At 33.7% G+C, this 130,522-nt stretch overlaps 12 protein-coding genes and 2 pseudogenes across 45 annotated transcripts; 6 read left to right on the top strand and 8 right to left on the bottom strand.

The window, feature by feature from the left end:
- Positions 1-12,573: 12,573 nt before the first annotated feature.
- LOC111280219 (E3 ubiquitin-protein ligase UPL6-like) lies at positions 12,574-22,931 on the top strand. 15 transcript variants are annotated; one of them, XM_022867420.2, is made up of 27 exons: positions 12,574-12,659; positions 12,848-13,100; positions 14,171-14,268; positions 14,436-14,563; positions 14,723-14,834; positions 15,188-15,368; positions 15,526-15,708; positions 16,029-16,211; positions 16,604-16,685; positions 16,884-16,993; positions 17,109-17,413; positions 17,549-17,645; positions 17,910-18,053; positions 18,253-18,336; positions 18,425-18,511; positions 18,737-18,877; positions 19,005-19,130; positions 19,771-19,869; positions 20,000-20,067; positions 20,163-20,229; positions 20,379-20,549; positions 20,635-20,724; positions 21,193-21,273; positions 21,486-21,559; positions 21,680-21,751; positions 21,932-22,021; positions 22,348-22,931. In XM_022867420.2, the coding sequence occupies exons 2-27, from the start codon at positions 12,942-12,944 to the stop codon at positions 22,412-22,414; spliced, it is 3,099 nt and encodes a 1,032-aa protein (XP_022723155.2). In that variant the 5' UTR covers positions 12,574-12,659; positions 12,848-12,941; the 3' UTR covers positions 22,415-22,931. The 15 variants fall into 15 exon arrangements, 12 of the variants coding, with proteins under 12 accessions (XP_022723155.2, XP_022723154.2, XP_089612385.1 ...); XM_022867419.2 differs by having other exon boundaries at positions 12,635-12,700; XR_016334615.1 differs by lacking the exon at positions 12,574-12,659 and adding an exon at positions 12,663-12,700 and having other exon boundaries at positions 20,379-20,472; positions 20,550-20,724; positions 22,348-22,886.
- A 152-nt stretch (positions 22,932-23,083) lies between these two features.
- On the bottom strand, positions 23,084-25,977 carry LOC111280221 (small ribosomal subunit protein bS1c-like). 2 transcript variants are annotated; one of them, XM_022867426.2, is made up of 7 exons: positions 25,300-25,977; positions 24,600-24,875; positions 24,371-24,472; positions 23,866-24,147; positions 23,672-23,782; positions 23,411-23,497; positions 23,084-23,310 (listed from the first exon to the last, which is right to left on the bottom strand). In XM_022867426.2, exons 1-7 carry the CDS (start codon positions 25,588-25,590, stop codon positions 23,206-23,208), a joined length of 1,254 nt encoding a protein of 417 aa, XP_022723161.2. In that variant the 5' UTR covers positions 25,591-25,977; the 3' UTR covers positions 23,084-23,205. The 2 variants fall into 2 exon arrangements, with proteins under 2 accessions (XP_022723161.2, XP_022723162.2); XM_022867427.2 differs by having other exon boundaries at positions 24,392-24,472.
- Positions 25,977-27,189, top strand: LOC111279113 (uncharacterized). 3 transcript variants are annotated; one of them, XM_089756262.1, is made up of 4 exons: positions 25,977-26,094; positions 26,510-26,599; positions 26,730-26,854; positions 26,946-27,189. In XM_089756262.1, exons 2-4 carry the CDS (start codon positions 26,563-26,565, stop codon positions 27,006-27,008), a joined length of 225 nt encoding a protein of 74 aa, XP_089612388.1. In that variant the 5' UTR covers positions 25,977-26,094; positions 26,510-26,562; the 3' UTR covers positions 27,009-27,189. The 3 variants fall into 3 exon arrangements, with proteins under 3 accessions (XP_089612388.1, XP_089612387.1, XP_089612386.1); XM_089756261.1 differs by lacking the exon at positions 25,977-26,094 and adding an exon at positions 26,108-26,245; XM_089756260.1 differs by lacking the exon at positions 25,977-26,094 and having other exon boundaries at positions 26,206-26,599.
- LOC111280180 (uncharacterized) lies at positions 27,182-28,405 on the top strand (annotated as a pseudogene). Its single transcript, XR_016334616.1, has 2 exons — positions 27,182-27,493; positions 27,871-28,405. The product of XR_016334616.1 is annotated as an uncharacterized LOC111280180 (transcript).
- Positions 28,406-28,940: 535 nt separating this feature from the next.
- On the bottom strand, positions 28,941-31,501 carry LOC111280178 (dihydrolipoyl dehydrogenase 1, mitochondrial-like). The gene is made up of 2 exons (XM_022867367.2): positions 30,953-31,501; positions 28,941-30,425 (listed from the first exon to the last, which is right to left on the bottom strand). Exons 1-2 carry the CDS (start codon positions 31,229-31,231, stop codon positions 29,175-29,177), a joined length of 1,530 nt encoding a protein of 509 aa, XP_022723102.1. The 5' UTR covers positions 31,232-31,501; the 3' UTR covers positions 28,941-29,174.
- Positions 31,502-32,090: 589 nt separating this feature from the next.
- On the bottom strand, positions 32,091-34,081 carry LOC111280179 (putative protein phosphatase 2C 13). The gene is made up of 2 exons (XM_022867369.2): positions 33,871-34,081; positions 32,091-33,394 (listed from the first exon to the last, which is right to left on the bottom strand). Exons 1-2 carry the CDS (start codon positions 33,970-33,972, stop codon positions 32,396-32,398), a joined length of 1,101 nt encoding a protein of 366 aa, XP_022723104.2. The 5' UTR covers positions 33,973-34,081; the 3' UTR covers positions 32,091-32,395.
- Positions 34,082-36,296: 2,215 nt separating this feature from the next.
- On the bottom strand, positions 36,297-40,982 carry LOC111279262 (Galactosyltransferase family protein). 2 transcript variants are annotated; one of them, XM_022866245.2, is made up of 8 exons: positions 40,736-40,982; positions 39,442-40,326; positions 38,486-38,721; positions 38,087-38,365; positions 37,727-37,855; positions 37,336-37,512; positions 37,152-37,259; positions 36,297-36,870 (listed from the first exon to the last, which is right to left on the bottom strand). In XM_022866245.2, the coding sequence occupies exons 2-8, from the start codon at positions 40,187-40,189 to the stop codon at positions 36,664-36,666; spliced, it is 1,884 nt and encodes a 627-aa protein (XP_022721980.1). In that variant the 5' UTR covers positions 40,190-40,326; positions 40,736-40,982; the 3' UTR covers positions 36,297-36,663. The 2 variants fall into 2 exon arrangements, with proteins under 2 accessions (XP_022721980.1, XP_022721981.1); XM_022866246.2 differs by having other exon boundaries at positions 37,336-37,475; positions 40,736-40,936.
- A 686-nt stretch (positions 40,983-41,668) lies between these two features.
- On the bottom strand, positions 41,669-86,055 carry LOC111279261 (uncharacterized). 11 transcript variants are annotated; one of them, XM_022866239.2, is made up of 63 exons: positions 85,768-86,055; positions 85,037-85,118; positions 84,774-84,877; positions 84,493-84,588; positions 84,347-84,394; positions 83,408-83,458; positions 82,941-83,044; positions 82,646-82,763; positions 76,213-76,314; positions 75,871-76,071; positions 75,532-75,692; positions 75,194-75,352; positions 74,134-74,226; positions 73,664-74,015; positions 73,140-73,253; positions 72,214-72,309; positions 72,068-72,135; positions 70,816-70,936; positions 70,514-70,738; positions 70,166-70,393; positions 69,961-70,070; positions 69,683-69,779; positions 68,649-68,747; positions 68,422-68,562; positions 67,410-67,478; positions 65,362-65,823; positions 64,948-65,268; positions 64,594-64,725; positions 64,376-64,489; positions 63,962-64,146; positions 62,773-62,881; positions 62,555-62,698; positions 61,411-61,686; positions 60,535-61,209; positions 59,644-59,856; positions 58,369-58,472; positions 57,224-57,519; positions 57,040-57,124; positions 55,595-56,302; positions 55,159-55,477; positions 54,795-54,953; positions 54,544-54,707; positions 54,236-54,416; positions 53,887-54,150; positions 53,558-53,764; positions 53,200-53,254; positions 52,602-52,732; positions 51,998-52,495; positions 51,018-51,848; positions 50,844-50,920; positions 49,398-49,851; positions 49,155-49,241; positions 48,016-48,171; positions 47,730-47,914; positions 46,561-47,097; positions 45,958-46,135; positions 45,717-45,859; positions 45,492-45,618; positions 44,815-45,036; positions 43,569-43,925; positions 43,180-43,338; positions 42,752-43,036; positions 41,669-42,438 (listed from the first exon to the last, which is right to left on the bottom strand). In XM_022866239.2, exons 1-63 carry the CDS (start codon positions 85,780-85,782, stop codon positions 42,283-42,285), a joined length of 12,810 nt encoding a protein of 4,269 aa, XP_022721974.2. In that variant the 5' UTR covers positions 85,783-86,055; the 3' UTR covers positions 41,669-42,282. The 11 variants fall into 11 exon arrangements, 9 of the variants coding, with proteins under 9 accessions (XP_022721974.2, XP_089612194.1, XP_089612199.1 ...); XM_089756068.1 differs by having other exon boundaries at positions 47,730-47,908; XM_089756073.1 differs by having other exon boundaries at positions 83,339-83,458; positions 85,768-86,004.
- A 4,316-nt stretch (positions 86,056-90,371) lies between these two features.
- Positions 90,372-93,085, top strand: LOC111279680 (uncharacterized). Of its 2 annotated transcripts, none has more exons than XM_022866661.2 (5): positions 90,372-90,506; positions 90,677-90,753; positions 90,855-90,899; positions 92,142-92,239; positions 92,710-93,085. In XM_022866661.2, exons 2-5 carry the CDS (start codon positions 90,700-90,702, stop codon positions 92,786-92,788), a joined length of 276 nt encoding a protein of 91 aa, XP_022722396.2. In that variant the 5' UTR covers positions 90,372-90,506; positions 90,677-90,699; the 3' UTR covers positions 92,789-93,085. The 2 variants fall into 2 exon arrangements, with proteins under 2 accessions (XP_022722396.2, XP_022722397.2); XM_022866662.2 differs by having other exon boundaries at positions 90,392-90,506; positions 90,690-90,753.
- A 7,585-nt stretch (positions 93,086-100,670) lies between these two features.
- On the bottom strand, positions 100,671-105,789 carry LOC111279609 (boron transporter 1-like). Its single transcript, XM_089756483.1, has 14 exons — positions 105,649-105,789; positions 105,219-105,457; positions 104,838-105,094; positions 104,582-104,664; positions 104,215-104,407; positions 103,933-104,071; positions 103,545-103,710; positions 102,930-103,096; positions 102,599-102,772; positions 102,380-102,475; positions 102,125-102,262; positions 101,671-101,990; positions 101,299-101,566; positions 100,671-101,150 (listed from the first exon to the last, which is right to left on the bottom strand). The coding sequence occupies exons 3-14, from the start codon at positions 104,939-104,941 to the stop codon at positions 100,848-100,850; spliced, it is 2,151 nt and encodes a 716-aa protein (XP_089612609.1). The 5' UTR covers positions 104,942-105,094; positions 105,219-105,457; positions 105,649-105,789; the 3' UTR covers positions 100,671-100,847.
- Positions 105,790-110,042: 4,253 nt separating this feature from the next.
- LOC111279211 (uncharacterized) lies at positions 110,043-114,321 on the bottom strand. The gene is made up of 7 exons (XM_022866156.2): positions 114,107-114,321; positions 112,947-113,091; positions 112,792-112,865; positions 112,221-112,673; positions 111,550-112,095; positions 111,202-111,414; positions 110,043-110,998 (listed from the first exon to the last, which is right to left on the bottom strand). Exons 2-7 carry the CDS (start codon positions 113,029-113,031, stop codon positions 110,381-110,383), a joined length of 1,989 nt encoding a protein of 662 aa, XP_022721891.2. The 5' UTR covers positions 113,032-113,091; positions 114,107-114,321; the 3' UTR covers positions 110,043-110,380.
- A 1,368-nt stretch (positions 114,322-115,689) lies between these two features.
- Positions 115,690-122,475, bottom strand: LOC111279183 (DEAD-box ATP-dependent RNA helicase 40-like; annotated as a pseudogene). The gene is made up of 8 exons (XR_016334535.1): positions 122,246-122,475; positions 120,629-121,873; positions 119,687-119,905; positions 119,211-119,279; positions 118,421-118,690; positions 117,908-118,260; positions 117,235-117,512; positions 115,690-117,130 (listed from the first exon to the last, which is right to left on the bottom strand). The product of XR_016334535.1 is annotated as a DEAD-box ATP-dependent RNA helicase 40-like (transcript).
- A 569-nt stretch (positions 122,476-123,044) lies between these two features.
- On the top strand, positions 123,045-125,858 carry LOC111279790 (uncharacterized). Of its 3 annotated transcripts, none has more exons than XM_022866844.2 (6): positions 123,045-123,384; positions 123,485-123,866; positions 124,064-124,260; positions 124,347-124,488; positions 124,640-124,799; positions 125,371-125,858. In XM_022866844.2, exons 2-6 carry the CDS (start codon positions 123,576-123,578, stop codon positions 125,394-125,396), a joined length of 816 nt encoding a protein of 271 aa, XP_022722579.1. In that variant the 5' UTR covers positions 123,045-123,384; positions 123,485-123,575; the 3' UTR covers positions 125,397-125,858. The 3 variants fall into 3 exon arrangements, with proteins under 3 accessions (XP_022722579.1, XP_089612574.1, XP_089612575.1); XM_089756448.1 differs by having other exon boundaries at positions 123,088-123,384; positions 125,368-125,858; XM_089756449.1 differs by lacking the exon at positions 123,045-123,384 and having other exon boundaries at positions 123,673-123,816; positions 125,368-125,858.
- Positions 125,859-126,878: 1,020 nt separating this feature from the next.
- On the top strand, positions 126,879-128,378 carry LOC111279845 (1-Cys peroxiredoxin-like). Its single transcript, XM_089756444.1, has 4 exons — positions 126,879-127,102; positions 127,213-127,360; positions 127,547-127,694; positions 127,808-128,378. The coding sequence occupies exons 1-4, from the start codon at positions 126,985-126,987 to the stop codon at positions 128,051-128,053; spliced, it is 660 nt and encodes a 219-aa protein (XP_089612570.1). The 5' UTR covers positions 126,879-126,984; the 3' UTR covers positions 128,054-128,378.
- Positions 128,379-130,522: the final 2,144 nt, after the last annotated feature.

The following is a 130,522-nucleotide window of genomic DNA, read 5'->3' as shown; positions in this document are numbered from 1 at the left end:
TTCAAATTTGAGAAAAAGCTTGTCAGGTAAGTTTCTAATCCTTGAAATAAGATATCTCTCGGTATTAGGATTGATTTGTAAGATCTTTGGGCATAATCTCCTAAAATTCCTACAAACACGATTTTTAACTCCTTTGGACATGATTGTCAAAGAGCAATTTACTTTCAAAAGTCATTGAGCCTCTGATTAGAGAAGCCATTTATTTTTTAAAGTCGTTAAGCCTCTGTTTAAAGGAGTTTTATTTATTTTTCAAAGTCGTTGAGCATTTATTCAGAGGAGCCATTTATTTTCTAAAGTCGTTAAGCCTTTGATTAGAGGAGCCATTTATTTTCAAAGTCGTTGAGCCTCCGATTAGAGGAGCTTTGTTTATGTTTTTCAAAATCGTTGAGCCTCTGCTTAGAGGACCTTTGATCAAAATTTTAACACAAAAAAATGACAAAAAAAAAGAGGTCTAGTGGAGTCTTGAATGAGTGTCTACGTCTTTGCGTAATTCTATTTCACAAAAAATGTGCAAAGAGGGACAGCTGTAAACACCCAATTTGGTCCAGGCCCGGATCAATTGGGCCTGGTCCAAATGGGTAAAATAGGCCCATTTTTGCTTTTATTTTTATTATTTATTTTTTAAATATATTTATTATTTATCTACTAATATATTTATTTTTATCTATTAACATTTTTTTTATTTATCTATTAATATATATATGTTTTTTATTATAATTTATCTATTATTATTATTATTATTTTTAGTTATCTATTAATATATATTTTTTATTTTTTATTTTTTTATTATTTTTTCTTCTTATTCGACTGGGATTAGGATAAAAATTTAGAATTCTACCGAAAATTTGGGATTCAATCAAAGTCCAGATTGGATTCAAGGATTGAATCCCAATCCAAGAGGGACTTGGGATTGATCAGAAACTCTTCTGATCAATCCCTATAAATAGATCCACAGAAAACGAATAAAAAACACACATAGAGAGAAAACAGAAGCTAAAAAGGGTTCTAGCGCATTAGAACAGCTTTAGGAATTGGTGGGAATTTTTTTTTTGAATTTTTGGCATTTTTTTTTAAATTTTTGGAAATTTTTGACAAGTTTTTTGGCCAGATTTGAAGATTCCGATGATTTTTTTTAGATTTCGACAGAAATTCAATCCAAATCTGAGATTGTTTAGAGAGAAAAAAGAGGAAAGAAAGGGAAAAGAGAGAGAGGGAATGAGTGATCTGCTGAAAAATAGAGATTAAAGCCTTTTATACTTGCTGAAAATGATATCGTTTTGGCGTTACTATTCTCAGAGGATCTGTGCATTTTGAAATTGGATGACTTGACCCGAGCGCCAACCCGCGTTTGACTCGCGTGTGACCTGAGTGCTAGCCGACCCTTGGAGCCCAGCTGAGCCGAGCCGACATCCCTAAGCCGTGTCTTCGAACCGCCCTTTCTATCTTGAGCTGAGCCGAGCCGTTCAAAAGATTTTTTTTCTTTTTATTTATTTATTTATTTATTATTATTATTATTATTTATTAGATTATAATTATTTAGTATTTCTTATTTTATTTTATTTATTTTTATTTTTATCTTATTTATTTTTATTTTCTTTAAATAAAATTTCAAAAAAATATTTTTGAGGAGAAGTTGAAAGTATCAATTTTTCTTAAAAATAAGTCTTCAAAAAAATGAGAAAATGTTGAAAGTATCAATTTTCTTTGGAAATAAGTCTTCAAAAAAAATATTTTTGAGGAAAAGTTGAAAATATCAATTTTCCTTGAAAATAAGTTTTTTGAAAAAATATTTTTGAGGAAAAGTTGAAAGTATCAATTTTTCTTATACAAAAGCAATGAGTTTTTGAAAAGAAAATGATTTATATCTAAAGCTGAATCATTATTCTTTTTTTTTATTTCTTTTCCTTTTTGTTTATTGAATTTTCTTTAATGTTAAATAATCCGACGATGGAGCCTCTGTAAGTGAAACAGTAGTTTCCTTGCATACTCTTGAGGTGAGTGAATTTTTTCAATTTTTTGCTAAAAGTATTAGAGTTAATTGAGAATAATTTTTAATAGTTAATCACTTAGTAAATTTTTAAGGCTTATTGGATAACACAAAATAAAGCTGGTACCATCTTTCGATGGGCGTTGTAAGGGTGCTATAACCTTTCTCACACGTAACCGTACTCCCGAACCCTGTTCTGATTAGTAGACCTGAACCTATTCTTTTAGGGACCATTAGGCTTAGGTGTTCATTAAAAGGATAGATTCTTTAAGTGGCAATCGCACCTAGATAAAAAAGATTGGTGGTGACTCTTTCAAGTCAATGTCTAACGATAGATCCTAGAATCTAGATGTTATGACAAATACTTTAAGATTTCGTGTTTTGGCATTACTGTAAAAAACATTAAAAATGTCTAAAATAAATATGATATTGAAATAGATTATTTTTATCAAAAATAAATAATTAAGTGTGTACTTAATAATTTTGTATCCAAATCATAAATTTCAAACCTCGATTGCACCTCCTAATAAGCTTTTACAATTAGCTTACTTTAAAAAGTACTTTTAACATAAATCATAATATGTTTAGCATTGCTGTTGCCTTTTAAAACCTAAAAGCAATGCTTAACAACGCCTAAGATCTTTGGTATAGTTTCTCTTATTTAATTTCCCCTAATAAAATATCTAGTTTCTTTTTTTTTTTTTAAAGTTCCTAAACTACCTTTAAATCCTTTTATCTAATATATACTTGACTGAAGAGAACATTACACGCCTAAACTCTCTTGAACTTATAATTTTCAAATGTAAACTCTAATGACATATCAATTAATCCAAAAAATAATCGATATAAAATATCTAGTTTCTAAATTTATTTAATATAATAATTTTTTAAAAATTCATATGTATAAGCCCGATTAATTCAATGCTTTAAGTGTGCAGTACACAAGATAAAAAAAAAAATTCATTAAATTATTGTATTAAGTAAATGTTAGTCCCAAAACTATATATGAAATTAAATAAAATTTTGATAAACCCTAATAAAGTGTGATATATAAAAGGGTGATTGACTTGCACTAAAAGAAAATTCCACACGTTTTACTAAAAGAAAATTCCACACGTTTTCTTTTCTTTTCCTTTTATTATATTATTAATTATTATATAAAAAAGTTTTTTTTTTTATTTGATCTGCTTGTGGTATTTGAACTGAGGGTCCTAACTAGGGAGGAACTCACCACTGTTGTTTAATTATTACCCAATAAATTATACTAATATTTAAAGTAAGTCTAAAAATAATCTTCAAAATTAATGATCTTTATCTTCATATAATATTAATTTAATACATTTTCCCATAAATACTCAATATATAAATGGAACAATGTAATTGAAAGGTTGATTTTATATATATATATATATATATATAAGTTTAATAAGATGATTTTATTACTATTTTTTTTTTCTTTTGTACATGTGATGTTGGATCATATATAGAGAGATGATCCTCTCTCATTTATCTCAATAATTTAATCCTTCACATCTTAAGATTCAAATTCTACATTTTAAAAATAAAATATTAAATTTGAGCTGTTGGGATGCCTCATTAAAAATTGATTTTAAATAGTAGATTACATATTATCTTTATTTAATTGAATTAAAATCTTATAATATATATTTATATATGAAATTTAAAAACTTCACCATTGATGTATATATATAAAAGATAATTTTTTTATATAAATATACACATTTCTTATATAATTTATGATTAAAAAAATTTTCCTTTAACCTTCTTTCTTGGCCTTTTCATTAATACTAGTGAAAATTAAGTAATTTATTACATCTTGGAGTGATATCAATGGTGATTTACAAAGCCAAACCAACAGAGAGAATGACCTATGTCTCAACTCTCTCAACCACCAATCCACCTTGTTAATTTGTTAAAGATTAATTGGCGGATCACCACTTTCATATCCATCCATAGAATTTTATTGCCCCACATGTGTCTACATATATATAGTTTAATAAATAAAGCAAGAAACACTCCATATCTCTTTCACAACTAGGGGTAATTAAAAAAATTTTTGTTTTCCTATCTCTCTCTAGCTAATTAAACAAAATTCCATAGATTGTTTGAAAAAAAAAATGATGAATTTGCTTTGATTTTGGGTAAGTTTACATGCTTATGCTTGTGAAAATTTCCATGAGTATAATGACAAAGTACCTAATTTTAATTTCCTTTTTCAATATTAGGCCTCCTAATGATTACTTATACTTTGTAAGGGACTACCATATTTGTTTTTGGACATCATGAAAACCTATAATTTATTAATTGTAAGCAACTTATTCTTTGGGCAAGAAAAAAGTTAATAGAGAATAGTTATATATATATATTATACATATTATTTTAAAGGATTAATGTGTAATTTGCATTTTAAATTATATTATTTTTGTCAATTTGATATTTAAAAGAAATAGTAATTAGATACTTCAATTTTTATTTTATTAAGCAATTTGCACTATTGATTGATGGTGTTAATCAAAATACTAATACGGTGACTATTGACCAATAAAAATGTGTTACGTATCATATTTTTTAAAAATTTATTTTTAAAATTAAAAAAATTAATAAAACATTTCTAGAATTAAAAAAATTCAAAAAATATAACAATCATAAAACTTTAAAAAATTGTTTTTATTTAACTTAAATCTTTTATTTTTGAGAAAACATCTTTTTCTTAAGACTTCTATTTTTGAACTAAACGAATAATTTTTTTAAAATTTTTTTAAAAAGAATAATTTTCATAAAGAGAAAAGGGGTTCGATGATGGAAAGGGAGAAAAGAAAAGCGGGTAAGGGGAAGGGAGAGGGGTGGAAATCAGCCGATGGCCAATTTGTTTGATTTTGGGTAAATCGGATCGATCCACCTCTAGATCGAACATATCTTAATGTGTTTTTCCTTTTGTCATTTTGTATTTTTATTAGTTTCGTACTTACATGATTTCATTAAAGACAACCACTAAATATAAATAAATAATATATAGTATATCTTCATCAAATATTATCAATTAATTTTAGTTTTCAGATTAGATGCATGAACCTTTATGAATATTAAATATATGCAACTATATATTATTCGTTCTCTTAAAAAAAGTTGTAGATAAATTAACATCTAATTAAAGACAAAAATATTCATGACATGATCATCAATCACGTGTTATAGCCTAGAACAAAAAACAGGAGAGAAAAGAGTTGTTGCTTATGCATGCTTTAGATCCTCCTATATAACTCAAAAGTATCCAATGCCATGTTTTGCCTCTTATTGTAGGGAACATCTTTTTGTGTTTCCAAATCTTTATATTTTCTTTGGTCGGAGGAATTGTCCTTTTCTTTTTTTGTTTAAGGATTTTTGGATAGTATTATATATTATAGATCTGACGATACGTATATTCATATCATATAAAATATTGAAATTCATATTTTCATATCGTGTTTTATATAAAAATTACGTCTCGCAATTTATGTCAATACAAAAATATAAAAAAAATATATATATTTTTGTTTTGTTAAAACCATCTATAATTATTTCTAAAATTTTAAGTTGTATCATTTTCATATCATATTCATGTTGTGTTACTTTTCATATTTTAAATTACTAGATCTAATTTATTCTTACACTCCAATGAAGTATCAAATGCTACCATAATTAGTTTGTTTGCATCTACTTCTGCCCTAGCAAGAAAAGGAAAAGACCCAAAGCTTATAAGACCCACTTAATAATTACAATGTTCAAGAGTCCATTTTAGATGTAATGAAAACTTTAATTAAGGGGCCCTTAATATACTAATTAATCTTTAATTAGTAATACTAATGCACCCCTATAGTGAAAAAGTTTTATTATGATTTAGGGTACATATGTGATTTTATTTAATTTAAGATTTCGTTTGATTGATACTTTTGTTAAAAAAATATATTAATAAAATGAAATTTAATTATTTCGGTTCAAAAGGAGCAACTTTAGCAAAACTAATTCCTTTTAACCTATTAAAGTTAAAACTTTATGCAACTAAATACTCCATATGAATAAAAACCAACCTTGACAAGTGTAGTTTCTATATGGAATAAAATTATAGAATGATTTGAGTGCCTACAATTCTAATTAATCATCCCTCTTTGCTAAGCAAATCATTCTATATCCTTGGTAGCAACTTCTTTACCAATCCCTGATAATAATTTTTAGTGATGTATAGCAAGAATCATTCCTCACTAAAGAAAGAAATGTTGTGGCTATTTCATTATAAAAATTACTAAGAATTAATGCTATCATTCATCGTTTAGAGCATGGATCGAATAAATATATATAAATATTTTAACTTTTGGGATCCTTTTGAAAAAAAATTATTAATAGATATGTGACTTATATGAAATTCTATAGATGAAATTCGTGAAATTTTTTATTATAAATGAGTAAATAAAAATTAAAATCGAAAAATTAAAAAATTTCATCATATAGATCAAAATCACAAAATTTGAAAAAAATTGAAAAAAATTTGATTTATTTTTTAAATAAACATTTTTAATAAAATATTGATAGAATTTTTACTATTAAATAAGTATCGATTAAATTTAAATTACAAATAATAATTTTAATAATTTTTTTTACATATTATTGATCTTCACATTAAATTGTAACTATTATCTATTTTTTTTTATTTCTAATAAAAATTTTATGAATTTTACTTATGAAGCTTCACGTAGTGAAAAGTTTGATAGCAGAGCTCTATCTTTGCAGAATTTGAACCCGATAAAATTTTTTTTTTCTTTTAATGGTGACTGATGACAATGCAAGCCAAAAGAAGCCCAGAAAGGGTCTTTAATTATCATCCCTAGAACTAATATAGAGATATATAGGGGTATATAATATATATACTGCCTTAATAGATCAATTTGTGACTTAGCAATGCTGACAAAATTTGCATTTCCAAGTGCATAGAGACCCCAATTTTCATGAACTGATAGACCATACCTACAATTTGGATTTCAAGAACCTAAAGCAACAATCAGTTCACTGAATGGTTGAAAGTTTGAAAAAATTTTTATCAGAGATAGCAATCGTCAAAGTCAATCTTTGTTTAAATTCCCAACATTTTTTAATTTGTTGGAAAAATTAAACTTAATAAATGAATTAATCTGATTGAAAGCCGGTAACTGCGAAAGAAGAATATGTAGAATAAGAGGAATAAAACTGAGTTCTTGAGAGTGACAGCTGACAACCATCCATTGTTTTTCCAGGTCTTTTGTCAAAAAGCTAACCCGGGTTTCCTGGGCGTATGGTGTTTGTTTGACAATTGTAATTGGACGGTGTTTGTGTGTATATGTGTGTGATCATGTCCAAACAGAGGAAGCAATTAATCTCTCCCATTGTTAATTACCATTAAACTGAAGCGTCTTTGACCCGAACTTGTATATTTTTTCCTACATTAAGTATCTGTTAGGTATAAAAATCTTATCATTTGTTTGACATACGACTGTATAAGCTAAAGTATATGTTCACATACTTAAGTGGAAGAGAAATCCCAATCTTTCATAGCCAGCAGCCGTAGGAGAAAATGTTGACCCTTGGCAAGTTTTTTTTTTTTTTTTTTCCCAGTTTGGAGATACAGGAACGGTTGCAGGTGCTGAAATTTAGACTTCAAATTTATTGGATATCACTTCTTAAATGCAACTGTTTCAATCAACTGAGATAAACCGGATTCAACCCTTGGCTAGCTTTATTGCTCTAAAAGTCGTCTGATAAAGCTATTGAGTAAAAAGGAAAAATGATTGTGCTGGTAGCCTGTATTGATCATAAGTTACTTTTAAGTTTTTTGCCATTAAAGAAACAGTTGTTGTATCTTCTATGTTTCATCATAACAAGTTAATGACTTTAATACTTTGTTGGGTCAGGCTTAATACCGATCATCACTGGTTTGATTGGCTGATTCCCATGAAAGAATTTAACAACTTTTTAACTAGTGTCTGTGTATTTCTTTTTCTCTTTTCTGCTTTGTGTTGTCTAAAAAGAATATAATTTGCTAAGAAACACACGTATATCTCGTGGGAAAACCCCAATAAAAATGGGGATCCAAACAAGCCATTAAACTAATTCTAGTACATGTCAAGGTGGAACATGCTTTCATTAATTTTAGCTAAGAATGGAATTAAAAAAGCCGCCAAAGCAGCAAAGAAAAAGACCAGCACCAATGTCTCATCTCTTCGATGCACGCCTGCATTAATAAAAGGCTTTTAAGTTGTAAGATTAAATAATTTGTCTTTGTTTCCCCTACAGTGTTTCCCATTTATATTGAAGTATACGTGACTATGTTGGTTTCTAACTCTACAAAAATTGTTGATCATCAGTTTACAAAACATTATAATCAGAACATGCATGCACAGCTAGGCAAAGCTGGTCTAATTGGATCATTATTCAATTAACTTTACTCAGTTTAATATGATATCTGGAATTGACTGTTCAAACCCAATCTGGTGTATAATTTAATTGTCAGAGTTTCACACTGTTGCCCAGCTGGGAGGTCAGATACGGTGGATGATGTGGCAGCACAAGGTGTTCTGTCGACGGTGGCGGTGTTTTGACATGTGTGGATTAGCCATTGTAACAGTGGGACCAAATCCCCACTTCAAAGGTAGGTGACCTTTCAAGAGGGATATGGGGTGATCATAATAATGTATCTTTCATTTGATGCTCTTATTGGATAAGGGATCCAATTATCCGAGGCTTGCTAGAGACTAGAGAGTTCTTTTTACAGTTAACCATCCCCACAAGGCAAAGTGCATGTTAACGTGGACATGTCGCTTTTTGCTGGAAATGTAGCCATTTTTGCTAATTAATTAAGGTTAGAGGAAGGATCAAAGCAGTGAGATACGAGAATCCGTATATTAGTTAACCGCCCACATATAGACAAGTCTTCATGTAGAAAATTGGCCACAGTCACCATCAAATCATCATATCGTTGAGTCATTTAGGATACATTATCTAACGGTGAACCTATCATCGGATAATCAAAACAAAAAGGATAATTACTTGTATACAAATTTATAATGCTGATTTAAATGTCATTGAAATTAAGCATGGAATTATAGATAAATTTGATTGATGATAAAGATGACGATAAGATTAGATATGACAATGACGATAATGAGAACAATAATGAAGTTGATGTACGGTAATGGAGATGTAACTACAGTAGCTGCATATAAAGGAATAAAAGGGTTAAGATTGTGATGTTTGAGGCATGGATTAAGGTGAGAGATATGACTAAGAAAGGAAGAAACTCAAGTACCCTAGTCCAGATTCAATGGCTCCTCTTGATCAAGTCCAAGCTTGAAAAGGACATGCAATTTGATTTCTTTTAATTTTTTTTTCTTTTTTCTACATTTGGGTTTATTTAATAACTAGGATTAATTACTTATAGTACTATTATATACAGTCAACTGAATTTCTGAATCTACCAAAATGTTGAAACGGTGATTGATTAATCTTTCCTTATCAAGGAAGACAAGAAAGAACGAAATATAGAAAACCACACTGTTTGTGTACATTGATTCAGATTATCGATTAGCTTAAAAAAGTAAATGATACATTAATATTTATAAATTATTTAGATTTAATTTAGATAAAATTTGAATTCAATTTGATCATTGTCAAGTCGAGTTCTAATAATTCAACTTATTAAACGAGTTGATTTGAATATTTTAATGTCTAGCTAAAGTAACTTGCAAGCTTAATAAAGTTTTAAAATTTTAATAATTTTTATTATTTTAATTAAAAATTACTATTTTCATTTTATTTATATATATATATATATATAGATCAATTCAAGTTCGAACATATAATCAAATTTGAAATTAAGTATAAAAATCTAACTTATTTTTATTAAATAAATTTAATTGAGTAAACTCGAGTAATTCAATTTTTATTTTGAATTAAATTTCAAACTTAAAATTAAAACTCAATCAAACTCATTGAATTTTGAGTAATGAATTTCAAATCGAATTTAAGTTTGAATTTTTTATTATATCAATTCAATTCAGTTAGATTAATTTATAAATTAGCCTACGTGAGTGATTGATGTATGGTACATCATCAATTTTATACAAGAAAGATGCTGAAACAGGCTGGTTTCATACTTTGAACTCAGCCATCACTCCAAAGTGGAAAGCAAAGATTGAAACATGCTTTGTTTGTTCATTCCTTGGCGTTTGAGACATTCTGTTGGTTAAAGCCCAGCATTATAATTTGATTCATTGCAATCAAAGTTGCATAGCTAGGACCATTATTTTATTCATAATATAAACAAAAACCCTAACATTATTTTATTAACCCCAAAACACCATCAAATGTGAATGCCACAGCCCATTGTGTTTTGTACTTTACTGATTGTAGACAACTTTTACAATTAATCCAAACACTAGGCAGACCAAAATTTGTATTTACCAACTTAAGCCATCATGCTTTTCATAGTGACATCAAGTTTCAACACTTATTTTAAATTTATACATGCTTTCGACACAATAAAACACGAACATCACTCGTGCGTGTTAATTATTGTACGTGTGATTTCTTATCATCTAAGAAAGCAAAATTTAATATTACTTTAATAATGACGATCTAATTTCAACTTGAATGATTAAAGTGTGCGATAAATTCGGATTAAAGTGTTGCCTAAGGTTTTTTTAAACAAAAAATGCCCTCAATGAGAAAAAAAATAATGGGCTAGCAATTAAAATTCCATGTACTTTGCACAGTTTGGAATTGGAATGATTTCATTTTCCTAAGTGACACCAACTGTTCCCTGCACGGTGCATCATTGAATGGAGGGTAAATTTCATCTAAATTTTTTCAATTTTGAGTAAAATTTAAGCAAAAGTTAGCCTTTACTAATTAAGGGTAAATTCGAATTTCAGTTTGGAATTGGAATGAAATTTACCCTTTAATAAATCTTCACCTCTAGTCTGTCAAAAGTTGAACAAAGGTGATTAAGTTAGGACATTTATTCGATCGGTTCGATTAATTTTAAATCGAATTATTCAAAATTGAATTAATCAAATTATATTATTTTATTTTTATTAATCGAATCGAATTTATTAATTTTAAAAATTAATCAACAGAATTTAATTCAATCAATTTTGTTAATTTTTTGGTTAATCAGATAATAAATATACTTAAATCAAATTATATTTTAAACTCTTAATTTTCATAGTTTAAACAAACTAAATAAAATTATTCAACAAAATATCGAAATACCAAAATATTATATCAAAACTCTAAAAACTTATGGAATAAAATGATTCATCTCATATATTTTTCTTTTTATGTTTAGATTTTGTTATATTTCAATTAAAAATTTGATTAATTTAGTTTTCAAACTGAATTAATCAAAAATTAAAATTTTTTTAAAATCATTTTAATTAACCGATCAAAATTAATTGAATAACCGATTAATTAATCGAATTAAATCGATTCGATTAATTAATTCAATTAAATCCAAATTATAAACACTCCCAGCAATAAGAAACAAAGTTTGAAAAGATGAAAAAAATCAAAGCAAATTAATAAAGAAAAAAGGTCAGAGCTGATGCAGTGGTCAACAGAAACTGACCTAATTCAAAGTGGATTGAGCTCCACAACCATTAATGTTACATTTAGATAAAATTAATCTAATTGGCTCACTGAATTGAAATTAATTAAATTGCAAATCTAATTTGCAGCAATGCCTAATTGCTTTTGACATTCAAACATTGTCTCTATTATTATTATTCCGTCTGATCTGATGGTGGAATTTTCATTGCAACTCAAAAACCTTATCCCTTTTTTTTTTTTTTTTTAATTCTTTTTGGCCACAAAAGAAGCTTCGTTTGTTTCAAGTGTTCCTTTTATATTGGAGTCATGTTTTATTCTTCTTTCCTTTGTTTTTGGGCTTGTAAATTTACTATAACCCAGTTAAGAGCCCATTTTAATTGGGCCTGGCCTATTAATTCAGTATGCAGTTGGGCTTAATGGGTTAATTCAGAATAAGCAGGCCAGCCCACACATGGGTTTGGGCCTGCTTGCATCCATATTATTATCTCCCAATCCATTCTTAAATCTTAATCATTATTTTTTTAACATTAAATCTTAATCGTCCTGTACGTTAGAAGGATTCTAACATATATCAAGGGTGATGAGGATTTATTGGATCGAATCTATTCGGATCTTTTTATATGATACATCAAATTGTAAATTTTTAAAATTTGATCTGGATATAATTTAATTTAAATGATATGAAATTAAAATTTATTGATTTAATTTGATTTAATAATTTTTTAAATTTAATATTTAATATTTTAATATTATTTTAATATAACTTTTAATATATTAAAAAATTTAAATATAAAATAATTATTTTTATTTTAATAAAAAAATTAAAATATAAAAATTAATAAAAATATATAATTTAATTAATTTATTTTAATTTTTAAATTTTTGTTTCAAATTTAATCGTATTTAATATATATAAATTTAATTTATATCAAATAAAATAATCGATTTAAATTGAACAAAACACTATAATTCCAAATAAATTTTTGATTTTTTCCAATTTTTTTTTCTTACCCTGGTTAGACGATTCAACGTGTACCATGTGAGTTATTTTTAACTTTTTTTCCCTCTTCAGGGTACAAGGTATCAAAGCGCCACAAATTTCTCCCAACTCTTCTTCCTTCCTTCCCAGTCTTCTTTTATTTCTCCAATTTTCTCTCCATCCAAACACCAAACGTTTCTCTTTCCTCTGTTTTTATCTAACTCATCTCTTATTTCAATCTGAAAAAGATATTTTTAGGGCAACTCTTTATTGATCGAATCAAAGGAAAACCTTGAATTTGCCCGCTGTTGTTCGTTTTTTGGGTTTAGTGGAGGCGGTAAAATGTTCTTCACGGGTGATTCCACCAGTCGGAAACGAGTCGATTTGGGAGGTCGGAGCTCGAAGGAGAGAGATAGGCAGAAACTTCTAGAACAAACGCGATTAGAGCGGAATCGCCGCCTCTGGTTGCGCCAGCAAAATTCTGCAGCTCTCAAGATTCAGGTTGCCTTTGTTTCTTCTCTATTTGAATTAGGCCGTTTCTTTCCCTTTAATAACTGGAGCCTTATTTGCATTGAACTGAAAATTAATCTCTTGAAATTTTCCATGCGTGTTTAGTTTTAATACAAGTAAATGCAATGAACAGCTGCGAATAACAATGCTTTCTTGTTGTCATTTTGCATGGTTGAGTACCACGTATAGTTTCTTCTTCTGTGGTTGTATAAGAGATGATGTATTTTTGGGGGTCAGTTGGAGGTGGGTTTGATCATTGGGCTCTAGAATTTGATAGAGGAAAAATGCGAATAATACAGCGAATTGATATAGTTTTCTACCAAGTGTTTTCCCTGGAACTGCCTTATATTCGGAAAGAGATTCAATGCCAAGGCAATTTGGTATTCGAATGGTAATACCCTTAGTTGATGTTGTTGATTCTTGAGAAAGTATGTGCTTTAACATGTATTAAAGTGTTCTATATTTTGTTGGAGAAGATGGTAGTGTTATAGTGGCTGACTAGTGGATAAATATCTAAACCTTTCTTTTTCTTCTCAATAGGTTAATAGATGAATGTCTTTCCTTGTTCTTGAACACCTCAAAAAGCCTTATACTCCAATATGTTTTTATTTTCTAAATTCAAACTTATTCTCTGCAACCATAAGTTTGAATTATTTTAAGTGATCAGGTTTAAACAGTCCAACTGAACTAAATAGTCTGTACATCGTTTATATTTATCATCCAAGCCAGCAAGTCCATGCAATAAATAAGTTTTCATTAAATCACAACCCTACATTGTTTATTTTAAGCTTTTATTTTGAAGTGACCTTGTGTTTGAAGATGCATGTTGTTGGTTTCTTAGTCATTTTTCTTGATTCTTTCTTAGTTGCATCTGCTTTATGATTAACAACTTCAAATACTCATCCATACACTGAGTTGGCATTGGTTTAGGTGGAATATGAGAATCTTTTAGCTATATATTTCCATTAGGCAATTTAGGATAGATAAAATAGTTGTCTGGATCTGCCTTAAGAACTTGCTGCCCTACATTTTGCAAAGTGTTGACTAATTACTAGCTACAGAAATACTTCAGAGGGAGAAAGGCAGTGGAAGCTGAACGTGCCAAGGTCCGACAGCAGTTCTACCAAACCTATGGACAGCACTGTCAAAATGTGGACAGGTAAATTCTAACATCAATAGTGTCTTGAAGGTGTTTCCAATTTAATGAGAATTCCGTTTAATATCAACACAGTGAGTTGACTTTTATGCCTGTTTTATTGCTTTTCTAATTAAATTATTGTATCATGTGATTTTCTGATTTTGTTCAGGTCGTCTCTGTTTATGCAGGCATTATTTTGGTCCAGACTCAGAGTTTCTCCGCCAGCTAATTTTCTTCTTTAATGCACAGAATATAAATGATTTTTCAGTGCTTGTTGAGACTTGCCGATTACTTCAGCAATTTGTTCGAGATAGTGGTACTTTTATCAAAATCCCTTCTTGCATAGTTGTATTATGGATAAGTTGTTTGGTGTGTGTCTGTGCATATATATATTTGTGTTTTGCATATAATTATGGTAGTTATTATCTTTCTCTTTTTCTCTCTTTCTCTAATTTTTGTATAAATTATGCAATAGGGGATGCCTTGGGGCTCTTTGTAGGGGTGGACCATTCATTGAATCATTCTTCGGTTGCCTACAGATTGAAACGACTGTCATTTTCTTGTATTCAGGCTATACATCAGAACAGGTTTGTTCCTCAAACCCTCTTTTGTCAGCTGGGTATTTGTCGTATTTTTCATTTTTATTTTGCATCACATGATGGAGCTTGTGTTATTTTATAAATGTATGCAGCTTTTAGATGTTCTTTAGTATCTCAGTGATCTAAAACAGAAATAGAACAAGGGGAAAAAATGAATGCCTGATCTTGATGATATATATTGTCGTGTTTCCATCTCTCTTTCTCTCTCTACATATATCTTCCCCCTTTCTCATTGTTAGTGTCATGCACTCTGATGTATGATAGAATTTAATATACTCATATTTTGTGTGTATTTTTAAGTTGTTTCTGATGATTATATTACTTAAAATTTTATTGGATAGAAATCAATTGAAAGACCAGCTGTTGATGACTCCAGAGGAATCTAGTGCATCAACAACCACCTTGCTTCAAGCATTGGTTTTGTTGTTAGATCCTAAACTGCCTTGGGCTTGTAAGACAGTTGGTTATCTCATGCAAAGAAATGTATTCTCTCTGTTTAGAGAAGTTATTCTAACAGTAAAGGTACACTTTTTTGTAACCCTGTTTTTGGTTTTCTTGTAATTAGGTATAATTTTTATGTAACTATTTTGATATCCCTATCTCCATAATTGTGCATCTTAAAACTTGTGATTTAGTAATTGCCTTCTGCTTTTCTGATACTACCTATGTTGTGGTGCAGGAAAATATAAATGCTAGAGGTTCTTTTGGGAAACTATATGCGCTGGAGCGCGTGCTTGTTCTTATGATTTCTCATGTTGGTCAGAGTCCATGTATTTGCTCAAACGTAGATTCACGACGGAGTTTCTTATCTCAGATTGTTACAATCCCTTTCCTATGGCAACTTTTTCCATACTTAAAAGAGGTAGGTTTCTTCTTTGTCTTACTAGTTTAAGACTTTATAAGATGTTTCCTTAAGCTTAATTTGCATCTTGATAGTGGTGGTTTGTGGTGCTGAAAAACTTTAAAGCATATTCTTTCTATCTACGTGGTTGTTTCTACTTCTTTTACTTTGTCTGCAAACTAGCTTTTCATATTGCTAAATATATATATATATATATATATTTTGTTTATGCTGAAAAACTCCCATATCGTATTCTCATTGCAAATTTTCTGTTGCAACATATTTTTGTTTTCATTTTATGTTTGTTGCAGATTATAATATCATGATGTTTTACTATTTAGGTTTTTGCATCTCGTATCTTGATCCAATACTACACTAATCAGATGGCTTTGTGCGTGCAAAACCATGCTAATGTACTTCCCACTGATATATCGAATGAGTTTCCTGGTTATGCCTGCCTCCTTGCTAATATATTAGAAACAGCAAGTGCTGCTTTATCTCAGCTGAATTGCTCATTTGAAATGGTAAGAAGCTGATTTTTTTTAATTAAACGAGATGCTTTTCTGCTATGAGCTTTTCCTTATTTTGTTAGTGATACATGTGGTCATTCTACCTGCGTTGCTTTTGAACAGTATTTTCCTTTCGATGTGATTGAATGCTATGAATATGTGCATATGTGAATGCAAGTATATAGTTGAGATATTGGATCCAAATAGCTTCCCTGGCTTCCTTCTGATAATTCTTTCAAGTCTTAATTTTAGTATTTCCATTAAAGCTGCTTTTATGCTTGCAGTAAATGTGGTTAGCTACTTTTATGTTTGCATTAAAGCTGCTTCTTATGTTAAAAAAATTTCAATTTTTAATGTAATTAGGTTTTGGAGCCAGTTTTTTACTTCTGTTTTTTTATTTTGAGCAGGTCATAGACCTTGCAGCTGTTACAACATTTTTGATGGAAGCTCTTCCACCTATAAAATCCTCAAGCAGAGAAATTAGAGAAAGTATTTCTTGCCTCTTGATATGCCATCTTTCTTTCTATTTCCTCCCCTTATATCCCAATGGACTTTTTTTCCTAGCTTTCTCAACAAGAAAATTATAAATTTGGTTATAGTACAGCAACTATGACTTGATTTTTTTGTACACCAATTCCTCTTTAGATTGGTTCATTGAAATGCACATGCATAAATATTTGGCTTCAGGTTCTACAGTTGGGGATGATGATTTGATCTTACGTGATAAAATAGTTTTGGATAATAATTTGGAACAGCAGATAACCAATGCTATTGATTCACGCTTTCTTCTGCAATTGGTAGGCAGTCTTGAAACTTTCTGTTTGTTTGAAAATGACTTTTGCTATCCTCATGATATTGTTGTTTTCTTTTCAAATCAAAGAAAAGGTTTCAAATTTTGATTCTTCTAAGCAGACTAATGTGTTATTTGGAGGGATTTCCACCGTCCATGCTTCACATAATGAAGGACCAGATGATAAGGAGGTGGCAGCTGTTGGTGCTGCTTGTGCTTTTCTGCATGTTACATTCAATACATTACCTCAAGAGAGAATCATGACTGTACTAGCATATAGAACTGAACTTGTTCCGGTGCTTTGGAATTTTATGAAGCGATGTCAACAAAATCAAAAGTGGTCATCCTTGCCTGAGCGCTGTTCATATCTCTTGGGAGATGCACCTGGTTGGCTGCTACCTCTGTCTGTTTTCTGTCCAGTGTACAAGTAAGATGATTGGTTGATTTCTGGCAGCATAATTTTATGCAATTACTGTTGTGTGTTTCATCCTTGTTTTTAGAAATGCTAAATGGTGTTTTCAGATTGATGACTGACTATTCTGGCTTCTTTGTGGTTGATTAGGCACATGCTTACGATAGTCGATAATGAAGAGTTTTATGAGCAGGAGAAGCCACTGCCTTTGAAAGATGTTAGATGCCTAATTGTCATTCTGAGACAGGTGGCCTCATTTTGTAAAACTTTAGTTTAATGAACTGTTATTTAAGCTGTGAAGCAATTTTTAATTTTGATTCAGAAAAATATCTTGTATTCACTGGACTTTCTTTAGATTAAGGACATGATTTATGGATATCCATCGACCATGTGATAGCATTGATGGCAACCATGATTCTTATGACTACCATGGAATTGCTAGTGCAGGGTAACCTTACTTAATGGTCTAACTAACGTTTATAAAATTCTTCTGTTTTTTTCCTCAATACAGGCTTTGTGGCAGCTCCTATGGGTGAATCCTTTAGCTCACCCTAGTTCTGGGAAATCTATCTCCAACACTTCTGCTCATAAGAGGCACCCTGTTGAAGCTATTCAAAATAGGGTTGGTACTGTAGCCTCTGAGCTCCTTTCCCAGGTAGATGTCACTGTAACTTGTTGAATTTCTGACTTCCCATTGGTTGACATTTTGTCTTGTGCATGATATTACAAATTATCTGGGTTGTACTCAATAAATATAAATAGAATGATACATATCTTGAGAATAATGAAATGTAGGAAAACATTATACTCTTTTTCACCTTACTTATTTTTGTTATTTAAAACTGCTCTTATAGTTGCAAGATTGGAACAACCGGCGGCAGTTTACTCCCCCCAGTTACTTTCATTCTGATGGTGTAAATGACTATTTTATTTCTCAGGTAATAGCTTCTCAATTGCAGCTTTAAGTTCCAGGTATCAATTCATTTCATGCAGCTTGTTTGTTCTGATCTTAATTTTCCCTAGTAGGCTGTAATAGAAGGCACAAAGGCTCATGACATATTGAAGCAAGCACCTTTCTTGATTCCATTCACTAGCAGAGTTAAAATATTCACTGTAAGTGAGTAATTAGCAAATTTTGCTTCCAATCTTTAGTTGAAACTATTAGATCTTGAAAAATAAGATCAAGCTGTTGATATGGGTATCATATATGCATTCCTCAAACTGGGTGGTCGGGGAGTTACCTAGGAAAATGAGTCTAACATTTGGATTCCTTTTAACTGATATTTAATTTCCTATTTTCTTTGCTATGTGTCTCCTTTCCATAACTCCATCTACCAGTTACAACTAGAATCAGTTAGGCAGACACAAGGGGCTCATGGTGTTTTTGCTGGAAATCGATTCAGAATACGAAGGGATCACATTTTGGAAGATGCTTATAATCAGATGAGTGCATTGTCTGAAGAGGATCTTAGAGGACATGTATGCTTTACTTAAGACTTCTCACATATGAAAACTTTATTATCTTTCATAGCTTTGTGGAATCTGGTCTCTTCCCTCTTGGCACTGGCCAACAATGATATAATCAGTTTCATTTGCTTCCCTACAGATTCGTGTAACATTTGTCAATGAATTTGGAGTGGAGGAGGCTGGAATTGATGGTGGTGGAATTTTCAAAGATTTTATGGAGAATATTACTCGAGCTGCATTTGACGTACAGTATGGGTTATTTAAGGTTGTTAATATATGCTACTCATTACACCTCTTCATCTTTTCATATACACAAGTTGGTTGCTTAATAAGCTGGTTGGGATATGTTCACTGAATTTTTTTATTTCATTTATGGTAAAGATGCCAGTAGTGTCTTCCTTAACTTTCTCGCCTGATGGTAAGGATTTAGGATGACATGCTTCTTTCTGATTGAACAGTTAGATAGAGAAGATCAATATCCAATTCTTGCTGAACAAGGGAAAGATAAAGAATAATCACATTTTCTTGATCAATTTTTTTTTTCAAATAATAAGAATGTGCTTGGCTTGATTTGAATACAAAGAGATGGTCCATTTCAATGGAATATTTAAATGATAAAGATGGATTTAACAATGTTGGAATCTAAACTTGGTATAAAGATTCGAAAAGATCATGGAATTCAAATAGAGGATGTCATTACCCTCTTCTACTGGTTGTCTTCTAAAATTAGCTGTCTGTTATGGAAAGTTCATTATCTTTTCTCGTTTTTCATTTAAAGTCAACTTTGTTTCTCACGAGCAGGGTTCTATATATTTTGTTGTATATGGCAACTTGTCTCACTTGTTATTTATTGTTTTTCTTATAGCATATGTTTTTTTGACATAATACTTAGCATGTCTACACAGGAAACAGCTGATCACCTTCTATACCCAAATCCTGGATCAGGAATGACACATGAACAACACCTACAATTTTTTCATTTCTTGGGAACACTTCTTGCAAAGGTATGTCATTCTATTACAGAAGCTTAATCTTATGCTGTATCTATATCTAATATTTAAGTTGCCTGTATGCTATCTCAGCTTTATCTATTACAGGGCTTATTGATGAGGCATAATGTTACCTTTCTTGTAGGCCATGTTTGAAGGGATTCTTGTGGATATACCATTTGCAACATTTTTCTTGAGCAAATTGAAACAAAAGTAAGCCTTTGAATGGTTTCCTCCTCTTTGGAAGACTTACTTTTCAATTGTATTCTAGTGATACTAATACATATATATTTTTCCTTTTTGATTAGGTACAATTATTTAAATGACTTGCCTTCCTTGGACCCTGAATTATATCGCCACCTTATTTTCTTAAAGGTATTTTTCTTGAACTTTTCCTTTTTATATCTTTTTCATTCATACTTCACAGAAAAATAGTGACTTTATTTGTGTACTCATCCATTCACGTGGTTTACATGTTAAAGCTCTAGGCTTCTAATTCCCACCTCCTATGTTATGACTTTCAGCATTATAAAGGGGACATTTCAGAGTTGGAGCTCTACTTCGTAATTGTGAATAATGAATATGGAGAGCAAACAGAAGAAGAGCTTCTTCCAGGAGGCAAAAACATACATGTTACTAATGAGAATGTCATCACATTTATTCACCTTGTATCTAACCACCGATTGAATTTTCAGGTTGTGAGATCCTTCATTGCAAATTCGTTTAATGCATCTGTTATACCTTGCATGATGGTGACACTTGGAGATGATGTCATTGCAGATACGACAACAAAGTTCCCATTTCCTTAGGGGATTTCAGCAGCTTATACAGAAAAATTGGATTGATATGTTCAATGAACATGAATTGCAGGTATTGTGGTCTACTTCAAAATTTCACAGGTTGTACTCACTTTGCGGGCAATTGTTTCCTAATATTACTTCAAGGTCATTGTCTGCCTATATAAACATGATAGATAGAGTTTGCTGGGATTCCTTTTCACTTAAAAAAGTTAATGAACCTTCAAATTATTATGCCTTGTGAACTGCAGTTTTTGCTCAAGATTTGCAATTCTATCATGCCAAAATGCCTTTAAACATTTTTCACATTTCCTAGCATTAACATTGATTTTCATTCAATTATACTTTGTATATGTAAGCCGCCCGACATCAATTCTTAAAATCTTTTCTGTGATGGTTTAAGATCTTGAAAGTATTATTGTGTTCACCTTGGATGAAACATGTGCTTATCCTTCAAAGTATAAATATTCTTCACTAGAGTTATCCTGCTTAATGTCATTTTGAGCTTTACTTAAATCCTTGAAATCTATTGTCTTTGCAGCTTCTGATATCAGGTTCACTTGACAGCTTGGATGTTGATGAACTACGACGCCACACCAATTATGTGGGTGGTTATCATGGCGTAAGTTTTTTAACCTTCTCACCCTTTTTAGTTGAATTAGAATGGGTTATTATGCCACAAGTGTGCTTTGACTTTTTGTAGTTTTATTCCAGTTGGAATGACAGGAGTGTAAATTGTTACTGAATTTACTTCTTGCCCTATCCGTCATTATTATAAGAGTCAGTTCTTTGTCTTTGCTTTCAGAAGCTTATTTTCACTTCCTTGTTTGACAGGAGCACTATGTCATTGATATGTTTTGGGAAGTCCTCAAAAGCTTTTCACTGGAAAATCAAAAGAAATTTTTGAAGTGAGTTGCATAATCTGTGATCTGCGTGCTTGATGTCTTCCCATGTTGATTACTTCTATTATTAGCTTCAAGAATAATGAACATAAGAGAGGATAATTAAGTAGATGAGGTTCTTTTTAGGTTTGTGACTGGGTGTTCTCGAGGACCGCTGCTGGGATTCAAATATCTTGAACCTTTATTTTGCATACAAAGGTAATAATTGTACCAAATGTACACTGGAAGTATGATAACTTATTAGTCAGGTGGCTGACTGACAGAAGCACTATAGTACACTGCTTATTTCTCCTGTCCCACCTCTCTACTTTTTTTTTTTTTATGTTGTTTTTCTTTTCCAATCAGAATTTAAAGATTTTGCTGTGGACTTTTTTACAGAGCTGCTGGTAGTGCCTCTGAAGAAGAATTGGACCGGTTACCGACATCAGCTACTTGTATGAACCTTCTTAAGCTTCCACCATATAGAAGGTTTGTCTCTCTTTTTTAATAGCTTACCATTGAGTAAGACTTTGAGATGAGAAGTTTTAGTTTATTTCTCGGCATGGAAATTGAATTGCTGTTTATGTTGGTGATAATTCGCACTTCCAAGGTTTTTAACATAAGCATGCTAAGAATTCAGAAGTCACCTATAACTTAGTCGGCAAAAGAAAGGAACTAGCCACTCTTTTCTGCAACATTTTGGTCACTCTGCCTTACTACCTACATCTTGCCTCTGATCATACCCATTGTCATTTATTTAGATACTCACATTTCCTTTTATGGCAATATTATTAAGTTCCACATGATGTATGCAGCAAAGAGCAACTGGAAACCAAATTGCTGTATGCCATAAATGCAGATGCTGGTTTCGATTTGAGTTGATGTACTCTCAATTCAAAGTCCTACACAAAACCACGCTATGCTGCTATGAGAATCTCCTAGTGCTTTCAAAGCTGCCAGCAAGGAGACTTATGGAGAGGTGATGAGTGGTGCGCCTAAGGCAAAGGATAAAAAAGTGTATAGATAAATAGCTGTCCGGTCCGGCCTGCTTGTTTAGTTGAAATGTACGAACGTAAAGATATCTTTAGTGTATATTCTCATCTCCTCTGTGAAGCTTTAAACAAACATATGCAGGCGGCAGGGAATCTGCAATATATATGAACACTTAAAGATCATGCGTTCAGTGCAGGGCTCAAGGCCACTCGCGAGTTTGGTCTTTGTCAAGGTGTTCTTAATGTAGGCTCTGGCCTAAGTCCAAAAAAAAAAAAGAAGAAAAACTAGTATCATCATTTGTAAATGAATAGCATAAACATGTCTGGTCTGTTCAGTTGCCAGTAATTTTCCCTTTTTTTTTTCAATATAGTGATACGTTATTAATAGAAGAATTATTGCTCGAGTATATTGTCATGGCGCTGGAATTGGGAAGGTGGGGGTGGTGGAGCCCCTTATTCTTTAAGTTGGTCCTCGTTACTAGAATTAACGCAAGTTACATAGGTTCAAACCTATATTTATTGCACTGCAGTGAGGCCCCGTCATCTAACTCATTTTGGCTGTCAGAAAGCAATTGGATCAATTTTACAAAGTAAATAATGTGAAAATTACAGACCGGAGTGCGGTAAAAAAAATTGGAAAAACAAATTCAAATGGAGGTGCTAAAGGGCTATGCAAATAAATTAAGAATCTTCTGCATCAGGAATATCACTCAGGTCCAAACCTTCGGCTGGCAAGTCTGTTATAAGGGGACCCAATATCCCATCAGAGCTCAGCGTTAAGCCACTCTGTAAAATTAGCCACAAAGGGAACGGTCACGTTAACCAGATAGACACTAATCTAACGCCACTCTTTCTATAATTAGTGAGCTAGTAACTCAAATTGTACCTCAGGCTGGAATCTAAGCATGTCTGCACGAGCCATAGCTTCTGCTTGAGCGATTCTCTGCCTGAATGTCTGAGCCATCTCTTCAGCCTGTTAGAAAAAGGAAAAAGCCAGAAGCAGCAGAATTAATACTGAGATGATCCAAAGCAAAATAAAAATGGATGGTTAATGCAGTACAAAAACAGAAGTATGGCTAAAATCCAACACAAGAATTATTTTAAAATGCAATTCTGAAAGAGGATTGAGACCATTATTGGAAACTACCTTCTCAAAAACAAGAGTAGGATTGCGAATCATGTCTCCGGGGGTAGGCTCTAATTTCTTTGTAGAAAGACTTACTCGGCCTCTTTCACGGTCATGGCTCAATATCATGACCTACATCATTTAGCATGGGCTTTAAAATACATTTCTAAGACACAGAACTTCTTGCAAAGAATTAACTTGATAACATGAGTCACCTTCAGAGTGTCACCAGGTTGAAGAACTGTAGCAATGTCTAAAACACGATCATGACTGATTTGACTGACATGAAGAAGGCCATTAATTCCACCAATATCGATGAATGCACCGAATGGTTTAAGGCTCTGAACAGTTCCAAGGACAACTGATCCAATTCCTAGCTGTGCCTGGCTGTCAGCCACAGCCTTGCGGTTACTGAAGACAAGCCTGGACTGTTCCTCATCAACCTCAACAAACTTCAAAGGGAGCTCCTTATCTAAAAGCTCTTCTGCAGTGGATTTCTGATGAAACATGGAAGAACAAATTACTAAGGATAACTTGAAATCCCATACAAAGCTAATTGGGCTAAAATGCAATTCAGAAGAAAACTGCATAACTTGTCACTCAAGTTATGATGAAAGATTCATAAAACTATTGACACAAGAAAATTAGATTTTGGATATAGAATGGTAGGTAAAATATCTCAAATAGAATTTAGTACAGGGAAACATGGAAAAAAGATACGGTTGGGATCATAGAACCAACTGAAGATATCTGCGAGAAAGGAACAAAACCCAGAAGACCCTCCACCAATGCCACAACTCCACCATTGTTTCCATCAACAACCTACAGGCATATATCAGTTAGTCAAAGAGCGCTAAGTGAGAACGCATGAATAAGTATAAAATTTTATGGGAAGCTAAGTGTTTCAACATTATTATATAAGCAGATACAATTGGCAGAAAATACGCACCTTACCCTTCACAACAACATCCTCAGCTTGAAGCTGCCTGCATCTTTCCCAGGCAAGCTCATACTGGATGGCCCTTAAGCTCAAAATTAAGCTATCATCAGCCACATTTTCACCAATAATCACAAATTCCTCTGTTAAACCAGGAACTATGCCTGCTTCTTCTACATGTTTAATTCTGTGAATGCTGGCCTCTTGGACCGGTAGATAAGCTGAAGATTTTGCACTAATGTCAACCGATGCCCCATTGGCATCTATGCAGAAAATTGTTCCTTTTACCTGAAAATATATACATTTTTCTATCAGTACCATAAAACATCATGCACAAGTGCACAACACAAGTAAAAGTTCAATTACTCTTCTTCACAGCTAACATCAGCAAGAATAAGAAAAGGAAATACAAAAATACAAGTTTAAAAAGCTAAAACTATATAAACTCAAATCCAACCAAATCTACCCCCAATCATAATTTCAACATAAAACAACTCATCTGAACTCATGCAATAACAAAATCTCAGTCTTACCTATTTCCTACCATTAAAATACAAACTTGAATTACAAATTTCAAATAAATGGCCAATAAAATAAGTACCCAATTCACATAATCCGATAATATTTATTGATTCATGATAACACGGATAAATTTTGAACTTCGAAAAAAATGAATGAACCAAAGCAAAAGACGAAAAAAAAAAAATCAGACCGTGGTTCCAAGCTCAGAATCAAAGTCATATTTTTCAAGAGCAGTTTGAAAATCCTCAAGAGTAAATGAGACGCCTTCCATGGGAGCAGTACGACAGCGTTCATAGGCTTCCTCGAACATCTTCTTCAACTCAAGCCTGTCCTTGCTTTGTGGATTTGAGACAGCAACAGCTGAAACTATCGGAGAAGCAAAAGCACCCATTTTCCGGGTTTGGTTTGGCTTCACCGAAAGGCGAGAAGAGGAGAGTGTTGGACATCTTAGGCCTGTGAATTGTTGCGCCAAAGACGCCATTTTTTTACTTCTTCGTTTCTGTTTCCCTGTTCTGGTCGATGAAATAATACTGAGATAAGGTACAGAGTTTGTGAATGTTGGGATCCCACCAAATCAACGGTCCAAACTAATTGATCGACGCTTACTCATTTCCTACCAAAGTAATTGGGTTGGTTTCCAATTGTCTAATACTATTTTGGATCAACTCGCCTCATATCATTAAATTTTTTTTAAAAATTGGGATTGAATTTTTTTAATTGCGTCAATAATTTCAATTAAAATTTCCCTAAAATTGGAAATACTTGAAAAAAAAAATACAATTTTGGGACATGAAAAAAATGCAGTAGTTATCGTATTTATGATTTACTAGTACAATTAAATAAATGAAAGGCCACCGAGGAATGATTAACATGACGCCGTTTCTGACTTTCAATTTCTTTCTCCTTTTGTACTTTCTCTCTCTTTTTCGCGAGGTTTTCCTTCCACTTTGATGCCACCCAAAGAGGGTCTTCAGCTGATTTTCTGGTAAAGATATTAGATTAACTCTCATCCAAACACAACCCAAAGTCCGGTTTGAAAGAAATAATACTATATAGTTTTTTGTCTCCGATGGCTACAACCTCTAAAGGGATCGACGACTCAGGTGTCCTTTGAAAGCTCACTTCTGCCCGCAAAAGTTAGCCCTTTGGTTACCTAGAAACAAGAAGAAAAATATCATTTTTTTTATGTTGTTATTCTTTTAATTACTTACACTAATCTGGGTTTCTTTCTTTTTTAACTGGGATTTTTATTTACATTTTCATGTGTGGAAAGGAGGAAACTTGTGTTGGATTATATGCATGTAATTTTGTTAGATTCAAAGAGGCTAATCTCAATAGTTTCTATATTAAAGAATTTTGCTTTATGGGTCTTTGTCGTTTTTTGCTTTATGGTGTTTCAGGTAATGTAAATGAAAAAGAGGGAACATTGAATGAATTTGTGAAAGAAGCTGCTATGGCTTTGAATTCAAAGCCCCAGCCTGAAGATAGCGGTGAGCTATTTGGATTCCCTCATTAGTCCTGTTTTGTGCTTTGGTATGAGCCATTTTTTTCATTTTAAAACATCTAACTGCTGTGTGAAGCAAAGGGTATGAATTAATTTTTGTTTTTCATTTATGATAGAGGCAAAAGATCGAGTAGAGACCATGTGGGAGCAGATGAATAAGGGAATACCTAAGAATGCTCTCAGACAATTTTCAAGCAGTAAAACTTCAGCCCCGAATAAAACTTCAGCCAAAGCTTCCAATGTGAGAATTTTCTTATGCTTTTCATTTTTAATGCAACTAATTATTAGATGATGCTTGTCTAGTAATTGTTTTCCTTGATTTTGTTTCATAGAATTGGATGAAGTATCTACAATTGAGACCACCGAAGGCTGCAGGATCTCCTAGGCAAGACTGACAGATAGAGGCGAAGGCTTCAAATGCTGTGGAGAATGGAACCAACCAGAAGGCTCAGTTAGGGCGTTAGATAAAGGAATATCTATTGCTACTCTCAAATCAGTTTTAAACGAGCATAATTCAACTTTGGATACTACATTTTCTCAGAAGATTTCCAATGTATGTTGTTTTTCTTTTTGGCAGCCGACCCCAGAGTAATTGGATATAAGGTTTAGTTTGTTGTTGTTGTTTTTCTTTTCGGCACTGTTGCCGCAGTCAGTAATTGGCTATAATTGAACTTTTACATAGACTATACTTAAATAGAATTGGATGGTGATTCTGGGCATGCCACCAAAGAAAACTGAAGCCCTTAATAAAGATAAATCACTGAAGGAACCTACTGTGATGCAGAACAGCATCAGTGATGAGGCAAAGAAGCTTGCAGCCGCTTCCCTCTCAGCAGTGAAGGATGCTGCAGCGGCTGCCTCAAATAGAGGGAAAATTGAGGTAAGAACAACCTTCTTCTACTCATGTTTAGAAAAAAAGTTATAGCTACCAATTAGAAAATGTCTTAGCCATGCAATTGCATGGGTTATTGGAGCATGCAATTATGGACCCCTTACTTTCTGGCAATGCTTGTTACTGACTTAGCTTTAAATTTGTCTAAAGAAATGTTTGAAATATGATGAACCATTTTTCCATACCTGAGCACGCCAAGTGATTACGTACGTCCTTTGTCTTCCAAGTGCTTTGGTCAATTAATATTTTTGGATGCAGCCAAAATAAACTTGAAACTCCTAGGGGACAGGAATGCCTTTGTGGTCTGTTGATGAGCCACCTCCCTGTCTGAACAATGTTCTTACATTGGATTTTTCCTTTTGCAGATCAGTGAGGTTCAAGACTTTGCTGGTCAAGAAATTGAAATAAAAAAGCACATTGATGCCGATTCAAAAGAGGCAGCTGAAAAGGCAAAAACTCCTGCACCCTCTGCCGTAGATGCTGTTCTTGAACAAATCAAGAAGAAGCCAAAGCTCAGTGTACTCGACAAGACGAAAAAAGTTTGGGTGGAATTCAAGGAAGAAAATAAGGGGATGGAGGAAGAGTTGGATGCGTACAAGAAGAGCTCAAACCAGTATCTGGATAAGGTTTCTTTTTTTTGGCGCTGATTATCGAGAGTTTGAGAGGGAGAGAGATGCAAGGCTTGCTCTACAGGCTAGGAGGAGACCAGACATGCGGTAGGGTCCATGATCATATGCATTCCTTAGTTGCTTTTTATTGTATCATGCAGATGTTGAGAATAGAGCAGGGGTGTTAGCGCCCATAATTAGGAAGGTTCTTATGCAAATGCATTTCTGACTCATCTATTGTGTTTAGAATACAAAGTTATATGAAATCTTTTTTGGGGTCTCGCTTCTTTCACTGCATCAATCAAATTTGTCAATGCACTGTTGTTTTATTTTTTGCATCTCCTGGACTGTCAGGTGGCTTTGAAGAGAGAATCACTGCAGGGGCATTCAGTTAACGTGCAAGGTTACAACCGTGAATTAGCTTACTACTATATAATAATGTTTGACGGTATTTAAATGCCAGTGCACAAAGTACCACGTGAAGCTTTTTCTTCTTTCATTTCTTGAGCGGCGCTTGACAATGCCAATCCGAGCTTACAAAATTGTTCAATTATTTAGAAAACCCATCCTTGGGCTTTCTTATTTGTTTTTCTTTTTCGCACAATTTAAGCACCGGTGGCAGTCCCTTGAGCTTCCATGAAAGGTAGAAGAAATCATGCAGCGCATTGTAACTTGCAATCTTGCATCTCCTGCCTTATAAACAACTGCTTTTCCACTTTCATAACAAACTATGTACTGACCAACAAAATATTAACTCAACTAACCCCCTCAAGATTTGAGAAAACTGCAATATATATGCATAAAGTGATGCACCATTGCAAGAAATCTGCTTCAATGTATTAGGTTGTTATTAATTGCACATCAACGATCAAACAGTTGACTGAACATGCTGAGTTATTAAGCCATTTAGACAACAGAGAACAATGAATAGCATACCTCTATTCAAGCATGCCGTCTGCTTCAAGTAAGGACAAACAAGAAAATGAACAGTATTTGCTGAATCATCTTGAAAATTCTCAAACAAAACTTAGAAAGAAGATTAATGGACGATATCTAGATTCCTAGACGTGAATTGGCTTGTCGTAGGTGGCCATTGCGGCTTCCTTCAATGCCTCACTCATTGTAGGATGTGCATGGCACACGCGTGCAATGTCCTCACTTGATGCACCATAATTAACAGCAAGGACAGCTTCATGGATGAGCTCTCCAGCATTGGGTGCCATGATATGGACTCCCAGAATTTTGTCTGATTCCTTCTCAGCCAATATCTTGACTATTCCTTCAGCATCATCAATAGCCTTGGCCCGGCTATTTGCCAAGAAAGGGAACTTCCCAACACGGTAATCAACACCAAGTGCCTTAACCTGTTCCTCAGTCTTCCCAACTGATGCAACCTCAGGATGTGTGTAGACAACTCCAGGGACCTTTTCATAATCAACATGGCCATGTTTACCAGCTATAAACTCCACACAAGCAACACCATCCTCTTCTGCTTTGTGGGCTAACATAGGCCCTGGAATTACATCTCCAATGGCATAAACACCTGGCACATTCGTAACAAATCTTTCATTGACTAAAATTCGTCCTGCCTTATCAGTTTCCACTCCTATCTTGTCCAAGCCAAGTCCAGCTGTGAATGGAACTCTACCAGCAGAGACAAGAACAACATCAGCTTCGAGTGTGGTTTGCTCTCCACCAGCAGCTGGTTCAACTGTCAACTTCACACCATTTCCAGTAGTATCAACTCCTACCACCTTAGTTTTGAGCATAAATTTCATCTTCTGCTTCTCAAGTGCACGTTGGAATTGCTTCCGGACTTCAGCATCCATTGTCGGAACAATATCTGGGGCAAACTCAACAACAGTAACCTCTGAGCCCAGTCGGCCCCAGACTGAACCCATCTCAAGCCCAATGTAGCCTGCCCCAATGACTATAAGTTTCTTAGGAACTTCCAACAACGCCAAAGCTCCAGTGGATGACACAATTCTCTTTTCATCAATGGTGATACCAGGTAAAGATTTGACATCAGAACCAGTTGCAATTATGATATTCTTGCCTTTTACAATGGCGCTCCCACCTTCAAGAGTGTCTACAGAAACTTCAGAGGGAGAAATGAACTTTCCATAGCCTTTGACATAGGTTACCTTGTTCTTCTTGAAAAGACCTTCAATACCACGGGTAAGATTAGAAACGGCTTTGTCCTTTTGGGCCATCATCGTGGGCAAATCAACCTCAACAGAAGAAAGTTTCACACCATGGCCAGCAAATGAATGCTTAGCTTCATGGTACATGTGGGAGGAATGAAGAAGTGCCTGAATGTAAAAAACTAACATTAGAAAGATAAAAACTCTAATGTGATACATTGCATTTAGGAACTGGGAAGGCAACTAATAAAGTTCATCTCAAGACTGAAAGATTAAGTCACATACTAATCAAGTAGGTATTTTCAACACTGAATATATTAAACAGAATGGTAAAGATGAGATTTTTTTTTCTTTTAAAATAATAAAAGAAAACATTTTTTTCTCTTCATTTTATGAAACAGATATGCCCAAAAAGATAAAACTAACAAATGTCATTTTCAACATTACAAATAGAATACCCAAACACAGTTTTTTGAAGGGCATTCAAAACAGAGTGAGACAACCACTTGAATACCAGGATCAGTTTCATATATATTTTCGCCATATAATTCAGGACCTCAACAATCACATTAAAACAAAAAAAAAAAAAAGAAGAAAAACATAGAAACCCATTCATCGGAGTGGATTGAGCAACCATATATATTAAGAAAAAAAACGGAGAAATTTAGATCCAAAAATGAAACCGTAGAGCATACCTTAGAAGGGATGCAGCCCACGTTGAGGCAGGTACCACCAAGGGTACCACGCTTCTCGATACAGGTTGTCTTGAGACCAAGCTGTGCGGCCTTGATAGCCGCCACGTAGCCGCCGGGTCCACCGCCTATTACAACAACGTCGTTCTCTTCGGATTCTGAAGCGAAACCCCTTGAGAAATTGCGCAGTGAAAAAGAGAGCTTAAACGCATCCACGGGCGAGCTCAACGGGTTTCTTGAAAGAATATATGCCTTTCTTCTGGCCAAGCTAGCCAAAGCCATTTTAGTTTACTTTTCCCTCTTTTGTTTTGTTTTTTTGTGTCTGAAACTCGTAAGGATCAAACCCTTGATTCGGTCTGCGGCTTTTGGTTTTGGAAGACGAATAATAATACAGGCGAGAAAAATAGAGCTTCTCTCAATTTGGGGTCCTTGGCGATTTGCTGCGGCGGCTGTCCGTGACTTAGATGATGATGATGCTGCTCTTCCCCATAGAATAAAAGACAACGTGGGCAGTGAAGGATCTGGAACCTAGTTGCTGTTGGTTTAGTTGACAGTAAGAAATTGACCTGGCATACCACTTTTAGAGTTGGGGACGTGGGGTCCTTGACTCTAGGTCTACCAATCTGAACCGTCGATCGTGATCAGACTTTTATGATGCGGTTCTTTGTTTTGCCAACTCTATTGGTAGCGTGTTAGAAGCTTGCCTAAACAAGTTAATGGGCTCAATCATCTATGGCAAGTTGACAAAAACATCACAAGGTGGAGGAACGCCAGAGAAATTGGCTGGTGGGCTTCATAGTTCATAATTCTTAGCCAGATGCAGTATGGGATTATTTTTGTCTCTTATTTTGGTTGGTTTCTTTATTATATGTAAAAAACCAAGAAAATGGTAGCCTCACAAACCCAACCATCGCCCTCAGCAGTGTACATGGTGGCTAGCAAATGATGTTCCTGCTCACGATATGAGATTATTCTGTACCATTCATACGGCTAAACTTTCCTAGCAAAATTTAACTTCTAATGATCCACACATCAAATCACCAATAACACTACTCATTTCTAACCGTATAACCAGATTTAAACCATGAATCTCTTCAATACCCAACACAATAAACACCACATGCTTCCATGGGGAGGAGAGTGAAAAAGAACTAAGGACAGTAACACTAACCAAACCAGCCTCTGGACTGGAGAACGATTTGAACAAAGTTATAAATCCACTTTTGCAGTGAACAAAGACCCATTACAACTAAAAATAATCCCGCAATGTAGTTTACACCACCAGAGCTCATGACATAAAACACACTCCGATATTTTGTACTCTCCTACACCTACAAAACTGCGGCCTGCTTTTTCTAAACTATCTGACATAGCCAAAAACAGATTGCAACCTTTTCTCCCATTAGAAATAACAGTAAATAATCGAGAAATAATTTGAATGTACATTCAATTGCCTTCTAATAAGCTCTTCAACCTATTCCGAGCCTCCTCAGAGAGATTGCAGCACCTAAACCTCCGCCTTTGGGTAGGACATGACTCAACACTAGGAGGGGAAGAGAAGCAGATAACAATTGCAGTGAGGTTATCTGATGAATTCAGGCGTGATGCTTCATTGACTAATTCTTTGGCACATTTTTCAGGGTCATCATGCCGCCTTAGACCAAGGCGAACAAGGCTGACAGCAAACTGGCTTGACATTACATCCCAGATGCCATCACAACCAATGATCAAAAATTCATCATGCTCTGTTATTACAATCTGTCTAACATCTGGCTCTGCAATCAGAGGTGATGCGGTTCCAAGAGGGAATTTCAAGTCCCAATCTCCAAGTGCTCGTGTGACTGAGAGATGACCATTAAGATACCCACCATCATCAATGTAGCCACCCATCTCCTCAACTCGCTTGCGTTCAGGTGAAAAAGAAGGTCTATGATCTTGAGACATTTCTACTGCAACACCTTTGTGGCAGAGAACAGCTCGACAATCACCAGCACTTGCAACCAGCAAATGTCTTCCAAGTACTAGTGCAGTTAGCACCGTTGTTCCACAAGAATTGCTAACACTACTTTCTTCAGCCAAGGCACGGTCTGCCCGCAAAAATGCCTTCCTATGAGAATCCTCCAACTCTTTCAAGAAAACAGCATCAATATCAGATACTTGTTGCAAATCAAAATCTTCAAAAAATAACCTTGTGGCATTCCTCTTTATATAAGCAGCTGCATCAGGGCCACCGTGACCGTCAAAAACAGCATAAAAAGCACTTGGCATTGAAGGCTTAAAGATAGAACCCAGATGGGAAGATAGATCATCAATCCTTATGTGTTCATCATCCATAGATCTCCGTCGACCGATGTCAGAATAGCTTCCAGAACGAATTCTTGGCAAAAATTTGACAGCAGATGACTCCATATCAGCATCTCCGATGGTCTCAGCGCAAGCTGCAACCTACACAACAGAGAGAAAAAGGTAAACCCATGTCATCCACATGTAAAAACAAAGTAAGGTTTGTCATATGGTGACTCCTGATGCTAGTAAGATTCAACAAAAAAAGTATAATTCACCCATCGAACTTTGGATCTCAGATGGTTAGCAAAGCATAAACAGCAGATTTGTCTCAAACCAGTTACAGAGAAAGTATAACCTCAAATCTAAGTTCTTTTTTTTGGCCCTAATTGAAATCTAAAGATTCTGTATTGTGGGTGAAATTCACCCGGAATTTACAATAAAGTATCAAAAAACCAAAATTTCAAGGGAAAAAAGTCTCCTTTTTGGATCAACCCCATCAAATAAGATTCCAACCCTAACAGAGCCTAATCAAAGCAGTTTCTACAGCAAATTCATGCCATTAATTCAGGGGAAAATAAAAGCTTAATCAAATCAAAAAGGGAAAAAGGGGAAATCAAGAAGAGGGCAATACGCACCGAATCGAAGCGAGAAACTTGGGTTGAAATGGATACAACATCGACAACTTGGTGACGATAAATGATTTCGGCTTCTGCTCCCATGTTTTGACTCACTATCATCTATGAAACAACGAGTTCTTCTTGTTTAGGCTTAGCTCTTTCTTTCAAGAACAACACAGAACAGATTAGGGTTTCTTTTTTCTTTGGGGGGTAGATTCGTTTCGGATTTGGGCAGAAAATTAGTCTCATATTTTATATATCTTGAGGCATGTGAAAACGGGATTAGTCGGTAATACTGACCGCCACGTGTGGGTGAAATGAGTTGGATTTAATGACAGATTTACCCTTTGGTTGGTGGGCTAATGGGCCCTTGAGTAGTTGACTTTTCTGCTTCGCTTTGCCTTTGCTTCGCATTTTGTTGGATAATAATAATTATAATTATAGTTCCATCAACAAAATAATTACAATTATAGTTTTTCTTTTTTAAAAAATAAATAAATAAATAAAAAGTTTCCTTAACCTTTAAGAAGTGTAAAAATAGGGCTCCTTCTTCAGAAGAAGGGAAAGGTCACGTCTTACTTACGCTTTGGTTTTGGAATTTTCTTTTGCTTTCGTAGAAAGCTTGGTATTATTTTAATATTTTTGAGTAAGAATAATAATAATTTGAATTGAATTAGATTTAATTAAATTTTGTAAGTAACGCATGACATAATAAATTTTTAAAATTTGATTTGAATTTGAATTAATTTTTTTTTAAAGTAATCAAATTCAAATTGAATTTTATATGTTCAGTTTGATTTATTAATTTTTAAATTTTAATTTTTTATATATTATTTTAATAAAATTTTTAATATATTTAAATAGATTTATATGTAAAATAATTATTTTTTATAAAAATTTAAAATATATACAAAATTAATAAAAATATATAATTGAATTTTTTTAATTTTTCATATCTCAATTTAAAATTTTATTTGAATTTAATATATACATTTAATATTTAATCTTAATTTAAATCGAATAAAAAATTAATCTAAATCAAACTGAACACTACAATTTTAAATCAATTTTTAATTTTTTTCAATTTTTTTTACCTCTACTTTTGGGTTTTAAGAATATTAATAATTTTTGAAACAATGGACATTAATATTAACAATTTTATTAATAAAATAACATATTATAGTAGTTCTTGTATTAATTAATATACATAAAAGTAGTTCTTGCATTAATTAATGTACATAAAACTTGTTCAATGACTCCTTCGATACAGTAAAAAAGTTACTCGTTCTAATGAAAAATCAAATGTGAGTGAAGTTTTTACTTCAATTGAGATTTTGGTATAGTATGAATGATTTATTGCAATTTAAAAGAACCATCAAATGAAATTATAAAATTTTCATATCATAAACGTGAAATAATAAGATTTAATTGAACATTAATTATGATTCATAAAAAAAAACATGTGACATGTGCTATGAATTGGCATATCACATCTTGAAGTTGGTCCATCCTGGAAACGTGTTCTACTTTGTTTTTTACACCACAAACATAGAGAAAGACTATTTAATTAAATTAATGAAATGAGAAATTTTTAAATTAAAAAATGAGACAAAAATTACGGTAATTTATTGCTACAAGCAATCACCAGTGACAAAACAAAAGCTGGAAGTGGGTTGACTTTGTGGTTCACTTGAATGATTGGTGTACCATACATAAAATAAATGAAGAACTGAAATACAAATGACAAAGCATGAAATTCACGTGGACAAGTTTTGTTTCTTTTTAAAGCTTCAACGTGTCTCGTTGAGGATCACTAGAAGTGGAACACATGGTCTCCAACGGCAGCTCAGCTTTCAACTGACGTTCAGGTTGGGACAGTTCACACTAGTCACTTCCCATATTCTAAATATATATATATATATATATATATCACCATGGAGTGGAGTTGGAGTTGGAGTGCTTTATTTAATTTAGTGGATTGAAGTTATCTCAACAATATTTGAATGCTACAAACTCAACAGCCCATTTGGAGATTTGCTTCATCAATTCTCAAGTGCGGCGACGGAAGTCAATGCCAATGGTGCTCTTTGGCCAAGACATGATTGATATTTTCCAAGGATAAAGCTATGTCGAGGATTTGTCATAGTCAAACTTCAAAAATACTAGTATAGTGGCCATCATCTCAGGCCCTGTTACACCAAGCAGCCATGCCGCCAAATGGCTTAAAAAAAAAAAATTTTTCAGTCTCTCATTCCCTTTTATCAAATAAAGACATTTGTTGTTGTTCAATCTTGTTAGTCTTATTGTCTGCCTTTCCACTTAATGGGAGGCTGTTAAGAAAAATCACAACCATTTACTCTTCTTCTCTTGCAGTAATGAACACTTGTAAAATCAACATAAAACGTATTCCACCATCAAAGACCAGTTGTAGACTAGTTGCATAAAGAATTGGTTAGATCAAGAGTTCATATGAATGATCATTCAGATTTGAGTTCCTATAGGGACAAATCATTCAGATTTGAGTTCCTATAGGGACAAATCACAGTTCCATAGCCCATCTTTCTATGGTTACCCAACACAGACGATAATTGTAAAGAATAAGAAATGAACAAAAAAAAATGACACCAAATGATTTGGTGTAATTACACAAGGAGACATAAGTCTGACTCCATCCGAGATTCACTTTGCTTAAAGCTCATAGTGGCGTTGTCTCAATGTCATAGTGACATGAACTGATCACCAAAAAGGTTTGTCTTTGGTTTCGATGTTAAACGTCTCAAGCCGTTGTTGGAGTTGAGCATGGTTGAATTATTACTCACAACAGTTGGCCTGGTGCTCTTTCTGCAACTTTTCCCAAAGGCATAACACCTTCCTCGGTCCTTGATAGTGAGCAAGAATGTAATCTGACTCACATCCAGCATTGTAGAATCTCTCATCAGTGATATAATGCACTTCTTGACCACTATTTTTTAATTCTTTAATCCAAATTCCCATTGCAACATCTTCTAGCTTGAAAAGCTGTCAAGGGAAAATAGTAAGAAAATAATTTGAAGAGACAACAAGAAAAGATTATTTGACCTCAAACATTCAGACTTGCAATGCAAATGTTAAATGTAAATCAACCTTGCCTAATGTTAAATGTAAATCCCCCTAAAGGCATCACCACGAAATTCAAAACCAAAAAGCAAGATAGGGCAATCCTTTGCAAACCACCCCAGTTCCCCCAACAGATCTTATAATTAATACGCATGGCAGTCAGAAAAGTTGTTCATGATCTTTTTCAAGCAAGTTAAATTTACCTTGAGTTCTCTTTCTTGGTGCCCTTGGACAATGAAGTTTGCAATGTCTTGAGAGACAATATAACCGGGACCATGGGCCCATGGTGGATATGAAGAAAGTGGCCATTCCTGTGGGAAAAAAGTACTCATTAGCAGTGAACCAAAGGTGATCAACATACAATTAACGTTTGACTCAGATAAATACCTTATCACTGATGTACCATTTGCTGTCTTTATCCCTATGAGGAGATGAATCGAATGATATAAGGCCATATAACAGGCCATCTGAAGCCTTTCCCTTGAGGCTGGAGAGAACCTCATCAATCCTGACAAAGGCATCATCATCTGTTTTCATGATATATTTTGCAGGAAGAATCTTAGTCTGCATTTTTGATTGACAGGAAAAGGAAAACAGAGATATCAATTAGTCATGCTATCAACCCTATGACTGCATAACCACACAAATTACAGACAGAAACATGCCTTTAAGATCTACACACAAATTAGCACTTGAAGGTGAAGGAAAAAAGTTCTGCGTGAAGAATAGATGGCAACAGCCCAATAACTTTCTATGCCCACTGCAAGCATCAACTTACCCCCATAATGCAAATTGCAATAGTTTTCAGACTGATCAGACCGTAGTAATCAACAAAGGGCATAAACTGGATGTCTCCATATGCTTGAGCTTCTTTCCACAGCTCCAAGTTGACTTGTCCATTTTTATTCTGCAGGTACAAAATACTAAATCAATAAGCAAACAGTTCTGTATGCCGTCAAAACTGTTATATAAATACTTTAGCAGAATGAGTAATGTATCTAGGTTCCACTGCAGCCAATTTAGCTAATCCATATGGATTTACCCTCCTCGTACTCTCTTAATTCAAGAAAATTGAGGAGAATGTGATTATTATCTTGCTAGGACAGAATTATGCCTCAACCAGCAATTTGTTACTCACTAGGCCAATGAAAAACCGAACTGCTACATCCCCCAAGCGTACAGCCTCAAATTGCATCCAAGATCTTCTCAATGCCATACGACGCTCAAAATTATTTCCAGTGGAGAAGACCCCTACCAACATTAGAAGTCTTTTTCTAGTAATTGCAGGAGCTTTAAGATGCTTGGAATTAACAATTGAATCATGGTCTTCAGGAACAGGCAAGCCTTTTGCAAAGGCAGATAATAGGTCCAAACCACCGGCCACTTTGACTCCACTAACTGACCATGGTTCAAGTTTCTGCATGTGAAGAGATTGTACACAGGGTAACAGTGATTACTCCTATCCAAATAGCGCAATTTGAAGAATGTACCTGCTTCGCATTTTAATTTTTTTATTGTAGATAAACTAATAACTTACCTCCCTGTATGCAAATGACGTTTCATGCCTTCCATTTACAGTCATATGGAACCCCTCTAAACCAACCCATAAGGTGGCAGTGAATGGGTTCCCTTTAATGAATGGGAAATTGGCACTTGCATGGCTGCTTCCCTGGGAAGCATTTGTGGAAGCATCACCACTAGAAAGACTTACATTCTGATTTTCTTCCATAGAGCTTCTGACAAGTTGTTCATTGCAAAGACCAAGTCCATCAACTGAATATACAAGAATCTTTCTATAAATAAGAGGAGCAACAGAAATTACAATGAAACAAGATGCTATGTAAGGGAAAGTAGTATTGAAGCATTACGAAACAAACATCAGCAAGGAAACACACTTGAAGTGAAATTGTTTTAACATGCCCTTTTCTTTTTTCCTGATAGAAACGATCATGAGTAGAATGTTACTCAATTGCTGAACAAGAAATGTACCCTTTTCAGCCTTCAATCTTTTCCATCTAATTTTCAGAATAAAACTTAAGGTGTCATAGTATCAAAATGTTTAAGATGCTGCAGTAGACAGAAAGATCATTCAAGTAAAACAACTTGACGAATTATAGTGGCATCCAACATCCTTTATCTTTCTCACGAATTATATTACATACTTTTCAGTTCAAAGACAAGATAAGTGGTAACTGATTGAAAAACTTTTTCTCATAATTTGAATGACATTCCATGAAGTAAGAATCTATTGATTATTGCATGCTTCTGCACAAAATTATTGATTTTTCCCGTTTTAAATATCTCCAAACTAAAAAAGCAATTGAAGTCTCCCAATAGTTTTGCTTTTTCCTATATTTCATAAGGACTGCATCTTACAGTGAATATGAATCAGTACTTAATAATCATATGTAACCATTAAGCACAGAAGCGGCAAATACGAACCAACACCAGTTAATCCAAAACATGAGTCAAGAACTGTTAAGGAATATATACCTTTTAAGTTAGAAGATACATGAGCAGGACACTTTTCCTCTTTTCCCCAACCAAGTTCATTACTCCATGTATTTTGAACTATAAATGGCTCTTCTGTCATATTATCCCCAGCAACACTGATGTTGTAATGCAATATAACAGGAGGCTTTGGTTCCCCGGAAAAGTTTGATCCTGAAATTACAATTTCAAAACTCCGCCCATCAGGGATGCCAATTACTGTGATGGATGAATCCTCAACCAGACCACAAGGCAGTTCAAATATATTTCCAGCACTGAACGATGTACTGCCAAGGTTACTAACCGAGAAAGGGCAATTTTTCTCTTTTAGTCGGTTGTTGGTGGTTTTCTCTTCCTCAATCACAGCAACTAATTCTTTCCATGCTATAGCAGCCTCTTTAATCCCTTGACCAGTTTCAGGTAAAGCATCAGACCTTGACAATAGCAAGCGCATATAAGGCCACAAGAGCAAGGCCTTTGACTCCTTTTCAGAAATATTTCTTGGAGAATACAAATCATTGAGCCCTTCAACATCGATAAGTTTGGGCTTCTTTATTAAGGGTAGTTTCTTCTCTTCTACCTTGAGAGATTTAATGGAATCATTTTCCTTCCTGTGAGAATCTTCAGCTGGATGGTTTCTGAAAAAGTCATAGGCAGACTGCCTTTTTGGCTGGCTTTCTCTAAGGCTATAATTGAATACCAAGATTATAGCAAGAACTACAATCAACACGCCACCATACCACCTTTTCATTCTGAATCATCAGAGCAAACAACAACCAGCTCTTCTGCCTGGCCAATTTTAGACGAATATTAAAGAGGAAGTTTGCAACCCCATTCCTAAATTCTTGTCCTTTACCTGATTTTCCTAGTCTTCAACAGGTTTTCTCACTGTCCAAAGAAAACATTGAAAAAAAAGCTTAGCAGCAATTATAAGCAAATGAACTGACCCATACAGTTCATTACATAAATCTGAAGCAGAAACAGAAGCAGAATTTAGAAGCACAACAAGAAGGGTGTAAGCATAAACAGTCAATCACGATGGAAAGACGCAAACAAAACTGCATCCCTTCACAGTTGCATGTTGTGCATCAGCTCCCGAGCTAGTAAACTAATAATTCATCCTTCGTCATTTAGAAAAAGAAAAACATAAACCAGCAGGTCTAATACTTAATCCAGTGTATCTGCATTCATTGTTGTTGTTGTTTTTTTTTTTTAAATTCAAACAAAAATAAGCATAAAGCATGAGACTGTTACAAATGAGCATTTGAATGAAGTGGGTTATATGCTTTATGCTTACCTCAAACTTGAGATCGCAAGAATCTGAAGCAGATCCAACCAACAAATGAAGTGACTTGTTAAGAATAAGAAATAAGAACTCGACACTTTGAAAAATCTAATTTTTTAAGCTTCAAACCCGAAAGAGCTTTAAAAGTGATGCAAGGGTAATTGTCTTTTTTTTTTTTGCAAACATATGTCTTATGATGTTCGTGTGGGAACCATTAGCCTAACTGCCGGAGCGCAGCGTTTTCAGGCCCCTTACAACTACATTTTTTTTTAAAATTTTGATTAATTAATAATCATGCACCTGTTGAATATTTTCTTTTCTTTTTTCTTTTTTTTTTTTAGTAAAAAATTATGTTACTTTTACAGGAAAAGAAGAAAACGAAGATTAGTGATGGCAAAAAATAAAAATAGCTTGATGATTTATACTAATTCAAAATATGAAATTTTGTTCACAAATATGAAATATATATTTGTGAATGATCTCTGTTTTTATCGAACGATCCAAAAATTTCGACGATAAAATGAACAAATAATTGATGTACAATCATAATCATTTCATGCTTGGTTGGGTTAGGTTGAGCCATAATGACTGTAAATGGAATGGTGAGTCACACTTAATCAATCAATTAATTAATTAAATAATTAGGAGAAAAAAGGCGTCTTTCTCTTTTCTTTTCTTTTGTTGTTAATGGTAATAATGAATTTAATTTAGCACCCACAACTGCACGTTGGATACTCTTGTTTTGTATTTTCCATTTTATTTTATTTTATTTTTACATTTTTATTTCACTCAAATCAATGAACAAATCGGTTTGGCTGTTAGATGACTAATCAAATGATAAATTGATAACCAAAATTTTTTTTTTTTAAAAAGTAGAGTAACTATTTTATTTGTATTTCTAACATAAGATGACTAATCAAATGGCAAATCGGATAACAAATCAAGTTATTCATACAAGGAAATAAGCATTTTATTTGAGCAAAACAAAAGTCCCCAAAATTTTAACTTATCTATTAGAGGCCGAGGACAGTTCGATCCAAAACCCTGAACTTCTTTGACACAGCATATCACAATTGTGAATATATTTCACAGCCAAGATGATCATGAGCCAGAAAAACCAGCTTTTTTATGTGAATGGTGCATGCGCGGCGATACTGTAGACACATACAAAAATGTCAAAAACTAAACATTTCAAGAAGCACCTCATGAAATGATTATATGAGATATTTACTAACAAATGCTTTCTATGAAGAAATATCTATTTGTATTCAACTATGTCCGCGGTAATAAGCATCCAATGTTCCCGGAGGCTTCGAATAGGGCAGAACGAGCATCTGTATTTCTAAGGATCCTGCAAATATGCTCCATTAACCATTTTAATAATGCCTTTGCAACATAAAGTAAGCAAATCTGTAGCACTCAGCTGATGCTCATTCAATGGTCAAAAATGGATGCTTCAGTGTCATTTGCGCTGAAACTTTTGGATTCCTCTCAGTTGTACTCTTGGAAACTTATATTAAATTCTCAGAGAAAATTCTCGGTTGGCACTTATTCCCATGCTAGTTGTTGCTGCTGCCAAAAGTTGATCTCATAGGAACCGACGTGGGCACCTGCTGAGGAGACCAGGTGCAAGCCCCTTCTTTTGGAATCATTTCAACGGCAGTGCCATCAGTAACTGGTGAATATGGTTTAGTAACTTTCTTCTTCAGCAGCTCCTAAATCATTGAAAGAAGCTTTTAAGACCAAAAAACACTTAAATATTATTAAGGATGATCCAAGGCCACGCTTGGAGATACTCCAATCTATGTTTCATCCACTTGAAGTTTTCAATATCCATACTGAATATGTAAATTCCAGTAAAACATCTAGGCTTATATTATTGTGAACTAAAACAAAGATCCCAGCATTTTATGACCAAACTTTGAAAAAATGACTCGAAAATAGCAAAAAATGTCAAAGTACGAAACATACAGTGCAAGAACCAATGGCGTATATAAATGAAATAAAAAAAATAATCTGGAAACTAACCTTTGAAAGGTTTTGTCCGTATGTGATCAGTGCTCGTTCAATTGAAGAGTAAACTTCAAGAGCCTGATGAGTATCTTGGCAGCATTTTATCACACGAATTTGTTCTTTTGTATTTGTTGATCTAGTCTTTAGATAGAGTATGAGCCGTGAAGGTGGAGCTTTTGGTTGATCTTTCTTTCCTTGTGTCAACTCCATCGTTGCTAGATCATCCCACAGTACATCCCACAATACTAAACAGGGATCTCTAATTGGATTGAATTTCCTCTGAGTGATATTAGAGGTTTGCTAAAAAAAAAAACAAAAATGCAATAAAATCCTTTAGTTTGACCACCAGGTTCAGTAATAATAATAATAATAATAATAATAATAATAATAATAATAAAAAGGCACTAGTCAACCATAAAATGTTTCCAACAAAGTTGACCTACTTGCAATAATATTATTCTTCGATGAGTAACCATAACAATTCTTCCCTTTGGTAGCAAGAAATGATCTTCATATGCATCTGATAATGCAAATTTTCCACGAACTTTGAATAGATCGACCTGGCCAAAGAAAGAACCTGATTGTGCCAAGTGCAATATGACCTTCAAGATGAACACAAATGCCAGTAGGTTAAAGAGTTGTCTCATAACATAAGCAGGTGATCATCAAACCAAAATTTCAAGCATAAATAAAACACGTACAAGTAAATGCAACAGTGTAACAGAAAATCGATGGCCAAACTTATATTAGAAAGCGTCTCTTCCCACTTGCCCTTTTACTTAATGTATTAAAGCCAACTAAATCTGAGAAGAGGACACAAAAATTAAAATACCTGTCCTTCTGCTTTGTTCTCATCATATGGTCGAAGTAAATTATCACCAGTAACCACACGAGGCAGCCTCCTTCGCAGAAGCTGTTCATCTGAAGCTATGGCGGATGCTATCTTCATTCTCACAGCATTTGCACCTTCAGTAGTTTTTGACAAAAGATCCAGAACCCCACTCACAGGCTGTGCAGCTGCACCTATGATGCCTTTTCCAACACCTTGAACAAAGCCCTCAACACCAGAAGTTTTTGCACCTTCAAGAGGCTTTGTTAATATGCCAGTGACTCCTCTAAACAGGCCTTTTGCTAGTGCGCCACCCCCTTCTCTAATAACATCACCTAAGTCATCTACTCCCTTGTTCTCCTGCCAGAAAAAGCAAATTGAAAATAAAATTTGAATGTTCCCAGATGGTTAACTGCACAGAACCAGACAAGTATTACCTGAGAAAAGGCCTGTTGGATAACCATTGGCTTTAATAGATAATAGAATAACATGTATGTAACAACAGGAAGAGCAGGAGAAAGAGAAAAAAAGGCTCACACTAACTAATTATACGCTCATATTCTTTAAGTAGAGAGAAATCAGTGCTTCATAGTCCTATGATAACCTCTTGTAGGTATTCGATAGAGTTATTTAAGCGCAGAAAAAAATATTACCCTTACTGCACAATACACCTTACAACACATATCCTGCAAGAAATTTTTTTGACTGGAAAATTCTGTTCTGTTCAAAAGTTTTATCAATTCTACCGCTGTTAGACATGCTTCAAGGGTGCAGGCAAATATATCAGAAAAGGAAATTAAAGGCATACAAGGCAAGAAGTTATTAATCAATCATTAAATAATATTTTCATTTTCAATCAATCATTCAACTATCTCGATACACAATGAAATTGAATACTATTACTAAAGCTAATCTTACAAGAGGGTAAATCACCCCATTAACAATTCACTTATTCACTCTCAACCAAATCATATTAGCAAGATACAATAGACACATCCTTTTTGTCAGGTATTCAACAGTTATTACACACATGTCACCCATCTCTCTATTACACACACCTTTCAAATAGATCAAGCACCTAAGCAGTAAACAGCGCACATCATAGCTTTATACAGTTATTTTACAGACACAGGATACACATCAATGAGCAAGAAAATATTTTAAAAATAATTAGTGCAGTATAGACAAATCAACAAAACCTTGGCAACAGTGTGTGCTTAGTAATCCAAATTTTGGGTTTGTGACATACCTGTCTCTGTCGGCTTTGAATGAATTTCTTATCCATTGATAAAGCAGCCACTCCTTTACTCATATGTCCAAGAGCACTACTTGCATTGCCCAATATATCAAGGCCAGAGAGCAATTGAAGCGGTTGACCAAGAAGATCCTTTTTTATGTTTGAAATAGCATTATTAATCATAGTACTCCGCCTCATGCACACATTCTCATGGAATCTTTGATTTATCTTGACCTGTTATTCAACAGTTGTATCACAATGTGCATAACCAATGAAAAATAGCTCAGAAAAGGTAGTTTAGAAAATCTTGAGATATATATATATAGCTCAAAGAGTTGCTAGTGCTACTTCATCCTACTTTTTTTGGCCACATACATTGAATAGTACTTAATTAATGGAAAACATAGTAGTCCATAGAATGCCACAGTTCAGTCTTATGCCACCAAACCTTGTAATTACACAAAGAAATGAATCTATCAACATATTTACGGCAACTTTGATGTCTGTATTTGGAGGCCATGACTCTTAACGGATATTTATTACAGCAAGTAATACCACCTTTCTGGATGGTCTTCTAGTTTCCATATACTTACATAAGTGGCTTTTCAGATCCAGCCAGAGATATGAAGGTCAAACTACAGAAAGATCTCCAAATGAGGATACAAAAGGGGATTAAACATAAAACTTACAGTCATATTCTCAGTGTTCCCTAATGCAGTCATTATGGATGACCAAAAACCAAGTACTCCCCTAGGCCGTTGGCTAGGTGACATAGCCATCGACACTTTCAGTTGAACTTCCGAGATGTTGAGAACCCTGTATTTCCAGTTAAATACAAAAAATAAGCCTCAAGCAATCATATACAGAGCAAAGCACATTTCGAATATGAAAATTGAAGAAAGGTTCCCACACACCCAATTTGAATGATTGGATCAACTGAAACAGCTGTAGTTTTAGTATCATACAACCTACTAAGATTGACCTGCTGCATCATCTCATGAATGCGCCATATAATAGGTTCATGAATGTTTATAAAAAATGCAGAATTATCAGGCCCCTGGTCATAAGCCAATCAAAACAAATAAAACTATATGAGAGACTAAGGGAAAAAAAAATCAACACTCTGGTCAAGACTTTGAGATTTAATATGCTCACATGGAAACCTATATATGGATAGACACTTAGATCCAGTGATCCATTTGTCTGTAGAGTCACAGAAATTTTCAGAATATAATCTTTCTCCATCCCATTTTTCTGTGGCCTGAAGAGAACTGGTGTTGGAGTTAATGGCAACTGGTTATCCATTTGAATTCCCCTCATTCTTAATTTGAACCTGAAATAACAAAAAGATATAATCCGTATACAATCATAAATAGTTGGAAAAAAAGGGTAAATTTTTGGTACAATAAACTACAATTTTGGACATCTTCTGCCTACATACTAAGTAGACTGTTTAATAGGTTCTCTGCAGGATAGCGTGCCACAAAGCACAGTTGTGCTAAATCTAAGGCTTTCAATTCACAAATTCAGAGCCTTTTTTTAGGCGAGATGGAAACAAAAAGTGTGGGACCCCCTATTATTTCATGTAGATGAGCAAGTTTAGAACTTTTTAGTGCTCCACTTGTACAACCAATGATTTTAAGCATAGGAAGAACACATGTAATAACTGTGTCATTTGTGGGAAAAGCAAATTTGTGTTGTGATAACAGAAAACTAGCTTTATAGCAGCATTGCAGAATTTTTAAAAGCAGAGCATACCTGCTAAACCCAGAGCCCAAGCCAGTTGAATATGCCAAATGAAGATTTTGCACTGACAGGTATAATATCTCCTCAGGCGTATGGTCAATAATGGACACCCCAAGCTCAGCAAGCTCGACAATAAAATGACACTCACATTCTGAGGTGGACTGCAATTGCTGTTGATAAGACTCATTTCTAGAGAACTCTGATAACGAGGATGGAATCCTTTGGCCGATGATTGCTGTAGGCTCATTTTCAGGCATCCAGTCACTGATCTTAACAACATTTACTTTTTCTTCTTTTAGGATGGTAACCCGTAAAGCTCTGGCAGGTCCTGTCACATCAATGGGCTGGTGATCGAAAATCTCATCAATGTTGTACTTTTCTGACCTTGATGGGTCAGTCCCATCTGCAAGGATTTCCAGCAATTGTCGTCGACCAAGATCTTCCCATAAGAAAGAAACAGCAGTGTTGGGAAGAAGAAAGTGCCAGCAGTCACTAGTACCATCCACTTGCCGGCAGCGAAGTGGTAAAAAAATTGATTGATTTTCAATCCTGTTTCCAGAACATAATAATATTACAAAAGGAGAAGATGAAAGAAACACAAAAGGGAATTCACGAAAGGAGATATATATATATCTAAAACTGGAAAAATCCGACCAGAGATGAAATCTAACATGCCCAAAACCTAACCTGATCCAACCCCATTTGGCTCTAATAACCAATGACCTGAACCTGAAGAACCTGAGCCAGAAGCAACACAAGCCCATATGGACCCGAATAATCCAGAACTTCAATTAAGCTTAATTTTTATTCTTTTCTCACTTTAAACTTCAGCCTAATTAAGAAATAATATATACTACAATACAAATCATTTAAACAAATGACCTGAACTTGAACTTTATTTGAAATAATTTTAAAAAGTCAACAACCCAAAACCTGAGCTACTTGAAACCCAAAGTGACCCAAAAACAAGATGACTATATCATTATCCAACCCCAAATGACTCAACCCAAACTGATCCAACAAGAAACCAACTTGACCACTAAATTGCCTCCCTTATATGCCAGGAAAACAGGACAACTAAACAATAAAGGGGGGAAAAAAAACAAAACCCCTACTCCATTAACTATCCTGTAAGTGTTTAAGGAAGTTTCAAAAGTATATACACAAGTGTAACATGTAACCTGTAAGGACTTGATGAGGAATTTGGGCGGAAGATAACCTCATAGCGAGAGCTCTTTGTTCCACTCCTAACTTCAACCTTAAAAAATAACTGACCACTTCCAGTGTCATTTTTCAAAGAAACACGCATCACACCTTCACTAGAAACACTAAAAGGTGTACTCCACTTGTATCCATCTACCTGCAACTGAAATAAAAATAAGTCCAATTAGTTAAAGCAGATATAATAAGAATAATAATATATGCACGGAAATTTATTGAATATTGGTATGACTGATTAAAACTGACCTTCAACAGCTGAACTTTTGTAGAACTCTGCCATCTAAAGGGTTTTGGAGGATCAAAGGGATGGATCCATTCCACTGCCTGAGATTCACACTGCCGCAGGCAAAGACTAAAACCAACCCTATTGACAAACAGCATGTGCGGCTGAAAATGAATGACCTGAACATCAAACATTTTTAGTAGTTACTAAGTGACTAAAAAGCCTATAAATCAATATCAATAAACTATTTTATAAGCTTGACTGCTTCAAAATCTAAATTTCCCTTATTCCGTCTTACATCTAGGTTGTAGCTTTTTAAGCATATGCCAGGACACAGCTTCCTTCTCTTGAATCATTACAACATCCTTTACATTCTGATTCAATACTAGAGGCTACCAGGCTGAATAGTGATGATTTACAAATCCTATACGTTACTCAGACAATCTAAAGTTAAGAACTTAGTCTGACCCAGAATTTTCGTGTCAGAAAATATCAACACTGGAATAAAGCAGTATTTTCCTAAAGATGATCCCACCATCTTGAATAGCTTTCTTAAACTACATGGCTTTATTAGTCTGGTGCACAAGAAATTTCACACAGAAAAGTCCACTATCTCACCTACCGCTACATGATCAATTTGCCTGAGTCTACCATGGAACATTGATGATAATAACAAGCAAGCAAGCATAAAAAGATAACAATATCAAAGGAATAGTGATTAAACTTCATGCAACTTCAGCAAAAATTTAGAACATTGAATCTCTAAGGACCAGACAGCCACAAACCGGATGGCAACTTGTTTAATAGAAATAAACAGAAACAAGTAACACATAAGGCAATAACTGTTTCTGAAATCATCACTGCTAATGGTCTTAATGCTTACTGGCAATTTTATCCTACACCATACGAGGAACAAAAAAAGGCATAGACTATAAAAATCTCAATTAAGATATGAATGACAATGAAGGCCAAAATTTATAAGGATGGCTAGAGATTCCAGAAGCTAAAACAATATTACAAAAGAAGAAAAATGCCCCAATGAGGAAAACAATGTATAAGAAATAAAAAAAAATAAAACTACTAGTCTTATTACGAGAGAATAGAACCAAGAACCACAATAAAATATAAAACATCAACAATCTTTTAAAGACTAGTTTTCCACCTTTGTTCTGTCGGAGGTCATATTCACTACAGCTGAAAGCCTATAGTACGACCCATCTGAACTGAATGCTTTTACATCAACACGCTCCTGGAATAGGAGTTACATTTAAGTTAGCATCACAAATGGCTGAAATACCACCAAACAATTTATCAGAAGCATTACCCCTTTCCACCAAGCTCACAAAAGACAAAAAGGAAACAAGATCCGTAAGCATGTAGACATCTTGACACACTAACATATTACCTTCTTTTCAAGCTCTAGAAGAGAAATACCAGGACTGTAAATTTCAGAATCACGAATAGCCACAGCAATGCCAACCCATGGGGACACATATGTATCTTTTTGTGATGGAAACAGAGTAACACCACTACGACCAGCAGAATCTTGTGGGGAAAGCATGCTAGCTATTGGCCTGGTGTCTTCAATAGCTTCAAGCACTTGAATGTTTCTCCTCAGACCAGAATATCTCCTTTCCATTGAGTACGAAGGGGTCCTCAAAACTGTTCTAGCAGATTTAACTGCTCTAGATAGCGAGTGTGAATCCCTGTCTGCACTATCTGAACCTTCAATTTCTACCACTTGATAAGCTAGAGGCAGAGATGAATCATTAATGATCCAATATGGAACAAAAAACCTTATCGTTTTTGGTGCAGCACTGGTTCCTCCCATATCACGTTCAATGCTCACACGCAATCTCCTGCAAAACCATGTGACAAGATCATGGAAAACATAAGCCATAATATATTTTTCACAAGAAAAAACTTAAATGAATGTAGTAAGCCTAAGACTATTCACACAATTAGCGATTTATTTTTCAGTAAATAAATTCCATCAAAGTTGATCATGAAGGAACATGCATAATCAAGAATCATATACACATTTGTTTCACTTATCTTATGAATCCATTGTTGATAAAAAAATATAGAGAACTGTGACATCAAATTTGACACCATACACTTAGGTTTCTGTACACTTGGAACTGACAATTATTAAGGAGAAACAAACATGAGAGGAATGGCATGTCATTTCCTTCCATTTCTTTCCTTAATGAAGTTGCCAACTACACATCTTTGCAGAATGGGGAGATCAAATTAAGAGGATCATATAGCAAAAATCAGACATGGGTTCTTACATATTTAGGATCACAACAGCACACTTACACCTATCATGAAAAAATGTCAAACTAATTTAGGATGGGGAAATATATAAAAGTGGAAAGCATCAAACTCATTTATTTATGCAGAATCTCTACACCAATCTGCAACTAGGGATTTCTTTTTTTTAAAAAGAACGCAAGGAAAATTAAATGTTGATCTAAATACCAAAATAATAATAGCTAAACAATAAAATACCTCATGATACCCTGTCCTTTAAAATAGGTGTTCTGTTTTTAAAATCTATATTGCTTAAGAATGAGTATTACGTTGTGAGGGAAAAAAATCTGGCAACCTGGAATGAAATTCCTGAAGGAAGTTCAAGTCCAGTTTATATTAAGCCTCATTAATATCATTAGTATTTGAATTAAGAGAAAAAGGACCCAGTCATTGCAAGTAAGCAGCATAGGAAAAATGTATCAATTTATGCAGTTTCCTCTCATGTTGACAAATCAGAATATATGTAGGAACCAAAATTTTTAGAGGTTAAACATCCAGAAAGATGCAAGTTATGCAGTTTCCTCTTAGCCACAACCTTTTACTTTGCTGGTGGAACATCCAGAATGGTGAAATGTGAGCATTGGAAGAAAGATCCAGAATAAGAACCGGGTCCTGCAAATAATAATGCATTCACCACAAAGCTTTAATACACATTGGCTTGCAGATGAGAAAAAACCATGCATTGTCAGATTAAAGTTAAACCCATTACCTTTTCCAGAACCCAACCACCCTGTACAAGAAATGTAAGGTAAATAGGTCTTCGGATGTCCACTGAATATATATGAGCACTTTTGCGTGAATATATGATACCATGCTCTCGCTTGGTATAGTTCCCTTCTTTTGCTTTTTCCCATATTGTGAATTCAGCTGGACAGGACAGTCGATTTTCCAACTTCAAGGGAGAATTAACAGAGATCTTCCAATCATAAACAGGTTGATTGAGCTCTGTGTGAAGGGCCAATGCATCTGCCCCTACACTGAGCCAAATTTGTCTGCTTCCAACAGTAGGGCAACAACAAAGAAGTACATCCTTCTTCTCAAGTTCACTTAACTTAAGAGCAAAATTGGGCACTTTGCTTCCTTGTGGCAAAGTATTTTGTCTATATAGTGAATCTTGATCGAAGAAAGGCTGGTCCTTTCCACTTGCAAAACTAGAACTGACAGCAACAACAATGGAATGACCCCAAGAGTATGGGGGCTGGCTATAATCAACACAAGGACGAACACGTAAACACTGATTGGATTCTTTAGATGTACTTCCCCATGGTAAAACAGTAGAACATCCAGGGCTTATGGTAGTGAAGTCGCTCTTTAAGCAACTTTTGTCTTGCTCAGCTATTTGTTGTCTTGTTCGGATCCAACGCCTCCTGCGCACAACATCATGACCAGATTTAATATGTGATTTTGAAGTAAGGGGCCATCTCAAACTTCGATAGTCAGGACCATAAGCCCAGCCGTCTTCATCAACAAATTGGGATTTATCAATAGTCCATGTTGATATCCATTTCCACCCATTGGGAAGGGGAGGTTCAAAAAAATCCTTCAAGATAAAAGTGAAGTAAGGATATACATGATGCCAAGAAAACAGAATGGAGATAGAGAGAAGAAGAAGAGACAAATACGTATAGATGGTTGTGCAAGAAATAAATCCCAAGAAGATGGAAACAGTTAGTATGCAAAATCACTAACCTTTGATGAATATGAGAAGTCATTGGTGCTCCAGCACCTTGGATCATTACCTCGCAAAGCAGACCACTTATTGCCCCAACCTGAAATTGGTTGATAGCACTGATTTTCAAAGATTTCTTCTACCACTATGCCATGACTGCTTGATCCTGAATCCTGAATCGTTAACGCATGACATAATGAAATATCCAAATTAACATCAGAATCATTTAAAACTGTGGCAAGACCCCTGAAAATAGCATGCTTCTTTCCATTTTTCATGACAACTTCCATTGCAATAAATTCACTTCGTAATGATTTGGGGACTACTGACAGCGGAAGCAGCGAACGAATGCTCTCCCATGAACCCTCTGTTCCAAGCCTAACCCAGAAACCTATATCCTTATCAGAAGCATCCTTCCTTTCTGCATCTCTTTGAAAATTTGTAGCTGTATTCCTCTCAAAATAAGAAGTGGAGACAGAGAGGTACCCATGGTCATCCTTATCTTCAACATTGTTGAACTGAACCAGTAAAAGAGGACAGTAAAGAAATGACAGATACTTAAATTCCAGTGAAACAAAAAAATGGGAAGTAATTGGACCAAAGATGCAGAAAAGAGTAACTCACCTTTCTCCTCAATGGATATGATTCAATATTCTGAACATCATTTCGCTGAGACAGCATCCTTGCTGAAGATACCTTCTTTAAAATATTGGCGCCAAGTCCAACAGGAAAAGAAAGCGCACCAACAACTTCACCTGCTTTATTAAATTAGAAAATGAAGAGACTATAGCAAACATATAAATGTTCAAGTTTTGAGTAAAGAGGAAGAAGACAATTCAGAATAAGTGAATATTTGATGTATATAAAAAAATTAAAAAAAAAATCCAGAAGAATATTATTCACTTAGAAAAGATCATGAAACAAAACTAAATCAATAAATAAAAAATTAATACCTAGTGGAGAACAAATGAAAGAGTAGAATAACAAGTGAACCACACAGTAATGAATAGAGAAAACTCATCATAGAAATTTCTATGGCCATGTAAATAGAGTTCTTATTACCAAAAGATACATGATATTGAATGCAATGAGCATCTACTCATACAACTATAAGAGGCACACAGATTTAGCATCACAAATAACAAAAACCAGAAAAACTTCAATATCTAGTTTTTATGTTAACTCCCATTTTAACACAAGTTGATACACCAATAAAACATACCTTTACCAGCTTTTGCTGAAAGGTTTGTTACTTCCACCTCCAATTTAGCAACCCCCTGTGACATCACACACATAAATTCCTCAGCAATTTAGAAAACAAGAACTCTTGCTTACCAGCTCTTGCATTCCAGATCAGCATCACAGCCTTTGCTTAGTTGCACATATCAGAACATGACATTTTACTATAATGGAATTTTTTTACTACTCTTGATTAACTTACAGACATTACTTTCAGAGCAATATTAATTTATTAGCCATTAGTACTGAAGATCCACAAATTAAGTAGTGCCTACTTTTAACAGTAAAGAAGCAAAAACAACAAAAAGGAAAAGAATAAAATTGCTAAATATACAACAGACCTTACAGGGAACTTCAAATATGAAAAGTTCATTCCACTTTGCAATGCCTTTATTTGGGTACTCCATGTCTGAAACTAAGGGCTTCACACATTTTGTCCTCGCACTCTGCGGGAAAAGTTTTTGCTGATCTGTTCCTTGACTATCAATGACAAGGCGCAAAGCACAAAAGAAGTTATGGCTATTACCATCTTCGATTATAGGTAAATCCTGCCAAACATTAATAAGTCATAATTTTGTTTAGAAGCAATCAATAATAATAAATGATAATACTGACCACAAAAGAAAAATGAAAGAAACATATGTTGCAAAAGCTTCAATCACAATAGAACCTTGGCAACAAGAATCTGCACAGCAACATAATGGCGTGTTTCCCTAGATCCCTCAGTAACATTTAACCTGTCTGAAAACCTAGCAGGTGGAACCCAAATTGAAGCACAGTCACCATGATGAAGTTGGTCAGCCACCTTTGAATTCTGCTCAATCCTTTTCAGGAACAGATCACTCCCAAGTTTATTCTCTACTATCACAGTTTGTAAATCCTCTTCATCCAGGGCAGAAAAGGCCAGATCTTCATGTCCAGAATGAGTACGAGCCTGAGAAAAGATAACTAGTTAGATATTTGAATGTAGATACTCAGCATCTTCTTAAACCAAAATCAAGGTGCAAATTCCAGTTGACCTCAATCAGCTTGGTTGCTTTCTGTTCAAGTTCTAACTGTCGTCTCCATGAAAGAATGGTTTCTATTAAAGTATCAAGATTTGCTGCACTGACATTTATATTCACAATGTTGGTAGCGGCAATGCGCATCCTCTTCCCAAGTCTTGCTGGTGAATTCACATTGGTATCATATGTTTCAAACCTTGAAAAAAATAGATTAATAATATTAATAAAGGACACCAAATTCATTACAAGATTATGTACTTTTCTTTTCATCAGTCTCTCTCTCATTGTAGGCAAATCATAACTAGAATGGGGCAGAAACTGACTTGAATATGCCATCAAATGGTTCCACCAAGGGCTCCCATGCTTCTAACTGCATGTTAAAGGTTGAAGCAGCAATAGATGAAATGAGGACTGCATTCATAGCCTCCAGCCAACCATGTGTTGCCAACTTGATATTGGCAATAGTCATATCAAATAGCGGTGTCATCTGAAAGGGTACAAATACATCAAAAAGAGAAGGCAATATAATGTCAAAAGGTTCAGATTGTATCCTTCTTTTTTTCAGAAAACATACCATTCCATGCAGGCTGTCTAAAACAGTTAGAGAGAAGTATCTTAGTTTAACCTCAGCAATTACATTTTCCTGTGTCTTTGGCTTCACAGAATCACCAATAGTGTAAGCCAACTGTGTTGATGGCTTTTTTGTATCAGAGCATGCAAGAAAAGTACAAGCCTACAGAAAACAGGCAGCCAAAATGCTATCATCTCTCTTGTTCCCAGTAAAAATTCAAACAATAAAGAGCCATAGGCGAAGAAGATTATATCAAACTTTTTGACAAACTTATTTGTTTCATATTTTAAAAATGACCTTATCTTAGAGAACCCAAAATTCAAAAGTGACAATCATGGACTATGAGTATAATGAGCATTATCTTAACCTGATTTTCAACTTTCCAAATGCTCCAGCACAGAGATGCCTTTGAGCTTGAAGATCTGGAAATAGGCACTTCAAGAATGTTGGCTGGGTTAACAAGATCCATCCTTGGGCAGCAAAACAAATCCGTGCATGGGGGTTCATCTGTTCTGGAAACTATACATCCCAAGGAAGCATAACCAGGGGGGGCAATTGGGTACCAGAAGAAAACTTCATCAAAACCTTTCCCAGTTATATGGGCAACTTGCGTAAATTGCACAGGCTTTGCAGAGATTTCTGGATCATCAGACTTAAAAATTATGCCCAAAGCAGGTGGTTCTAAGCTGGAAAGGAAAAAAGATGATGTCAGATGTTAACAGAAACTCATAAAGGGATAAAAAAGATACATATAATAATAAAAGAGTTTGACAAAGAAACATTCCAAGACAAAAAGATCTAACCCTTCCATTATGCAATCACCCACTATGGCATAACCACAACGTGAAATAGGCCGCCAAATTGACACTGGTCTACGGAGGTCGCAGCCCTTGTCCCACCATATTCTCTCAAAGTGAGGGGTTGACATGTAACAACTAGTTGCTTTTGACATTGACCTAAGAAAGTCCCACCCAGATGAACTAGCACTCTGGTTACTTGTTTGCTGAATAGCATGATCATTGTCCACAGCAAATCCAGGAACAGATTCCTTAAGAGATGCATAGGACCAAACAGAATTCCAGAGTAGAAGATGACTCAGGTCAAAACTACTTTCTTTGGAAGGGCACGCAATTGAAGAATGGGCATTAAATGATCCTAGAACATTGTCCAAACGCCAGATGCTAAATCCAGAAGTAAAACGCTCATTCGATGGTGCATTCAACATGCATTCTGAATAAGTTGTAGACGTTACAAGGTCAGAGCGCAGGCAATAAACAGCATGTTTTGGTGGTGGATGTTTTCCTATATTTGCCACACAACCCATTGAAGTATACCCTGGAGGCGCAACTGGCATCCAAAGGGAACAATCACTGTCAACGTCAGAATGGCCATCCACTCCTTCCAATTCAAGGACATGAGAGAGAAAGCCAATAAGATTAAAACCCACTGGCTTCCGCACACGTCCATATGTATTACTTACTGCTAGTACTGCCTGTGAAGGAGGAATTGGCCTGGAGAACGGTACAAAGAAAAGCATATTAATAGTAAAAAACCAAGATATTGATTAAAAATGTAAATTTTGCTGATACAAAAATAATTACAAGAAAAACACTATTTACATTGAGAACAAGCGGATAACATCTTCTTCAAAAAGTAAATTCAGTGCAAGGAACATTAGCCAGGACAGAGATCATTAAGTAAAATCAGCCAATGACCAAATTTAAAAAAAAAAAAAAAGAAAGAAAAGAGTGAACAGAAATATAAAAGTGCATCAAAATTTCATACAGGAGACAAATACTAGTTTTCAAATCATGAAATTCTACTGAACCTAAGACTCCTACTAAATAATACTAGAACTGTCAAGCATTTCCATCTTAAAATATCAAAAAGAAGAATAAATACTCACTTCAAAGACACCTTTCTAGCCCCACTTCCCAGTCATAATCTCTCTTGGCCAACAACCATTTCCCTAGAAATGCCCAAAAACGCAAGACCCATGGACAGAAACCCAGCCTAAAAACTAAGACACAGCACACCCAACTCATCCTCAGAAAAAGCCCATAAATCAATCCCATGAAGATAGGTGTCACCAGCATGGACCAGGAATCGGTTTAAATTTATAGTTTAATAGATGATTAACCAAAATTACCAACCTAAAACGAATTCCAGTATGAAAGAAAACAGAAACAAAGAGCCTTGAACCTCAAAGCCTTTAACCATAATTGGAACATGGAAAATCTTGGTTTACCTGGATGTCACACAATCTCCCAATATAACATAGTTTGATGGAGCTTGTGGCCTCCAAATGGTAAGATTGTTATGAGATCCATTCTCTGCAGATATGATAAAACAAGATGGAAAGAGAAAACCACAAAAATTTTAAAAAAAAGTCAGATAAAGCATCAGACTACTTCAACTCAATTGAAGAAAACCTTTAGGTGACACCCAAATTCTGTCAAAATTGATGCAGGGAGCCAGAGGAATTGCATTTCCAAATTGTAAGGCCGCAGCTGCTTGGTTCTGAAGGTTAAGTAGAAGAGATATTGCACCTAATGATAGATGAATACAAATATCGGTTAACATCAGAGACATGTTTGTTTTCTCTTTAATGGATGTATATCCCCCCGAAATATCCAGTGGATCCAGAATGATAAGACCAGAACCAGCCTCAACAGTCAGATCCTTCACCAGGGCACGAATCCAGGTGTCATTTTCCTTTGATGCGTACCTGTTCATAAGATAAATGCACAAAGACAAACAAAACTATTTACATTATACTGTTTAATTTTCATTAAAATAGCACAAGGATATTGTTCAAAAACCATACATGAAATAAAACAGAACATTTGGCAAAATAAAAGGGAAAAAAAAAAAAATATATATATATATATATAGAGAGAGAGAGAGAGAGAATGCTGACACTAATATAGAAATTCCTGAATAACATAACAACATTCATGTCAATAGGACATATCATCAGTCAAGTATCTTAATAGTTCTGCACAAGACATTTACACAACTTGCACAGATAAGTTCTGTTAAAAAAAATTAAGCAAAACTGTAATAATAGTTACTTTCTTTTTAAGTTAGAATAAAATTGAAACTGAAAGCAGTCATGTCAGCTTGATAAATAAGTTACGGAAGAGCAAATCTGTTCACTGAACTATACTTACCAAACGAGCATCATTACAAAGAGTAAAGAAAGAATAGTAAGTACATCATCATGTACTAATTGACTTCAGGATTAATGTTCTTTGACAGAAGGAAATAAACAAATACGCACAGACATAATGCAGGCTTTGACTTCCAGGTTACAGTCTCTTCTACATAGGGAAAATTAGCATTCATGGATTCCATCCATTTATCCCACCATCCATACATTGGGTAAATCAAGATATCCATACACATTATGGGCTACTCCAACTTTACCTTTCCTCCTAGCATTCTTTCATACTAAACAGCAGAAAATAAAATCCCTTCGAGATATCAATTATTGCCTCTTAGCATGCACCATCAAAATGAAAATAACCATCAGAAGATACAAAAATATTCAACCAAGATCTAATGCTACTCTTACATGAAGTTCAAATCCATTTTTGCGCGTAAAAGCTTTTCACCGTAAGATGAATTGTCCAGACAAGACTTGGTGCCATCAAAGAATGTGAACTCTGGAGAAACAACCTAACAACAGATAAGTTATTTTAATCAGGTACTGTCAAATGAGGAAAATTAAAGTTCAAGAATGATGAGAAATGGATCCTTATTAGCCAAGTAATATAACCAGATCAAAGACCATATCAAAGAAAAAACATACAATTCAACAATAAATGTATTTCCAATACTATCATCTCAAACCAAGGAATCTACACTCAACTGCTTGATAATACTAATGCATGCACAGTGCAAGAATCATTAAGCTGAGAACTCTAGCAACAGCAAGGACAATTAAGTAAGGTCTCTAAACAAAGCCCAATGTTTAAGCTAAGTAGACCACAAGTCCATCGTGCCAGTGGGCTATAAATGGATACTTTCACAAATTCAGACATACTGACGTTTGGTCAACTTAGCTCCACATACACAAGCATGGAGCTTTCTGTAAGCCACTGCTACTCTTTCCGAGGAAGAGCAGTTTACAACATTGTAAGAAATACATATCTGATCCCCAAGGGGATGCCTATTCCATCAAGTTAGTGGTTGTTTCATTTAGTTTCCTAACAATCTATTTCATCATTTGCAGCATCAGAGAGACAGATTTCTGAAAATAACACATTCAAACTCTGAAGCAACAGTTCAAAAAGCCAACAGAAGAATGATTGCAGCAGAGGGTAGGCAAAACAATATGAGATGTATGCAGATGCATATTATTGAAAATCTTTCCTTCCCATAAACTGCTTCATTTCAATAGTTAACTGCATAGCAAGAAATAGGATACAACGACATTCCAAAACCATGTCCAAAGGGAAGAGACGTTGTCAAACCAATGTTTTTATAACATACACTTTACAGAATGAAACCAGAACAAGCATAAATAATTCATGCTAATACAGTACAAAAAGTTCAAGAATGTGAAGTTTAGACAGCAGCAATCCCAGAAGAGTACTCTAGAGCAAAACTTATTTGCTTAATTATTAGCTTTAAAGAAGAGAAAAGCTACCATAAAACCAAATAAAAGGATCATAGAGTTCATGGTTTTAAAAGAGGGGGGGGGGGGGGGAAGGGGAGTAAGTGCTGGTAGCAGAATCGAATCAGAGCAGGAAAATCTGAATACAAACAAACAATGTGGACTTTAATGTGAAAAGCCCACAACTATAAGTTTTTAAAAAGCAAGAACTTTTAACAGAATTATACCTACCTGTGCTTCAAAAGTGAAACTCTGCATAAGATTTGGGTCTTGTAAATATGAAGTAGTCTTTGGAGTGTTTATTAACTCCATATTTTCTACAATCTTCTTGTCATCATCGGAACTTAAATTATCCATCAACAATATGTCAACATCATCTTCTGGTGAGACTGAATAGCTGCTATCATTGCTCAAGTACGTATACTTTCTCAAAAGAGAACCATTCTGATGAATGAAGAAATTTTGAAAAATATAGCATTTAGAATCAAGAAGCTTTAAAATGCAGAAAATTCTAAAGAAAATTACATATGAAAGCGATTCTCAATCATGACCATCAAGTACCCCATTAACACAAACATCAAGCATAAACTTTGCTCTTCATATAAAGTGTGACACAAGCAAAGAATAACTCAACTATAAGATAAAGGCTGTAAGAATGAGTTTGTGCACGAGAGAGACGGAGTGAGAATATCATTCTGAGTTACAACACTGTTGGAACTTCATATTATTGAAGCCAAACCATATTTGTCAGTATGTAAAATTTATAAATTTCATACTTTAGAGGCGTGTCAATCAAATAAGCAAATAAGGAATGAAAGCCAAGATCAATTTGTCAATGCCCACACATATTCTCGTCTCACTGGAATTGACCATTAACTGGTACTACTACTATTTTAGAGTGATCATTTAGGATTAGTTGTGAAATACCATGTACTTTGTTCAGAATGATTATGCGGTTGGCTATTTTCTATGCTGACAAAAATGCAATACAACTCAGACATACAAGCACTTGAACTCAGAAATATTCCAGTTCATGTCCCCACCATTTCTCATTGATGTTTCTTTTACACAAAGTAGCTGAAAGACTTCTAATTAAACTCAAAAGTGCAGAAGCACAAATACCTCAATTTTTACGTTGACAAATCGCAACCTCTTACCACGTCCGATGATCACAATAGGACGAAATCTTGCAGAGTGCAACTCCTTCACATCCTTATCTTCACTTAAAAAGATAGTCTTTCCACAACCATCATATGTATACTCATCAATGCCATGGGTATCAGCAACCAACTGTCTACTCGGTGACAAGTGCACAACATCTTTATTCTGTTTATAAATACTATCAGAAAGCACAATGCCATTGTTTTTACTTATTGGATCATTCTTCGGGTCCATTGTTTCTTCCCTTCCAGTTATTGCCCCCAACGCTGGCACAAAAAACTCACCTAAAGCAAGAAGGAAATCTGGCACAACAAGTACTCTAGGCTGCTGAACTCGAAGCACAAATGATTGGGAATACAATCGCCATCTGAAATCCATCAAGAACATTGTTGAAATTGGTACATCCAAGTCAGGACCAGCTGCCGAATTCACTCTGCTAAAGCTGTTCTTGTTTAAGAAGTATGGAAAGTTTCCAGTGGAAGCTTGTTTGGAAGCATCAGTAGACGATCCAAGCATGAGGCGCATTTCAGGCTTTGTATTGGAGCGGATATCCAGAATAGAAAATGTGGGAATAGTCACATACAAATCTGTTTCTGACAATGAAGTCATGCGGTATGATACCCAAAGACCTTCTAGCTAAAAAAAGCAAGAAAGAGTACAAGTAAGTGAAGGCATGCAACATTCAATAAATAAAAAACATCCATTTAAAGCTGTTGGCTTTTTGCTTAACTACAAACAATGCATGCTTAGCCAAGAAACAAGCATTACATAAGCAAACAAAATATCTAGCCACAAAAGAAACAATAACAATAATAATTAATAAATATCAATACTCACAGCTATACGAGCTAAAGGTGATTCCTCATGAATGCCATTACACAACTCCAACAAAGCATAATTGACTTCAACTGCCACAATGGTTACACTCCGTGATAGAAGCATCTGACCATTCATGTTGACCTTATCAACTAGTAGCCGCATTGTATCTTTAGAACCAGATTTGCTGCCACGGAAACTTGGAGGGAGCCTTGGGGCTTCATTTAAATTCATCATTGTACAATTCAGAATAACATCATATTCTCTATCAGACATTACACCATGCAAAAAACCAACCTGCAAAGAACATCAAAAGGAATTTACTGAAGAATTATAAAGTAACTAATAAAAAGGAACCTCAAAAGGAATCACCAGGAAGATTCTCCAATCCAAGAAAGTCAAATTCATCAAATAATCAAGATATGGTATAAACTTATGAAATGAAATTAAATAATATTAAGAGTTTAAAATTATGAAAAATAAAGGAAGGGATACACTCTTGATATTTGACAATATATAATGAAATAAAATTTGAAATAATGTAGCCTCAATTAGTATAATGAAATAAAATTTGAAATAATGTTGCCTCTATTAGCGTAAGGCTGGCCGCCAGATCTAGAAAGCATTGTAAAATATAGGTAAGAAAAGAGTTCTAAAAGAAAATGACTGTGAATTGCCCATTTTTACACTTAGATCTCTCAGTGGTGCTATAATCAAAACCAGTTTGGCAGTTTGAGACAGCTTATTATGTATTCATATAATGACTAAAAAAAAGATTTATGTTTGGGTTGGCTGCTTCAATATGAAGAATTTACACTACCATCTAATATGAATACATGCACCGATGCACCTTTCACAAGGTAACTGTATGCAAGTATCAACAGCAAGAACTTAGATTAGGCCCAGTGTGCAAAGGTTTGCAGCCATCATTAAGGGAAAAACTACAAATTGCTACAGGGGAAAAAGACTTAAATGCCAGATATAGTTTCCACAGTTTTCAGTTTGAAGGAAACAATTAACCAGTATGCACATTAAAAGAAACTAACAAACCAGTATGCACACCAATCTAACAAAAGGGAGCAGCCACTATAATCTTTAAAATAAAAAGAAACAGAAGAAAAGACTTAGTTACAGAACACTAAAATATTTCAAGTTTAAAGATCACCTTAACTTCCAAAGCAAACGTTGGGACTTTTCTAAAAACATCCCTCAAACTCCTTCGAACACAAACATCAAGTCCTCTGCCTTCACGAATCAGTGGTTTACCAATACAACCATCAATTCCCACAGACATGTTTAATCCAAGAATCTGCAAATTTAAGACAGTTTTAACCATAGCTCAATACTCAAATTTGTGGTACTATATAATCATAAGCAATGTACCTCAACATGAAGAATATCAAGATGAACAGCTGAAGGATCTTTTTCAGGAAAACCATGCCAACTTATTTCATTTGTGACCTTTAGCAGACCCACATCGAGTTGAATGAAGCTGCAGTAAGAAATATATTACTAATGTTCACACTATAAAATAATACAGAAATCTTGGAAAGTTTAATTTCTACTAAAAGGGACCATATAAAAACAGTCCTCTGTTTCAGTTTTGTAAGCCTACGAAGAATAAGTGGAAAAAAAAGGAACACCAAAAGGGGCAAATGACATTCAAACTCGGACCTATGAAACAAACAGAAAGAGAAATTTTGAATAGAGACATGATATTACAAAGGGGGGAACTTCACAGGATACAATATGCAAACCAAGAAATGTGCTATTCAAACAGTGTTACAGCGCCAATTGAAACATGTGAAATTCTATATATGCAGCCGCCTTTTTGCTCCTTACAACCAAAAAATTAAATTTTTTTATGACAAAATTATCCCAAAGGTAATTACCTAATTATCCTTGCTGAAATTACTTCTGAATCCTTCAACCACACACTTAATCCTTTCGCAATTCCAAAAAAAAATTGCACATTCCAGATATTTATTGCTGGATACTTAGGTAGCTTATGGAAACAAAATTCCGTATATGTAGACAATTTTCGAAAATGCACATCCATGTGTATTGTTTATATGGCATACAGAAGCACATCCGAAAAGTTTAAGTTTCAACTTTTCCAGAAATACATATCCAGAAAATTTTCCCTCTTCTAGAAACGCATATCCAGAAAAATTAAAACTTTCCGGATATGCATTTCGAGAAAGGTTAGAAATGTAAATTTGATATGATTCAATTGGTTGTCTAGAGTAATTTTTCTTTAAACTGTGTTTAAAATTTGATTGTATTTAGCATTTGGCTGTAAACATAATTCAAAAGCTACTCACAATTCTAGAAAACATGGATCCTATTGGCAGAAAATAGTTTGTTATATATAAGCTAGATAAATTCATGCTCACATGAATTGCTAACAACCTAGCATAAAGTAAATGGAACTGAGGAAAATGGATCTGAGGAAAACAGTTCTTCACCTTTCAAGTTTTTCTATACAATGTTGAAACCTGTTTAATGCAGATTTTGGAAGATATTGCCAAGATAATAGTTTTATTAAGAGCTAACAGAGTATTAAACGTACTCTTTGCTCATTGAATTCCTTGGAACAATAATTATCGGAGCATCAAGTGTGAGATCCAGTTTCAAAGCAGCAGCCCCATCAATTTCAGATTTCTGAATTAACCACTCAAAATCACCAACTTTATCAACAAGTTTTATTACTTCTTCAGTATGTGGGGTGGCAAGTTCCATAAAATAAACTGTTATCTGCAGAATCAAGTTTCCAGTCATTTATAGACAAAATATCAAATATTGTGATAAGAACAAGATAAAGAAGAGTAGCTTGTGAATAAGTGAACAACTAGACAAGTACAACTCAAAAATTAAAAATGTTGGCTATTTGTGAATAAGCAAACTTCAATTGTTAAAATGTTAACCATAATACAATGATGTCAATGCTACAACTGCATATAGGTCAAACTGTATCCAAGCATACCTCCTGAACAAACCTATAAAGAAAAACAATTCGAACAGCAGAAAGTCGCCCACACAAGCTGTAATCATACCCTGCATAGTCATCATCTCCAGCACTGAAAGAATTGAATTTGAACTGGAAAAAGGAAAAATGCAAAGTAAGCAAACAAGCATTCAACCGAAAGTAATCAAAATGCCTCATATGGCAGTAAACATATATCGGTGTACGTAACAATGTACCTTTATAAGGGATTCAACCCCTGGGTTACGTATATCACATAGCCAACCCAAGCAGTCATCTGTTCCAAGTGACATATCTCGGAGTCTCAAATTTCCCAATGTGCCTTCAATAGAAAGGGATGCAGGATGGACCTTAATAGGAAAATTTTAAAAAATAAAGTCAGAAAATAGAAAATTTATGGAACCAAATCCTAAGTCACATATGCAGAAGAAATTTGAAAATACAGTTGAGTTGCCAGAGTTTATAAATGTAATAAAATCAAAATAAAAAATGAGAATCGGATTCATATTGCAAAAGAGAAACCAGAAAAGAAAAAGCATTATTGGGTGATTTAACAAGATGCCTCTCTTCACCTTAAGATCTAACAGGAAACTTTCCTGCACAAACATTGCCAGCTGAGATCCGTCCTCCTCGTTAAGAAACACAGTGACACTATCAACATTCATGTTCAAATAAAATACAACACGAGCTTTACCATACCCCAGCAACCCTTCAATACGACCACTTTCTTCAGCCTTTTCTTTGCTCATCAAAGATTTATCATCCAAAGCTTCATTTACATCTGTAACACTAGCTGCATAACTCATAGAGCCTAGATCAAAGCCAAAACCAATCAAAGCAACTAGGGTGGGTCTGTTGCAAAAAAACTCCAGCTTGGACATGCAAATACTCATCTGAAAGATTCAATTGAACTAATTAGCTGTGTCATTAACACAAATTCAGTCAAGGAAATTCAACTGGACGCCAATGATGCTCATTCTATATACCTGTGTGTCTATACCATCATAAACAGGTGAACCAGAACCCCTCCTTGAGAAAGTAACAGATACAAAATCCAAATCATCACCACCTTGAGCTTCATAAAATATCTCTCCAGAAAGTCCCTTTTCTTGTACCAAATCATTTTCATGAATTAACACTTTAGCAGACTCAAATCCAAAGGTATCCTTCATATCCATATATTGTGAAAGAGCATCAGAATCTGTCAGAAACATAAATTCAGGCAGAGCATCCTTAAAAGTATCATCATCATCTGGGTGCACCCAAGACATCTCATTTCCATGCAGATCATATGTTCGATGGGATTCAAGTGAACTGTCATTTTTCAGCACAGAGCAGGCTAGGTACTCTGGATTGCCCGACAGACGACCTTGAAGCTCATCCTTAATTTTCAAAGAATGCAGCTTTGTCTTCACCATTAGGTCACTCCCACAACTAATCATTTTTACCTGTTAAAAGATATTGCCGAATGGGTAATAGCAACAAATGGACCATAAATCATTTTTACCTGTTAAAAGTTATTGCTGAATGGGTAATAGCAAAAAATAGACCAATAGGTAATGCATTGGAACTAAATATAGCTGTTTAGGATTGAAAAAAATTTTAAAAGATATTAAATGCTTTAGTGAGAGAAAACAAATTACAGTAGTAAGAAATCAACATAAAAGACTAGCAAGTTGGTATCTCTGCTAGGGATTCCAACAGGCATGCAGACAGACCCACTCAAAGTAAAATAAAGCATAAAGAAAGCACATGCACAATATCTTCTATTTGTTTGAGAACGTTGAAATATGTTTATTTTTAAGGCATAAAGAAATACATCAGTATATTCATTTGAGAATGTTGAAAGAAATAACCAGCTACATGGCCATTTGCCCAGACCAAGATCTATTTTTAGGGCATACAGAAAGCTAACTCCTCTTTTGGAAATTAATGGTATTTCAGTTACTGAAAATATCAAGTTTTAATGTTATAGTGCATGCTGACCTGACTAGATTTGTACATAAGAAATCATATGAATATATATCTTTCCTTTCCCATTACTGTAATTTGACAATGCATATAAGCACCTCATTAAGGACAATCTTTAAAAGCACATTCAGTTTTTATTTCTTTGTATTCAATCATTAAGGGGAAAAAGAACACTGATTCCTAAGTGGGACTGAACCGGCAACCTCAACTTGAACAAGTCTATCACAAGGTAAGGAGACATCATTCAACTCTAAGATGATTGGATGAGACAGAATTTACAACTGTGCTTAAATAGTATGTGTGAATGTCGTATCAAGAAAACTTGTTTTACAAGATAAATATCCTAGTCCAGAAATAAAAGCTAGAACCAGCTGAGCATATTCCAAATGAGAAATTAGTAGAAAAAAATAGAATAGATAAGTCCTCAGGAATAAACTTCCTGTGTGATGGTAAGCTACAACTCACGAATAAGGCATACAAAATATCTACATCAGAGTTCAAAAAGAGAAAAAAAATGGTTCCACTGCAATTCTACCACGATTCAAAAACAGCAGCAGTATGACAGAAATCCTGAGAATAAAAGGCTTCAGATATAGATGCCATCTGCACCTCCCATCTCAGGAAAAGTTACAAGCAAGATGACAATATGTTTACTGCCACTGTCTCCAATTTCAGATCACCAAAAGAAGGGGTCTCCTCAAAGTTACTGAAAATTAATATGCATGATATTTTACTCCATTAAGTTCCATCTATGCCATATCTCAAGGTATAGTTCGGTTAGGCTGGACTCCACAATCATCAGCACAATTCAAAGATGTAGCCCCCTAGATAACAATAGAATAAACCTAATTTTCTTGGATACTTTGATGCTACCCATAAATGCCATAATTAAGAAATGAAAAATGGATAAGAAAAAGTTTTTTAAAATAAAGGAACAAATTCAAAAAATGTGAGTTGGACTCCTTTTTAAAATATCTCAGTTATTGTTCCTATTAATGATTCCAAATTGGTTTACATTATACCACCATAAAATAGCCCTAAATAGCAACAGGAAATCACAAACCTTTCCGCCACTAGCAAGAACCTCAAGAATCAGTAACTCTTCTAGTTTCTCTGCAACACCCTCTCCTGTCTGCAAAATGGTATAAAAGTTTGATTGCTCAATCAGTAAATATTGTAATGGGAGTTTCTAAATGCACCCCACCTTTCCCCTCTTTACACCCATTTTATTTTTTTAAATTATCTTTAAGTGAAATTACTTAATTATCCTTCACACTTGTAAAAGTTTCCGCATATCCATATCCGGTAAGTCAAATAACTTACCAGAAATGCATATCCAATAAGTTGTATTGCTTACTAGATATGCATTTCCAGTATGCGATACAACTTACCAGAAATGCATATCCGATAAGTTATTTAAAACTAGAAAAACCCTAAACCATAATCCTTAAACTCTGAATTCTAAATCCAAAAACCCTAAACTCTAAACCCTAAATCCAAAAATTCAATTAAGGAAAAAGAACCCTAAACTCTCAATCTTAATCTCATCAAGCAGAAATATCATAAGAATTTCCACAAGATTGTAAAAAAGACAATTTGTTTCAAATAATTATAAGTTCTTACAAATTAATAGACACAAACTATATAATACCTTATTATAGCATGAGTCTTTGAATTTCTTCTTGATTTCAACGATCTAAGGGAGGGGAACAACCAATACTCCTAATGAGATTCCTAAGCCTTAGAGTCAGAAAGTTTTAAAAGCTTTCAGATAGTAAATCCGGAAGTTTTTAAAAGCTTCTGGATATGCATATCTGAGAGCATTTAAAAGCTTATGGATTCACATATCCAGAAACTTTTAAAATTTTCTAAGGATGGGTAATTAAGTAATTTCGTTGAGAGATAATTTTGAAAAAAAAAAGCTAGGTGTGGAAAGTAAAAAGAGTGGTGCAAATAGAACCACTCTACGGTAACAGACATTACAATAAAGACATTGGCTAAGTAACAAAAAGTTAGTTCTGGCCAGAAGTCATCACGTAGCCATCATGCATTTAAGAAGTTGTACAACCACTAACCTTTCCATATATGCATAACTTTGTTTCCAAAACTGCCCCATAAATAACAAGGTCTGCAGCCTTTGAATTCGTTGTTTGAGGATCATCAGATTCACTTATATCATCACTTTTTTCTCCAAGCAAATCAACAGAGGGAGGAGCCTACATGAATAGGAAGTCCAAGTAATAAGCACCTACAAAAAATATATAAACCAAAAGAATGAAAAGGAAATGTAATATCATCATACAGAAGCTTGATATGTGGCTTGTATAAGCCCTCTCAACCAAGTGATCTTCTCTTCCTCCCCTCGGAATTCAATAACCCAGGTACCTGAAGACTCCAAAGCCTAGAAAAGACATTCATGTTTTCAATAAGGAAAGAAAAACAAATATTGAAATCCGTGCAACAGCACAATAACATAAAACATAGGTATAATAGTATGCTTGACATGATTCAAGCATGGTACCTTTTAGTGCTTTTGTTTTACCTTTCAAAATACAAAAAAAAAAAAAAAAAAAAAAAAAAGCTAAACTTTTCCATAAAAATAACTAAATACCCATGCTATATGATTTGTAAATGAATCATAACTATAAAGTTTATATTAGATAATGAATAAAATAATTTTACCTTATACAATGCATATATTTAATGTAAGGATCCCCTCATATAATGAGAGAAATGAGTACATATAATGGACATTACACAGTTTCCTTTTATGATGCGCATACTAATTGCATAGTAATCTTATGATATACGCAGATGCTTCCTTTGGTCTTGTTTAATTTTTCTTAAATACTGAACTTTGACATCTATTTCTTGTAGATAATGCTTATAAATTAATCTTTACAACCCAAAGACATGCTAGTTATTAACAAAACTATTTACTTACAACCAAAAAGAAAAAATAGGCCTCAAACTCTAAAGTTCTGTATAATGACAACATACAATGAACTTTTTTTCAAGAATAGACATTAGCATCAAACTCTAACCCCCTTCCTTTCTAGTTAATATCATTTCCAACCTATTTTTGTCACTCATTCTGAACTAGTTCTTGATGCAGAATTCCTTATCTTTGCAATTCCTGATACAGAAAGGGAGATAACTTGCAAAACGTTTTACAACTTAACATGAGTGTGTTAATTAAAAGATTTCAAGAATTAGAATAAAACACAATAGTTTCAGACAACCAGCTATCACTGAGAGGCGAGAATTATTCTGGTTCAGTTTAATGAGACATCTAGCAACGAAACATAAGTTTGGCCACAAGACCAAAGGACTCACCTTCTGAGCGTCCATCCCTCTTGGACTCACAGCAATACAAAATGGAGACCCACCAATATTTGTCAATGGAATCTCATGCACCTGTCTTCCAGCCATGCTGCAGGATTCCAAAATTAAAATTTAGATTAAGAATTCCTAAAAATGCCATAGGGACTATCAAATAAAAAGGGAAAACCAGTGAATATTCAAAAAGAGGCAGCAAAAACTGCTGACTATCCTACAGATTAACAACCACCTAGCCAAGGAACAAAGGCAAAGAGACAAGGAAAGCCACAAACCTCAAGTACCGCTGGTGGGTCTGAGATTTTTCAGATTCGAAGACATAAAGATAGAATCTAGATAATACAACAAAACAGGGCTGCCATGAAGCAACGGAGTTTCCAATACCCTGAACCAACAAAGTTAATAATGGTTAAAATCAGATGCATACGGGAGGCAAGTGCAACTATAGAAGTAGCTATTTAAATGGAGTTAATAGCCAACCCGCCAAACTAGGATTTTAGCATCAGTGGCAAGATCTGCAGCACTCCAAGGAGCCAGTCCAGCGTGGAAATCAACAACACCAGGCTGAACACAGGGATCCATAGCAACAGATACTATGTCCAACAGTTCCATAAGTCTGCAGTATCTCACTGGTGAAAAGTGAATGCCAAGATTTGGCACTTGAACAGACACATGAGTTGATGGGTAACTTGGGTGAGGAACTTTAATCTGCAGTACCAGTACACAAGTATAGCAGATGTGAGTTCTCTTTCTAGAATTTCAGTATGAAACTCATCTTGTGATAGGTGTTACTTGATGCAAAAAAATAATAATAATAAAAAATCATACCTGATCAACAACTACTGCAATTCCACACCTGTCAATAAGAGAATAGAAATTGTCCACCTTCTCCAACCCAGGAGACATCACCATTGATTGATTACTAGAATTTGGTTTGACCAAAGTGAAGTTCTGGCAATCATAACCACAATCTGTAAAAAAAGCAGCAATATCCCTTCCAGATACGTAGAGACGAGAATAGATATTCTGCCTCTGTTCATCAGACTGAGTCTCCTGCCATGATGATTAATTATTTAAGCAAAGAAATGTAATTAATGGCAATTTGAGAGATCAATAGTTAATACACATACCACGGTCTGCAATGTAAAATGACCAAAATCCAAAATAAAATGGCTGTCATATTTGGAAGAGCCATGTGTCCTTAGAGGAATCCTAACTTTTGGAGCATCAAGATCAATGTCCAGAGCAAATCTGAGAGACCAAGCAGAAAAGTAAATAATCTTAGAAAAACCATCATGCTTTTCTACTGAACAAGGCAAAGGAAGCAAAAAAAATTAAAATCCAGCTTCACAATAGTTACCCAAAGTTATTTCCCATGGTAACAATTTGAATTCTACCATATATAAAATTTTTATGCCCCACATATCCCTAGCTAAAAATCAAGAAAACACAACTTAACAAACTAATTTAAAGTATGCATAGGTCTGAAACATAAACTCCGTTACTTAAACTTCATGACAATAAATAATAAAAATATTAAGAAAGAATTGTCCTACATCTCAAGGTTTGCAGGAAAAAATATCAAATATTAATCCAGACTCATCAAGAAGGAAAAAAAGAGAAGGTATGCATAAAAAAGGACATCGCAGAGATACTTCTTATTCTTTTCTTTTTCAATTTTCAACTTTTGGGGATATTAAAACATCAACCTCTTTTAGAGTAATATTATAACCACACAAAATCAGTTAGCTTCCTTTTCATTGTAAGACAAGTTTAAAATCGCTTCTCAACCTGAACTTACACATCTTTTTTTGACAAGCTCTGAACTTACACTGACATGGACTTCTTGCAACTTTAAATGCCCAAAAATTTTCAATAGATACCAGGTCCATGAAACAATACCAAACCACGCATCAATGTCGGTCTTCATTTCAATCATATGAAATTTAGTATGACTTGCATCTAGATTATATGATGGCACAGCAACCCCCCAAAAACATGACCTATAATGACATAATTTACATAAAAAGCCAACCTTGTCCATGTGCCAGATATAATTTAGGTAACTTCATCTCCTTCTGTCTCAATTTATGCCCATCAACAACTAACTGATGTCAACATCTATAATGTCTTTCATCTATTACTCATCCACAGCAATGCATCCTTAATAAACAATCATTTCATAGACATGTTTCCCGACTTCAAGCCCTTTGCACCAGAATGCATCACTATCTTATTCCCATTGTACATCTTCCAATTGGTATATCAAATGAGATACAAAGCAAAAAACATAATACCAAGTGATAAAAATGCACTAATATTAGAATGATCAAACAAATGAGAAATGAAGAACACAATTGAAAGTAGAAATAAACATTTAACCTGCTTTGTTCCTCTAACACTGTTTGAAACTGCTCCTGCGCTCTACGAGTCACTTTTTCGATCCTTGTCTACCATTGGTTTCAAATAATGATCAGCATACAGAATAACAGAGGATGTTGCTATGCTCATTCTATTAATGTCATTACCTGCAATGCGGTAGCAGTTTCCAAAGCAACAGTTGGACTAACTGCATTACTCCTCTTTACAAACTCAAAAAAGCGATCACAACTTTCCTTCAAAACCTGCAAAAAGCCATAAGAATTTATCAAGCCTCTGATAAGAGAGGATTAAACTAACTAAAAGATGATAGAGAAAGTAAATAAAGGATCACTTGCCAAATGCATTTACAATTATAGTGCAAATAATGGATTATCTCAAAAAGTAATAAATTTTCTAATCACCAGGAAGAGGCAATAAACTACAATATAAACATCAGAGGGAGTGGGGAAAAAAAAAAAAGACAACAAATTTAGAAACCCCAAGCTCATATCTTAAAATTAAAAGGCAACAATGTCAATTTTAAAGCTAGAAACAATGTCTCTACATATAGACTGTCATGTATGAAGAAGTTAGCCAATAAATATTATCCAGATTAACAATCAATCTAATCCAGAAGCACACAAAAAATTAGACCAGAAACTTTTACAACATGAACTTAATAGTTTCGTCATGAATTAGAATGGTATTTATATGCCGTGTTAAGAAGGCTTCACAAGATCTAGTGGAAGTACCAAGTTCACTCTATTACATCAACTGAGAGACGAATACAAACTATATCACTCCTCAGCCACTAGTCAACTAGACATTTCATAAGTCAGTCAGGGACTACCCTTTTCAATGCCATATTTTAACCAAGATGAGAAATTTTATGAATCTATAAAGGATTATTACTACCTCACAAAAGTCGCCAAACTCCTAACTGAAAAGGCTTGGAGCCAATTTTGGAGATCATTAAAACAGCATTATCATAGTTAACAGATCTACAGGATGGGTGATGCAAGTAACCAGATCCATCTATAAATTGATACACACAGAGTCATCCCCTTTTTCCTTATAGGATCAAAGAAAATACCGTAACATGGCAGGGGGAAATTGTAGCCGACAACCTCCAATCAACATTCTCTCCTACTGGTAAGCGTACAAAACTAGCAGTTAATGCATTAACCTTTTGCTCACTGCAGACACTCTGCAGGAAAAGACCAAAATCAGGCAATATACATATATATATATCAGTGTGTGTGTGTGTGTGTACGTATTATACATATATATGTGTGTGTGTGTGCGTGTATACATACATACATACATACATATATATATATATATATATACATGGCTGCAATCTGGCAACAGCATACAGTTTGAATCTGTTAAAAAAATGAGTTAACTTTTTGAAGGAAAAATGGACATAAAGAAGTATATTAAAATATCAATCCAAAATAAACTAGTTAAAAACATGCTTGCTATCTAAAATTTAAAAAAAAAAAAAAAAAAAAAAAGCAGGTTGATATGCTTATATATCTTAATTAGGAATCTTTAGTTGTCATCAACTAAGGACCTGTCAGAAGAAACAGCTCAAAACATGGTACTAAAACAAACCTGAGCAATTGAACCTTCAGGGGCTGACACACCATAGAATCTTAACCTTACATCGCAATGGGTACTGCGATGTTTAAACTTCGCTGACACATTAAGTTGTTCAAATCTACCACAAACAATCTCTGTCTGGTTTATATTGATGATCCTCACAGCAGCTTGACTAATAGATACAGTTACCAAATGCCGGATCATGTTCTGCAAGTCTTTCCCCGAATGTGACATAAAGTCCTCATCTGGCTGGTAACTGAGTAACTTATTGATTGCCTGCCATTCTTCTTTAGTCAGCCTTTCCTCTGTTAACTGTGATCCATCCAAAGCATTCCCATCAGACGCATCTTCAGATTGCGTACGCCTGAGATTAAAGATGAATAGAATTTGCAAAGAAGTTAGCGTTGGGGGAAAAACTAAAAACAAAATCATAACAGAACTCGATAACAAAACCAAGGTAATATTTTTACATTTCCACCCACCATCTCAATGAAAACCAACTTTTCTTCTGAAGCCTTCTCCGTTCAGCTGCTTCCTTTGACTTTACAGATTCAACCTTGGCATGTGCAAGTAACCTAATTCATCCAAGTAGAAATGGAAAATGTTGAACATTAGATGGGGATGAAGAAAAAAATTGTTAAACAATGAGCTGTACATTAATACCCTTGATCATTTCTAATAACAGAATTGCATGTATAAACCTGAAGCAACCTACTCAATAATTGAATAAAACTTCATCATATAAATGGAACAAAGCATGGTCTAATCCTAGAGAGTATTTGAACATAAAGAAAATTATGACCAAGGAACAGACCAAGAGAAAACACTCATAATAGCGTATCTCTCTCTCTTTGGTAAGCCATGGCAGATTCCATAGCCTGACTGGCCATATCTGTCCCTTGTCCGAAATCATTTGTTAACAATTTTCCCAGTGTATCTGGAGGCATATAACACATTTCCACCAATGTCAAATGCATTTCACCATGTCCATGCTTCACAGTGGAAAACATGACTGCCAGTTTCACTATCATCTAATTTCTTAAAATTATTCAGACAAAAATTTTTCCACTTTGAAAGAGATAATGATGCATAAATACAGCTAAATGGCAAGAACATTCATGTAGCAAGCACAAAAGCAGTAGGAACTTAAGGATGTTTTCTCATTGGTAGTGGTGGTTACTACTTACATCATACACCAAATAGCAAGTTAAGGTTGATACAGGACTATGAAGACTATTTTAACTAAAACAAACGTAAAAGTTATCAGCCTGCTAGACTGATAACTTTGTGCAATAATTACTTAATGGATGCATGATAATGAGTGCTCACAGTAAGCTACCCTATCTAGTTGCCACTTAAGCATAAATGAATTTGTGCAATAATTCCATAAACAATACCTTAACTCAACTAAGCCATGTTTTTCCTGAACTATTTAAAGATTGGTATGTCCAGCATGCATACCTTTAGTCCCAGCAAGGACCAAGTTTTACTTCATTTCAAATAGGGGAAGCAGAGAGTTAAGGCAAAGCTAAATCTTGTTACCTCCATAGAAGAATTACTTTTGAGTCAAGATCTTTCTCAATGTCTCTAACTTCAGAGTTTTCAACACTTGATGACTGTTGTAGCAAACTGGCATACAACTGAATGTAATGTCGACGAAGCTGGCACATATGCCAAATTCGATCCCACGAGAACCGATAGCTGAAATAATGGTACATTTTAAAGGGGAAAAACATTTACTCACACAGCAGCTGGTGAAGAGACAACTGATCTTGAAAAAATGTTGAATTCAAGTGTAATTCTTCAGATTATCAAACAACAGGTACTCTTACAAGTAATTATCAAATTAAAATATTTACAAAAAAGAGTACTGTCTGTACCACATTTTCCTCTGTTGCAGTGCAGCCTGAGCTGCATATTGCCACCACAAGAAATAAGACTCCTTCGATATTGGCACCACAGGTCTTAAATGGGAAATTTCAACATAAGTCCTATATCTTGAAATAACTTCTAAAAGTTTTATCCAATCATGATATTGTGCCTGTAAAAGGGGAGAAACAGGTTAACTTCAGGACTTGAATAGAAGAAGCCCTTCTCTTTCTCATTGTTTCTTGGTTGGCAATGCAAAGAAGAGTGAACCTTAAATCTATCTTATTCTCTAGAAAACAAAGAAAATGGAGAAATTAAAAATATATATGGGAAAAAAAAGGTATAGCAACCTCTGTAATAGTTAAGGAGACATCACTTAAGACAAGAGAAGCCTTCTCAAAAGGAATATCAGGATCATTTCTTTCTTGATTTCCAAGTCGATGATACTTAAGTACTCCATTGATTGGTGACACCAAGTAATTGCGATTCATAGCCCGCTTAGACACCACTTCACATTCAGCAGCAGGTTGATTTATACCATCTTCAAATACCTGGATAAACAACAATTTAGAAAGAAGTTGGAACATTTAAAATTTAGTGTAATGTTTCAGTTAACCTTCATCACACTACCACGATGAAAATCATGGAACTATGGAAGTAAATGAGATTATGATTCCACGTAAGCACCAAACCTCAATCCATTCTTTGGGACTAAGATCCTCCCATTTCTTATCCATCTTCCAAGGCAGGTTATCCGAATCATGATATATAGCAAGCCTCTCCAGTTGCAAAGACTGAAAATAAACTTCACAAGCATTAGCACAATAATTTTGTGTGTCATTCAAAAACAAAAGCAGCAGTAGCAATTATGACAAACCATTCACAAAGGCTAAACCTAAAAGGGAAAGTGGCAAAAAACTTAAAAGTTCAAACGGATTATGGGCCAATCATCTTCTCTCATTCAATTAAATGCGACAAACATTTGTTAAAATAAACCTTCAGTTTTGGCATGCATGTGGAATTGTTTAGACTATGCCAAACGTTTTCACATCCTAGTTTGACAATTCATCCTCTCCAAATATGGTATGATATCCAAATAAAAGATCATGTTTTTGAATTGAATTGAATTGAAAGAATTCAATAAAAAGAAAGAAAAATAAATTCTCATCATCTCTCGTTTCTCTAACCTCATAATCTACTAATCAAATTCAGTTGCAATGATGGATAACAAAAGTCCACAATTTAGAAGACTCATACCATCCTTATGGAAACTATATTCGCTGTTTTTTTTTTTTTTTTGGCCAAATATTCTCTGATATAGAATAATCATAAAAATGCATTTAACCTCACATATTCAGCGAGCCCAGATAATCAATTAATTGATTCTATGGGAAAACACTTAGTTACAGCTGGTTGTAATCTATATAGCTGATTGTAATCTGTATATATTTGTATCCCTAAAATTAAGAATTTGTATCTCTAGAATTAAAGACAAATTACTAGGATAGACAATCCCTTAATTATAGGGATCAGATTTAGGAATATTTAGTTTCCTAGTTTACCCTCTAGTTTGCTGTATATAAACCTATGGTGTTTGTATAATTCAACAGAGAAGTTTTCTATATACTCAGTTTTTCCACAGAGTTTTTCCGCATTTTTGCTTGACTTGATTTTTTCCCAATTGGTTTTTAAGTTGGATACTTAACATGGTATCAGAGGTTTAGGCTCTTCTTGGGAAGAAAATTTTTTCAGCTTTCATTGCTAAATTCTATTTCAGGCCTTCATAGCCAAATTCTGTTAAGTCTTTCATAGTCTTATTTTTTCCTTTTTGGCCTTCTTTGCCTAGAATTGTCTCTCATTAAATCTTTACTATCAAGACTCGTTTCAATCCTGAGAAAGATAACCATGTCAGAAATAGCAAACTCTACCGCTACAACCCAATTTGAGGAAGTGACAACTAGTCAAACCACAGGAGAACTACAAAATATACAAGCTGCATACAGATTGGATGCAAAAATCTACTTGAAGCGGTCTCAATTGGTTCAAAACTTTCTAAAAGGGAAAGGAAAATCGAGCCATCTTCTTGGTAGTGATACTGAGAGAGGATATCCAAAATTAGAGTCTTGGGATGAAGAGGATTCCATGGTTATGTCATGGCTGTGGAATTCTATGACACCAGATATTAGTGACACGTGCATGTTTTTGTCCACGGCCAAAGACATTTGGGAATCAATTTGGCAAACCTACTCCAAAGTTAGGGATGCTACTCAAATCTATGAGATAAAGATCAAGACTGCAGCTCTCAAACAAGCGAATAAGGCAGTCATAGAGTATGCTATTCTTCTAAAAAATCTTTGGCAAGAGATGGACCACTACCGGTGTATAGAAATGAAGTGCAGTGAAGATGCAGCAACTTTGAAGAAATTTATCGAAAAAGATTGAGTCTATGATTTTCTTGCTGGACTTAATGTTGAGTTTGATCAAGTCAAAGTCCAAATTTTGGGAAAAGAGGATCTGCCTTCTTTAAATGAGGTGATTTCCATGATTAGAGCAGAAGAGAGCAGAAGAGGAGTGGTGCTTGACAGTCTGCATGCAGAAGGATCTGTTATGGTGTCTAATGGTTGGAAGAACCATAACTTAGAACAATTACCAATCAGTGAGAAAGGGAAAGGCGATTTAGCTAAAACCTCAAATTGTGACAACTTTGGTGCACCTATTGCAAGAAGCCAAGGCACACCAGAGATCGTTGTTGGAAACTAAATGGAAAACCTTCAACTTCAAGCAAAGAATGGGGTTATAAAGAAGGACAGCCAAGAAATCAAGGACAAGCTCACATGACTGCAATGGAGTCAAACCAGGAGACGTCTCGGGAACAAGGAGAGTTGGACAAAGAAAAGATTGAGAAACTGAGAAGCCTATTGGTAACTCTTAAAAAGACTACTGGTGTATGTTCCTTGGCACACTCAGTACGGTCTCTAGTTCAGGTAAAATCTCTAATTCTTATGTATTAAATGTCTCAGATAAGTCTATTAAGAGTTTTTGGGTCATTGACTCAGGAGCCACAGACCACATGACACATTCTTCACAGAAGTTTAGTACATATACCTTATGTCCTAGTAATAAGAAAATTGTTGTTGCAAATGGTTCACTTACTACAGTGGCAAGATTAGGAGATGTTCAAACTAATCCCTCATTTGTTCTTAAAAATGTTTTTTATGTTCCCAAATTGTCTACTAATCTAATATCTATACAAAGACTTACTAGGGACATGAACTACAATGTGATTTTTTATCCCTCCTATTGTGAATTTCAGGACCAAGGTTCGAGGAAGAAGATTGGACTTGCTAAGAAGAAGGATAGGCTATACTATCTTAAGACATCCAATAACGCAAGTAATATCAAGAATAGTTTACCTTTGTCATTTCTTTCTGAAAAATCTCCCAACAAAGACAAAATCTGGCATTATCATTTTCGTCTCGGACATCCATCTTTTGGAACTTTAATAAACATGTTTCCTTTTTTGTTCAAAGGATTAAATGTCAAAAATTTTCATTGTGCTGTTTGTGAACTTGCAAAGCATAGATGTGTCTTTCCCAGTTAGTAATAAAAGACGTTCTACTCCTTTTCACTTGATTCATAGTGACATTTGAGGTCCCTCTACAATTCCTAATATTTTTGGTGCAAGATGGCATGTTTCATTCATAGATGATTGTATCAGGGTCTCTTCGATTGTTTTTTACTTAAATCCAAATCAAATGTGAATAAGGTGCTTTTAAGTTTCGAAAACATGATCCAAAATCAATTTGGAGTGAAAATCAAGAGGTTTAGGTCTGAAAATGCAAGAGACTTTCAACCAAAGTCTATCTACTTATTTCCAAAAAAAAAAAAAGGATTATCCATGAGTCATCTTGTGTTAATACTCCATAGCAGAACGGAGTGGCAAAGAAGAAAAATAGCCATTTACTAGCCACAACCCAAGCCTTCTAGTTTCAAGCAAATGTACCCAAATCCTACTAGGGAGAAGCTATTCTCACTACCACACACATTATAAATAAGTTACCTTCAAAGGTTTTGGGATTTAAAACTCCTATGGCACTACTCTCACAATTATATCCCAACTTTAATACCATAAACAACCTCACACTTAGGATATTTGGTTGTATATCATTTGTTCATGTTCACAGTCATAATAGGGGGAAGTTGGATTGAAGAGCAATTAAGTGTATCTTTGTGGGGTATTCATCAACTCAGAAAGGGTATAAGTGCTATCATCCTCCTATCAAAAAATTCAATATGTTTGCAAATGTCACTGTTGAAGAAAGTAAACCATTTTTCACTCAACCTTATCTTTAGAGGGAGACATCATTTACGGAAGGGAAGGATAAAGACTTCTTTTTGCTTGACTTGTCCTTCTCCAAAACAGTTTCACCCATTAATTCTTCTGAATCTAAATCTGTTTCTTCTAAGTCCAAGTCAAACACTGAATCTAAGTCTAAACCCATTCCAAACACAAAAGCTATGACTAAGAATAATACTATTCTTGATTCTATGAAAGAATTACAAGTGTACTCAAGAAAGAACGTTCCAGCTCCTAAACCGGTGCAAGGCCAAGAACCTTATCCTAACTCTAGAAATAAGGTAAATACAATCTCTGACTCTATTTCTCAAAATGAGCATGAATCTCCTAAAACTAGTGATTATGATCTGCCTATTGCCATTAGAAAAAGAACCAAAGAATGTGCTAAACATCCACTATACCCAATCTCTAAATTTGTGTCATTTGAAAATTTATCACCATCCCACAAATTTTCTTGCGAGCTTAAACACTATTTTTATTCCAACTACATTATCCGAGGCATTACCCAATGAAAAAAGGAGGCAGGCCATGAAAATAGAAATGGAGGCCTTAGAGAAAAATAAGATATGAGAACTGGTAGAGTTGTCTACAGAAAAAAATCCAGTTTGGTGTAAATGGGTTTTCATTGTAAAATGCATGGCAAATGGTACTGTTGAAAGGTATAAGGCTAGGTTGATGGGTAAGGGCTACACTCAAACTTATAGAGTTGATTATCAGGAAACTTTTGCTCTAGTTTCTAAGATGAATACATTTAGAATTTTGCTATCCTTGGCTGCAAATTACAATTAGCAGCTTCAACAATTTGATGTAAAGAATACTTTTTTACATGGTGATTTGGAAGAAGAAATAAATATGAAAGTTCCACCGGGGTTTGGATGTCATCTAGAAGCAAACAAAGTATGCAAGCTGAAAAAGGCTTTAGATGGCCTTAAATAGTCTCCTAGGGCCTGGTTCGGGAGATTTACCAAAGTGATGCTAGAAATGGGATATAAGCAAAGTCAAGGGGATCACACATTGTATATCAAGCACTCGGATTCAGGGAAAGTCACAATTTTATTAGTATATGTTGATGATATAAATGTAATCGAAAATGATGAAAAAGAGAGAGAATCTCTAAAATAGTGTTTGGCTAGAGAAATTGAGATAAAAGAGCTAAGAGATTGAAGTATTGCCTAGGAATTGAAACAGCTCACTCACGGCATGGTATTTTCATCTCACAACAGAAATATGTGGTGAATCTTTTCAAGGAAACTGAGAAACTCGCAAGTAAACCGACAAATACCCCTATAGATCTTAATCATAAACTTAGAGAAGCTAATAATGATGCTGCTATAGATAGAGAGATGTACCAAAAATTACTTGGAAGATTCATTTATCTCTCACATACTAGACCTAACATAGCATATGCTGTGAGTGTGATAAGTCAATTTATGCATAGTCCTAAAAAAGTGTACCTACAGGCTATCTACCGTGTACTATACTATTTGAAGGCTAATCCTGGGAGAGGTATCTTGTTCAAAAAAAATTCAAGGCTGGTACTAGAGGCATATACAGATGCTGATTATGCAAGTTCGATAACCGATAAAAGATCTACCTCAGACTACTACACTTTCCTAGGTGGTAATCTTGTAACTTAGAGGAGTAAAAAACAGAATGTGGTGGCAAGATCAAGTGCTGAAGCAAAGTTTAAAGCAATGGCTCAAGGAATTTGTGAACTACTATGATTAAAGATTATCCTAGAATACATGAAGATCAAATGGGATGGTCCAATGGGACTTTATTGTGATAACAAGTCTGTAATAAGCATTGCACACAATCTTGTGCAACATGATAGAACAAAACACATTGAAGTAGACCAGCACTTCATAAAAGGAAAAACTAGACAGTGGGTTGATTTGCACACCGTATGTGTCAACCAATGGTCAACTTGCAAATGTGTCGACGAAAGGTCTCAACAGTGCAACATTTCATGAAATTATTTCCAAGCTAGGAATGGAAAACACCTATTCACCAGCTTAATAGGGAGTGTGGAAAAACACTTAATTACAGCTAGTTGCAATCTGTATAGTTGATTGTAATCTATATATATTTGTATCCTTAAAATTAAGAATTTGTATCTCTAGAATTAAGGACAGATTATTAGGATAGACAATCCCTTAATTATAGGGATCAGATTTAGGAAGATTTAGTTTTTTAGTTTACCCTCTAGTTAGTTGTATATAAACCTATGGTGTTTGTATAATTCAACAGAGAAGTTTTCTATATACTCAGTTTTTCCACGGAGTTTTTACACATTTTTGCTTGACTTGAGTTTTTCCCAATTGGCTTTAAGTTGGATGCTTAACGGATTCATATATTTGTTCCAACCCCTCTGAATTCAAGGTAAAGTTAAGCAAACATACAACACAAAAGTTGAAACATTAGAAAGGGAATTCTTTACCATCACAACTTGAAAAGCAGATTCCCATTTATCAAACTGGAATTTTGTTTATTCAAACACAAATGTCATATTTTCCAGAGAAATTCCCAGAATAAATTTATTAGCTTTAAAACAAGGAGAAACAATGCCACCAAACAGAGCAATCACCATTCTCCAAGATTGAGATGCATCTTGATACCACACTCTATTAGGATGCAATACCCTCTATTTCAAGAAACAGCCATTGCATTTAACCATTAATGTGTTCTATGAAATTACTAATACCCTTCTTAACTGTTTCTAAAGGACAGTAGCATAAGTTATATGGCAGGACAAAAACAGAGCTGACCTTCCGCAACTTATCCAGAGCACCACTGGTATCAAAGGTCTCCTTTCCTTGTTCATCCATGGTAACAGCAGCAAGCTTAGCCAGGGTAACACCAGAAGCAAAAGGATGGCCTGGATTACTACAATATTACAGCCCATTAATAGCAAAGCAAACTGGTCAGTAAATGAAGACAAAGACAAATGTGTAACTGAAAGATTAGAAGGTAAAACTATCTTAGTTTACAAAGCTTAAGAAAACTATAAAACCAGAAACAGACAAAGAATTGAAAACATCATAAATAGCACATGACTCCCACCTGACACAATCCTCATATCTGATATGTACATTGCTGATAGATACCTTCAGATTTCCAATAATTGTAGCAATTAGAGAACCAAGCCACGAATTTCCAGGAGGAGGCTGCACACACAACTCAAACAGAAGGGGGAAAGAAAAGAGCTAGCAATGAGTCACTATAATTTGCAAAAAGCACCACATTTTCTCCAAGACACATAAGCTGAGATGCACCAACCAGAAGCATTATCGAATTAATCAAACTAGCACAAACTAAGTAAAGGAAATATGAAGATATACATGTAAAACAGTTAGCATATGAAGAGTCATCCATCAACAGTTTACCAGGAAGAATACAAAAGTATATTAGCTAGAAGTGAAATAGGTAATTGACTGATATAAAATTGAATTCCAGAGTACCTTATATAATAAAACAAAACAAAACAGTATTCAGAGAAAGCAAAATGTGTCTAGCATCCAAAGACATACACTTCCCAGCTTTGACCCAGATATCGCTTCTAGAGTTGCTGATTCTGCCTCCTGCAGGCAGTAGAATAAATTTAAAATAATTATGTCCACATGCATGCATGCATGACTAGAAATAAAAAATTCAGAATTGCAAGTATCATACAGCATGCCAACAAGTTATGAAAATGCTTTCACGATAAAACATTTTGAGTGCACAATTCTACATATGTGCACAACAATGCAAGTTTAGGATAATTATTCCAAGTTCACTTCAGTTTAAGAAAACAAGCATCTCTATTTACCCTTCCATATAAAATCAAAAGAAAAGAAAGTGAAATAAGAATAAAGTAATAACAATCTACTGATATCATTATTTATCTTTAAAACAAAAGGAATAACAATTGTTCAACTCAACAATGCAGCAGAAGTTCATAATGAAACATACAATATTCTCAAAACTGTTGTCTACAAAGTTGATGTTAAGAAATATCAAATGCACTACAAATCATAGCTCCAAAACATATCTCTATACAACAACATAGATATTTAAAAAAAAGGGAAAATAATAGCAAAGGGCTTGGCACAAGAGCAGAAAAAATAACCACTAGTCCTCTCCAAAAGAGCCACTACCATTAATAAATAAGTAGGAGAAAATCCAGAACAGATGTGGAGAGGGTCAGAGACAGAGGAGAAAAAGAATAAGCCTATGAATCTCTGATATCCAAGTGTCAACAAAATCTTGAATGCTTTAGGCATTAGATATCCAAAACATCAGTACATTAAGGATTCCTCTAGACGACAAATTTATAGAATCATGAACTTGACATGCGAAAATTGTTATTGCCTTATTGGTAAATTTTTCAACAAGATTATACTTGAAGGAAACATTATGATATTATGTACACAATGCTATAAGCTATATGAGTGTATTTTATTTATATATGAACGCAAATGATTTACCTCAATTTGTTGAATTTTAGCTTCAAAAAGTTTTTCCCTATCCCCCTCCTGTACAATATTGAAATAAGATCTCAAATCAAAATAGAAAAGATATTAACTGATAATAGGAAATGAAATTCCCTCCATCAAATAAAATATCATCCTACCTTAAGAGTCCGACCGTCAAGAGCTGGGTGAGCAAGAACAAATACACGATCAATGAGAACAATTACAGGTTCTTTACCTAAACTTTTCCAAGGAACCTATAATATAAAATTTCAAAAAATGAATAACACAAATAATTAGAACACAAACACTAAAGTGGAAGCATATTTAAAAACTACTGATTAAAAAAAGGATTTATTTTTCCAAGACCTTCCAGTGGCAAAAGTGCCAGAAGACAAACCTAACAGAAAATAAAACAAACACTAATGATGAAAATAGATACCTTCAGAGTTATGGTGCCCACAAAACCAGCTTTGACAGTTACTGGTAGATTTAAAGAGTTTAGTGCCTCTGCCTTCAGTTTTAAATCTTTGAGGACAACATCACCTGTAGGAAGAAGGAAATTTTGTAAAAAAATGCCCTTATGTTTCACTTCCCAAATCACTTTCATAAGAAACCATCATTTAACAATTGTAGCTCAAACAGATGGGTAAAAAAGATCAGTAAAGAAAAGGACGCAAGAACAAGGAGTATTTCCAAAGAAACCTTTCCAAACACTGATTCTTAAAGTCTCTGGTGAGAGACCATGAACATATTCCCCCAAGTATCTTCGAAGCAAATGCAGAACCTACAAACAAAGAACAAAAATATGCACAAACTCAGCAGCCTTGAAAGAAATGTGCAAACACGCGATATTTGCACAAATGGTTAATTGCCTAAAAGCACAATTATAAGCAATAACATGAGAAAATAAAAATGTAAGCTAAAAGGTGCAATGGCTACAAACAAAACTAAAAATCTTAAGCACATATGATGATTGAATGAACGAATGCAGGCAACAAATTGAAACCAAACATCCACATATAACTAACCATGCTAATAGGCTCACATATCTTAATATCATTTAGAAACAAACACTCCTACCGAAAAACTTGTTTAAATTTACGCCTTAAGTACCGTTTCATCACCCTTCTCCTATCATCTACCACTGCTCTTATGCCCTATGTGATGATAACCTCGCAACTCATTTCGTATTCTACTTTACAACGGTTACAAACTTTAAAAAAAAAAAAAAAAAAAACCTTAAATTAGGTTCCTCCAATCTAAATTATTAACATATAATTACCAAACTATTAACAATTTAATTGAAAAAAAATTAATAAAACCAAAATTTATAAGCTTTCCAGAAAATTCTCAAGCTATATAAACTTAATATGCGTGATACTAGTACACTACTTCTCTCAAGTAAGAAAGAAAAGAAAAGGAAAGAAGCATACGTGAGCTTCAAACATGGCGATGATCGAAACGGTTCCTCTCCAGCTAAAAATAGAAACGGGGCCCTGATTATTCTGTTTGAGTCATGCAAATTGAGAGTGATGGAGGTGGTCCAATAAAAGCCATTTTCAGAGATTAATTTTAGGAGTATCGGATCGAATTAGGGTTTTCTTCAATACGCGAAGGCTTTGACGACGATTTTTTCCAAGGAAGAGAAATGGGGAAATGCAAGAAATGACAAGAAATTTTGGTGTGTAAAACAAAGCAGTTTTGTCAACATTACACGTCCCGGTCTTTCGCAAATGCAGGCAACTCAAATTTTAATTATTTGCACTAATAAGTACCTAACATTTTTAATGTGCCATCTTTTAATCTTGACCTTGAACACTGGAATTAAGTCAAACCAAGCTGAAGAGTAATAAGTTGTTTGGTATAATTTTATTATTAATAAATATATGTATATATTAAAAATGATGATGAATTAGATTGAATTTAATTTAATTTTTTTAAATAATTCATAAAATTATAAATTTTTAAAATTTGATTTAAATTCAAATCAAACTTTTATTTAATTCAAATTAAATCAAATTGAATTCTATTTATTTAGTTTAATAGTTTTTTAAATTTATTTTTTTATATTTTATATATTATTTTAATATAATTTTTAATATATTTAAATAAATTTAGATATAAAATAATAAATTTTATTTTATAAAAATTTTAAATATAAGTTTTATTATCGTTAGTTGCTATTAATCAACTTGAATTTTTTTTTTATTTGTATTTTTTATTTAGAGAAGATAGGTCGCAAGCGGCACTAATGTCAAAGGCAAAATCAATGTTGTATTCATATGTTATTAATAACATTTTGAAAATATGCTTTAGATCGACATTTCTTTCCCAATTTATATTGATTGATATTTATACCAAAAACAAATGATAACGTTTTGACTAGGGCGGGGCCTCAAGGGGAAATTGACGTGAAGGGGCTTTTTCTGTGTTAGAATTGTGATGGCTACCTTGTTCAAAGGTGTTTGGGCCAGACCCACCATGAGAAATTCATCTCATGTCCACGTTTTCATCTTTGGTGACGGATGATGTGCCCATCACAAAAATACGTACGTCCAAGAAAGTTAAAATGCAAATGGCAGGTATGATGAAACATCGATATCGCATATGGATATGTCTTTTTTATTATTATTTATTTGTTTCAAATTGCTAAACTTGCAGTTTCGGGACAAACTCTAATTATTCAAGAACATGAGAAATTCATGCATATTTTTACATGAATTTCTCTAATGCACAAAAACTTTTATTTGTGTTTATTAAGATTTTATGATGCAAGGAAATTAATAATACTTTAAAATGAAAGCGAGATAGCAAAAACTACGTATTAAATATAACTTAACCAAAAAATAGGAGAGAAGGGATGTTGTTCACTAATTAAGGTTTATATTATTAAAACTTTTATTTAATTTAAGAAGTATTATTTATTTTGATATAAATATCTTTCGAGTTTATTTTGTATAAAAAATCGTATAAATATAAATTTAAATCTTTATTTATCATCACAATATATCATCACATTTTCTTTAAATTAATATAGTTGAATCTTAATCATATATGATATAAGCGGCACATTACTCCACATGCATCCTACGTAAAAGGAGATTTTGTATACACCATAAAGAAATTACTTTTCATAATTTAATATTTTTCTTTCAAAAATATCCATATGTGAAATCCCTTACATATCCATTAGTAAATTACATTTTTAACTCTTTACACTCATTTGCATTTTCATTAGTAAATTACATTTTTAACTCTTTGCACTCATTTGCATTTCCTTTCCCTTTTTCTTGCCCTTTTCTACCTTATTTTCTTCTTCTTTCTTCCTTATTTTTTATATCAAAAACCTTAAATCTTTGAATCAAACAACTAATTTTTGAAACATTTATTAAATCTTATAAAAATAAATGGACAAATTAGAAACAAAACTAGAGGAGGTGACAATCATCTTGACGAGATAATTCATTTAAAACCCATTTTAAACTTGAAATTTGATGCTTATCGAAATGAATATTCAATAATGCAAAATAAGTTTCGAATATGCATATCTATAATGTGTATTGCATTATTGGAAATACATTTTCGAAATATATATTACATTATCGGATATTCATTTTTTATAATGTAATATGATTTTCAAAAATTTATTTTTTAAAATAATATTACGTTACCAAATATCCATGCAATGCAATATGCATTTCAGATATGCAATATGCATTCTGAATATGCATATTCGAAAATCATATTGCATAACCGAATATTTATTTTTATAAACATAAAAAATTGTCCTCGTATGCATATCAAGTAATGGTATTATTATTTCTGGTTCCTAATGGTAATATTATAATTTTTTAACATCTTGTAATATGTAAATCAATTTAAAAACTGCACTGGTAGAGTGAAATCAATTATAAAAAAATTTAGATATCAAATATAGTTGCATGGATTCATTTACTAAGGAAGAGGAAAAATTATGCTTTTGAAGTTATTTGTTATGAAATGCATAAAATGTTGATTTATATAGACATAATAAATTAATATATATTGTGCATATGTTTTGTAGTAGATAAATTTTGGTTTAATGGGCTAAGTAGATTGAAAAAAATAATAGTTTTGAGATTGTGATAAAAAACTCTAAATTGTAAGACTTGAGGAAAACTAAAATAAAATTGGAATGACGTAGAAAATATAAACAACAAAAGTATAAGGTCAAGGTAGAAGGAATGCAACGTAAGGGAATGATAACAAAAAAACGTGATTTTTCTATTTGAGTTATAAGGGATTAAGTTGGAAATTGATGACCAATGGAGCGTGAAAGTAGTATGTAGTTTTCACAATCATTTATCAGCAAAACAATTAGAGAAATATTCATTTACAGATCGATTATCTAAAAAAGAAAAGAGACTAGTGGCTAATATGTTAAACTAATGGTCAAATCTAAAAACATATTGTTGACCAATAAAACAATATGACAATAAGAATGTCAGCACTATAAAACAATATATAATGAATATCAAAGATACAGTATCGTTGAGAAGGCTGATAGATTATAAATGCAATAACTCATAAATAAGTTGACTAATTGTAAATACCTATAATAGTATAGGACTAATGAGTCAAGCAATTGCATGAAAAGCTTATTTTAAGCTCATCCTATTCATTTAGATTTGTTGCAAGCCTTCCAAAGTATTATGATTATGGATTACACAAATAAAATAAGCAAATATCATCTGCTATTACTTGAAATTATTAGTGTGACTTCTACTAAAATAACATATTTTATTGTACTTGTGTACATGAAGGACAAAAAGTTATAAGAATTACAATTAGGCACTTGATAAGTTAAAAATTTCGATGTCATTTGGTATATTTCCTATAGTCATTGTCATTGATAAAGATTTGGCATTAATGAATCCACTAGAGGTTATGTTTTTCAATACAGTATATCTTTTATGTAGTTTGCATATCTTAATAAATGTATTTGTGAATTGTAAGAAATTTTGTGAGCAAAAGAAAAAATGGGATGCATTATTGTCAAGTTAGAGTATATTGGTGTTTTCTTATGATGATTAGTACAAATACATCTAAGTTCACTAAAATTTGATTACCAAATTTATCTGAGTGCAATCAAGTGTATGAAAGAGTAATAGTTGACAAGTATAATGATAGATTTATTATTACTTGAACGGATAAAGTAATGCATTTTGATAAAGTTACAATAAATATATATGATTTATGTTATATTTTTTAGATTATTTATGGTTTACGATTTTATAATAAAACATTGATAAACTTTTATTAATTCGTTTAAGGCTGAAAAATATACATGTGAAATTGAAAAAGTACTTTGGATCATCTCAAATGGTTTTGAATTATTGTAGAGGATAATAAACTTCTTTATCGTTTAAACATTTAAAATAATTATTTTTATAAATAAATAAAATTTATCTTAAAATTATATAAACTTGTAAATGTATAAAAAAAGATTTCACAATATGAAACAAATTAAATAAAAAGTAATTTAAAAAGATGAAACATTTAGTTTTCAATTAAATATTTTATTAGTGTACTCAATAATACTATTTATATATAAATCTTTTGAATATTTTATTTTTCTTCAAATATTATTATATGTTTAAAATTTTTAATTTTATTATATTTTGATATTTTAATTATATTATTTATAATTAATATATATATTAAACATTTAAGAGATTAAATAATATTAATTTATATATTTAAACACATCTAAATAAATAAAAATAATTTATATTTTGCACGGAAAACAAATTAATTTTATAATAAAAGATTTTTGACTTGTAAATTTTGAACAAAAACAATTAGAAAATATGCAAAAAATATAATCCATACCCTTCTCATCCTATACCTGGAAAAACTGAAATGAATGTCAATATGAATTCGATTATAACTCGGTTGGTTGATGCAGCCCTTTTAAAAGAATGGCTTTCAATAAATTTGGAACAAAAATTAATTATTTAAATGAAAAATAGTAAAAATAAATAAATAAATGAAAAAGATATCATTTATCGTTTTGGGCCAAATGTTCAGCATATTTGGAGGAGTTTAAAACCCAACTCGTATCCATCATCGTCATCGTTCCTGTAATCCCTCTCTGGCTTTCCCAATTTCCTTGTGCGAGCTGCGACTCCAGGTTCGAAATTCTTATTCATCATCCTCATCAATTCATTTTTCAAAGCATTTAAGGTTTTCCCATTTCTTCTATTTCCATCATTTTCCTTTTTCTTGTCCTTTTTTTTTTCATATTTCAATTTCCTCGTTGCACCGTTAATTTAGTGCCACGTCTGTGAATTATTTGATCAGTTAAGCATTTCAGCTTTGAAGAAATGCCGTCTCTGCAAACAGCGTTGCCCCCTGAGCTTGCCAACAATGTGATCAGAGTTTAGTATCCTTTTTTTAATTGTTGTTTGAGTTAACAAATACACTGTAATGAAAGTGATGCTTTTTGATCTTTGGTTGCGGTTTTCATTGTTGGTTTCAGCTTTACCGGGAGTGTCTCCGAAGAGCTAAATACATAGGGCATAAGGTAACCTGAATAGTCTACCCCTAGGCTCTAGTCCTTTATAATTCTTCTGTTTTGCGTGCTCTGATGAGTTGTTCACTCTGTTGAAGTATTGGATTTTAACAATTTTTAGAGCTATTCGTTGTTTTATTTATTTGCTGTGTAGTTAGCTTGAATCGCCTTGTTTCATGGTTTGATATCATATACTGCTTGAGCAATAATTAGTGAGAAATTTAGACCTGGAGATTTGTGTATTTGTATCATGTAAAATATAGAAATTTGTGTATTTGTATCATATTTTACATGAAAATTACGTGTCACAATTCGTATCAACACAAAAACATAAATACATTTTTTTTTTGTTTTTTTAAACCTATATATAGTTATTATTAAAATTTTAAATCTTGTCACTTTATATCCATTTTTGTGTTGTGTCACCATTTCGTGTTTTAGATTGCCAAGTCTAGTGAGAATTATCACAGAAGAGAAATTCCAGCCAGTTGTCATACTAAAGTCCAACCTAATGGATGCCATTTAGTTCCATTCTCATCTTTCTTGATATGCTGGCTGCAATGAAGTCCCTGACAGGATTGTAGCTTATGTAGCAGATTCTAGATTCAACATCACCCTAAATTGGTCTTGACTGGTTATTTTAAGATTTTATTTGCTTGGGTGAGGGGTCCCTTCCTCCTACTTAATACTCCTGAAGAAAGCAAGGATGAGGATGAAGATGATTGGATTTACCATTGATGAAACTGCGAAGTGCTTTTGAATGATGACAAAAATTTAGTCACAATGTTACTTATTGTGTGTTAGCCGCTCTTATGTTGCCTTTGGTTGCCATACACGCCCATTGCAAGAGAAGAAATGTCATTCTATGGTTGAGACTTACAGAGATTTTTGGGTGGAAATATCAGCCCTGATATTTAGCTCAAAAGTAACTATGAATAAACATTACAAGGTTTATAGGTATGTACTGCAAATCTGCAAGATAAGGATGGTGCTTTATTTTATCAAGCAAATATATAGAGATCTATGGATCTGTACAAATTGTGATTATGGTGCAAAGATTTTGGATCAAGAACCTGTGCCTTGGATCTATGAAACGCTTTCTTTGTAGCTGAGGGTACCATTAGTGTTGTTTATTTGCATACTTACATAGGCTACTAACTTTGTGAAATTGAAGCACGTTCTTTCTATGATTTTGCAATCATATTGTGAACATACAGAAATTAACTTCCAGTCGATATTTAATTTACTGTACAGCAACACAATACAGCTTTGGTTGTTGATATGGTAAGGCAGCAGTTCAAAAAACATATGCATGAGACAGATCAAGACAAGATTCAGAAGTTGAAAGATGAGTAAGTCTTAATTTGCCTTGTTTCATACATTTTTAAGCCATCTATTACTGGACTCAGCTCGGTTCGATTTTATTGGACAAATATATACGTAATCTAATATTTTGGCTTATATGAACAATAAACCATTATAAGAAACCCTAGCATGTACACATATTTAAAACATCTATATATAAATATATCGTAATAGTGAAACATGCATCACTCCACAGTACAAATAAGCAAAAAGATCGAAGTGCAATATACAGTAGAGAAGCATGGACTGTAATAGAAGAATATAGTTATTTATTGATGGTGTATCCCAAGAGAATAATCTTATTATTCATTGGGGCTAGAATTTTGAAGATATGTTGTTCTTTATCCTCAAGCAAGATTGAAGGCGATTTGTGTGCATAGATATATTTTTCATATTGAATTTTAACTCTTCAACAAGCTTTTAGCATTGTTTTAATTTATGTTGTTTGTGTTTGCAGTGCTGCAAGGGGACTAATAAACCACATGCTCTATGAGTCTGAGAAGCTGTCTGGGCGTAAATTCAGCAAGAGCTCTTGATGGTGTTGGAGTTTTTATTTGAGATGCTGGTGTCTAAGACAAATTTTTGACTGCTAAACCAAGTAATAAAGAGAGGCTCGGGTTTTAGGATTCCTAATGATTTTCCCAGTGTCATGCATTATGTATAATGAAACTTGCCTGACTTGTTTACTTAGTATTTTGATTATTTGCTTTGCTGTATGATGCATGATACTAAGGTTGAGGCAAGTTATGTGGGTTCAAGATATTGCATCTTCTTGTAATTGCCTGTGATGGCTGCAGTTTTATTTATCAGTCTGATGTGATTAACTTGAGTTATATATTTTACCTCTTTTTTTTTTTTTTTTTAATTGCCAGGTGAGATTGTCTGAAAATTTTAAGTGAAGTGAGGATCAATCGACTCTAAAACCAGAAAGTGTAGATGAATGTAACTACAATTAACACATCTTTTTCTATCGAAAATGTTATTTCTATAACATACAAATCTTCTATTATTAACAAAATGTTTGATTCCTCCCATTAATGGAGATCATGAAGATATATCATCTATATATAAAAGTGTGAACTCTAAAAGTATTAAAAATTAATGACATAAAAATCAAAATTTAAGAAATAACAAATTTACCTTTAAATTTTTAGTATTTTTTATTAATTTAATAAAGATAACTTGTCATTAAATATATAACTTTTATTAATTAATTATTTAAATTTAATCTAAAAGTGTTAAAAATGAATAACATAAATACCTTTATAAATTTTAAAAAATAAAAAAATTATATTTCAATTTTTAGCATTATTTATTTTATTTAATAATGATTATTTATCATTAAATATATAGCTTTTTATTCATTAGTTATTTAAATTTAAATCAATTAAAAATTTACAAATAAAATTTATATCAAATTAAACTACATTAAAAATTTATTTGTAGGAGATAGTGGATTTGTTGTCTAAAATTTACTCAAATTAACTCCCATCTTTATTTTTAAAATTCATTTTTGTTAAATTTCATAAGTAATAATTCAATCAAATTATATAAAACACATTTCTCGTCCTATAGCCTGTGGCATACTATGAGTTCATGATCTTGAACAAAATATAGACAAAATATTTTTTCTGTTTCTCAATTACTAATTGTTTTAGTCTAAATTATTAGACCATAATGTGTATGCCATTAAAACATTTAACTTTATCTTAAGTAAAGCATAAAATTTTTCATTTTTAAGATACAATCTAATTTGCTCTTTATCTTCTTTAATGATGCATAGGATGAGTTCTTAAATATATTTATATTTTTTATTTATTTAATTTAGATTAATTAAAATTAAAGTTTATACAAAATTATAAATTAAATTATCAAAAAATTATTAAAAAATAGTAATACATGTATTATGGTAAGTTTATATGTTTCATTTTTTTTTTTTTATGATAAATATACATTTATATGTTTAATGATTGCAATGGTTGATTATAATATTTCTAATCACTCTATACAATCGCACCTTAACATTACAATGCTTAAATGAACCTTTACTTTATAAACATAATATCATGTACCCTTGAATTGTTACTAAACTTAGTTTTTTTTTTTATCTTTTATAGATTAATTCTATATTACACCCAAATTAATTTTGGTTTATCTTTATTTTTTTATATTTAATTTCAAATATTTAGTACTTAAGATATTTTTATGAAACCAAATATAATATTGTTAAGAAACATTAATGTTGAATAAAAGAAAAGAAATTATTTAATATACCATCACTCACTTTTTTTTAATTATTTTTTTAATATACTCTAAAGCTTAAAAGGTATATATCACGTTGCTAACTTCATTTGTGAAATTTAAAAATTATGTTATCAATATATTTTATAATTTTTTTCTTGAAAAATATAAATTTATTTTTTTCAATTAAGAATACTCTAACATATTTTTATATTTTGATAGTAAAAAATACTAATTAATTATGCACGTTTTGTTCAATGATCAAAGCATTGCTAGTTCTCTAACCAATTATTATATTCTTTGAAACATTAATGTTATAGTTCATTTCATTTTGTTTGTTTCTATACTTAGGTCATGTTTGGTATACAAAATTATGAGAAGATAAGATAAGATAATATTATGAATAGGATTAGATTAAATAATATCATCATATTTTGTATTTGATGTATGCAAAGATTATGATAAGATAATTTATTTATTTGTTAAAATTAACCATCCTCAAAATTTATATAATTTAAATTATTGATATAATTTTTAAAGGTATAATTAGACGTGTAAGTTTAATCTCGTAGATTAAAAATAATCATTTTCATTTTGGAAAGATTGAATAATTCTATGTCAAAAGGATATTAATTCTTCTCACAATCTCTATCCTTCTCCCTCTCCTTATATACAAATCAAACATGGTATAGGATGATTATTGTCTTATCTTATTAATAATCCTATGCATCAAACATAACATTAAAGTATATAATTATTGATTTGAATTCTTATCATGAAAGTACTATTTAATAATTATTTGTACTTTTATGAGTGTGTTTATTATACATAAATATATATATATCATTTATGATATATACATAAAAAAATGTGAACTACAAATAATATTAAAATTGATTTTTTAATTTGGTAGACTCATGTTAATAATACACTACATGCCAATCATGCATGTTTAACTAATTTTTCAATTTATAAAGAATAGAAGACTTATAATTGAACTCATTAGTCACATTATAAAAAAATTGAAGTATGGGTTTGTGGAATAAAACATATCTATTTACATATCCTTACAATTAAGATAAAAAATTAACTTAATTGATAAAATAACATTATATATATATATATATATATACAAAAACAAGATAAATGGATCAATTAATATTTCATATAGATCCTAAGATTACTAAATTAATCTTTTTATTACTCAATTGGTCAATATATCATAATATATATGGAAATGATTAAAAAAATGTATTAGATTATAAATGATATCGAGACCTTAAAATTTTTTTTAATTAATGTGTAAAAAGTGCTCTATTTAGAATTTAGCCAAATTTACTATAAATAATTATTTAAATTTTAGCTAAAAATTTAGAAAATTGACAAACATGTGCATATTTTAGATTTTATAGTCTACTTTGAATGAGAGATTTTATAATTAAGAAGAGGTTTAATATATATCTATATTATATATAAAATGTGATAATTTACTAAATTATCTTTACTTATTTTTATTTAATTTTTTTAGCAAATTAAAATATTATCTACTTTTTATTTGTTTTCTTATTAAAATAGTTTTTCTTGGTTAAATCATTTATGCCCCACTTAAAGTAGGTAATACGGTTGGAAGATATAAAATAGTTTTTCTACATATGAATATTTTAGTGTTTGTAATACATTACATCTATTAATATGTTTTACAAAATTAAATTAATTATAGAGGATTTAGTGATAAATAAATTATAACATAATAATAAATATATAATATTCCATATGTCCTATTTTCTTGTCCATCTTTTTTTTTTTTTGATGTCGCAAAATTATGTCTTACTTTTTGTTTTAAATATCTAAACTCTTACTTTTTTATATTTTAAATTATTTTTTATGATTTATTTTACTTTTTAACATTAAAAATCATAAAACTTTAATTTTATAAAAAAAATTAATTTTAATATTAAATATATTAAAGTTAAAACTTTTTCTTAAACTATGTGAAAATCACTACAAGACAGACAAATAAAGATGGAGAGAGTAATATGGTAACAAACTATTGATAATTTTGTTATAAATTAATGATAAGATGACAAAATCAGTAATAACTTTATATTAAATCAATAATAACTATATATTAAATTATGGATAACTTATTAATAAATTAATAATAATATAATAGTAAATAAATAATAATTTAATAGTAAATAATTGATAAGATAGATTTATGCCAGTGATAACATATAATAAATAATTTAATAGTAAATCATTTATATATAATTGCAAATATATAAAAATATAGTAGTAAATTAAGGATAATTTAATAAAAATAAGTGATAACTTAATAGTAAATCAATGATAACTTAATAATAAATTAATAATAAGTTAATAGTAAATAAGATTTAGTTTAATACTTCTTCCATCATGGTAAAATTATCACATTTTTATTTTTGTTGGTCAAATTTTTTAACTTTAATAAATTATTATTTTATATTTATTATTGATAAAAATATGAAAAAATATATTTTTAAAAAACTTTAAATGAAGTGGTTTCCAAATATATGTTTTATAAATTTAATTTCTTAAAATATTCAAAATAATAGATGTCAAAATTAGAAAATTTTAACAAAAAAAATTAACTCGGATAGATAGAGGGAGCAGTAATTAATTGACAAATTTCATGGTAAATCATAAATAACTTAATAATAAATTAATGATAATTTAGTAGTAAATAATTTAGAACTTAGTAGTAATTAATAATTGAAAACTAAAAATAAATCAATATAAGTTAATAGCAATCAATGATAAATTAATAGTTAATCAGTAATAATTTAGTATAGTAAATTAGTGATAACTTAATAGTATATTGATAATAATTTAATAGTAAATAATTGATAACTTAATAGTAAATCAATAATAATATAATAATAATAATTACATAATAATTTAATAGTAAATCAATTATAACATAATTATAAATGCATAATAGTATAGTAATAAGTTACTGATAATTTAATAGTAAATTTGTTTTAATTTAATAGTAATTAAATTATAAATTTATGGTAAATTATAAATAACTTAGCAATAAATCAATGATAATTTAGTAGTTAATCAGTAAAACTCAGTAGTGAATCAATGATAATATAATAACAAATGCATAATATTATATAGTAAATCATTGGTAATTTAATAGTAAATTATTAATAATTTAGTAGTAAATCATGAATAACGTCATAGTAAATCATTGATAACTTAGCTATAAATTAGTGATAATTTAATTATAAATTAATGATGATTTAATTGTAAATTAGTTAATTATTAATAATTTCATAGTAAATCATAAATAACTTCACAGTAAATTAGTAATAACTTTATAATAAATTATCTATAACTTAATAGTAAATTATCAATAATTTAGTAGTAAATTATTTATAACTTAATAGTAAATTATCTATAACTTAGTGATAAAATAATAATAATTTAGTTGTAAATTAGTAATAAGATAGTAATATGTAATTGATAACTTATTTGTTAATTAGTGATATCATTTTTTTTATACTTGAAGTTACCAGTTATTAGAAAGAGTAAAGCTAGAACTTTTATCATTAAGAACTATAATAAACCTACCATGAACCTATTCATTAAAAAAATTTAGTAAAAAAATTCTAAATTTTAATGAAACAATGATGTTATTATTGAATTAGTATTAAGTTATTTATGATTTACTATTAATTTATTAATAAATTAATAGTAAATCATAAATAACTTAATACTAATTCAATTGATAACTTAATAGCTAATTATTAAATTATTAGTAATAGAACAATGGTAATTAGTAAATGCATAATAACATAGTAGTAAATCATTAAATTTAGTAGTAAATCACTAATAACATACTAATTAATCACTTACAATTTAGTTGTATATTAATGATAATTTAATAGTAAATTAATTAATCATTGATAATTTTCTAGTAAATTATTCATAATTTAATAGTAAATCATTGATTATTTAATAATAAATCACTGATAATATAGTAATAAATCAGTGATGACTTAGTTATCAATCAGCAATAAATTTTTTTATATTTGAAGTTTTTAAGTATTAAACTCTGGTTACTAGCAAGAGGGAAGTCAAAACTTAGTAATAAATTAGTTATAATAATAAATCAGTATTAACTTAGTCATAATTTACTGGTAACTTAATGATAAATCAGTTATAATTTAGTTATAAATTAGTGATAATAATAAATTAATTATAATTTATAATAAATCAATTTGAGCTTAATAGTAAAATATGGATCACTTAATACTAAAATTTTCATATTTTAATACTAAATCAGTGATATAACTTAGCAGTAAATTATTGATAATATATAGTAGTAAATCATTTCTAATTTAGTAATTTTTTTGTTTTTGTTTTGGTTGAATATTGATACAGAGCTATATTTTTTTAATATATGTAACATATTTGAATTATTTAAAAAATTATATTTATTGCTATTTAATACTAAGGTATTGAAGTACAAATATTTATGGATATTGTACACATATATAAATAAATAAAACAATATTTATGTACTGATTATTATAACAACATAATTTTATTGAAAAAAAATTAATTTTTGAAGTAAAAATTTGGAATGACTTTATCTAAATTTGTATGTCATTGATTGTTTACTTGATAATAAATTAATAGTAACTAGATTAATGCTATGTTTTTACTCAAAATAAATTGTTGTGTTATGTGGTAGGTTTTATAACACTGATAGCAACTATAAAATAATTATTGTCTTTAAAGATATTTTTAAAATGAAAGAAAAAAATAATAAGTCTAAACTTATTAGACAATACCATAGAAAAATTATCTACAAGTTATTTTCTTAAGTAAATAATATTTTAAATCAAAATATATGATTTAATAATTCTAAGAATAATATGAATTCTATAAATGATATTTTTATAACAATATCAATTAAATGGTGAATTTTTTGTAAGACTTATACTAAATATATAATTAAGTATTCGTTGAATAAAGAAATTACTCCATTTTAATTAAAAAAGAGTTCAAATATTTAAACTATATTCATTATCAATTTTTAAAGTCTAAGATTTAAAACATAGTTTATCTTCAAAATACAATAATATCCTTTGATATTTATCTAAAATAGGTCATATCTTATTAATTTCAGAATTATTATATTTCATTATTTAACAAACAATAATAATATTGAACCAAAATTAATTGAGAAAAATATTTCAATATTTAAAGAACAGTATAAAAAAACTATTTGATTGTGATAAGATATACCTTTAAGTAAAGTGTGTTATTTAAACTCTTATTATAACATATTTTAATAAGTTATGCATATTTATTGGCTTTTTAAAAAATCAATGGTCGATATTAAAAGTAATTTTAATTAATATCCCTTGTAAATATATAAATAAACATCATTGATGATTATATTGAGATATTAATGGTTCTTGATTGCTTCACATCCATTTTTTTAGAATATGTTTATAAATTAATATTTTTTAATTAGTAAAATTCATGTAGGTATGCATTTTTTACTATAAAATGAAACTACAAAATGATTTATATTTCATAAATAAGTACATATCAAAATCAAAAGTAAATGATCATGAAAAAGAAAATATTATATATTTACTTTATTTCAAGCAACAAAAACTTTATAAGAATATGATTTCAAATCAAAATAAATAATTTAAATTTTCAATAGCAAATAAATGAAAAACAATAGTTTAAATGAATTCAACAATGATCGATTACCTAAAAAATTTTTAAAATTGAAAATAAAAATCCATTACAAAAAAATTAAAAGAAAAAGCCCGAGAAACATAAAATAAAAAAAAAAAGTATAAAATTCGATTTGATTGTGAGAGAAGACAATTCTCTAAAAATTTTTTTTTTTAAAAAAAAAAATATATATATATATATATATAAAATCAATGAAAATGATGACTTAAAGCCAAAAGATTTAAATGAAAACTTCTAAAAAAAAGTTAAAATAGAGAAAGATTAAATATTTATTCTTTATTGAATTTTAATTTAAAATTTTTGTTATATTTATTTTTTTCAAACTTAAATTTATGTTGTCAATTTAATTTAGTATGGTGATGGTTATTTCAATTTTATTATTATAAAAATATTAAAATTATTTTATTATATTAGAATTATAATTTGATTAATAATTACGTGCGTGAAAGAAAACTAGTAGTTGTATATTTTACAAAAGTGATAGCCAAAATTAGGACAGACTCCATGCATGCTCGTGAAAGCATTCTCTGCCTATATTTTTCTTTTGGCAGCTTGGTGCGTTACTTGCCAATTAATGTTATATTCCTAATCCAAACCACTTTTTCCTAAATTCGGTGGCGTTGCTTCATTAGTTCTTGGACTGAATGTCCCTCTTCCAACATGCCCAGGACTTTGCTCCCCTCTCAGTTCGTTAACTCTGGGGCTGTACGCCTTGTTTGATATTCGTGGGCTCTGAAGGCTCTTGAATTCTCTGGATGGTGTTGCAGTGGAGCTTGTTATTTCCTTTGGGCTACACATGCGTCTGATCTCACCCCTGCTTCGTGTAATCATTCCATCTAAAATCTCTCCATCGTCAGCAAATGAAGTGTTCCTAACCAGTTCTCCTTCCTGCTGTACAAAACCAAACATTAAAAACAATGGGCTCAAAGTAGTTTGTAGATCACCCGAAAATCAATGATGCATGTATAATATATAACTTTCAAAGGCACTCTAATGATATCTATAATCATGCGTTAAAGGATCATATGAACTTAACAGTTACTAGGTTGAATGGTACAGCTGGTGACTCTTCATACTCTGCGGCATCCAAATCTTGAAGGTGTGCCCCTTTGAAAAACTTGGGCAAAATGTATTGTCTCACAGGAACCAAAAGCATGATCATTAATGGGAAAAGAACCCCAGCAATTGGGATCCAAGTAATCCCAAAACAAACAAACAAGTAAGCAGTCTGGAAAATTGTAAATGCTGCAACTGTCTTGAAAGGTACAGTTTCCACAAAAGTGGCATGGTACCCCTCCAGTACTCTGAGACAAATTAATGAGTAAATAAGCAGGCTAAGTAACTATGGTTCAGTTAAAACTTATAAATACTCTTCAAGATGATAAAGTAAATGGACTTAAGAGGCTACTTGTATCTTCTACTTGGAGCTGTGAACAGCAACAATATCCTCTCCCAGAACTGGTTCCCTGCCAAGCTTTCAATGGCCATGAATGCAAAGTAGCCCCAAAGCACTGAGGTTGGTATCTTTTTAATGAAAGGCATTGCTGCAACACATCCACCAACCATTGTAGCTTGAAGCAAGTTACCGAGCCGCTGTTCTTTTACCTCAACAGGCAGCAGATCATCAATTTCCTTATCAACATCAAATACTGTCCCATCGACTGGGGCATTAATATTTCCCATGTTTGAAGCCATTTGAATGGTTGACTCTTTCAGTTCTTTTAATCCCTGTTAAGAAAAGAAGATTTCTTTGGGTTACTTGTCAATCAGCATAAAGGATTGTGGACTTTTGGGTAAAAAATGTAAAATGATGTCAGCAGATTTTATGTGAAGGAAGTCAGGAACCATTATAAAGTTAGTACCAGAGAAGAAGTTTCTTGGTAAATCAGTGGAGTCTGCATTTGTTGGTAAGCTTCTTGCATGCTTTCGTACACTTGTCCTAAGCTTGCATTCTTATGCATACATTTGCGGGCTGTTGCTACTAATCTGTTTCGAAGCAACTGTGCAGAAAGAAAAAAAACTTTTTAATCTATTGGCATTCATGCCATGACATGAAGAACAATGAGACTAAGTCACTTGACAATATAAAAGGGACAACAGTAATTGAATATAATTACCTGGTGCTTCAATGTAGCTAAGCTTTTAGTATGCATTGGAGATTGTGGAATGACACCATTTGCTGGAGGGATGCCAATAAGACCACATACTATTGTCTGCCATCAGTTGGAAAATTTACATGCTTTATTGGAGCAAAGTCAATACAGAACACGATAAAAGTAGCAAAATACAAAGTGCATATCAAAATGGAGAAAATATGGAACAGGAAGTCCATCTACCAAGAATCCCAGAAGAAGTAAATCATAATGAAAAGAAGGTGGTTTCCTCAAATTGAATTCCTTCTGCTGAGCGAGTTGCGAAGCTACACTGTGGTCAAAATAATACAGGACTGCGATCATTGTTGCTGGAATGAAAGCTCCAATTATATAGAGCACTGGAACCTTTAGCATGTCCTGTTAGTTTTTACCATTAATCATCATTCATCAATATGCCTTACGCTCTTATTTATTTTTTTCTTTATTTTTTAAAGAAATAGGTTTTTCAGCAAAGACCTGAAACTATAGAAAGAAAAAAATCCTCGTCATGTTTAAAATGGACCAACTCGGTTACCTTGACGACAGTCCAGTTTTCATATGCACCTGGGGACCATGGATTAGGACTGAAGAGGCGCCTTGGAATTCCTTTTGGAATAGTTCCTGCTGGTATATAAGAAACAGCTGTCCAGACCAGAACCATCAATGGTACGCCATAGTCTGCTATGAAGCCTCGCAATGATCCTTTGGGAAGATAAAGATAATTGAGTAAATTTTCTGTAAGCTGACAACACTTAATTGACAGGCAGGCTAGTCATCTGGTCCAACTCTTATTAAGAATGAATTTAAAACATTTCCAAAGTAGCCTGAGAGTGTAAGGCAATTCCTTCTCCAATTTACCCTCCTCCTCCCTCAATTAAATAGTCACTACACTAGAATTTTGGCAAAGCAAAAATGAGATGCTGTCTCTGTTTTCTCTTATCTTTGCCTATGGCAGGGCTCAAAGGATGTAATGAAAAACACAATTTAGAGGTAAGTGAAACCAAGGATTTAAGGGCTTATTGGATAATGGCCTATGATAGCTAATGAATTTTGGTCATGAGAATAAATTTTTTTTTCTTAGATATTTATGTTGATATATGAAATTGGAGTAGTGGGACTTGAAGCATATAGGATACTAACAAAAACACACCAGATCCATATCGCCAAGATCGTGCTTTTCGGCTTCTTAATGCGGTAAGCAGAAGGGCAAATGACAAAACCAAAGCGAACATCCCATTTGCAAATCTCCATGAAGGTTGAAACTCAAGCAACTTCGGATTTACTCTTTCAGGTATGCGAAACTCATCAACAAGTCCCTAGTAAGCCAAATTCCATAGTTCAACAGAAATTAGCACGGTGTTCAGAAACAGAAATTAGCAATTACTGACTAGTATATCAACTAAAGGGCTAAGTTCGGCCAGCTAACGAATTAATAAAATCATGACTGCTTGAGACACATAAAAGCTGCAAGCAACTTTAAACTTTCACTTGTTTTCCTGTAAGGTGTAAGGATAGAATAGAACCAGGATGTCTCTCACCTTCATAGCTTGCTGCATGAAGAGCATTGCAATAAGAAGGGCAAACAACTCGCCAGCTAGACGAGTAAATCTGTTGATAATGGAGCAAGCTCCTAAGATAGCCAGCAGGAACAGCAAGATTGCAGTCCACACACATACCCTGAATGTCCAAAGCTTCAGTAAATATTATAAATTTCTAAAGGCAGATTAAATTTCCATAAAAAATCAATCAGATGCCTACAGATAAAAGTCAAGAGCATAAATCACAACATCAGATTTATCTGCTAGCAAGAAATGAAGTACCATCCAGTCCATGCAAGAAAGAGTTCTGATCCCAAATCTGGCCTATTCTTGGCAAAATTGAACAAAAAAGTGTACATAATTACGGTTGGCTCTGCAACTCCAAGGATCAGCAAAGGCTGACCGCCTATGATAGAGTGTATTATTCCACACAGTGCAGTGGAGGCCAATGTTTGAACTGCAGTGAGAACCCCATCTGTCAAAACAAAGGAACAATCAAAAACAAAAGAAACACATAACAATACATGCCAATTAATTCTGATTTAGTGAATCAGTGGTTTAACTCGTTCTCAATCCATTTTAGGCACAATTTTTATCTCCACTCCATAAAATAAGTTGGCAAAACTTAAACAATACTGTATATTTTTACCTGTGTCTCTTTCCAACTGTTCTCCAAATGAAATAACTGGAATTGCTGATGCAAAAAATATATACGTGGTGGGGGCCAAAATCCTACGAAGAATTATACATTTATAGAGCCAACCTCAATTACAGTGACGGCAAAAGTTATTTACAAATAAAATAATCAGATGCATTTTTTGTTTGAACCATGTTAATTAGATAATACTAATTTCTACAGTAATATGTAGTTCTCCAATGTTTGTCATGACAGGAGAATGAGATACCTGAAACCTGCCCTAAGACCACCTGTCCAATCTTGCTTGTAGCACTTCAGTCTCCCTCGAAGGTCATTCTTGATTCCACGAAATGGTAAATAACTCTCTTCCATTGTCTGTTGTGCAACTGAAAACTAGGGCAACTAAGAGCTCGATTGAACTCTTGAGCTATGGTACTAGAAGCTTAGAAATAGTTGCAAAGAAACAGCATTCATAGTTCCATTATGGCATGTATAAGCTGGTCATTGGAGTACACAATCTTAAATCTGTCGAGTAAAGAAATCCATATGACAAAATCAACTCAAGCCTTAGAAAGATGCTAAAAAATATGTTGCAACAAGAGAACCCAGATAGAGATTTAAATTGTGTAAGAAAAGAATCTTGACTTACATCAATATTCAATCTCAAGGAAAATTCTGGGCACACTTCAAAACCCAGAATAAGAATGTTGACCAAATTTAAAAATGATTTAAGCATTGGATGTTTAAGTTGCAGAAAAGACGAGCTTTAGCTTATATTGAAGCTTTACCATCTCAGAGAAACGTGGACACAGAGAACAGTTGCAAGGAAAGCCCGAATATATAGGCCTGAAATAAGGAGTTGAGGGAATTTGACTGTAGACTTTGAGGCTGATAGCAATGTGGGTCAAAAAAGAATGAAAAGAACATCACTATCAATTCACAATAGCAAGAAAACAAATACTACTGATACATTACAGCTTGTAGTAAAGGAGGCTACAAAAACTTAGTAGCATTTAGGAAAAAAGATATAAATAAATGAAAATGTTCTTGTGGAGAATCAGGAGATTCAAAGTACTCACCAAAAATGCAAAAGAAAGGTAAAAATGTTGGGCTTTTTTCTCTTGCCTTAAAAGAGAAAGAAAGAGTTTTTAGACATGATGGTAGACTTCTTTAAAAGTGTTTTTCCATAGCACATGAAAGAGAGAGTGCCAGTTGATGACAAGCTGTCTTGCAAAGAACCACCCAAGAAGTAGCTTCTTCCCTAATCTCAACAGTGCATTTCTTATTATCAATTTCCTTGGTGTTTGAATAGTTTATCCTATTTTTCTGATAAGGTTTTGAATAATTTATCCTAAAATTAAAAAAAAAAAAACTTTTGTGTATATACTGTATCTTTATTGAAGAACCAGCTGCTGCAAGTAACATAGTGGAGCTTTGCTTAAACCCATCCCAAATGCACTAATTACAAGTTGCACTTGTTGGAGATGGATTGGGATGCAAAAAGAGTCAAAGATATAGTAATCAAATGGAAGTATAATTTATCTGGTCTTGTATGGTCGAATAATCATAGGATGCAGATTTGAGATTTTTATATTGTTTTTTAGAAGCATAAGTTTTAACCTTGTGTTCATGCATTTGGGATGGATTCCTCTTCGTGTTAGTGGGTTCAAATCCAATACCTTGTCATTTTCCTCATTCTTTGTCTTGAAATTGTTGTCACATTTGGAAAAACATATTGAGGGATTGCAATCATAATCTAACCCCTATCCTCCAAACTCCAAAATCCAAACATAATATAAAAGGGGTACAAAGACGAATGTTGAGCATAATACATGGCGTGTGGTCTGGTAAAACAATAAAACATCCTTACCCTCATGGCCCAATCATCATCTTCCTCAATATTACTATTTCTTTTTATCATCTATATGTAATAAGTTTAATCCTAGGTTGGTATCTTAATCATCTTGGGAAGAGAAGATCAACATTTTCCTTTCTTATAATAAGTGAAAGCATTTTTTTCTCATTAAACCAGGGGCATGGGGACATTAGCGTTTTGGAGCAACCAAAGAGGGCCCACTTATCATATTTGTATGTTGCATTTTGAGGTTCTAAAAGGCCCGATCGACCTAACGTGTCAACTCTAACAAGCCCTACGCCACTTCTCTCCATGGTTGCTTGGTTACCTTAAAGGCTTTTATTTTATTTTCTTCAAAACTAATTATACTATCAGTTCATCACACACACATATATGTATATAACACTGAATCATGGGTGATGATCAGTAGTGGCCCCTTTTCTTTAATTTATAGTCTTTTCTTTTATATCAAAAACAAAATTGTTGGTTGTTGAATTTCAGAGATTTTGAGTTAACAATGGCATTTGCCTGCCTCCTTTTAGGATGTTTCTGCCCATACCACTGACTGTGTACCACATGCTTGTGATAGTGCTACAAATCTCATTTCTCATTTAGAATCACAAAGGGAACTCAAAAGCAGCTTGATCTCTACTCAACCACCATCATTATATAACAGAGAACATCAAATACCCAACTGCTAAAGAACAAAGGCAGTCCCAACAGAATATTCTAGCCTATTGGAAACTAACTTTATTTGTCATCATAATTGGCTGGCTTGGCTATCTATGGCCCTATGGTTGAACATAGTTTTTATGAGGAAGGAAAATAAGCTACACCATTCATCCGCAATCATTATGAGTTTATGTAGCCCAATCCCAATTCATTTCTTTTTCTCCATATACCAACCAAAATTAATCATAATGAGTTTGGCTATCCTGGAGTTATGTACCAACTAAATTGAATCATTAAGAGTTTGGCTATCCTGGAGTTACGCTAGTTTAGTAATTTGGCAGTCCCAATTCATTTCATTTCTCCATGTACCAACTAAAACTGAACTGAATCTTTAGGAGTTTGGCTAACCTGGAGTTGCCCTAAATAATTTACTAGTAATTTGGCCTGTCTGTGGGCATTAAATAGGCTTAACTAGCTAGCTAATAGCCCATTCTACCATTGTTTTAACCTTTGCTGCAGTTGATTTCGTTTTGTCCAGCTTATTTCAAGGCCTGGAACTATGACACTAGGCAACACTACAATACAAACTAAATATTGCAAAATGAAATTTGGAACCAGGTTAAAGCTGAACCCTCCGACGCTTTTCACATCAGTTTGAGAGTGGAGCAGATTAAGGGAAATTTGGGGTTGCAAGGAATCTAAACGAAAATTGATTTCTTGCCAACTGCCCTTTGTTCCAGTGGGAAGTGGGAACCATATATATGGTTTGTTTGACAAGGCAATCCTGTTATTACAGGACTTTAGTTCGAGACACTCACGGTCGACCTGGTTGAGGTTGCATTTGTTAGTGCGACAGTGCTTTTGGGATTGCATCAATTAATATCCATCCATCCATCAAAAACTAGAGAGAGATTTAAGGAGAGGTAGCTATGCCTCGTCTACTCATATTAGCTAGCTAAGGTTCCTTGTGTTTTAATCAACGAACCATAAGAAGGGCAGGGAGCTGCATCATACTTCTTACAAGTTGCAATACACGAACAAATTCAAAACCTGGCAGAGCGTCTCATCAGACATCTGCACTCGTCATGCTAGAGTTTTGACAGATTACAAAGTCAAAACAGCCTTAACCTGTATCAATAAGGATCTCAAGTCTTTTACTTGTTATTTTTTAATATATTTTATCAGCGCCAACTCCCCAGTTTGTCCGGTGTTAGGCCACCAATTCCTAAGCATCCTTTGTCTAGCTTCAGAGACAACACCTTTCAAGTGGATGTCAAGCCGATGTAAAGCGGCCACAACCCCACAAATGCCACTAAAAATAGATAACATTGTTAACCCTCCAGGATACATTGACTTCAAAACTGAGAGATGATACTCAAAGTGTCAGTTTGGAAAGATTACTGGAGTAATTGTAGCTTTTAAGCGTGGTTCAATAAGTAGCCTCGAATGTGCTCCCAAATGTTCAGGCTGCGCAAGGCTAAGCTTGTTCGGGCCAATCCATATATACGACATTTGATTATTATTTGGCGTTGACGAAGAATATCTTCCCGCTAATGATCTTATGAGATTAGTCCTCCTCGAGAATCAGCTAACATCTGCCCAAGCCTATTACAAAGCTTTGATGCCCCACGAACTTCAGATCCCATGCAACTCAACTGCTTCCTTGTAGTATCCCAAGATGGGCACCATTTCTTTGTATGCAGTATTGCATCCTATATGGTCAGTGGTGACTTGGGATAGATGTGAAGCCTGTTTCCAGCAGCTGGAAGATTGTGTACATAGCCTTCTTTTCTGCTCAAGGCTGAGAAGAAGTGAGTGTTTACAAATGATCAAAACTCTATTCCTTTGGTCTTTTTACCTTTGCAAGATTCCCCAAGGTTAATATTTCTTGACCCCAAAAACATGAAGAAGTGCTTTTTTATTCTCAAACTGGCTTCACTTTACTCATATCCAACATATTTAAAACAGCTTAGGCTTAAGACAGAGAGTATGTCATAATTAAATTTATAAAGTCTAACTGCGAAATGGCATTCATGAACGTTCAAAGTGGTCAGAGCAACTACTCAGCGAACTTGTGAATTGCTATCGAACCTCATTCTCTGAGAAACCAATCTGAAGCAAGTGAAGTGTCCCAAGCAGAGTTTCATTTAGTAACATTCTGGTGATCATATGGTCGAGAAAGTATTAGCCACTCTTGGAATGATATGAAACAGTACAACACAATCACTACTTACATATGTTACGGAAAATGCTATTTAATTTAGTTATACTATTGTTAGTTACCAGCACAATCATGTGAGCATTTCCTTCACATCTTGAACCAGTGAAAGAAAAATGCTACATAACAAATATTATAACAGGAAAACACCGTTAGCAATCCTTCTTTTGAGAGACTGAGTTTGATGATACCATTATTCTTTGGTTTTCAATTTCATAAAATAAAATTGGCACAAAGTTGGTTCGGGAACATGCATTTTATTCTCTTTTTTGAGCAGATCTTATGATGGCTTCGCCAGCACCATATAATCCTAATTTATATTATATTATAATAATTTTATTTTAAAATTTTCCACTAAAATTTTACAACTTAATTAAAAATTTCATAACAATTATTTTGAAATTTAATCCATTAAGAATTCGTAATAATTCTTCTTAAATCAAATAAGCAACAATTTTCAAAATAATACCACTAGTACTTTACTCACACAAGTTAAGGAACAATTTCCCCTTTTCCCACATTCATCAACCGTTAACAATCATTGCAAAATGTACCTTTAAAATAAAAAAAACAGTGCAATGGCAACTACTAAGTTCCACTCCTGCCTTTACGCACATTGCAGGAACCATCATCCAATAAAGCTCCCAAAGGCCAAAATCAAGTCAAGAATTTTGAATTAAGAACAGAGTATACATTTAAATTCAAAAAGGGAAACACTGGTAATGGTATCTTGCAAAAGAAAAGAGACTTCTTTGTATCAATATTGAAATGCAAAATAAAAGATTACAAATGTATTCTCACTTAATTTCAGAAAGGAAATCAAGCACCCCCCACAAAAAATAAAGCACTATCTGTCAGTATAATGGTGTATGGATGAATTGGAAACCAGCTTGGGTAAGTAAAGACCGAAGGGGGGTGAAAAACAGCAAAAGCTGACCTGAACAAGTATTTCGATTAACCATCCTTCTTTAACAACGAGTATGATGATACACTCAGATTTACAACAGTCAAGACTGCACTATAACTAACAGGTTTGAGTATGATCCAGCTGAAAAATTAGCCCCAGTTAATCATAAGCCTCGGCATGATTAATACCCCTTTTAGCACCTCCTTCATCAAGCTGTAGCGTCTTTGGATTAAGAGGAATAGTACCAACAGTTAGAAAACCAGAAGATTCAGTAAATCCGTTGACTTTTACAGGCACTGATCCTACAGTTACCACCTCAATAGCATCAGTATCCATAGCAGCATCTGCAGAGGTTTCAGACTCATCCTGCTTTGGATTTATAGTGAGTGAGCCAATCTTTAAAGTAGATGCATCATCTTTGGCTTCAACTGCAATTCTCTCTACATTTTCATTCATCATTCTTGCATTAGTTATATCTGAATCGGCAGAAACCTGCTGACCATATGAAGGAACTGTTCTCTTCAACATGTTAGAATCTCCTTGCATGGTAGTTTTCTCATTTTCATTCAGAAGTAGCTCAACATATTTTAGCTTATTGGCAGGATCCAATGCAGGTGCTAGGACTGGGCTCTCAAAGCTTTTAATTAGTAACCTGGCTTTCTCTTCCTGTATGATTCTTTGACGATTCTCATAGTACATAAAGTCATCGAGTAAAGAGGTCTTCATTGTGTGATTTTTGAATACTCTCAGCATCTCCATACCTTGCTTGTATATTATCTGCACTTGAGGAAACATTTTATAAGAAACAAAATAACAACATGAAGATCTTATCAAGATCATAATCCTGGAGTAAAAATCAAAATTAAGACCACATTTCCATGTCAGTACCCAAAACAAATAAACTTTCAAAAGAATAGTTAACCAGTTTTCATGTTCTTTGTTTGCCTTCAATTAGAAGAAAGCTAAACCTCTTAACATACCTCTTGTGTATCCCTGCTATTAGTCACAGGCTTGTTTTCATTGTTCTCTAATATGATGTGTCTAAAATGGCTATTTGGAACATCTTTAATGATATGCCACTTGACAGGGAAGCTTCCACTCCACTTATCTTGCTGCCAAAAAACCATATCCTTCTGGAAGTCAACTGGGCCAATCATCTCCGCAACACCACAGAATTGTCCACTGCCATTAACCTGTGTGGACAAAGTACCACATTGGAGTAGTTAATGAATATCAGAAATCATATAGATCACTTCTATTTAACAAAAATCTAGAAAGGTATAAAGTCAATATAAGTCCCTTAACAGCCAAACAGGTATAGAACTTACAGAAAAGAACAGGAAGATCGGGCAGCCACTAGGTTTTCCTGCAGCTATTTTCTGTGCATCTTTAAAAGCACTCTCCAGTTTCTTGTTCCCGTGGGGTGTAGAGGACCAAACATTGTATTTGATGCTCTTGTGTACATCATCCTCACTATATGATTTTATTACAAAAAACTTTGCATCAACATAGCCAATTGGAAAATCGTCCTTGTTATATTGGTCAGTATAGATAATGATGTTTCCTTCAGCATCACTATTTTCAGCTTTACCAGTGTAGCCTTTAACCATGAGTTGGTTTTTTAATCTGTTGGTTCTAGGGCCTCGATTCTGTTCACCCAATGTATCTGGGAATCCATGTGCATCATTCAAAACCCTGCCAACACGGATCTTGGTTTGAAACTTATCCAGAGCTCCACGTCCAGGAGCACTTGATACATAGTCAGAAAAGGCATTACCAACAGGAAGATCCGTTTTTAATTGATTACAATGAGATGGAAGTCTCCCACCAGGAATGTTGCCGATAGGCTGAATGGAACCAGAAGCAATTCTACCCTACAAATATGATTAGTACATGAGAACCTTCATATATAGTAGTAGGTGAAATGCTTTAGCATTTCCATCAGAATCCAAGAAAGTCTAATTCACACAAGTTTAAATTAGAAACTAAGTAAATATACCAGATGAGCACGTGCTGAAGCAGAACTAGAACTATCAGGAATGCTTCCACGGATTGAAGAATGCTTACTTTGTCCATCTGATACCCGGGTCAAGGAATCTGTCTGATTTGGAGCAGACTTTGAAGAGTTTCTAGAAAAGGCTGCAGATGCTGAAGCAAGGTTATGTTTAACTCCTCTTCCATCAGGTCTATTAGCGATTGATTCACGAGTATCTAATAAAGAGTCTGTTGAACTACTTGCAATGCCATCCGGTTGAATGACAACAGGAACACACGCAGTTGGAGATACAGGGTTTTGATAAGGGGGGACAGTGTAATATTGTTGCATCCCTATAAATGGGCTGTTACCCATCATAGCACCAGGAATGTAAGGATTGTATGGGTTGTATGGAGACTGTGCATACCCATAGCTAGGTGTGTAATATACATAAGGCATAGTTTCAGTTTGGGCACCCTGAAGAAGAGAAAGCAGGTCTTAAGCAAATTTTGAAATGAAAAACCATTAAAAAGCAACTTATCTTGGACCTACATCTGACTATGCAAATATATCTATTATAGAGTAGTTTACCCACCGCATATTGGAGATCTGGACCATCTGCAATAAAAATATTCTGGTGGTCCTCCCATTCAACGGGTGATTCAAAACCTATTCAAAAGCAACCAACAGCATACATTGAGATTCTATAAGTATCAGCCATGTAAATTACACTTAAGGTATTTAAATTACCTGTACAATAATATCCATAGTTGGTGGCAGTAGGGTAGTACATTCCCTGATCAATAACATACTCAGGGGCTCCTTCCTGGTACATAGCTTCTAATTGTTCAAGAAGTGGACTTGTCCTATGTGGGTTTAGCTGAGAAACTTAAATCTGAAATTCAACACCAAATGTCTATGATAATACAAATCTACGGAATAAAAATAATAATAACAAGAAGCACATGAATACATAAGATGAGCCCAAGCAAACCATCAAAAAAGATTTTTTTTTTAACTGATTAATATACCAAATACCAACAGTCTTCAATTACTAAGAAAATATACAAGATTTGTTTCTGCATTTCGGTGTCCAGAAGCACTAAATATATCCATTCCAAGAACGCCACCACTGTAGAAGTACAAAGCATAAATTCTAGGCATCCACTACCGCTCAGACAAAGCCCACCGGGGATTTTAATTTTAATAGTTGAAACAAGCAAAAGTAAAAAATGGACAAGCCTATCGCTAATTAACAAATCTTAAGTAAAACCCTTTTTCCACCTCATACTTACATGAGAAGGAAAAACGGCCATATTTACGTATCACATATCAAGCAACAATCCTTTTAGTAAAGATTCAAGAAAAAGAGATGATAAAATAGTCCAAAGGGAATCCTATAAGCAAATCACATGGTCGAGAAATAGGCTACTATTTTGGTTGGTCAAACCAACACCCCCACAAGACCCCTGGGTTCAGTTCAGGTGAATAAAACACTAAAGAAAAACACATGAAAAGGAATGCGATGGCATACACCGAAGCGGATTCCATTCAGCTAAGTTAATAGAGAGAGGGGAAACGTGCAATAAGTCAGCAACTATTAGAAATCCCCAAAACAGCAATTTAAATTCTGAAATTAGTTAAAATAATTTCAAGGAACGACTCTCAAACACACAAAGAATCAAATACACCTCCAAATACGAGCATCCATCAAAAGCACCTTAGTAGAACGATAATAAGCAGAGCAAAACAGCACAAAATTCAGCTGCAAATCAATCTTTAAATGAATAATTTTCAGTTTTCAGGTCCTCAGTTATGGTAAAAAGGGTGAAGATCAATCAAAGCAAATGAGCTTCAAGAATAAAAGTAAAAAGGGCTTCGAAAAGGGGGATATGAAAAGAGAATTTTACCGGAAAATCAAAGAATCAAGCCATAGTTGACCTGGAAAGTTGGCCCAGAGAAAATTCCTGCAATATATAGAAAGAAAAAGGGGGTTTCTACGACATTTTCTTAGAAGAGAAACCCTAACCCTAAAAAAAAAAAGAAGGAAAAAGGAAAGTTGAGAAGAAAAAGGCTGTTTATGTTTGGGCTAAAAGGGAAAAGCAGAGCAAGGAGAGAATTGGATTGACGACAACGGTCCCGATTGGTATTGTAAATATCGAGACTGCCACTCCCATAACGTCGAATTGTTAATTTTAAAAATTAATAAATTAAAATTAATTTAATCTGTTCAATTAATTTTTTTAATTAATCAAATAATAAAATATATTAAATTAAATTATATTTTAAATTTTTAGTTTTTAATATATGAAATAAATCAAATAAAATTATTCAACAAATATATTCAAACAGCACTGTATTAAATTAAAAATTTTAATAACTTGAAATGAAAAAAATAAATTTATAAATTTTTAATTTTATATATAGGTTATATGATATTTTGGTTTAAATTTTAATTAATTAATTACATTTGTTTTTAAATTAAATTAATTTAAAATTAATTTTTTTAAAAATTATTTTTAATAATCAATCAAAATTAATTCGATAATTGATTAATTAATCGAATTAAATCCATTCGATCAATTAATTTAATAAAAATCGAATTATGAATACTTTCACTTGCAATTTATGTCATTTGTGTTATTTATTTTACAAAACTTATTTTTCTGAGAATGGGATTGGCCGACACATTAGTGCTCTTTTCCTTTCCACGAAAAAATGCATATAAAATCAATTTGTGTGTAATTGGAATTATTGAACTGGTGAAAATTTTGCCCCCTTTTTTTCTTTCTCATTATAAAGCATAGATGTAGCGAATGCACAATTTCTCATCCGCAAAGAAATGACATGACCGTGCTTTTTGTAGACTACCAATTCGACTCTCTGGGCAAAAATAATAAAAAAAAGCCCATTTGGCAATAATCATCTTTATGTCTTTGAACAGATATTGGTGAATGGGAATGGATGGAGGTATCCGTGTCTGATAGTTGGAGAGAGGCCTATTAATTTAGTCAGTCGTGAATGAAACTAAGCGGAAGGTTCCTTTGGCAGGTAGAGCCTAGAAAGTGAATTATATAACAATTTCGTTATGGAAGAAAGAAGATGTAGATACCTTAAAGCATAAAACTTTTGCAGCCTTTCTTTTCTACTAGTATTTACTTCCATCAATGATCAACTGACGCGTTTTAATGGAGCACAAGTATTTGCAATATATGCATACACATGACAAGGTGCTAAGTGCCCCTGCTTTTGCCGTTAAGATTCTTTCTTCCCAGCAACTTTCTGGCCTTTTCCCTTCTCTTTCTTTGTTAAAAAAAAGAAGCTAAGGACAGGAATATTTTGCTCTCCACTCCAATTAACTCTGCGTGTGTTTATCTTACTTCTTCATCCTCTGCTTTACAGAAGTCCAAGTGCCCTAAACCTAATCCTAACTATTCCTTTCCATAATTCATGTAATATATGAAACTAAAGTTTCAGAAAATACTAGCTGACATGACCAAAAACAAAAAATTTCAAAAGTATTTCTTTAGAAATATAACAAATTCATGACGCAGTTATGTAAATTTAATCGCAATGAACAAATTCTTAAGAAGGCAGTTCATCCAACATGATACTGCATCATAAGACATCATTAACTACCAACAAGATGAATCACAAAGTTTTCAGGGGAATGTAGTTAGTTCGTAGAGCTACCCTTGGATACCAAAATAACTACTGTTGGTTATCCTAAAACAGAGACTCCCAAAAGCTGCAGCATGCCATGTCAGCAGGTTTGATTAACCATTCCAAGCCAGACCTTTCATCCCTATACATCATCAAACTATTGGCAGGAGGCACTAACATAACTGGAGGGCAGAAAAGAGAATAAACCAAAACTGGACGCTAATTGTCTAGCAGCAAAAACATAACTTAGGGCTCAGTCACTGACTGATACATTTGGTCTGCACAATCCTCTCCATGAAGAAGCTCGGAACGTTCAACTGCTTGTAATGGCTTTATGGTATTACTTTCAGGGAATGAATTGTCTTGTGTGCCAGGAGATATTCTGGAAACAGGAGGAGCATCAAATTCTGGCTTTGCAACATCCTTCTGGTCAAAGTTCTGCTGTTTTGGCTTCTCATATCTGTCATTGCTGTGGCTTTGGCTTCGACTGTGGCCTCCATTATTGCTTTGGCTTTGGCCATGACTACGGCAAGGACTATGGCCGTAGCTGCAGCTACGATCATGTGACCAGCTCCTGCTTCGGCTTTGACTCCAGCTCCGACTGCGGCTTCTACTATAACGCCATGTTTGAACCCTTTATGGACTTTGGCTATAACTTCTGCCCCTTCTCCTGTCAGCAATGCCTCTTCTATTATCAAATTGTCCCTGTCCACAGCCACGTCCTCGGCCATCAAACCTATTATAATGATCATGCAAGCTTCTCTCATTCCTGCCCCGACCAACATGGCCACCAGAACAACCACCAAATCCACGTCCCCAGTTTCCACGCCCAGAAAATGGGTCACCCTTCCCTCCAGGACCACTAAAGCCACCATCCCTCATGCCACCATGCCCACCCACCATCTCTCATACTGCCACGGCCACCAAAGCCACCCCCTCTCATTCCACCTTTTCCAAGGAAGCCACCATCTCTCATACCACCCCGGCCTCCAGAATCCCAACACCCACCACTACCGCTAGAAGAAGTAAATCTACTTATTCCACCTCGATCCTTCCCAAACCCAGGTGCACCACGAGAAGCTATCTCTTGCATCTCAGGAGGCACATGCTGATTAGCTCTCTCCAGAACTTGAATCAAACCAGGGGCATATTTCCAGTCCAGCTCAGTGAAAAAGGTGAATGACACACCAATTGCACCAGCTCTCCCAGTTCTTCCAATGCGGTGAACATAGTCCTCAATCCCAGTAGGGAAATCATAATCGATAACTACCCTGTAGCATGAAAATTTTAAGAATAATATATTTTCATTTACAGGCTAAAAGAAGAGACAAGAACTAAAACTGTTCCAAACACAAAAGAAGGGACAAGAAGAAACCTTATATCTTTGATGTCAAGCCCACGGGCAGCAACATCAGTGGCAACTAATATTGGGGATTTCCCACTTCGGAACTGACTCAAAACCCAGTCCCTTTCATTCTGAGATTTATCCCCATGGAATGCAACAGTTCCAAAGTTACGTCCAAGACCACGAGCAAGCTGGTCACACAACCTCTTAGTGGAACAAATAATAATAACCTTTGAACCACGTTCTTGAGATTGGAGAATCTGCTCCAGGCGTCTCTCCTTCTCCATCTGGGGGATCACCTCAACATACTGCCAAATCATGAAACTTTTCTAAGCTAAAGGGAAACATTGCAATCCCAAATACATAGTCTCGAATAACTGAAAAAGGTGAATATCTATCTACACAAGTTAAATAACTTGATAATGTGTCACAAATTCCAAGGAAATCAGACCAAGCATTGTCTCAAGGTTACCATTCCAACAACAATTTACATAATTAACTAATGTCAATCTCGAAAGATAAGATCAAGAGTCAATCTAAGTTAGAACAAGACTGTTTTCCATGACAATCTCCTATGTATAAAAAGTTGCACCTATATTTTGAAGGTGATCCATTAACCAAATTCCAATTAAAGCATCTAGTCTTCAATATTCCAAGACTAATACTGCCATCAATGCTGCCAATGAATTATCTTAGAATCTACCTGGGTGATAGCCTTATTGCCAGCAAGCTCATCAACACTGCCAATGGTCACCTGGACAGGATTGACAAAAGGAGGTCACTTCCTATTTTTCTAAATTCTTTGGGCAAGGTTGCTGTGTACACCAGAGTTTGTCTACGAGGAGCTATCTCATTTACAATCTTTCGGATCTGGGGATCAAAACCCATATCAAGCATTTGATCTGCCTCATTGAGAATGAGGAATGAAACCTGCCCAAAGTCAATATTCTTCGTTTCAAGTATGTCATTTAGCTGACCAGGAGTTGCCACTACAATATCAGCTCCTCAATCCAACTCTTTCAATTGAGCAACCTTTGGTGCTCCACCATACAAGCACTGAAAAGGTAATTGAGAGAATTGGAAAACCCACATTTAGTTGAAAGGAAATAATTAGCTCCGCTTGGTGTTTGTGTATGAGCGAGTATTTTGTTATATTCTTTTCATTTTCAGTAAAAAGAAAAGATCAAATGACCGAATTAGCAGTCAAGTCCCCCACCGTGCAAGAGACTCTTGAAGATTGGCCAAATTTGATGGGCTCTTCTTGAATTTGTGTAGCAGGCTCCCGAGTTGGAGCCAAAACCAACATTGTTGGGCCATTTTGAGGGTTGTTATGGCATTGGCTCAAAAGAATGAAGGCAGGAATCAAGTAGCCTAATGTTTTACCAGAACCTCCTTTAGCAATTGCCACCATGTCCCAACTTTGTAGTGCAATGGGCCATGTTTGTGCTTGTATCGGAGTGGGAGATGAGAAACCAGAAGAATGGATCTGAAAGAGAGCATAAAACATAGATAGTAAGTATTAACAGTATTTACATTGGATCTTATATGTTCTTAGAAGAAAATAGAGCATAAAACACCCATTTCAATTATCATGTAATTTAACTAAAAATCCATGCGTATATGGTTGCTTACATAAGCAACTTGAGGCAATAAAAGAGGGCAATAAAGAAATATGAGGCGGAGCCATTAAGCATTGTCCCAGTCACATCAAGTGTGATTTGGATGAAGGGCCAACCACCCTTATAGAATATGCACAAGAAAGGCTCCAACTGTCCATTTTGCAGCCTCCAAAAATGAGAATAGTTGTTGCATTTGTAAGTGTATCAATAGCAGTGCAGCATATGACATATGCTCCTCCTCTGGAGCAGATATCGCACCTGCGACAAGCGAAAAAAATAAGTTTAAAATAAATAAAAAAGTAATAATAACACCAAATGGTACAAACAGCAACTCATATTTGGGTTCCAAACCAAGGTTCTAGGGATCACAGCATCTGTAAAACCTACCTCTCTCAGTATCTCTGGAGGGAAACCAGTGTCTTCAAATCTTATGAATGGTGCTGCAACATTGTCTCCCTATGCAATTTAATAAATAACTGAAGTCATGAATAATCTAATTGATAAAACCAATTAATTCTTCACCATTAAAACAAAGACAATTCTTTAAAGATGAAAAGGAATGGAACAGAAAATTCAGAGGAAAGAAAAGTAACACACAAAGCATTAGAAGACTTTCGAGAAATAATATTTATCCAACCACCCTCCCCCAATGGTTTTGCAGAAAAAAATTTTAGCTCTTAGCACAAATTTAACCTCACAATCTCAAGATCTAGGAGATCATGTTTATTTATAAAATATCATTTCCAAGTATTGGTTATTCTATTCTAGTCAACTAGCCTATGCATCATTGTATATCAACTAATAGGCATTTTCACATTTGAATGATAACACTTAAAGCTTGCCAGTTGAGATGAAATACAGACTATTGCTGTGACTTTATGCTGTCTGCGATATGCTTCAGCAGGAGACAGATTAGTATTATCTGCTGATCCAACAAACGGGGGCCTCATCAAGGCATTATTTGAATAAGGTGGATCAGCACGACCATACATGTTATGCATTGCATGCCCTGCTATAGCATTGAATCCCCCAACATGACTAGGTATGACATTTTGAGGTGGAAGACCACTCACCCTTGTCTCCTGAGAAGAAAAGCAGCATTATAAGAAAATTGCATAAACATATGAATTACAACATGTCATCAATAATCATTTTGCTGCATGACGAAATAAGAAGTCTCTTTTCAGGAAAGAAATGAAAAATATACTTAATTTCACAACAAATCAATTTAAAAACTGGGAAGAAAGAAACACAAGTAATGAATGCTCTATCTTGCACATGGTGTAAATGAGTAGCGTTTATGAGCTAACATAAGAAATAGAAAAGAAATCCAGAAGAATGGATCTCTATGTTCTCTTTACCACACACACCAAAATGACTACCCCATCATTTCCAGACAACTTTGTGAGAAAGTGAGAAGTGCACGTATTCGTATTCAAATGATGAAAATTTTATATGGGAGAGTAGGTATATTAAGAATTCAAATGGATCTTAAATTCAGCAGACATGAGACAACAACAGTTAATTCCAAAACCTTTCCTCATCTTAATCCTGCCTCTACATACAAACACTCAAATCAACATTAATCCTAACTGAGAGTGTAAAGTGCATAAAACTTCAGGTTTCATGCTTTTGATTTCTAGAAGTAACATGATCCTGCATCAGAATACAGGCATATGGAAAATAAGTGGCATTTGCACCTATGAACATAGGAGAAGTTTTCCAAGTTAACCACCAATATAACTGCTTTATAATGCCAATATATTTATTTATTCCAAAAATGAAAATACTAGTTGATATCTCACCATAGGTATAGCTGAAAGTGAGGGTTGCTGTGGACCCATCAATGGCCCATCTTTGCTACCATTAAAGTAGTAATCATTTCCAGCCCTGCCATGTAGATTATCTTCATAAACGGTGTTTAAACCTGGACGAGGCATATCAGACAGCAAATCGGATGGGCCCATCAGATTCTGAAACCTACAAGCCTGCTGCTGGTGAACCAAATCTGTTCCAGTTTGTTGTTAATGGGCCATACAGGTTGGCTGTTGCATATTGATGGAAAAGCAACTAAACTGCTGAGCTTGACCCAAATATAAACCAGTTTGTGGCCTCTGAACTGACTTGGTTCCAGCAGAGAGGTTCAGAGAAGAAGACATTCCCATCTGTTGAAACTGGGAAGGAGAAAACCCAGTTTGGTTCCCTAATTGAAAATCAACATCCTCCCTTTTGGAAACTGCCGCCTTATAATCTTCTAGATTATATTGCTGACCCTGTAAACCATGTTGGGCCAGCTACTTGGAATTTTGCTGCCCCTGTGGAAGCACGCTTTTTTGATATGCCATGTACTGCAAATGTTTATGCGCATATTGATGTCCTTGGGGTTGTGCCATTTGTGAGTTTTGATGTTGCATTGTTTTCTGTTTTTGTTGCTGAGGCATCTGATAAATGGCCTGTCGGGGCATCAGCTGCCCTGGATGCGGCATATGCTGACTTGGCTGTTGAGGCATTTGCTGCGACATTTGAGACATCATTTGCTGATTTAGATGCTGCATTATCTGTGGCTGATTTTGTTGTGGAATAAATTGCCCAGGCTGTTTTATAGGCTGTCCCATTAGTGAAATCTGTGGTTGTGACCCCTGCAAGTCAGAAACCTGAACTACCATTGAACCCTGCTGCTGCCCTGTTACTTGTCCTTGCTGTTGAGGTAACTGGCTCATTTGTTGCCCCTGTTGTTGTGCACCCTGGGCAACTTGCTTTTGGCCCATCTGAGCCACCACACCATTAGGTTGCACCGAGTGAGCAACTGGGATAGGAGCTAGCTTAGAAGTGGTAACTGTGGAAGGCGGAGCAGGTGGAAAGGGTGGAGGCAAAATGGCAGGCCTTTCATACTGGGTGACATTGGGCTCAGGATTCCAATAGTAAAGGAGACCAGTGCTTCCATCAAGCAGCCCCTTCCAAGGTTTCGGAAAAGTAGGATCATCAGGTGCATACCGTGGGCCAACAGTAGCTGCTGCTGCTTCCGCGGTCGCCATTTGTCCAATATAAATCTAAAACCACATAAGATCCTCAGATTTAAAACTAGGAAAAAAACCCAAACTCCAGATGGTCTGATGCAATCTTTTTACTATTAAGAACCCAGTCACACAAAACCACTATGAAGCTAAAATTTAGACAAAAATCCCACGAAAACAAGTAAAGTAGCAACAATTAACTGTTATATATAATCTGAAGTAACAAATATAAACAATTAAAAATCATATAAAAATCCTAACATATCACAAAGAGATTTTCAATTAGTAGCAGTTCATACTACACATAATATATCAATTAATCAGACAATAAAAGAAGAATTAGATTAACAAGAAAAGGGTAATCGGATTGAGTCATGAAGTAACAGAGTCAAGAAGAATTTCGCTTACCTCGTTAACAAAATGGAAGATTATTAACTTGGAATTTTAAAAAGCAAAAAAAAAAAAAAAAAACCCTGAGAAGAAATTGAGGCCAAAAAATTGGAGAAGAGACAATAAAAAAATTTTAAATCCTAAAATCAAAGGGTTCTAGCCTTAAGCGACTAGAAGTAAAAATCTGGGTCGTGGAGAGATTATTGCATGACATGAGGATCCACGCTTGAAGCTTAACCCTGGAGCCCGGGGACATGGATCCTCTTTGGGAAAATATATAGAAGGATTATCTTATCTAAAAATAAATAATTAAATAGAATAAAGAAATGAAAAGAGGGTCGGCGAGTGGGCGATCCTAAAAGGCAATAGGAAGAGTCCAAGACTACTTGATCCGAAGAATTGGGCCTCGGAGAAAAGCCAACCTTACTTCCTAGCCCGTCACATTTCATATTCAAAATCAAATGCGAAGGTGACCAATTGAATTTTATGATTTGAATATTTATATTATATAAAATATTAAAATTTATATAAAAATTTTATATCATAATTTATATTAATATAAAAATATAAAATATAATTTTAATTTGTTAAATTTATATATAATAATTATTAAAAATTTTAAATTTTATTATTTTATTATAATTTATTTTTATTTTATTATCATTTCATATTTTAAATTATCACGTAACCATAATTGTATAATGCTCCTTTTTAACTATCCGTACATGAAGAAGAAGAAAAAAGGGTAAGAGAATGTAGATGGACGAGGCTTGATCATAATTTAGCCGAATATAAAGGCATTAAATAAAAAAATAATAAATTCTTAGGGAGGTGCCAGTGTTTTCCCCAAAATACCAGGTAAAGGCTTCGATTCCCTGGACCAGCCATCCTGGCACAATTTAAATAGCCTTCCGCCGCTTCAAACATTACTGGAACTTTCTAAGAGCTTCCCTTCCTTCCCCCACCGCCACCTCAAAGCAAACAAAACTCCCTAGTACCATCCCATTGCCATTATCTGCTAACCCAACCAACGACCTATACTTACAAACGCTGAACCGAAGGAGCCCAACTGCGGAGACAGAAGAGTCCATGGCTGTGGAAACTGAGGCTCTCACTTAGGAACTGTCCCTTGCTGATACGGAGATCAATTGGGCGAGGTAATAATAAAATGCTTTCAGCCAAGCTCATTGAGAAAAAAAGTATAGTTTAAGTTGTTCTAATCTGGGGATTCTGCTTACGAGTTGTGCTTAAATTCAGGTTGGACAAGACGAGATTTCATGTTATTGGGGCTGTCCTTTTTACTGCACAGCAAGCATTAATCCATCCAACCTATGTCGTCAAGACTAGAATGCAAGTAGCTGATTCTCGGTTCGCTCATATGCCTGGAATGCTTGTCTTTAAGCATATCTTGAGAAATGATGGTATCCCTGGCATTTTCCGAGGTTTTGGAACTTCTGCAATTGGATCGTTGCCTGGTAGGGTTCTGGCTTTGACATCTCTTGAAATGTCAAAAGATATCATGTTGAAGTATACCCAAGGGCTGAATATGCCTGAAACAACACGTATTGGTCTTGCAAATGGAGTGGCAGGCATGTTTTCAAGCTTAATCTCTTCCCTATACTTTGTGCCATTGGAAGTGGTAGGTGATTTGATTCTTTTTATGTTACAACTTTTGGGGTTATTAGTGGCAAAATTAAGTAGATTAGACATGAATTGCAAATAGAAATACTGAAGAGGAGAAAAGAAATGGTCATAGAGCTGAGAAATTAAGGAAACTATCTTTAGCATTTCATGCTTCTTAACTAGTTTGTTTGTTAATTAATGTTGCACTCTCAGGTATGCCAGAGACTTATGGTGCAAGGGCTACCTGGAGCAACATTTTACAATGACCCTTTTGATGTTGCACGTAAAGTGACAAAAACTGAAGGTTTTCGTGGATTGTACAGAGGTTTTGGATTAACAATTTTGACTAACTCCCCGGCATCTGCACTTTGGTGGGGGGCCTATGGTGCTGCCCAACGTATCATTTGGAGGTAAACTAAACATTGCCAAAGAACCAGCATTAACTGTTATATCGATATGCCAACTGAAGTATTATTAAAGGTATTCTCTTTTTTAGGAGCCTGGGTTATGGACATGATGCAGAGAAGAAGCCCTCTCATATGGAGATGGTGACTGTTCAGGCCACAGCAGGAATGGTTGCTGGTGCTTGTTCCTCTGTTATCACCACTCCTATTGACACAGTAAAGACGCGGCTACAGGTAACATGTTGTCTACTTCTATTGAATTGCTACATCCTTCAAAGGGATATGAACTTAGTCTATCTTGGGTATCATACGGCTATTTTTTCATTGAAATATTATGACTGATTTTGGACATTGGTTATTCATCCTTGGCCTTTTTTTATCCAAGGTCATGGATAATTATGGTGTTGGAAGACCATCAGTACTCAAGACCACAAAAGCACTCCTGAAGGAAGATGGGTGCTGGGGTTTCTACAGGGGGTTCGGTCCCCGGTTCATAAATGTGTCACTTTATGGAACTACAATGATTGTTACCTATGAACTGATAAGTATGTGAGCCTTCCTATTATGTCCTTTTAATTATTGGCAATGGGCATGTGTTTCTATTTTTGCACCCTGCCATGTTACAGTAATTTGAAGCAACTCCATGTTTTATCCATAATGGATTGTCTTTTGCATGTCACCTTGGAAGAAACTATTTTGGTTCATATTGCTTAGGACCAATGTCTGATTGGCCTCAGAACTCAGTGTTTTATTATTCCCTACTTCTCTCCTCCACCTCTTCCCTTCTCCCCCTACCAAAGTTGTGGAACAGGAAAGGATGGTAGAATGTTTTCTTATTGTTTTGGGAAGTACAATAAAATTTTCAGTCTCAGAAAAGTAAGACATTTGTAGTATAAGACATGATTGTAGCCAACGGCCATGTGGTCTACTGGAAGAGTACTAGACTCCCAGTTTCAGTGATCAAGGGTCAATCTTGGTAGCCTCAAATACCAAAAAAAGACATGGTTGTAGGAAGTCAATAGTTTTGATGGCCAATTTCAGCTCTGGATCAGCACATTGAAAACATTTTTCAGCATTGACTAATTTATCCCTCTTTTTTGAAAATTGTTTTAGCAGAGAGGTTATCTATGAAGCACATGTGACGTTCTAGTATAGAGGTGGCACTCGTTTGATATTTGGACTTCGCCAAATTCAGAGGAATCTGATCCTGGGAACTCAAATGTATTTTAACATCATCGGAGGGCATTTTAGATGTGGAATGAAGGATGGACTGTACTCTTTTGAATTCCTAATAAAATTTTGAGCAACTTGGCATTGTATGAAAAAAATGAAGGGGATGGCAAATGATGTTAATACTGTAGTCTTTAGAATTTTGATGAGCTTGATTATGGAACTCAGAAGGAGGGTCTAGTGATGCTGATTGATAGCTGCTGTAACTAGATAAGTAGAAAGTCCTTCCTTTTGTTCACTTCTCCAATTTTGATGAGAAGATGAAAATTTTCTCTTCTTCTCTGTTCTGTTAATAGCTCCTAGACCATTGTAATTTGTAAATGAGAAGGAGAAAGTCATTCATTAATCTCTTATTCGATTATTCTTTTTTGTTATGTGATGGTTTCCTTTAAATAATTTTGGTCATGTTTCCTTCTTCTCATAAGGGGGTGTTAAGCCTCCAGCATAAGATTTTTGAACTTATCCTAAAGAGCTAAATTGAAGACTTGAAGTGGCTTAATACTACTCTTCTCACTCTCAAAAAAAAAAAAAAAAAAAAAAGAAGAAGAAGAAGAAGAAGAAGAGAGACTTCAAGTCGCAAAACACTAGTAGCTTTATAGATGGATTCATGCTTACTCTGAGATGAGTATTGGGTTTAAGGATTCAAGCTAAACACTTTTGAAACTAAAATGTGAAGGCTAGAGAAAAGAAAACAATGGGTATTCTGCTGGCGACCCTGCTTTACATACCACAGGTAGGTACTAACTAATGAACAACCTAAAATGAAAATAGTTAAATCACGTTGATATCTATATACATTCTTAATCAGGTCATTAAACTTAGATTTCTATACAACTACATAGTGATGAAACTTCATCCAGTGTTGTATGAATCAGAGGGATAGATATATAGGGCAACAGTTGTAAGGGAAATCATCGCGCAAATACAAATTTGAAGATTCCTTCCTCTATTCTCTTTCTCTGTAGTTTTTCTCTATTGAAATTCTCTGACCGTTTCTCTCTTTTACTATCCATACATTTCTGGTTATATCAAATAGCAGAAAATTGGTACGGCTTCGACTAAAACTTTAAGAACTGAGGTTTCGCACTTGAAGCAAAGTGTGCATGAGCTGGGCCTTGAACTCCTCGCTGACTTTTGAATGTGACCCATCATGGACTTAATGTTTCGCCTAGCGAAGTTTTTGAGATAAGTTGAGGCAGTGTTTCTTTGTTTTTGACCTCCTACAAAAGAAAAGAACGTGAAATGGATTGAGAAAAAAATTTGTAGTCTGATAGACTGCCAATTGGAATGGTGATGATAGACTCATGACATATGCCGCCAAGATGCCATAAAACCAAAAACACACGTGGGAGAACCCTTGCTACACTCACGCCACGTTATCTTCATGCAGCAACCTTGACCTTCCTCTATAGACACTCGTCTCTCCTCCCACTTTCCGCACCAAGAAACTGAGAAATCCAAGTGTTGCAGTCTTCCCTTTTATTATCAATCTGAAAAACCATGCCTGGAATCACCCTTGAAGATACTGTGCCCAACCTTAAAGTTGAAACCACCCACGGAAAGATCAAGCTTCATGACTATTTTAAGAATGGCTGGACCAACATTTTCTCTCATGCTGGTAGAGGCTTTTTTTGTTCCTTAATTCTCTTTGTAGTTTTGTTGGAATATAAGATGTTAGTCGTAATTTATTTTATGTTGGGTTGTGTTGGGTTATGTTTTTGCATGCAGCTGATTTCACACTAGTATGCAGTACGGAACTAGGCAAGATGGCGGCTTTCCCGCCGGAGTTTGAAAAACGAGGGGCAAAGCTTTTGGCTCTCTCTTGTGACGATGTGCAGTTGCACAACGAGCGGATCAAGGACGTTGAAACCTACACTGTAATTTTTTTTTTGCAAATTTGCAATAAAACTTTTTGCTTGAGTTTCCATTGAAACAAATTTTCATTTTTTTTGAGGAATAAAAGTTTCCTTTGAACTCGAAAGTGAGAATGGAGTATGGCTTTTATATCCATTTTGACCAGTTTCTTTGTTACTTTGTGCATGTATTAATTGGTTGCACGGCAACCTGGGTGCAAGGTGACATACCCAATCGTAGCAGATCCCAATAGAGAGATCATCAAGCAACTTAACATGGTGGACTCAGATGACAAAGACTTTTCAGGGAACCAGCTTCCATCTCGAGCTCTGCATATCGTGGGCTCCGGTAACAAGGTGAAGTGTTGTTTTATATGTATAGCTTTAGCATAATTAATGCAAATCAAAATAAAGCCATCGAGGAAAAAGGAACCCATAAGAACCATTGATTTGTAACTTGAATAATGTAGATCAAGATGAGCTTTCTATATCCATCAACCACTGGCCGCAACATGGATGAAGTGTTGAGGGCCCTGGACTCCCTGTTGAAGGCATCAAAGTACAAGGTTGCCACACCAGCGACCTGGAAACCAGATGATCCTGTGGTGATCTCTCCTTCTGTGACCAACGAGGAAGCCAAAGAAATGTTCCCTCAAGGTTTTGAGACTAAAAAGCTTCCATCCGGGTTGGAATACCCGCATTTCACTCGTGTCTGATGGTCGGAAGACTTGTATTTCCAAGGATCCAATAAGTATGTAGAAGGCAAACATGTATTACATATCCAGCACTATATGGTTTCTAAAATATTATACTTATCTTGCAAGTTTTACCATGCAAGAACTGCTTACAGTTTGTCCTAGATTAGTTTGGCATTTCCTAAAATGAAAATGTAAAAAGTTTTTTAAATCGCCTTTGCCGAGAGTCGAACCCGGGCCCACTGCTTGGAAGGCAACTATCCTAACCATTGTACTACAATCGCAACTTGTGTTGTGGGTAAAAAATTAAATTATTTGGTTAGAAACAGGGAACTCTCAGATGCAGCTCAAACGATATTGAAAGCAGCCAGTATTCCTTTGTCTACTTTTCATTCAATTTTGGTTAATAACGGAAAATGAAATAAGGTACTCTACACAAAAGGATTGACCTTATTAGGTTTTAATCACTTTCGATATGGCTTTAATCACGTCTAAAAGATTGTCAAGTCCAATGGATCCAGGTAAACATTTAAGTGTTATATACATTTAAATTACTATTTATTGGCCTCTGGATAGATATGAGAAATACTTGAGTCTAGAATTAATTTAAACGCATTAATTGATCATTAAAAAAAGGGTAAAATTTATATATATTCAAAGGTGGAATGAAAATGCCTCTAAAGTTTAAAATGTAACAAATAATCACTCTGTGTCACTATTCCATTATCACCTATTGAGTGTCTTTTAAGATTTAAAATGTGACACATAACTACTCTGTGCCATTATTTCGTTATCACTTATTGAACATCATTAGAAAAATAGTCACACTGAGTCCTTATTTCTTGTTCTTTCCATGATTAACGTATTCTATTTTCATTTCCTTTATTTTTTTTTCTTTTCACGATATTACTTTAAAAAATTAAGTGAATCCGTTTGTATAGATTCTCTACAATTTGTAGAAAGTGAAGGATTGAATGGTTCCAAATTATGTTAGTGTGGTGTAAAATCACCAATAAAAACTTTTGGAATAAATGGTAATCATGGGCAAAAATTTTATTGCTGTGTAAAATTTAAGATAAGATTTTGTTAATTATTGATATAACTTTTAGGTAGAAAAAAATGTTTAATACTTGGGTTTTTACATTTATAGGAAATACGAAAATGTGAATTTTTTTAGTGGGTTGATGAGATACCATGTGAAAATTGTAAAAAAAAGATATTGAAATTAAAAGAAAAAAATGACAAAAATGACATATAAGATTACAATATGCTCAGGAAGAGAGTTGTGTTTGCAACAACAACTATTCGAAGCAAAAAAGATGAAGTTGAATTGAATGAAGAACTTGTTGAAGCTTGAAATAAAGAGCATAAAATTTGGAATGAACTGGCTGAATTTCATGCAAGAGAGTTGCAATTAGAGCATTAGCTAGTTCAGATTCAACATAAGAAAAATGGTAGTTGCTTTAGTTTATGGCAATGTTATGGTGTTGTTGATTTTGATTTTGTGTGATCATTTAGATAGAAGAAGCTTAAGACCTAGTTTTCTTGAGTTGATGAATTGATGTTAGTAATTTATTTTGAGTTTGTTGTGGGTAGGATGTAGGGTATAATTTAGTTGTATACAAGATTGCAATGGTTATTAGGGTTTAGTATGTAGCAGTACCTAGTGTTTAATGAAATGTCTATGTGAACTTGTTATTTAACTATTAAATGAATGTTTGCCTTTTGAGAAATGAGCGGTGCAATGGCATTTTTTACTAAATTTCTTGTCTTGCAAATTGGCATTCTACTATTTTCAACCAAGTTGGACAGTTTTTAAAGGTGCTAAAAAACAGAATTATAGGAACTGCCACATCCATTTATAGAAGTATAATCCAAAATATAGCCTTAAAAGTTAGCATTTCTATTGAACAAATAAACCCATTAATTGTGTCATCATTCCTATTGAACAAAAAAGGCCATTAGCTTATAAGACCATCATAAATTGCACAAACAGTGTTTGGCCAAAGAGCAAAATAACAAGGCCAATACATTAAATAAAAGGCCTATTCATCACATTAGTTTATAAGACAAATAAGTCAAATAGCATATATTCACTACGTCAGCCTAGAATAGCATATATAAGCCTTTTTTAGATTTTTTCCAAACACCTTGGCTACTAGTTGCTTAGCTGTCAATTACCCGATTACTAGTTGTTTGGTTGTTAACATTGTGATTGTTAGATGCTTGAGAATTAGCAACTTGACCACCCGTATAAATTGAGGTCTACTTTTATCTTTTCTTCTAATTGGAGAAATTTTGGCCCTAGCATCACCTCTTTATTTGCCAACATTTTTAGCATCTCTTTGTCCAACATTTCTAGTAGATTCATAACCAATACCAGATGCTCTACCTCTACTACCAATACCAAATGTTCTTTTTCTTCTAGTAAGATATTCTTTTGAATTTATGCCAAAATCTCGAATTAAACCAATAGCTATTCTTTTTAAA

Source organism: Durio zibethinus, chromosome 27 (genome assembly GCF_047325235.1).
Source record: "Durio zibethinus cultivar Kanyao isolate XHJ-2024 chromosome 27, ASM4732523v1, whole genome shotgun sequence".
Lineage (NCBI taxonomy): Eukaryota > Viridiplantae > Streptophyta > Magnoliopsida > Malvales > Malvaceae > Durio > Durio zibethinus.
The sequence above is the reverse complement of the archived record's forward strand: the minus strand, read 5'-3'. Positions and strand labels throughout refer to the sequence as shown.

Excerpts from the sequence above, each read along its gene's own strand:
- LOC111280219 (XM_022867420.2), top strand. The coding sequence starts at position 12,942 with ATGTTCTTCACGGGTGATTCCACCAGTCGGAAACGAGTCGATTTGGGA. Across the intron at positions 17,646-17,909 it reads TAATTGTCATTCTGAGACAG|GCTTTGTGGCAGCTCCTATG; the intron begins GTGGCCTCATTT and ends TCCTCAATACAG. Across the intron at positions 22,022-22,347 it reads AAGCTTCCACCATATAGAAG|CAAAGAGCAACTGGAAACCA; the intron begins GTTTGTCTCTCT and ends TGATGTATGCAG.
- LOC111280221 (XM_022867426.2), bottom strand. The coding sequence starts at position 25,590 with ATGGCGTCTTTGGCGCAACAATTCACAGGCCTAAGATGTCCAACACTC. Across the intron at positions 24,876-25,299 it reads ATTCTGAGCTTGGAACCACG|GTAAAAGGAACAATTTTCTG; the intron begins GTCTGATTTTTT and ends ATATATTTTCAG. Across the intron at positions 24,148-24,370 it reads TTGGTTCTATGATCCCAACC|AAATCCACTGCAGAAGAGCT; the intron begins GTATCTTTTTTC and ends ATGTTTCATCAG.
- LOC111279113 (XM_089756260.1), top strand. The coding sequence starts at position 26,371 with ATGTGTGGAAAGGAGGAAACTTGTGTTGGATTATATGCATGTAATTTT. Across the intron at positions 26,600-26,729 it reads GCCCCAGCCTGAAGATAGCG|AGGCAAAAGATCGAGTAGAG; the intron begins GTGAGCTATTTG and ends CATTTATGATAG. Across the intron at positions 26,855-26,945 it reads CTTCAGCCAAAGCTTCCAAT|AATTGGATGAAGTATCTACA; the intron begins GTGAGAATTTTC and ends TTTGTTTCATAG.
- LOC111280178 (XM_022867367.2), bottom strand. The coding sequence starts at position 31,231 with ATGGCTTTGGCTAGCTTGGCCAGAAGAAAGGCATATATTCTTTCAAGA. Across the intron at positions 30,426-30,952 it reads TGGGCTGCATCCCTTCTAAG|GCACTTCTTCATTCCTCCCA; the intron begins GTATGCTCTACG and ends TTTTACATTCAG.
- LOC111280179 (XM_022867369.2), bottom strand. The coding sequence starts at position 33,972 with ATGATAGTGAGTCAAAACATGGGAGCAGAAGCCGAAATCATTTATCGT. Across the intron at positions 33,395-33,870 it reads AAGTTTCTCGCTTCGATTCG|GTTGCAGCTTGCGCTGAGAC; the intron begins GTGCGTATTGCC and ends TCTGTTGTGTAG.
- LOC111279262 (XM_022866245.2), bottom strand. The coding sequence starts at position 40,189 with ATGAAAAGGTGGTATGGTGGCGTGTTGATTGTAGTTCTTGCTATAATC. Across the intron at positions 38,366-38,485 it reads CGTCATTTGCATACAGGGAG|AAACTTGAACCATGGTCAGT; the intron begins GTAAGTTATTAG and ends CTTCACATGCAG. Across the intron at positions 37,856-38,086 it reads TTCGGTTTTTCATTGGCCTA|AATAAAAATGGACAAGTCAA; the intron begins GTGAGTAACAAA and ends TTGTACCTGCAG.
- LOC111279261 (XM_022866239.2), bottom strand. Across the intron at positions 62,882-63,961 it reads AGGAATTCAATGAGCAAAGA|CTTCATTCAACTCGATGTGG; the intron begins GTACGTTTAATA and ends TTCTTACTGCAG. Across the intron at positions 54,954-55,158 it reads TTTGGAAAGTTGAAAATCAG|GCTTGTACTTTTCTTGCATG; the intron begins GTTAAGATAATG and ends TGTTTTCTGTAG.
- LOC111279680 (XM_022866661.2), top strand. The coding sequence starts at position 90,700 with ATGCCGTCTCTGCAAACAGCGTTGCCCCCTGAGCTTGCCAACAATGTG. Across the intron at positions 90,754-90,854 it reads TTGCCAACAATGTGATCAGA|CTTTACCGGGAGTGTCTCCG; the intron begins GTTTAGTATCCT and ends TGTTGGTTTCAG. Across the intron at positions 90,900-92,141 it reads CTAAATACATAGGGCATAAG|CAACACAATACAGCTTTGGT; the intron begins GTAACCTGAATA and ends TTTACTGTACAG.
- LOC111279609 (XM_089756483.1), bottom strand. The coding sequence starts at position 104,941 with ATGGAAGAGAGTTATTTACCATTTCGTGGAATCAAGAATGACCTTCGA. Across the intron at positions 104,665-104,837 it reads GGTCTTAGGGCAGGTTTCAG|GATTTTGGCCCCCACCACGT; the intron begins GTATCTCATTCT and ends AATTCTTCGTAG. Across the intron at positions 103,711-103,932 it reads TCATGCAGCAAGCTATGAAG|GGACTTGTTGATGAGTTTCG; the intron begins GTGAGAGACATC and ends TTGGCTTACTAG.
- LOC111279211 (XM_022866156.2), bottom strand. The coding sequence starts at position 113,031 with ATGTACCAGGAAGGAGCCCCTGAGTATGTTATTGATCAGGGAATGTAC. Across the intron at positions 112,866-112,946 it reads CTATGGATATTATTGTACAG|GTTTTGAATCACCCGTTGAA; the intron begins GTAATTTAAATA and ends GCTTTTGAATAG. Across the intron at positions 110,999-111,201 it reads ATAGCAGGGATACACAAGAG|ATAATATACAAGCAAGGTAT; the intron begins GTATGTTAAGAG and ends CCTCAAGTGCAG.
- LOC111279790 (XM_089756448.1), top strand. The coding sequence starts at position 123,576 with ATGCAAGTAGCTGATTCTCGGTTCGCTCATATGCCTGGAATGCTTGTC. Across the intron at positions 123,867-124,063 it reads ACTTTGTGCCATTGGAAGTG|GTATGCCAGAGACTTATGGT; the intron begins GTAGGTGATTTG and ends TTGCACTCTCAG. Across the intron at positions 124,800-125,367 it reads TGTTACCTATGAACTGATAA|CAGAGAGGTTATCTATGAAG; the intron begins GTATGTGAGCCT and ends AAATTGTTTTAG.
- LOC111279845 (XM_089756444.1), top strand. The coding sequence starts at position 126,985 with ATGCCTGGAATCACCCTTGAAGATACTGTGCCCAACCTTAAAGTTGAA. Across the intron at positions 127,103-127,212 it reads CAACATTTTCTCTCATGCTG|CTGATTTCACACTAGTATGC; the intron begins GTAGAGGCTTTT and ends TTTTGCATGCAG. Across the intron at positions 127,695-127,807 it reads TCGTGGGCTCCGGTAACAAG|ATCAAGATGAGCTTTCTATA; the intron begins GTGAAGTGTTGT and ends TGAATAATGTAG.